We start from the raw sequence: 144,179 nt of genomic DNA on the forward strand, positions 1-144,179 counted from the left end.
CACAAACAAAACAAGAAGGGTATCCCCCTAAACAGCCACTCAATGTTTTTTAAGTGCCTCCAACCACAACCTCCACCCTCACTTTCTATTCCCACACAGTAGCCAAAGAAGCAGAAGCTCAGCGACTGGCTGCTTCAGATACCCTGAGCCGGGTGTCTATTTTTAACCGCACGCTTGTGTATTGGGCAGAGTCAGCTTCGTGTGTTTCTTAGCGCTGAGCTCTGGCTTTTGAAACACAAATGCTGTAAACCCATGTTTCCTATCCAGGCGCGGAGATAAGAGGGATTCTGTTATTCAGGGAGACAGGCAGCCTCTGCACAACAACAATGAGGCCCGCTGAAGACACACACAGCTCAGACACATGCAAAACAAACACGCGCATTCTCACACACATTCTTTCTCTCTCTATGTAAACATGAATAAGTGCATGTGGGGCATCTTTTTCACTCCCACACACGCACAAAAACATATACAAATGAGCACTGAGCCTGAACCTGCTGGTATCAATTTTGAAATCTAACTGGCCTTCATTGATTTTTAATAATTATTGGCCTTGTTCAACAACACAAGTAAGCAGTTAAGGAATACATTATATGAGTCTTTCAAGCTTAAATGATAAATGTGCACAGGAAAACACACAGAAAGATACACACACTAATGCACTCCATCTCTTTGACACCCCATCCGCCACACCCACGGGTTATTAAAGGTGTGATAAGTGACACCAAACGAAACAAACGCCTCGCTCTTAGGGGAGGATGTCCTTGTAGCAGAGCTGCGTCTCATCCCACCTGCTTGTTGTTGTTGTTATTGTTGTTTGTGGTTGTGTGCTGCTACAGCGGTTTTTAATTCTGCTAATGCATATTCAACACTTAGGCTTCCCTGACCTACTTTCACCTTCTGTATTTCATTCATCTCCGACTCTCATTCATCTGCCTCTCTCTCTCCCTCTTTTAGGTTAGCTGGAGGGAGAAGGTGGAGACAGGAGAATGTGAGGAATTTGGCAAGCGACTAAAACTGAATCATGATGAAGGACATTCCCCGAAAACGTAATAAAAGACATGCCGTGTCTGTTTTAAGGGTTGTGTTTCAGCAAGTTGAATCTCAAGGGTGTTATGCTGATAGCTTGTGATTCCAATTTGCCAAACAGCTACAGATGTTCTCATGTTTAAAAAATGATAACAGCATACCACCATTGTGATTGTGAGTTTGCATGGGTAATATCTGAAGTACAATCTGTTCCCTATGTTCTATGCACCATGGACCTTTTCAGATAAATGTCATTGTTGCTGATGTATTTTTGTTTTTTTATTTATTTATGAATTACTGAAAAGTCGGATATGACTCAAAGACGCTTGAACTCGGAGGTAAATACCTTATCAAATCAAGCTTCTCCCCTCTCAGAAACCCAACAGAATGTGTTATCTACTGGTTCTTTTGTAAAATTAGAAAAAAAAAATGTTTTGGTCTTTGCCTTTATACGATAGGACAGCAGAAAAGAGACTGGAAACACGGGGAAGAGAGGGTTGGGGATGATATGCACCAAAGAGCAGAGCGATGGGAGTTAAACCTCAAGCAGATGCATGGAGGGTTTTGTCTTTGTTCATGGGAACGCCTGCGCTACCGACTGAGCTAAACTGACGGCCTACACACCATTATTTGGGAGACATTTTTAGCAAGCCAGTCATGAACATGAGTCATATTATAATTACAGGCACTTTTTCCTTTTACACCTGTAAAGATAATGACATCATCTGCATTAATTTGAATATGTAGCTTTTCACATGCATTAGAAATGTCTTTTCTATATCTATCTATGTCTGTTATATATTGTGAATAAAAGTGGTCCAAAAATAGAGCCTTGTGGGACTCCTACAGGATAGTCAAGGTAGGGAGATGTGACACTGTAACACAAACACATTTCCTTCTACTGGATAGATAAGATTTTATCCATAAGAGTGGTCCAATTAGCTTTTGACTTTTTGTTAAAAGACACAGTCAGTTTGCTGATTCTGTGAATGGTGGGTACAGAACCCAACCTGCATGGGGTGCAGATGGGTACAGCTCTTATTTAGGATGTTCAAGCCTCTTTTCAGCAACCAAAGCTATAACAAGGAGGACGCTGGCTGGCTGATAGTTAGCCATGTCTGTTTTTATCCCAGATTTGACGATTGGTGTTACCGTGGCTACCCTGCCAAATGATAAAACAACTGTTTGCCTCAGTGAGAGATTTTGCGCATCTGGGTATATCAAAGAGTCAAAAAATGTGTGTCAAGCCCATATGCATTCTTACCTTTGTGCACAAATAATAATAGTAGCTTATGGTTCTGTTATGTCCTCATTTTTGATGGTATGTAGGACTATAGATATACTATGGATGTAGTGAAAGCTGGTTAAGACAGAGTTTGAGAAAAACAATATTGAAATTGGTTTTATCATTGGTTTTGAGCGCCCATTCTTTAATGCCCTGTTTGTTTTGTCAATACCAACCAGTTTTTAACTTTTTTGTTCCTTCAATAGTGTCAAGTTCTTATTGTATAGACTGTGTTTCTCGTTGAGGCAAATTATCTGTAGACTGGCCAGACTTCAAAGATTTTTAAACAGTTGTTTTTTGTCTTTCATCAGTTCCCAACATTCATCATTCAGACAGGAAGGATTGTTTTTCCTTTCTTTTCTTTGACTCATGCTTCCAATGAAAAAAGACATGCCTTCAATTATGCTTATTTGTCCCACACAATGTCTGTTTTTGTCCTCAAATGTCACATTTATGATCACATGCAATTGCATTTTCCAATTTGCTTGTTAATTATAATTATCAGCCACACCACTGGAAATTGCTTCAGACGAAGTGAAAATAACGATTTCCCATGGAATCCTCTTAGCTCTGCCACGTACAGATTATATAGGCGGAGGATTAATCAAGTCCATTCCATTTATTGATTTGATTTAAAGCCTCTTGTCCACAATCTATCCGGTGCGTCTGTAACAAAGACAATGACTGTCTAACCACAGCACGTTACACAGACTCACGTGGTCCATTCTGTGAGAGAGTCTCACTTTAATAGATGGGACAGTTTTCTCCTGTTCTGCTCCACAGAGAGGTCAGAGGTCGCATCACAGGCACAGAACAGAAGCTTCGGTGCCTGTAGGGATACATCAAACAGGGATTTGTCAGGGAAGGCTGGTTACTGGACGAGATTAGAGATTAGTTCAATCGACCGTTAATCAAATTTTGCTCGTGGACTGATGCAAAATAGTGCAGTGTACTTATGTTAAACTACAACGAGCATAACTTTGTGGAAGTATGCTCAGACTTTATGGATCACAAAACAGGCCACAGATTAAAAACTGCAGGCAATAGTAGCTGTGTGTAATAACTGGGGTGGGAATCACAGGGTAACTCATGATACGATACGATTAGCGATACGTGGCCCACGATAACGACAATATCACAATAAGGCGATTCTGCGATAATTGAGATATTTCAAGACAATCATATAATAATACATCACGATATCTGATTAACTGTCATTACATGTCATGAGCCCCATTAGAGGAGTAATGAAGTAGTGACGCAGTGAGTTTAAATCGCAGGGAAATCTGTTTAGAGCGCCATTTATTTGTAAATTTGAATATTGATATTTAACGCCCGCCAATCGATAATTGTATGGCACGTGGCAGGACGACGATATATTGCCGTATCGATATTTTGTCCCACCCCGAGTAATAACTATGCCACAATATGATATCCAACCTCGTATTGTGTTACCATGCAGATGTCGAACCTTCTGGTGATTAATGGGATCTCAGTGAGGTTTGGGGCGCAGTAGCCCGTGCATCATTTCTGGAAAGATCAGCTGCTGCGGTGAGTCTCAGAGATCATCTTTCAATGTCTGGAGCCAGGGGCAGCTCAGCCAAAGAGGACAGATGGGCTGTTGATGGAGCAACTGTAGCCCGGCCTTGTGCACATTATTTCCAATCAGCTCAGTTAAAACCAAAATGTGTTGGTTCACGTGTTTAAATAAAGCAGTAGGCCCACAAGCAACACGCTTTGCAAGCTGCTGCAAAATATATATAAAGACTTCTACACAACCTTCTACAACAACTCGGTAACCTTTTCTGTTGAACGCACACTGTTGCAGATGGTGACAACATGCAGCTAAAGAGTGGACTGTCAGTGCTTCAAAAATATATTGCACTTTTTTGGTCTTAATATGTGTAAGTTCCAACAAAATCTATGGCTTTATTTAATGTCATTTATAGAAAATATAACGTAATGGAGGCACACAGGAGAAGAGATTGCTTTAACTCATATTTCTCTCTCTCACAGTCTCTTGCTCCTCTGCCGCTCTAGTCTGTATCTCGTTCTCTCTCCTCCCAATCTTTGAACTTCTTTCTCATTTTTTTCTTCTTTCAACTCTCATTCTCTCAAGCTACTGGAGGAATGCCAAAGCCTTCAGACGGAGAGGCCAGATATGAGCGGCGCTGCATTCCAGTCTGCTCTGTTGGTCGAGGTGGACAGGTTAGAGAGGCAGATGGAGGCACGTGACTCCGCTGGTGACAGATGGGAACAAGACCTCTGCCCCCATAACCTCCAACCCCACACTCGCCTCTTCTCGCTGAGGGATTTCAGTTTCTCATGCTTTCAGTTTCTTATGCCGGCCTTTGCAAACCTGGTCAAAGCATAGATGTTTTCATGCCTCAGCATTTTTAGCCTTTTAATCGGCAAGAGCGAGATGACAAGAACGAGGTAAATGAAGGTTGATGGTGACCTTTTTGGCCCTTTAATCATGGTGGTGCTTTTCTTGCGTTTTTGCCAGCAAATCAGTTAAGATTTTGCTGATTGGTGGGAGAAATTTTGTGTGCAAGACCTTCAGTTAGTGTCTCTTTTATTAATGTTTGCTAAATCCAAAGCTTTCCATAACTTTAACCGATTGAGTCGATTTAATATAAACATACAGAATCAAGCTTTCATCTGCCTTTTGCAAATACATGATGCTTGACCCTATTCTTCCTGGCAGGGAATACGTTATCTACACCGCTTATCCTGTTCAGAGTCGCAGGGGGGCTGGAGCCTATCCCAGCTGTCATTGGGCGAGAGGCGGGATACATCCTGGACTGATCGCCAGGCAATCGAAGGGCTGACACATAGAGACAGACAACCTTTTACGCTCACATTCACAGCTGCAGGCAGTCACCAATTTATCTAATAAGCGTGTCTTTGTACTGTGGGAGGAAGCCCGAGTACCCCGAGCGAAACATGCAAACTCCACGCACAGAAAGGCCCCCTATGTCCGCCCACTTTGCACATATGTTCAATACATAGACTGTACAAAAAGATGGACGACATGACAGCTCCCTAAAAGTGAAGCCAAAACATCTCTATCGCCCCCTGCTGACTGGCTGCAGTAGGCTATAGGTTATACAGCCCGCCTCCTCCATGTTAACAGATGGGACATGAGTCAAACTTTAAAATCAAAATACACGCCAAATACATTTTTCTCAAACATGGTTTCTGTCATTATAGCTAGTTCATTCATTTTGATTTATGTCCAATTGTATTTGTTATTAGTAATTTGATGCTGTAAAAACGATGATTGACAGCTCTGTTGACAAATACGCCTCCTGCAGCCAATCAGTTCTGGATTTGCAGAGTAGAGGAAGATTGAGAGGAAACGTAACTAAAACAATCACTACAGTCATTGTGGTTTCCATACCTGTGAACGTTAACCTCAGACCAACACAAAGAAGCTGTTCTGCTGTTAAACATGCCAGTGTGCGGGATCCTTGCTGTTTTTTCTGTAAGTTAAACGTGTTTAGGTTAGCGGAAGGGGCAACAGCCGCTTCACCCGCCAATCTCTACTGCGCAGTCTTTGGCTCCAAATGATGTCACCGTCGCAAGATGGCAGCGCCTATCAACGATTTTGGCATCACTTTCTTACAATGGGACCAGATGGAGACGCATTGTCCATCTTTATATACAGTCATTGGTTCAGTATAATGCTTTTCCTTCTAAATGTAGTTTCTACTTCAGATTCGTTGTATAGGAACATATTTTGTGACCTGCCGAGGGACTGTGGACGAAAAGGAGCTTAGAACTAACTCTACAATGCAGCAAATGGCAACATTTATGATTAAAATTGCACATGGTCCCTTTACAAATAAAATAAATGAATACATATTTTTATGGCACAGGGTTAACATAATTCTGACTGCCTTGTTTCATAGTGATGCTTTGTTTTTTTATAGGGATTTGTTCTTTTGAATTTGTTGGTCAAAGGTAAACAGTGTAGTTCACTTCTATTTTTGGTTTTACACGCTGGTTGTTTGGGTATGTGCTGGATTTTTGTGACAAAGCGCGCTCAAAACAAACACACGCACACAAAGTCCCTGAAAGCTATGTCCCTTTCACCCTTGGTTGTAAAGTACTCACCCACACACACACACACACACACACACACACACATACACACTCAAAGTACAATCCCATTTAATCACAAGAATCCTGACCGGGAGCATTCCTGTCGCACAGAGTTAGTACGATTTGCTTATTAGAGCAAACAATGGTATCTGTCAATTTCATTTTCATAAGCTTAAAGATTACAGAGCGATGTGCTTATCCTCTGTAGCCAGGCCAGCGCGCTGAAGTTCACCGGCTTTCCCACGTCTGAACTTGTTGTATGTGATTTTAGGGAAGTGATTGTCACATGCAGTAAAATCCTTCTGATGTCTCCCATCGAGCAGAGCTGGACGTGTTTTATTGGCTGCTGTAAAAACTCTTTGCACATGCAGCGGAAGTGGATGTATGCACGTTATAACACAATGAGGTTTGCGTTAAACCACAGAGGTTTGTTTTCCTAAAGCTGATCACATCTCTCTCATGTCACCACGGTGCCATTATTCACCTTATGTAGCACCCTCTCAGCTATTGTATTACAGAGAAGCCTCTGTTCAGACCGCTCGACTCCCATTTTAATAACCCGCTGCACCTGAAAGTCTGCATTGCTTTGCCCTTCAAAGTTATGTGCTGATTCAGTGTTGTGAACCCGATGACTGCGCCTGAGAAGCTATTACTGCTGCATAAAACCTGTAGTGTAAAAATATACATAAGCCGACTGTAAAACTGTTACATATTCAAACATGGTCACGCATAAAGTGCACACAAACTCACCAAATATTTCCGTCGATCTTAACACAAACCCTTAAGGAATAACACAACACCTACACACACACGCACACACCACGTGAATTATTTGCATGTAGAAGCGTAAACATGAATATGAATGATTGTAAGCCACGTCTGTGAGCAGACGTTGGCCGCAGGGCGAGATTACTCCGTCTCTTTGTTTTTATGAAAATCCTGTTGATACACCTGCATTGTGTTCGCTTGCTTTTGTATTGGTTGAAAAGTATGTGCATGTGCATGCAAAGGAATTTTGTCGGCCTGTTTGTGCAGCGTGTCAGCTTCTTTGTGCGTGTGTGTGTGTGTGTGTGTGTGTGTGTGTATCCAGGTGGAGGAAAGAGGGGGCAGTTTGCAGCAGGGGACCAGAGAATGAAGTGAAGGAAACGGGAAGGAAATGACGAAGGCCTGTTTTCTGAAACCGCAAAACTGCCACTCTCCCCCTTTGTTGTCCTGTATGGAAACTTGGACGCACGCACGCTCACACACACACACACACACACACACACACACACACACACACACCCGCACACACACACACACACACACACACAACCTGTTGTTGTTGTGACTGTGATGAAAACTCTGGTACACAGGATCTGAGACACAGGATGGAAAACACTGAACTTGGTGAATAGAGAGAGAAAGAGGACAAAGACAGAGAAGAAAGGTCAGACTGATAGGTGGGCTGTTACTCAGAGAGAAATAAGACAGAAAGAAAAATATTAGCCAAATCAGAAATGACTGGACTGCAGAGAAAAAAGTTTTACATGGCAACACTCAATCTTAGTTTGAACTCACGAGATGGATTCTACGTCCTCAGCAATCATCCTTCATTCAGCAATCGTTCGGTCAAAGCTGCTGTCGGCTCTTTATGAAATAAATCTCTTACCAAGTGACATTTTAAAGTGGGAGGTCGAAATATATCATGCTTAAGAGAAATGATTCTCACACGTTTGTCGGCTGAGCAGCGGCCAAATAAAGCATTTGTGCACACGTCAACTCGAGAGCTTGGCTGTGTAGGAAGCCAGCTCTTCCACACTGATAACCCACGGGTGCAGCAGGGTGCAGCAACGACGCAAACAATTACCGTTGCCGCCACAACACGAGAGTCCTGTATCAAACTAGACCGGAAGATGTTTCCACTTGTTGTCGATGCAGCAGAATAAGACGTCAGATTTGAGCATATTTCTCTTTTGACTGTAACGTTGATGTGCTGCGCTCGGCGGCGGCGGACATGATTCATCTGCAGACACCGACACAAAAACAACAAAAGGCCCGTCGAAGGAAGGTCAAAGGTTGCTGCAGGAATGTCATTGGCATGTTTGTTATCACATATTTTCACTCAAATCCGCATAACCCAGTGTGCGTGTGTGTGAGCGCACACGCACACTTTTGATGTTCTGTGGAACAATCTCATCTTGCAGCTCAACAATGTTGTTTTGATTTAGTTTGTTTCTTGCGTCAAAATGCCTCCAGAATGAGTTTTCTTCAGTCCCGTAACACGGAAAAACACAGTTCCCCCCTTGGGCTTATGGGTATTTTGTAGTTGACAGAGGTGAATTAAACTTGTTTTAGTTGGTATATGTATATAGGCGCGTGTACATGTTTGTGTGTGTGTGTGTATGTTTTGTGCTTCTATGCCTGTACTCTGTGTGAGTGGGACTTACTTATCCAGTTTGCAATTTTCAAAGTGTGTGTGTGTGTGTGCGTGTGTGTGTGTGTGTGTGTGTGTGTGTGTGTGTGTGTGTGTGTGTGTGTGTGTGTGTGTGTGTGTGTGTGTGTGTGTGTGTGTGTGTGTGTGTGTTTGTTTAAGGACATATTTATATTCTTAATTAACTAGGTGTGGTACGAGCAGTACATTTTGTAATATAATTGCAGTGTGTTATGTGACGTGGGTATTTGGCACCAGATGAAAACCCAAGACAGATAAACTCTCTCAATAAAAAATGCTGACTTTGCAAATACAGCAACTTGAATCTATTGCTCAGTGATGTTTTATGCAACAGAATCTCTTATCTGCGACTAGTTTTTATGACAAAAAGTCAACCCATTTCATGAAAACCTAAGCACACAGTGAGACGCAGCTCTTTCACAGGAAAAATCCCCTGGTGAGCAGGAAGTGATGTGTTATGTTCCTGGCAGTGGCAGCAGTGAGATATGGCGAGGAAAAAAGTGACAAGAAATGTGCAGCAAAGAAAAACCACATTCTGTTTGTTAAGTTGATAAACTTACGCACTTAAATACGATCACGCCTTCACGTAACCCAGGTGACAAAGTGATCATAGCAACAGTCAAGGGCACTGTGCGTTTTTCCTAGACGACGTATGTGTGTGTGTGTGTGTGTGTGCCTCCTGAGAGCTGATGACATACTAATTCCATGGAGACAGCGTTGTAGGGGGGGATGAGATTACAGTCTGGCAGTGGACGTCCAGCAAGGTTGCTGTTGTTTCCTGGAGCTCATGGCCTGTGTCTTAAGAGGCTTTAAGAGGCTTGGAGGAGATGAGCTGCCATCTGGCTAAATCCCGAGGAGCCCGGCGCACCGGGTTTGGGAACATGTTGACACCGCTGATGTGACGCAGCACAGGTGCAAGATGTCGATGATGCAAGATGATTTCAAAAATATGACACATCTAAAATATTTTTTGGCCAAACCTTCTTGTACAGCCCACAATGTACCACGTATCTACCTGCGACTTACTGAGAAACTTCCTGCAATGATAGGTGTTATTTTGTCGTATGAATCAAAAGAAATAAAAGACTTAATGTACCCTACTTGTACTTTATTTAATAGGGAGTATCAATTTGGAAATGTAGCCAAAAGTACAAATAAATTATACTGTATTTTTATAAAAGCTACCTATGCAGGTGTATGGATGTAGCTTGCCTCCAGGCCCGCATGTAAAAGTTTGTTTGCCGAGACAAAGAGCAAGTGTACTTGGTACTGCAGGATGTCAATGTTTTCAAACATACAGCTCTGTTTTCCAGCACTGCATACAGCAGGTACCCAGTACTTGTTGGGCGGCTGTGGTGAAGCCTGCAGTGTATGAATGTGTATGAATGCTTAGCTGATTGGTGACATTGCATGGCACTGCATTAGACTAGAAAGGCGCTATACAAGTGCAGTCCATTAACCATTTCCATTTTACTTCCAAAAAAACCTTCTCACAGGGTACTCCATTGTCCCAATTGTTATTCCCTTGTTCCATGTTTTGGTTTTCCGCTACCCCGTAGAACTGCAGGCAGCAACCTTTTAGTATTTCAAATGTACTGAGTTGTGCAACAAAATATCACTACTTTGCAGGCCGTTAGGTCTGTAAGTTGCAAGAATTTACACATGAAATTGGTGGCTGTTTCTACAATATTAGTGAAACATTTTAACAAACAGTACTATATAGTGGTGCAGTGGTTAGCGCTGTCGCCTCACAGCTAGAAGGTTCCTCCTACGAATCCGTGCATTCCCTCGGGGTACTCAGCCTTCCTCCCACATCCAAAGACATGCTCATTGGTGTCTCTGTGAGTGTGAGCGTGAAAGGTTTCCTGTCTCTGTGTATCCCTGTGATTGACTGGCGATCAGTCCAGGGTGTACCCCGCCTCTCGCCCAATGACAGTTGGGATCGCCCCCCCCCCGACCCTCAATGGGATAAGCGGTATAGATAATGGATGGAGGGATAACCAGTATAGTATAAATACAGTCATAAAGTATGCTGACTGAGGAATTATCATCAGACTTTAAGTATCATAGCTGCTGTTTTCTGTTTGGCTTCTTGTCATAACTGAAAATTTAACATTGTGTGAGCAGCAGGAAGAGTTCACTCAGTATTAATTGATTAAAGGTGTTGGGAAGCTGTCACTCTCAACCTTCCATCCTTGAAATGAACATTTAAATAAAACTCATTTTCAGCAGGAAACAGGTTTTGGAAGAAACATAATGCCACGGGGACGTCTCTATCACCCTGAAGAATAAATAAATAAATTAACAGCTCATCTGCCAAAATCTTGGCAGTCAATGCATCACTAAAACATTCTGTAACTTATTGGATTTTTCCCCTTTAAATTCCCTCTTGCTACATACAGTATGTATGAATAAACATGAAACAGGAGCGCACGATTTCAGATGTCACGTTGCATCATCTGTTTTCAGTACCTCAGAAGTGATTTGGTTTTGCAGCCTGCCCGTGGATGTTTATCCCTTCACACACTACATTTGTGTCACGTACAGTTCAAACCTGCAAGGAGGAAACATGCTGGCACACAACCTTTGCCGTACCAGTCTGATCAGGTCTGTCGAGGCCTGCTCGGTTCACAGACACTTAAGTTTTCAGCTATGAAAATGACAGCCCTCCTGTCACTCAAGCAGAATATGAGTCAATAAATCAGATTGCGTTGTAGATAAGTCTGTGAAGCTGACAGTCAGAGACTGCACCACAGTTTGCTGAGATCTATGAACCTGCAGCATGTTTTTACACTTCGGTGGTTTGGTTTCAGTGACATTCTAAAGAAAGGTTCTTGGACAATGAAACAGCTGATAAACATTGCTGGGATTTCTGAGAACAAAAGACCTTGTTTTGTTTACTTTCCCCGTGCGGGGAGACACATGGTTTAAGATGCCTGAAGTGGAGACAAACAGTCCTGAATGCTGCTGTGCTCATTCTGTGGTTTCTTCTGATCTTCCCCTCTGACTCTGACAAGAAACTTTCAGGGAGAAGGCAGCTATTTGTGAAGTGCAAATGAGCAAGGCTTGCCGCCCCGAGTGCAAATGCTCTACAGTTGACAATAGAGGATTGTGGATAAGCGGCTAATATGACTGGAGAGCGTGCTGCTAAGAGCAGAGCAAAGTCTGAAGGTTTTCAGAATAAAAGTATGCAACAAATGAATGCTGCCTGTATTCATTACCTTACTGTATTTTATCTGCTTCTCTGGAAAACCTCCACCAGACTACGTAGAACGCCTCATCTGGTGGAGGCCAGGGAGCTTGCTAAACTACACTTCCTCTAGGTTGCCCGCCCTTTTTTGATCGCCTTCAGCAATCAATGTCCTTGAATAAACTCCACTTTTTTGATATTCAAAATTACTTGTGTGCTGTATGGAAAATATTTTTGTTCATTAGTTATATTAATACTACCTAACACCAGAGTTTGGAGGGTTACTTTAAAAATATATTCCCATATAGTTACTAATTACCTGCTAAAAAATGTCAGCAGTAATCACAATTTTAACTTTCAGTTACTTTTGAATTACTTCAACACGGTAATTATGCGCATTGAAATGTACTTTATTAAGTGCTACACTACATCACACTCAAACTTCAAGTAAACTGTCATAAACTTATTTCTACTCACTTATCACAGTCTGGGGCTCGTACTTTCACTCGCACCATATTACTTAACGCCATTACTTGTATTCCATTACTCCCCAAGCCTGCCTAAGACAGAGCTTTAAACACAATCCTAAGTAGTCGCCAGCTTCTGTGCATCCTTTAGGAATATACACTCACCAGCCACCTCATTAGGTTCACCTGAAACATCTAATGTAATCCAATAACATCAGCTCAGCCATAAGGTTTGCTTTTATGTTGCCGGTAATGTACAGGCTGTTTTCTAAGCTGAGGTGTTAATTCAATGATATTTCAGCATCAAGGTCATAACTGGTGGTGGGGCTGTACTGAGCTGCATTATATTCTGAGGTGTTCCTAAAACTCTGGCCCCCTCATGTATGTAAACAGGGAGGACAAAAAATTAGAGACACATCTCAATATAATTTGGACATTAACTATGGCCTCAGTAATAAACATAATTACATTTACACGCTTCCGACTCTCAACAAAACAAAAGTCAACAAAAGCTAAACTGCAGAAAAGCAGAATCCACGGCAGTGCTGTTGTATTGAACTGCATTAGAGTGTACAGGTGTACCTAATGATGTGGCCACTGAGTGTATATTATAGCTACTGTGATGAGCTTTCTTTTCGTGTCTTGGTGACCCCTGTGGACAAAGCAGTATGACGTATGTCTTTGCTTATCTTGTCATGGACATGCATAAGCAGTGTGGATGAAAAATGTCATCCTGTTTTCTTTTCACAGTCAGATGTGTCACTCACCTGACGTCTTTTCTCTGATGAGAAGAAATAAAGGCTCTTCGGGTTTGGGAGCGAGACTTGCCCTGTTTCACCCACCCGGTGGAAGCTGCAACAGGCATTAAAAATACCTATGTGAAAATAATTAATCTTCTCGCTAATGGTCTTGATGGCTTTTGTAGCTCATATAGAGGCATCAGCATTGAGTTCATAACCAGTTAAAAAGTCCTCACAGGAGCTTTAAGTTCCCTCATTGTTCTTTATTTAGTGTTTTTTTGCTGTTTTTTTGTTACTTCTGACAAATCTGACAAATTATGAATCCATACAGAGCACTACGGGGTCATCCTCTTCCCATTTCTTTTGTCTATGAAGTTGTAAACTTTATAAATCTCATTTTAATTATTAACTGCTTCTACTCCAGGCGAAACATTACATGATGTGGCACTAATACCAGGAACAAAGACATAGAAGTGTGCTGATAATGAGCAGTCGCAGCAGTAAAAAAGTCTCTTCTGTTATTTTCCAAGTTCCGATGTGACTGCAACCAGACAGTCAGGCAATGTATTGATCACAACTTGAGATGGGTTATCAATAGGACACCTATTCATGGATGTCGACTGACATGCTGGCAAAATGCCTTTGAATTGAATCGAACAGCCGCCCAGCAACAGCACAGACCCTGATCTCTTCTCTTAGCAACAGTGTGTCGATATCAGGCAGCAGCATGCTTGTACACGATGACCTGCGCAGCATTGATCTAAACACACAGGTCAGGACGCATCTATCGGTGACAACTTCTGTCTGTTTCAGGTCAGGCAGCAAATGGAAAATGTAGATTGAATGAGTCTAATTGATGCCTCCGAGCTTTAGGAGGCTCTCAGGAAATGTGTCAGTGTGTTTAATACTAGGAGACTTTCACTGATGCATAATGTAATGACATTAAAAAACTCAACGTCTCAAAAGACACCCTCAGCAAAACGTGCAGCCTTCAGGGCTTTGATAATAATACGTCACATGTTGAGATAAGAGCCATTCATAAAACCACAGCTAGGAGCAGAGCAGATAAAACACGGCTAAGGGATTTTACAGTAGTGTCAACCTTAACATACTTTGGTGTATTTTGCTCGTCAGATCTAGCTCAAGTGCCCTCTTAAGCACACATACACATGCACACACACACATACACACACACACACACACACACACACACACACACACACACACACACAGACATGTGCATCCTCTGGGACAAGCCTAAGACCTGAGGTGTTGGACTGTGCGTCTGTTTCCTGACTGTATTTGAAACAGGAAAATTACACATGTGGATTTCACCAAAGCTTCCTGATATTTGGACAGATTGGAAAAGCAGGCAACAGTATCTTGTGATAAAAGTTGAGTCTCATTTTTCCTGCTGAACAGTAAAAGCAAAGAGCAGCAGCAGAGTTTCCTGGGGGCATGGCTGCATCTCAAGTCTCCCTCTACACAAAACGTGCTGAAGGGTATCTTGTTAAAAAGCCTCTCTAATCCCATTTTGGTGTGTGCATTCTGCTCAGACAGAAAGTCTGTCCGAGGGTCACCCCGTGATTTTCTCTCTCTGCTCTGTTATTATTCCATTTCCTTCCCCGTGAGCGGAAAGACCGAAATAACCCTGCTGAAATCTATGGCTCTCCAGGGGCAAAGCTTTTGTGTCCAAGCAAGTGGAAAACAAGAGCAGCGGTGGCTGAATGGGACACTGCGAGATCTAGAGTTTCTCCGTCTCATGGGGCTCGGTGCACAGACGCAGACACGTCTCATTACATGGGCAGACTGTACGGAGACCAACCGTGGAGTGTCGTGTGAGACACAGCAGGTATTATTCAGCGGGGAAATTGTAGGCTGGACTCCTGACTGAAACTGAATGATGGCTGAGAGCACAGTGATGAAATATCCTGTAAGTACCTGCCCCTGTGTCTGTGGTGAACTGAGGAAGGGGAGGTTATGATCCTGGTTGAGGGAAACTTACAATGACTCCCATAGAAACTTTTTCCCATGCACCTGTTATTATGTTTTTACCTCCTGAGGGATGGCTGTGATGCTCCAGCTCCATTTGGTTAAATTTGCTTATCTATTGCACACATGAGTTAGGCCCAAGTGTTCCAATGGATACATTTAAATAACTCTGCTGACCTCCTGACTTGTCAGACATAATTAGGTCAAAATCTGGACTGATACTCATCAGACTCAGCTGTACTTTGCGGATGTTATCATCCTCACACACCAAACCAAGTTGGTTAACCTGAAACACACATCCTACCCAATGTCAGCATGTTAGCGTCTCTGTTAGCATGTAAGCATGCTCATGCTAGCGCTGTGTCTAAGTCATTGTCTGTATGAATAATGAATGCAGCTACTGATTGTTCTATTCTAATTAAATTGGTTTGTCCACTGACGCTTTGTATTTGTCACTGTCTTGGGGTTTTTTGAGCCAGAATTGACAATATTTGGACAAGAGTGGGGCGCTGTAGAGGAGCAACTAGCTAGCAATCCTCCATATTTTTTAAGCTATGCAGTCTGTGCCTGTGGCTAACTCATTAGCGGACGAATGAGCTAGTTCACCATTGTGTTTCTCATAAAATGGGCTTTTATTTGTGGTGGCAGCTGTCCAGAGTTGATGGGACTAAAGAAGCTAAGAGAGCTTGTGGAACGTAGCAGACTTGCCACTCGCTCGTACACATTTCTGGTGGGAGACCTAGCGTGCGGTTGAGCTATACTTAAAACAACTGGCCTTTCATCACTATGGCCAGTCGTTTTCCACACAGGAAAAAGCCAATGACAGTGCTTCCACAAAAATATCAAAGCATGACAAACGAGCTACTGAGATGGTTAGCGCAGACGCCAAAACCCGCTAATTGTTGTTAGCATATAAGTCATTTACTACATTTTCACCCACTGAACAAGCTTGAGCACAGACTTCTTGGATGGTACGTTTGTACATCTTTGCTATATTATTTTTCCAACTGTATAAAAAACCTTCCAAACACCGCTAAGAGGTTAAGTCCAGTGACAGTTAGCTGAGGTGACACCTAGCAGACAGCTAGCAGCTCTCACTCAAAGCAGCCCAATAGATAAAATAGCCAAAACACTTTGGACATGTTTAACTACTACTACTTCTACTTTAAATGGGGATTTACTTACTTTTGGCATTTCAGGAACTGCAGTTTGGTGTACTTCCTGATTAGCTTTACCATCCCCAGAGGGTGATGCTTGGTGTAAACAGGCCTCATATAGCATGACCTTATTCCCTTGTGGTGTTTTCTCTATGTATTTGTTCATTGAAGTTGTACTAGTTTACATTAACTCAACTTTCAAGCCTCTGGAGTATAAAATCCCCGACATCTGTCTGAATGTTTTACAGACACAGCCACTGCTAATGGATGCTCTTGTTCAATAATTAATTTGAGCATTCCTGTCTTTGCCTGTTAATGTAGCCATCTGTCCTCCACTTTAGCCAGAGCAGCACCTTAGACCCGTAACTACACACATAGTTAACTAACATGCACAGACACACGCACAACCCTACACACATCCTGGAGGACAGCTGTCGGAATCAAACTAATGACAGATGAGTAATGGGTTTTAGTCTGTCTTGCTGTCTCACACTGTCTGTGTGTCTGTCTCACACTCTGTGTGACGCTGTCTGCCTGTGAGGCACAGGGTCAAAACGCATCATCCTCCCAAAGAACACTACCAACAAAGTTCACCACAACTTTGCTGCTCTCTAATGCTATGTTGTGTGTATATGGTCCTCAACAGTTGTGTAGTTGATGTTGTGTAGTTGTTAATTACACACCTTCATGCTTTAAATAACAGTGTCACATACAGCTCCTCCTCACCTGTCCCGTGTCCCAAGCATCTATTTCTGCCCTGAGGGCTTGTCGGGACATGTCGCTCTCTGCTGCCGTTCCTAGAGATTTGTTTTTAATGTTTCCACAGCCAAGAGGTCACCAGCACTCTGTGCTCTGATTCGACCCCTCTGAGTGATTAGTGCCTCAGTGCTGCTGGTGTAATCATATCCAGCAACAGTAACTATAACCACTCTGGTGCTTTTCCCGGCCCCTCTCATGCATTATAGACAAACAGTTTTTTTTAGCATGGCTCAAAATGAAGCGGTGTGTCTGTCTGGTGATGATGAAAGCCCAGGGTCTGTGTCAGTTCTGTGTTAAGTTAGTGATTGTTTGAGTAAGGATAAGTGTATTCAGTGAATTATAGTGGGATTCATTCTGATGAGGAGTTTCTATGTGATTATAGAGCACTAAGTGCCAAGTACCCAGAGAGAACCAGGAAGTGTTCATATGCTAATATAAAGTACTTTATTCAAGAGCTGTATAGTTTTAAGGCAGTTTAAAAAAGTAAAAGATTTTAAGCTTGTTTCTACTCCTCCTGTACGTTTAGGAGAAACATATTGTCTTTTTTGTTTTCTTTTTGTATCATTTTGTTACGGCTGTATGTTTTCCCTGTTCTGCTCTTCCCAGGTGATGACCCCAGTCATGACATGTGAACATCAGACAGGAGGCCACTGGAGTGGGGACTACCGTTATGCCTCTCAGTTCTGCTGTAGTTCTGCCTCTTGTGTTGTGTTTTGTCGATTTTGTTGGTCTTCAGTTAAAGGAGCATTTCGCCCCTGGAAGAAGCCACTGTCAGTCTGAGCTGGTGTTCTCTGTAAGCGATAGAATCAATAATGTTTGAAATTGGTGCCATAGCTGTGGAGAAAGATGTACAAACAGCTCGTGGTTTCACCCATTCTACATTCCTACAACACCCAGCATGCATTGCGCCCCTCCCTCTGAAAGGAATGGCCCAGCGAGAGACGCTGGAGTGAAATACTACCATTTTCAAAGACATTGATCGCTGCAGACGTCTCAGAGCGGTACAGAATCCGAAATACGACTAGAATATACCGGTGGATCGTCTAAAGTCTACATTTCAAACATGACGATTTTGAACAAGACGACATCGGAAGCGGGCTTCCTAGATTGAGGAAGTGTAGTTTAGCAAGCTCCCTGGCCTCCGCCAGATGACGGAGGAGGATTTTCAGGGCCCGTTGGAGAAGCGGATAGCGTCCTCCAAAGGCACAAAGAGCGAAATTGCATTTTTTTCCTACCATAACGACATTAGCTCCACATAATAGCATGATAGGACTGAGGTTGAAAATCAACAAACTGGCCCTTTAATAGTTTGGTTGTTTGAGTGTCCTTTAATAAACCCCATGTATTTGAGTGTTACGGTGTTTCACATAGTTATGTTTGGGTCAGATTGTGGATAGTTGTGAGCCCCAGAGGACCGCCTTAGGGTGGGGCTTAACAATTTGTTTAACAGCTACACTGGTTATTGTTCTAGATTAAGATTTCACATACAAATCAAATGATGATCGATACAAATAGGTTTTTGTTTTTTTTTACAGATCAAACTTCCAAGCAGCTTATAAAATAGTTCAAATTGCCCCCATATGACACATTAGTATTACAGTAATAAACAAGTAGCCTAATATAAGGCAATTAACATCTTTATGTTGGACACTTTGTTAATTTTTGTTTTCTGTCAATAAAAATTTCTGTCATATTTTTTCACAACATCTCCAATAAGTAATTGCTTCTGAGAAAGATTGAATATTTCTACATTTAACTGAGTAACAACTCACAGTACTTCTTCCACCTCCAGTTATAATGTAAATTGTCACGGAATAAACAATACAAAACAATTTCACATGATTAAAATCTTTTTTCATCTTTAAGCTAGTCAAACTTAAACAACATAGACATTATCTTTTTTAGAAATATGTTAAAATTTTTGCAAATTTAATGAGAGTATGCAAGCTGGACAAGTATGACTCATCTTTCTTGTGTTCTGCCTTTTCCCTGTGAGCTGCACATGCCTGACAGTAAGTAAAGCAAACACCTGAGTATTTGTTCAAGGAGAAAGCGAACGTGACATGTGAATAATAAAAAATCTCTTTTATTATTCTCTCCTTTCAGCCAGGAACTCCGCTCTCTCTGCCTTGGCTGCCTAAAACGTGTTCTCCAACCACTTGTCGTCAGCGAACTCTTTAGTGAGAGTGGTCCTGCTGCACATGTGGCTGATATCCACGTCGGACTGAAAGATTGCGAGGCTGTGACGGCTTTCTGCACAGGTGGGGCACAAGAGAGGTTGCGTGAGAATGTAGGTCAGGATGAAACATCCGACTGTTAATGCGTTGAGCAGCAGACCAAGGGCCTGTTGTTATGTCTTTACATGTACGTCGTCGTCCACTAATTACATTAGGCTGGGCACATGCTGATGATGTCAAGCTTTATGAGGGTAACTTCTGTGGGGCTGCAGCTGCTGCAGGAGAAAAGGCGTCACAGCACATGAGGAAGAGAAACTAACCGTGTGGGTTTCTCTGCTCTGTTGCTTTTAACTCATGTGCCCGATATCCACAAATAGAGCAACAGCAGCCTGGATTTAGATCATGTGTCTGTGTGCGAGTGCCTCCTGAAAGCACATCAATACATAATGAGTGGCTGTGAAGCTTTTTATAGGACTCACCAACCCCTGGCTGAACTACATTAACCCTCTGTCTGTGGATCTTGTTCTAAATCCATGGTGGGAGTGTTTTTTGTTTTCAGTGAATGCCTGAGCATGGCAAATGGGATTGTGTCAGCTGGTGAAGCACAGTCTGCACAGATAACAATCCCCATATCCACCTCCTCTGCGCAGCAGAAAGCCTGTTTTTCTCCCTCCTCATGTCATATTCAGGCCTGTTAGTGTGTGCAGCAACAGACCGGGGTGTTTGTGAGAGTATGTCTATGCGCTGTAGAAATACACGTAGCTTTAATAGATTACATGCATCAATACATCATATCTGTGTGTGGCCAGTTGATACGTATCTGTGTTTTAACCCATCTGGCTGGCAAAGTGGTGTGTTTTGAGGCCTCTGGCTGTGTTTGAAAAGGAAGTCAGAGTGTGTCGCTTTCACATTTAGAGCAGCGACATCACTTTGCTGACCACATCACATGTGCTGTCATGAGAGGTGATTCTGTTTTTTGCCACTCTAGATGTCAGATATTTAGTTGTTTCATAGAGGAAGTAATTTAGTCGTTTATCAGTCGCTTCTGTTTAAAATACTAACTACTAATTGTTCCAATTATAGTATGTAAGGTTCTTTACATGCAACACACCCAACATTATAAAAAGATGTACTGTATGTTTTTCCCAGAAGTGTCTCACCCAAGACACTCTGACGTTATATCAAATAAAAGGCAGCCAGTAAAGTGTCAGAAGGCCTCTGGTGCTTCTCCTCTCCTGCCCTGTCATTAAAGGACCCATGTGATGTTCTAACTGCTTGTGCGTGTGGTGACGTCCCCCTGTGTGGCCTGGCTTCCCTGAGGCCAGTCACAATGAAAGGGCCTTCAGAACTGTAATGCAATAACCTTCGCAGCATGTTCCCTGAAAGTAATTTAGGTGAAAAGGATAAGAATCTAGCCAAAATGGAGCACAGATTGAACAACGCTGATACTCTGATGATAACGCTGATAATACCTGTCGCATCTCCAGCTGAGAGAATAGTTTCTATTTACATTTCAGTCTAGATGTGACCTTTTTTTAGCACTGCAAGTCTGACCTCCTTTTAAGACTCTCAAGGTAATTCCCTCCCATTTTTAAGAGCACCGAAGGAAAACAAAGCCTACGTGTCTTTAAATCTACACATTCACTTCAACAACTTTATATAGTTTATGTTTTTTATTGATAATTCTATGAGGTTCACAGAACAAACCACATTTTTCATTCTTTAAAAAATAACATATTTATACTTAAAACATCTGACTTTACATTTTAATACATAAAGGTTGTTTCCTTTTGCACAGCAAAGATATGACATTTATGTTTCAGACAACATAACAACAAACATTATGTACACAAAGTCAACATAATACTTGAAAGACCTACAACAGTGCAAAATAAAAGTAGATGAACAGGCTGTAACACCCTGACAGGAAAATTAAGGATGCATGTTTAGACCCACTGAACCACTCAGGGAGGAAAACGTGCTTTAAAAAACCGGAATGTTTTTTGGATCGTTAGGAGCACTTTTCAAAAGGAAAATGCAATGTCCGAGAGAGAGAAGAAAACATTAGGTAAACAAGCTCGAGGCTACAACAAATCCTCTTAAGTAAAAGATGGAATTAGTGCCGTGCGTCCTAGGGCGCACTGGGATTTTGTCGGTCCAACCTCTCATCCACATACATTTGATTTTCCTTTTTTTTCCTCCTCCGTTTACACCTTCAAATATCATTCAGTAGCCTTATTGTGTCTATGGTTTCTGGATCCTATAAAATTGGTCGTGGAGGCACAGATTAGGGTTCACTCTCTCCAAAATAAAGTTGACACAGGAAATGTTTCTTTTGGAGACATCTTTACCCAACATAACAATGCGCCAGAGGCGCACAAAAATGTCATAAACAATCAGGCAACTTCCTGCACCTTTATCTCCTGTAGCCCGTTAGTGAGCGGAGGGGGCTCCTGGTTGCTCTCTATGGAGGATTCGCTCCCCGTGCTCTCTCCAGAAAGAAGTCTGGTGACTCTGAGATCAGCTTTCAGTGTCTGCACGTCGTTTCCTATACACATTTCTCCCAAGTCATTAATAATCTGACACAACTCCTGTTTACCGTTTGTAACACAATCATCGACAGTGTCCAGAATGTCCTCACACTCAAAGTGCATCGCTTTCTCCTCCTCCTCCTCCCCGACCAAGTCCTCAGTGATGGAGCCGAGCTTGGGCGCGCTCCGGCTGCGCTCCACCGGGGGTTTGTAGTAACACTGTCCGTTCAGGAGCTTCCTGATGGGGACCAACGGGATGGTCTGTTCTCCTATGAGCTGCTGTTGCTGGTGCCGAGCATCGTCCCTCCGTTTTAGTCTTTTGAACTCAGCCAGGGCTGTAGCTGAGGTCTGGTACAGCAGCAGCGCCATGGCCTTTGCCTTCTCCGGCTTGGACACCAGCACTGCGTGGCAGCGCAGCATCACAGCCTTGTGCTTCATCTCGTGCCTGTAAATCCAGGCGAAAATCTTCGGTAGTCTCGGGTCCGCGACGCAATAAGTTATCCGGTGCAGCAAGTACAAGTGTCCCGGCCTCCTGGCCTTGTCGTCCACATGCACCATCCTGATGCCCTGCGAGCTGATGGTCAGCCTCATCTTGGTGCCGTTCTTGCCCATTTCGCTTTTGCCCCAGATCTTGCTCACCGCTACGTCCGTGCAGCCGTCCCCTTTGGACTGGATGGTGGTGGCATTCCCCAGGTAGAGCACAGTGTATGTGGGGTCCTCGCTGGTGATCTTCACCTTTTTCCTCTTTGACTTAAACATGCTGCCCACCCTGTTGAGTGCGCTCTCAGGGCAGGACTTGGCGAAGGAGGTGAGCGCGGAGTAGTTGAGACTCACCGCATAGCCCTTCTGCTTGGACTGCTTGTCTTCCTCAATCAGGTCGAACTTATTCTTCTTCCAAGGCAGCATTTTATTTCCAGTCAACAGCAACAAAGTCTACTGAGAGAGAAAGAAAATAAAACCTTATATTAGGCTACTACTAATCCTAGAAGTGTCTAGTCCTGTCAGGTCATTTATGAGCTACTCTATGAGAACTGAACGCAAAGACACCGTACTTCATCTGTTCATCCTTTAAAGTGCTCTGGTCCATTGTGATGTTCCCCGTCCTGTTTCCATTTAGGACAGCGTACAATCTACTGTAGAGGCACGAGCTTCCCGATTTATACAGAGGGAGAAACCATTTGAGTGTGGCTGTAGGGGGGGCTGAACCAAATAAGAGTTTTGCTGTAGGAGCATATCTCTGTCTCTGACTGTCTAGTCATACATGACGCTCATGTTTCCTGTTATTTTCAAATGCACAATAATTTCATACACAGTTCTTAAGAATGATATGAAAACAAACAAACAAAAGAAAAAAACAACAACAGACTACTTGGTTGAATGCATTAAGATATTGATAGCTACATAACCATTCCTTGTTACAAGAGGTAAAAGGGAAAAGATATAAACCTAAGATAAATGTGTTTTTTATAAAGAAAAAAATAATAATCGCTGAGAGCAAATTAAAAAGTACCTATATATTTTATTATAATTGCTGCAAATTGAATGTCTTAAGCATAATGAGTGTACCTTTTTCTCACTCCACCAAAACAAATTTGTTTTTCCATGTCTTGACATTGCATCTCACATTTATAAGTGAGCTTTAACAAAGTTTATGTTCCCTATTTACATATCACTAAAATATCTTGAACTAGAAATGTATTATCTCCTTCTTAAGTTAAACCAATTCTATCACCACCAAAATATTTTGTTACACAAACAAAAACCGGTCATAAAATTAATCTCACTTGAAATTTAGATGTAATGTATAATTAAAAAATTGGTATAAAAGTAGCCATTTATTTCCAAAGACTTCATCATGTTGGTCTTTGTGGGAAGGTAGATGAGCCATCCTTATTGGTTGTTATATGCTGCCCTCTTATGGATCACATCAGAAGGCAGTTTGTTGTGTTTGTACGATAAAGGGAGATAATTCATTATTACTAGGCGAATTATTAGATTTTTACTTGTGAATATATATATATCAATATATTTTAAAAGTATTTATATTTAGAATGTTAGCCTATAGATATTCATTTGATCGTAAAATGGACTGAAATGTGGAACTACTTGATATGGTTATATTTTCTTCAGGGCTCTTTTGAAAGCTGGACACAAAAGTGGACTGTACCAAAGTAACGTAACTATAGATATTCATAACAATGAAGCTTAAGCCTCAAAACTCTTAACAGTGAATTATACGGATAACTTATGTTAATTATTAACTACTTGGAAAAACTATAATAATCAAAATTTCCAAGTAGTTGTAGCAGGGTTACTTATCCGTCTATGAGACTTGATTGGTTTGTCCCACTTCCGGTACTTACGACAACAACGTATTGCCCAGGCGTAATGCACATGGGGCACAGTAGCTAATTGCTTATACATGTTTTGAAGCCTTCAGATAGATAATAACAACAGTGTTTCTTTTGTGAGGTGACAACGTTAGAAGCCAGTATGGGGAAAAAGAAGGCAGGCGGGGGAGTCGGACTGGGCAGAGCTCTGATAAAGGAGAGACTTCAGGCAGGCCGAGGAAACAAGAGAGGCGACTCATGGGTATGACATGGCAACAGCAACTATCTTATATTAAACACGTTTAAATAAATCATGGAAGATAGTTGTCTCGCTGTTCTTAATAGACAATCAAGTCGGCAAATCATTGTCGGCGCTTTTTTAACTGCCGTTCAACTTTTTCACTAAACGGTAGAGCTGTCAATGAAGCTGAAAAGTATGGTGTGTTGCTTGCGCCAAACTTCTTTAAGAAACTGTGAATTTATCGTAAACCTGGAATAACTAAATTGTTGAAAAGTTGTGATAAATACGTTTTTGTGGTAAATTCGGCATCAAGATAAATTACACTTAAACATAAGGTTTATATTACATTCTGCAATCACCCATAGTTTGTTTTCAGAATAAATTAATTGGAAGTCCACCATGAGAGGCTCCCGCCACCGGGCATGTTTAATTAATTATTCACTGGTAAATATATCTGACCATTTTCAGCATTTTAACGCAATTCTTATTTGATCCCAGATCCACACCAGTGAGCTGAATGATGGCTATGACTGGGGCCGACTGAACCTGCAGTCAGTGACAGAACAGAGTTCCATGGATGACTTTCTGGCCACTGCTGAATTGGCAGGAACAGAATTTGTTGCTGGTAAAAAAAAAACCAAGACCTTACCTAACTCATGTGCAGTTCTTGCATTGTATGTGTATACCATTCTGTCACAGTTGTCATGTGTAAACTGTACCTCAAACAGAATTCAAGGTTGGGTTGTTACTGGTACTTTATACTGACATATGAAATTTACTAATTGCTCGCACGATCACAGTTTGCTTTACCTTCACTGCTTACAGAATTATAAATACATTTTTCCTGTGTTCTAAAGAAGTTAAAACATGGGCAGCACCTTTGAGGGCACTTGAAAATATTCTGAATATATCACTCATTATACACGTCACCTTTGTCCGATGATTCCACTACTGTCTCTGACTGCACTTTGCTTTGTTTTCTTAGAGAAACTCAACATCAAGTTTGTGCCAGCTGAAGCTAGAGCTGGCTTACTAACAGCTGAGGAGAGAACAAGGCTGAAAAAGCTGCATGAAGAAAACAGGCATTTCCTCAGAATCCCCCGACGGTAAGTACAATAGATTTAGTTAATTTTATGAAACTGCTGTTCAGAATAATTTATTCTTGTGACATATCTCTCCAAATTTTAGCCCCCACTGGGATGAAAGCACCAGTCCAGATGATCTTCAGCAAGCCGAGAAGGATAGCTTCTTGGAGTGGAGACGAGAGCTTGCACAGTATGTAAAACTCTATAAAGTCAATCACATCTGCTCTTACAAAGATTGTCGTTAGCAGTAACGTTATTGTTGCATGTTAATTGTTCAAAATCATGAATGTCAGCAGTCTAACTTTATGTGTTCCCTCTAAAGGCTGGAAGAGGAACAGAAGTTAATTCTCACCCCATTTGAGAGGAACCTGGAGTTCTGGAGACAACTGTGGAGAGTGATCGAGAGGAGGTAGAAACTAAAGCTGAATACAGCTCATAACAAGGAATGTGTTCTATTTATCTGATACTTAAGGCAAAACTATTTCTGTGTTTCCTTGCAGTGATGTCGTTGTTCAAATTGTTGATGCCAGAAATCCTTTGTTGTTCAGATGTCCTGACCTGGTAAGTAAATTAAGCAGAGTTGCTTTATTATGAAAGGAAAGATGTGTGCGTGTGTTTTCTTTCATCTTGAGATTTTTTCTAACATTTGTACTGCAGTACAGTAGTTCATATTTATTGTGTAACAATTCAAGGAATTATAACCAGAAGAACATTCAGTTCAGTTTCATTCTGTGTGACTTATTGGTGTGTTTCCAGGAGTTGTACGTAAAGGAAGTGTCGGAGCATAAAGTGAACATGCTGTTGGTGAACAAGGCAGACCTGCTGACCAGGGAACAGAGGAGAGTCTGGGCCAGACACTTCCAGAAAGAAGGGCTGAGGGCTGTTTTCTGGTCTGCTCTGGCTGAGGGCGACAGACTGGATGCAGAGGAGAAGGTGAGAATGATCGAGGAGCAGCACCTGTTAATACATGTATTTCTTGGAAGTAAAGAACTGTGAAGATCAACATTCTCTCACCCAGGAAAGGTGGATAGTGTAGGCTTGCTTTTTCAGAGTTTAAACTGAGTATCACAGTACAAAGCATCTCTCCTCACAGGGCATGGAAGTGGAGGATGCAGAGTGTGAAGAGAGCGAACCAGAAGAGGAGGGACAGCCTGACAATGAAGACATGACTCAAAAAGGGGCAGATGGAGAGGTTAAGGCGAAGACACCAGAGGAGGAGGAGGAGGAGGAGGAGCAGCAGGACAGGATAACTGTAGACGAGGAGGAATGGCACTCCTGCTCTGAAGATGAGGGAGAAGAAGAGGAAGGGGCTGCCGGTTCCTCAAGGAAATCCTCCTTCCACAACTCCAGCCGTTTGCTGCAGAAGGACGAGCTGCTGGACATGTTTAAGGCTGTTCACACCGGGCCCGGGTGTAAAGAAGGACAACTGACAGTGGGACTGGTGGGTAAAAAGTTGACACTAAACATCACACTATAGAGTCAATTTTTTTGTGTGTTTATTAGGTACCATTTTTATCGTGTATGAATTCTACAGGTTGGGTATCCCAACGTGGGAAAGAGTTCCAGTATCAACACTATTCTACGGAACAAGAAGGTGTCTGTTTCAGCCACTCCTGGACACACTAAGCACTTTCAGGTACAGTAATCCTCCTTAAAGATCTCAGTATGAATATAAGTCATTCTTTCTAATCAACAAAAAAGCTTAAGTTCTGATTGTTTTCAATGTTCTTTCTTGGTATACATCACAGACTCTATACGTGGATCAAGGCCTGTGCCTGTGTGACTGCCCTGGTCTGGTCATGCCCTCCTTTGTTTCAACCAAAGCTGAGATGATCTGCTCTGGGATCCTGCCCATTGACCAGATGAGAGATCACGTGCCTGCAGTCTCCCTTATATCCTTTGAACACTTTTTGGCACAGCAACTGCAGAATCTAGCAACAGCTCTTTCAGGAAGACAAAAATATATTTACACTGACATGTTGATCTTTGAAATGTCACAGCTAGACTCTTCCATTTGTACACCTTGAAGCTCTGTAAGGATTTCTTGGATGCAGTTTTTAGGTAGGACCTTAACAGATTTGTCACATATGTCAGGTAATCCCTCGGCATGTCCTAGAAGGCACCTACGGCATCAACATCATCCGACCACGAGAAGACGAGGACCCTGACAGACACCCCACGTATGAGGAGCTGCTGATGGCTTATGGATGTAAGACCATCACACATTTCCATAGAGGATACATGAATGATGCTCGTCGGCTTGAACCCTGCATTGTTTGACTTGAATGGGTTATTTTTCTGCATTCATTTGGCTATTCTTGTGTTTTTAAAGCCCTGTGTCTAATATCTGTATAAAGTTTATTATTATGTTTCCTTTCATTCCAGACATGAGAGGCTTTATGACGTCGCACGGCCAGCCTGATCAGTCCAGATCAGCCCGGTACATCCTGAAGGATTATGTCTGCGTAAGTGCCAGACCCGAGTCTGAAATGAACAATCACAGGTTGAATGGGACATAAGGAACCATCTCCTGAGTACCAACATATTAAAGTAGATTTAGTCTTGTTGTGAATATGTAACACCTGCATTACAAGCCTTACGTTTAAGAAGACAGTGGGGACCTTTGACTGATAGTGTATCTTCATATTTTAGTAGCTGTCGGATTAGTTTTGTGTTGTTTATCGTTGTTGTTGATACGCCATTCATAAATTGCAAGTTATAACGTGCAGCCAGAGTAGCTAATCCTCTTCCTAACAATGTTGACTCCTCACAGGGCAAGCTTCTGTACTGCCATCCTCCTCCACATATCAATGTTGAGGACTTCCAGCCGCAGCACAACAACTTCCTGAACAGAGACTTGGACTGTGACCTCTCCTTAATACCAAACAAACGGAAGATCAAGAGGATTGAAAATGTGGTTGACAAGAACTTCTTCCATCAGGTACAATTGCTTTTTCCTTCATAGTAAGAAAAATGACTTAAGTTAAATGCTTGAATATTGATGAGATCTTCTGTCTTCAGGAGAATGTGCGTGCGCTCTCCAAGGGCGTCCAGTCCGTCATGGGCTACAAACCAGGCAGTGGACCTGTCGGCCTGGGAAAAGCTGGAGCGGAGACGGTGGTGGGAAAACCCTGGAAAAAACACGGCAACCAGAACAAGAAGGAGAAAGTGCGACGTCTCAACAAGCATTTAGACGCCTGACGACGACGTGCATCAAAGGACTTTAAATTACAGATGATTTCTGCAGGAAGGAGAAACCATAAAATACAGTTCATGTGTGATTCCAAAGGAATTAATGCTGTAGGTAGATTCAGGCTCTGTACTGCCATGTGTATGAAAAGGTCAGGCTGTTTTATGATCAACAAATGAGGTTCATAATCATTTACTGCTCTGGTTAAAAGATCATATTAGTGCAGTGCATTCCATCAACTGGATCAGCAGTTGTCCACATGATCTCACCACCTTGTTCAGAAATGCACACAACATCCGGAGGGTGGATTTGAGGTGATTCATTGAAAAGAACATTTTCAATTTGTATTTTGAAGCTTTTTCAAATGACTAATTACATCATGCTACATTAACCAGATACATTTCTGTATGTTGATTGTTGAAGAATCAATATGTGTGATGTTGTGATTAATGTAAAAATCTATTATGAAATAAATTGGACGTTTTTATGTTAGTGTGTCACTTTTTTCTCTCTAATTCAGTGATGTTATTATTGGTGATTGCTACACAGTGGTGGAAAGAAAATTAGTGTTTTTATAAATGATTGGGAAATTCAGATCACGACTTATTAATGTACAAGGAAGTGTGGAAACATACAGTAGAGGCTCGTTTCTTTAAAGGTTTCATTTCCCTTAATCTAGGGGAATAAAAACATACATTATATATTAAAAAACTCAAGCAGTTATGACGTACAGAGGAGATGCCCAGATTAGATAGTGGACGGCCATTATGCTATCTAGATTTAACATATATTGTCCAGTATACCGAAAGAGGGAGACAACGTCTGGTGTATCTAAAGACAGTTACAACCTTTATGTACAAAGGAAGTTTTCAAAGGGAAGAGGTATACAGAGCCAACTCCAAAGACTGACCAGAGGGGCGTCGCCTCACTCACATACAGTAAGTAATCCATAACTGCAGGCTGTCAACTCTGTGGGCCTCATTCAGGGGAAGATTCAGTACCAACGCAAATGTCACAGCTCGACCTTAAAGTTAATCTCTAATGATAGAGCAGAACCTCTGTTCAAACGATGGAGTAGATGTTTTAGTTTTAGACTTACAGATCTTGTTTACCACAACACACAGTTTAGGAAGGTGTATCACAGGTCAGCTCCTGCTTACATCATCACGCCCCTTCCTGCCTGCTTTGGAGCGTTTGTTTGAGTTTGCTCGCTGGTCGCATGGCTGCATAGGTGCTGCGTGGATTGAATTTCTCAAGTAACACGACATGTAAACACATTAGCAGTTAATATGAGGGGACTCGCAGCGGCAACAGTAAATCCCAACACTTTTCTCTCCGGTCTCATTGACTTTTGCGTGGATTCAGTCTCCACCTGCTTCTCCCGTGACGCAGACAAAGTTTGCGTCCCCGTCGGCCTCAGTGGTCTGTCTGCGCTGCTTTTACTAGTGTCATGCTTTCTGTGAGTAATATTGGTTACAGCATTTGTTCCCGTAATTAATTGAAAAGGCTAGAGTGGCATTACACCTGTCTTCACTGTTTCAGGCTTGTGTATCAGAGGTGCACATGGCGGAGAGAAAATCCGGGAGAAACGTCAACATCCTTCTACAGCTTCCTCGGTAACGTGTGCAGCACCTTTGGAGCCATCCTGTCCAGACAACTGCATATCCAGGTAACACAGTTTTTATTTATGACATTTGTCATGTTTTGCACACAGCAGGTTATTATTTCTGCTCCCTTCTGTAGATCTTAATGGGTGCTTTTGCTGCTGCTGTGGATGCTGTCCATGTTATTTCTTGCTGCCTGTCTGTGCTCCTCTACTGGAACTCAAAGGCCGGTAAGTTTAGAGAAATGCCATAATCAGTGATACAAACCTTATAATTCTAAGACAATCTTACTGATGTACACCCTTCAACCATTACAACAGCATCTCCTCTTGTTTGTGTGTGTTTGTGTGTGTGTGTGTGTGTGTGTGTGTGTGTGTGTGTGTGTTTTCCCTCAGAAAGGAGACATAGGATGATGAGGAGCAGGAGGAGGCAGCACCTCCTTGGAGTGTGCGTACTAATGGTGGTTGCAGGAGGTTTTCTGAAGCCCGCGGTCACCCACCGCCGAGCAGACACGCCACTCAGCGGGAGGAAACTGCTGCAAGTCACCCTCCAGGTGAGCACACACCTCCACTGGGACTTTTTGTAGTTTTTTAATGACTTCTTGTAGTTCCACAGACAAATATTTGTTTTATGTTCTTCAATCTGGTCTATAAAGAGGTAACATCCTTATGTTGATATGTTGATTATGTTTTTATAGGACAACACTGAAATCCTGGGTTACCTACTTGGCTTGCTGTCCTTTGTCATCGCCTGTACCTCCAGGTTCCCTGCAGTCTGCAGAGCAGTAAGTGACAACATCATTAATTACCAGTATTAAATTGCTTTTTTGGGAATTACATCTATTTTTTCTCCTTTAGTACAGAGGACAGATGTTTACCTGGGCCTACGTGTTCTCTGCACTGCTGTGCTCCCTGGCTGGCGCCCTCTATGCTGCTGCCATTCTCCTCTACGACACGCGGCCAGCGTTTGTTTTAAGAGTGATGCCGTGGCTGCTGTCAGCAATGTGCTGGTTCATCCTGGACCTTCTTGTATCCTCATTTTTTACAGTGACCACAACTTGACTCTCTCAGACCAGAATAACACCCCTGCCAAACACAAAGCCCTTCATCTGGGAATTTGGATCCAGGAATAGAGGTTTCAGGTAGCATTTCCAACACAGTATTGATACAGCCAGAGTTTCTAAACTCTTATTTTACTGGGAAAAAAACTGCATACCGCATAGATTGAAAGAACATCTTACACGGGCTCAACACTGTTATTGATATAAAACAGAAGAGATCATCACAGTACTCCTCACGATGTTTGATCTACGGGAATCTACATGCAGCAGAATCCGATTTAATCGATGTACCAGTATTACATTTCTTGGATCGGAATTTAACTGATTTTCAAACAGGTATGAACTGTGGACCTTTAATCCAACATTGTCAGATTTTAGTCGCCTGTTGCTGCAAGAGAAGAACCAGACGGCAGCAGACCAGCTTTTCTCCAGATACAGAGAGCCTTTTGGGTTGTTCTGGCCTCAACCCTGAAGATAACGTTGTCATGAAGAGACAAAGAAAACAAGAAGTTACTTCATCAGCACAAACAAAAGTAAGTATTCATAGGCCCAATCCCAATCTCCACATTCACAGACTCACAGACTTTGAGGTGCGTTCCCAGTGAGTGTGTGAGTGCTTAGTGCTGTCCCACTGTCAGATCACAGAGTGCGTGAGGACTCTGATGCAGACTTTTCAATGCCAAATTACGGACTTTCCGTGAGTCTGCATATCTTCAGACTTTCCTGTGGGACTTACCCAGAGTTCATAGCGAACTTGGTGATGTATAAAAATACTGATAGTGTGTCCCATTCCTCATTTTTATGCAGTTCTCAAACCCTCACACTGCATGCCTGACGCCATTTAAGTCCGCGTGTGTTCAGTGCTTGGGCTTTAGGGTGGAGATTGGGATTGGGCCATACTTGTTGATGTTCTTCCTGTTTTCCTAAACTCTGGGAATCACACAGGAATATATATATATATATATATATATATATGTATATATAATACATCTACAGCGTACACAAATTACAGCATGTTTTTCTGTATGGACAAACTGAGTAAGATGTTTTGTTACCCTGAGACTTCATTATGAGGGAGCAATTATTTATTTACAAGATTGGAAAGATGAGAAATGTGCAAAGTCTGGCGATCAGACCCCATCGTGTTGTCTTCATGTACTCGAAGGGGTAATGAGGCCGAGAGCGGAATAGGATATCCTTCAATGGAGTCTAGACACTAGTGGTGGTGGTGAAGAAAGGATGCAGGGTGAGCTGAGGAGCTGGACTTGGACACCGATAAGATGGATTGGAGGTGACGGGGATGAAGGAGGGTCGCAATGATCGAGCTGAAACTGACAGCGGAGAGAGGAGAACAGCTTTAAAATCTGACAGCAGCCGGATGATTGGTCAACAGAAGTCGAGGCTAAATCTGGTTGTTTTAGTAGTTTAAATAGTAGACGCCCATAATCAGCTGATCACCAGACAGAAAGGACAGAGAGGGGGAAAGAGAGAGAGCGAGAGAGAGAGAACGTGACATGAATGAATGAGTCTGAAACAGTCTTCCTGCTTGACCTTATGCTGAGCTACATTAATTGAGCTGAATGTGTCAGCGAAAATGTGCACAAAAATAAAATGTTGACACATTTTGTGAGGAACATCTGCAATTAATTTTCATTTAATCAATGATAATGATTTTTCTCTTCAAAGACAAAAAAAGTCCAGAAGATGACTGAGATGGGCCGTTACATGGATGTCAGTGTTCAACCTGCAAGAAAAGTAAGTCAGCAATGTACTAACATGAAGTCTTCATTTAATGTATTCTTACGCTCAGACACTGACCATTCTTGCAATTAAATGTGTATTGTATTTGTTGCAGACATGCCTTAAAGAGGTGATGTCGTCTAAGGAGGAGATGGAGGACCGTCCTTTTACAGTGCGAGTGATCCGAGTCAACAGTCTCTGCTCCTCAGACACATCGTACGACTCTTCGCTAGAAAGTTCAGATCTAGAGGTGGGTTGGAGAAGAAGTGTGTGACATTTTATGACCTAATTAACTTGCATAATCTTATCAATCAAGCAGAGATCCAAAAGAAATGTCATTTTAATGCATTTCAATGAAAAACACTTCCTCATACTATAGTCAGTCCATGCACACGATAGGGGATGGTTTATTTTTTTGAAGAAGAAAAGGGACAATGTCCGTTAATCAACATTGAAACATTGTGCACATCTCTTCTCTTTCCTGTTTGCTGCAGTGTAACACTGAACATTTCCCTATTGTGGAATCAAAGGTTTATCTAATCTCATCTAAAATGTAAATGCCCCCGATTCATTGGTAGTCTCCTTTGGCGGATGTTGTTGGCACCCTAAGAGATTAAGCAATACAAGATTATTGCTATTAATTTATTTACAACAATTTTGTCCACCCGTCCAATTTCATGTTTAGCTGGTAATAACCAGGACAAATTTTTTGTTCAATTTCAAACAGCACTTTGGCAACATCAACTCATCTGAAGGTCTATTTAGTATTTTTATTTCAATATAACTTAAAATGTACAAAAAAAAAGATTAAACTTTCCACTGTTGCATAAATATTAAATCTTCAGTCATTATCTAATTTTCTCAGATAGCTTTGCAGCATGTTACTGCTGATACTGGAATGGTTCTGATGTCGAATGCATCTATGAAGTGCACTACTAACAATCTGCCACTAGGTGGAGACAGCATGTCGACATATTGGTGGTTGGAGCTGTGAAAGTGTGAGTGAACATTGTAACAGGGTGTTTGACTCCTGTTTAACTGTCTTTTGTCACCTTGTGTGAACTTCTGTGTTTGTTCAGTTTGTCAGTGTTTTATTACAGCGGCTTATTTAATGAGTTATCCACCGCACAACAAATCACTGAAGTCCATAAAGAGGTGACAGTTTAGGCTGGTGCTGTTTGATGAATGTTTGACTTGATGCTGCTATATGTATATAACTGTGTGTCATAAATGTCAGAACAGTTAGATTCTGTCTCGTAGAGTTAGATGTGATTCTGTGCGTTAATTATTAATTAACACACATCTGGAGAGTGTTGAGTCTGATTTGCTGTTGTGGTTACGCCCAAAGAGTTTCAGTGTGATTTCTTAAAATGAATCACCAACCCTACTTCATGGGGAAACAGCTTCTTTTCTTCAGTCGGCTTTGAGCCTATCAGCATCCCTAGATCTAATCAATGCATGTACTTTTGTCTGTAAGGCTGTACTTGTAAGATTAGATAATGTGACATAAGTCACATATCATTGTTAGTGTGAGCAAATAAGAAATCCAGCATTCAGAGGAACTCATAAGAAGAAGTAGCAGCCAGAACAGGATTTCGGACTGCTAACGTAGCCGTGTGCTTGGTACACGTGACTCTGAGGGAAGTAAGTCAAGACAGCCGTCAGAGGTTTTTGTGAAGAGACGACGCTCAGCATATTCTTGTAGGATTGATGAGTCAAACTCTTCAGAGACGTGTGTGTGTGTGTGCGTGTGTGTGCTTAAGGTTTGTGGGTAAAAGTGTAAGGAGAAAATATCTGAGGGAAGTAGGTTTTTATTTTTAGCTCTAACTCATGAGGAACGTGGCTTCATTCTTCAAATGTGCTTAGAGTTTGCAGCAAAAACGAGGCTTGTTTTAGAGGACAGCTCACGTTTATGTAATTTCTCTTCTTTGAAAAGGGCAGGGTTTAAGTTTCAGGGAGATTTAAATTACAAGCCTGGTCCTTTTCAGGCCCTGAGGCTCCGAAGCCACAAGAGCTACTCCCTCACTGTGCTGCTGTAAGCCAAGCCATGCACGGAGGATGTCATTTAATGTGAACAAAGGCAAATGGTGTGCGCACAAACAATTGCAGCTCGATACTGTGCACCAAACAGGAAAAAGCAAATGGTGTGAATGCCCTGAGCACAGAATTAAGGGCTTCAAACACTAAAGAGGCTCCAAATATTCTTTAATAATCTTCCTATCTCTTATCTGTAGTCACTTCTAATCAAAGACAACATCAGGTAAATTCCTACATTAGGCCTCTGCTCCGGCACGTTTCCCACGTGTCAGTTAGAATTAACAGAAGCGCTTCACTTAGTAAATCAATAAAAAAGATGGTTTCCATAAAGACGGCGCTGTGTCTAATTTTTAAGCCCCGATGCACAGAATCCGAGATGGTTGTAAAACATTTCCATTCATAAAGATTACCCAACTGTAAAAGTGTTTGAAGGGCCTGCTGAGGACAGAAAGGACACTGTACTGCTAGTGAACAATTATACATGAATTAAAATTTTGCATGCTCCACATGACACGACCATAATCGCACATCATGATAAAACCACACAACATTTTAGAGTGTGCTTCCTGCGTCGATGGAGCTGCCCAGCAGCTTGAATCGTCTATTGTGCTGTGTGTGTTTCTTGCACATTTCTGCTGAGTGCCAGCTCTTTGTCGGGGTGAGACAGAGGTGGAGGTGAGGGAGGGTGGGGAGGGGATGCTGAGGGGTACATTGAGGGGTGGAATTGTTTGAGATTTGCCTTGTGGCCCAATTGTTCTGCTGTAACGGGTCTTTGATTAAAGACCAGCACAGGGCTGGGCCTGTCTGCTTAGGAAGTAGTGCAAAATGTTTGCCTTGTCTATAGGGGGCCCGTGTTACCCTCTGCTATTTTTGGAGATGTTTATAGTCTCTTGTGTGATGCCTGCTGGCAAGGACTTAAGTCTGTGTGCAAACAAAGCTAAATCGTTTGCATTCTTGACATTTAGCTGAACAGAACATAAGTCACAAAAGGTAGAATGAACTTTGATGTCTCGAACGTTATAAATAACCAGCATCAAATGGAACAAGGATAAAGTTGAGGAAGAACAACTCAAAAAACTCCAACTATTATTAGGCCCTTAGTCATTTAGGCAACCAAAAACAATCAAAATAATTTGAAAAATTACAATAAATTGGCTGACTTTACGACGGCTCCTATAAAAGCATCATGGACTCCTTTAGCAGCAATTCTCCATCATAATATCTTCACCTGTCTGTACTTTCCAGTGGGATTTTGAAGAAGCAAATGCCCAGTGGAATAAACCAACAGCCCAACAACAGAAGGGTGGTGAGTTTCCACTGCAAGGGTGGCCAACACACCCCAAACCATGTAAACCCTGCACCTGTGCCATGGCTGGACCCCCACAGAAAACACTGTCCAGTACAGATGACAACAAGTGATGTAAGACACATCTGATGCATTTATTTGAGGGGTAATAAAAGGTGTAAGCACTGACTTGTTATCTGTACTGTGTTTCAAAGTAAAGATAATGTAAAAACTGTGAAGACTTGCCAGTGTGGGTAAACTGATGCTGAAATCGCAGGTCTATGTTGGAGGTTGCATTCGAGCTGCTCTGTGCAGGTTTGTCAGCGCACAAAGTAAATTACAGCCGCTGTCAAAAGTCTGCCCTGACTGCATTCATCAAACCCCGATGAAGCCAATCTGCAAAGGAAAGTTTACATAAAAGACCTCCCCTCATAAAACAATATTGGTCCCCTGCTGCCTCGCAAGGTTATTGGGTCACATCCTGTATTTTGCTAGTCGACCCGGGTTATCAGGGCTGGACTGGGAAAAGGCCCAGTGGAGCAGATAAGCTCCAGACTAGACGGCCAGGGCTCCTCCGTCCTCTCAATCATCCCTCTGACCTCTGTCCATCTGCCTGCTCGGTTGCTTCAGGCAACAGTGATGGTGCAACAGAGCAGGGTATTTTTTTACTGAAGGGACTTCCTAAAACTGATAACGGAACAATACACAGATTGAAGCAAAGCTATGAAGCACAATTTACTCCTCCCTGTTACATTTCCTCAAGTGTTGTTTTTCAGACAAGTGACTTGGAAACAATTTATGAATTGAACAAAGTAACTGCTGAAATCAGCAGGAGAAATAAATGTAACCTTACACCTTGTTTGGCCTGTAGACTGACAGGGAGATAATTCAACCATTGAATACCACAAAATACTGAGATTATATGTTCTCCAAACTTCTGTTAAAGTAAAACATCTCTAATATTTTAAACCACATTGTCCAGCCCTAGTGTAAAGAAAACCCATATGCAACCACTGTTATGGTAGCGTTGTGGAAAATATAGGATGTTGTGTTTATGAAGCTAAACAATGATTGAAATTACGCTACATTTTAGGGTCCTCTCCCTCTATAAGATAGGGCATACGCAGCTAATAATGGACCACCCCAAACCACTGTTGTGCAGTGTTTATGTGCTCTTGATTGACACTGAATCATGTAAGGAATCGTAAAAATAAGACATTGCTTTGAATAAACCATTTTTAGTCCGACATAATGTTGATGAGCTGGCACTTTGAATGGATCACCACTTTATTAATGCGTTGACATACAGTGTCATCACACATGAGATTAAACGAGCCTTTTATAGCTGTGCAAATATTTACCTTTTTATAAACCTTTATTCAGCATTCATGAATGGATGATTCAGAGACATGACGGATGAACTACAATAAGATACAACATATAACAACAAGAAAGGGGTGTAAATGGGCGTAAATTACAAGAGAGGTTTTGTTCTGATAACGTTGCTATTTGTCCTTTTAGTGTTTAAAAATAAAGTTTCATTTCATTCTTGCAGTGTTGAATATTGGGTTTCTTTCAGACCATTTGCATATATGGATATAAAATGTCCCATGTAGAAGGAGGAGGTTTTAAAAGACAGGTAGCATTTCTGTCCAGATCATTTTTCCCATTTAAAAAAGAATAACATCTCTTTTCTGTATATACTTACTGGTCCCACATAGCATATCAAATACAGGTGCAGGTTAAAATGAACTTTAGAGACTTTGTAACAAATATTTACTTAACAACAGTGTGTCTAGGCCAACGCAAATATTGGCTACTACTTTTTGGTGATGGTCGCGCTGTTCACCCCGCGGGGTCCGTCCATGATGTCACGACACGTCACTTCCTGCCGTCAGACAGCCAGTTCAGGCCAGTTCACTACTGCTGTAGTACTCAGTCTGTCCCACTGAGCTGTCAACCCAGCAGCCCTAGTGTAAAGACTTTTTACATCTTTAATTCAGCCACTTCTTCATTAATTTTACTCATGTAACTGTTGTGTTTTAAATACACTTGGTGTGTGACTTAATTGTCCACAATTAAAAGCCATAAAGTGCTTCCTAATGCGTCGGCTGATCTCATGCTGATGGATGGGAATGTTTCCCATGTGTGTGGTTTGATAAAGAGGCCTGAAATCTGAGATGCTGAACAAGATCATTGATAAGACTCATAATAGCCATTACACACAATACAATATTGCAAAACGTGTCTCTTTATCTTCACTGAGTGCTTTATTTTTGTAACGCATTCATCAGTAGGGTGTTGTTCAGAGAACTTTAATGGTAAGCCATATTGGAAAGTTGCCTTTTTTTCATCTGTATTACCTAACAGATCCAATAAACTAAAGATAAAAGTGATGCGTTTGTATTTCATTAACGCCGTCTGATGTCATGATAAATGCTGACCGAGCACTAGTCCATCTCTGGGCCTCCTCTTTGTCCCTCCTGAGACTGGGCCAAAGAAAAACAAACCGTGTGTCCCCATAAAAAGGTGGAATTCTGTTTGCAGAAGTGATGAAGAGCATGGATTAGCACATCTGAAGCAGCAGTGGGGGAACGGGCCTTTCTGTTTTTCTTGGCCTGTGCGTCAGTGATCGCTCCACTGCAGAGGACGTGGAAGATGCTGGATGATTTGAGCCTGCAGGACATGCTATAGTTGGCTAGAATGGGAGGGGAGGGGGGGTGAGGGGAAATAGTTTGGGAGCAACACAAAATCCTGAATGGTTGCAGTGAATGAATTATCAGAAAGTCAACACTGCTTAAGGATTACCTTATTGTTACTCAATAACACTGGAAAAAAAGGATTATATAACAGTAGGCTGTGTGCAAACTTTGTGAAACGAGGACTCCACTGATTTGACACGAGTTTCTTGCGACAGGTAGTAACAGTCTGGAAAAAACAACAGTACAATGTCTTCTCTGACTTAAAAATAACTTAGTTTAAGTATAAACAATGATGTCTTTACATTGAGCATTTGAGTCTGCATTACAAACGGGATATACATTTCAAAACGCATATGCAACCACTGTTTTGGTGGCGCAAAATATAGGATGTTGTGTTTATGAAGCTAAACAATGTTAAAAAGATTAAAATTACGCTACATTTTAGGGTCCTCTCCCTCTATAAGATAGGGCATAAGCAGCTAATAATGGACCACCCCAAACCACTGTTGTGCAGTGTTTATGTGCTTTTGATTGACGCTGAATCATATAAGGAATCGTAAAAATAAGACATTGCTTTGAATAAACCATTTTTAGTCCGACATAATGTTGATGAGCTGGCACTCTGAATGGATCACCACTTTATTACTGCGTTGACATACAGTGTCATTTTTTGTTCATTCAATCCTATGACACATGAGATTAAACGAGCCTTTTATAGCTGTGCAAATATAAGCATATAAGCATTCATGAATGGATGATTCAGAGACATGACGGATGAACTACAATAAGATACAACATATAACAACAAGAAAGGGGTGTAAATAGGCGTAAATTACAAGAGAGGTTTTAAACGTTTTGTTCTGATAACGTTGCTATTTGTCCTTTTAGTGTTTAAAAATAAAGTTTCATTTCATTCTTGCAGTGTTGAATATTGGGTTTCTTTAAGACTATTTGCATATATTGAGATAAAATTTCCCATGTAGAAGGAGGAGGTTTTAAAAGACAGGTAGCATTTCTGTCCAGATCATTTTTCCCATTTAAAAAAGAATAACATCTCTTTTCTGTAAATACTTACTGGTCCCACATAGCATATCAAATACAGGTGCAGTTTAAAATAAACTTTAGAGACTTTGTTGTTAACTAAATATTTGTTAGTGTGTCCAGCCCAACTCCCGCAAATATTGACTACCACTTTTTGGTGATGGTCGAGCTGTTCACCCCGCGGGGTCCGTCCATGATGTCACGACACGTCACTTCCTGCCGTCAGACAGCCAGTTCAGGCCAGTTCACTATTGCTGTAGTACTCAGTCTGTCCCACTGAGCTGTCAACCCAGCAGCCCTCCTCTCAGCCTCAACATTTTTCTATCAAACTTAGTCCTTCTTTCTCTTCAACGACGTTTTCCTTCAGATAACAGCAGCTCTCGTCTCACCATGACTCGAAGGTGATCTTCAGAGTGTCCAGGTGGTTCTGGGTGAGTGTGTGATTCTGAAATATGTTTGCGGTTTTGCCTTCATCGCTGTCATCATCACCCATGTGTCAGTCGCTAACGTTACCTAGCGGGGCTAAGCTAGCGTTAGCCAGAGAGCTGAGACGTTTGTGGAGGATTGGTTGTGGTTGCCATTGAAACGCCGTTATGCTCCAACCATTTCTGAAACCGAAAGCAGGGTTGCCAGTGGAAGACACATGGACGTTGGTATTAAGCTAGTCACTAAATAGCTTTCTTACAATAACGTTTTGCTAACATTAGCCAGCTAGCCGACATCCAGCGATGTCTTCTTACCTGTCTGCCTGGAGCTTGTAGCCATGATTCGTGCACAGCAATTGTAAATGAAGCAAACATCATTAGATATGGCTTTAACATTACCCTGTGGAAGATAGTCTTAACCAATGTAAACATGTACCATGTAAAAATGTTGACTTGAGACACGCAGCACAGATCTGATGGTATTATTGTTTCAGTGGTTCATAATTGGCTTAAGACTCAGTTTTCTTCGTTGGGCAGGTGGCTACGAAAAATTGGGCTTACTTTTCATTCAGCGTCTGCAGTAATTTAATTACAGTAAATAATTATATGAATGAAACTCGTACAACGTTTTGCCAACACACCTCCTCTCTGCTGGCTTGGTTGGCCTCGTTCCTCTCAAACACCTGTCACTCTGGTCGGGTCTCTCATAACAGGCAAGGATATAATGTACACAGTCCAGTCTGAGTTCCTCTGAAGTTCATCACACACCCTCCAAGAGAAATACCTTAAAGCTCCTTATTCCCTTGTTTGACTTGTTTCCTTGAAATCACAGTAATTTTTTAGCTGTTTTGACAGTTTATTTAAAGCTACTGTGAGAACTTTCGGTTTGTGTTGTTTTTTGACACCGCCTGTGGACAAAGCCATGCCTCTTATCTCTTTGCTGATTTTGTCCTGTACATGCTTAAGTGGGGTTTTTTGACAAAAAATCTCATCCTGCTTTCTTTAACAGTCATGTGCGTCACTCACTTAAAACTTTTGCCATGCAAAATGTAAACAAAGGCAGTGTGCAGTTTATCGCTTCGTCTGATCCCTACCTCCCGCCAGCGGTTTCAGACATTAAAAATAACTTTATAGACATAATCAATCTTGTCGCTGATGGTCTGGTTTGCTTTTGTAGGTCATATAGAGTCATCAGAATTAATTTCAGTCTGTTTCATAACCAGCAAAAAAACACTCGCAGGAGCTTTAACTCATGATTAAGACAAAAATAATACATGTACATTAAATACAAAAAACAGTTATCCCAGGACATCCTTGTAAGGGGTGTTACAGAGAAACCAAGCCCAGTGAAGCAAAACAGTTAGTGATTGAAATGTTCCTGTTGGAAATATTCTGATACATCAGAAATAAATGCCTCCGGGCTTATCACCCCTTTGATCAATCCTGTGTTGTGTTGTAAAACAATGAAGTCAGACTCGTTCATCTACATCAGATCAAGTTGTGATGTCTTTATCATCAATTTCAATCAATTTATTAATTTGAAGTATGGGCGAAAAAAACTATGCTGAAATATCTTTCTATGCGTAAAGTACTTAAATTCCAAAAGTTTCGTGTTTGACAAACTTCACTCCAGCGCCTCTGCTTCCCGACTAAGCAGCAAGTCTGTTACAGAGGTTAAATATCCCATACTTTAGAAGCACTAGTGCCACGCAGAGTGCGATGCAAGCTTTTTCAGACACTGTGTTCACACTCTAAGATGATAAACAGTTTTGTTGACACTGAAAATCCTGTGTAGTGCCACTTTTTTCCTCAGAATATTGATCACGAATCGATAAAGAATTGGACTGTTAAAAATGATTGTATTAATTTGCATGTATTTTATGAGAGGAAATTAACCATTACAAATTATCAAAATATAGTAAACATTTATAACTGATCGATTGCATGTCTCTCTATTCAGTAAAGCTACCTTTATGCATGTCTTGTTTTGCACATCTGGATCGTAATACTTTGAATGTTGAATTACATTGGGAGTATGAGTGAATAGTTATCCTGCCAGAAGTCCTCAAACTAATTACCAGTTTTAATTGGGTCTAGACGATGAGTTTCCCCACAACGCTGTATTTAAGAAATTTCCCACAAGCCTTCTTGCAAACAGTAGAGGAGATGTCATGTGAGCTATATTCAACTGTGGCTTCTCTTTGACAATCTACCCTGAAGCTGTGGCTGGTGAGGCACCAGGGCAACAGCTGTTGTATGCACACTGTCTCTGATCTGATCCCTCACAGTGGCTCCTTCCTGTCGCTCCCTCAGAGGTGCTTTAGGTCGTATACTAGTGACCCTCTTACACCCACATTGAATTTTTGGGGGTCTTATAGCTGTGCTGTTTTCCGTTTTGTCATCATTTACCTCAATGTACATTCACACACGTTCATGGCCTTTTTTATTCGTCTGTTTTGGGGCTTTGTTTGGTTTGATTTATTTGAAAGGTGCTTTGTCTTCATGATGTAGGATTTGCATTACAGAATGTAGTCCCTCCAGACTCAGGTGCCTTTTCACACCTGCACCTGATAGACAGATGATTCAACTTTATGCAACTTCAAAATAAAAATTGTTTGATAGCAAAGTGAATTACTGCTAATGTTACATCAGTGCTTATATTTACAGTTTTATTTAAATAGGATATATCTGTAGAGGTTTGTTTTCACTGAGATGGTTAACAGGCGTTGAGTGGCTTTGCTCACATTGCTTGTGGATGGACACTGTCAGACTGGATATCATTAATTAAGACTGCTGGCTGCTATTCATTCATTTTTTGTGGCATGCTCGGCATAGCTAACCATAGACTGTTTTTGTAAACAAAAGTTCAGAAAAGGGATTTTGGCTTTTTATAGCAAACCAGATCAATTTCAAAATGTCCTGATTGATTTTCATGTTTATTTGTTTAGCACAAATACAAATCATTCTGTGCAACTCAGGACACACACATATCCATTGTTCTGTTTATATATTAACAAGACTGTTGACTGGCTGGCACACGTGTCGTCTACCAGAGTGGCTTAGGAGATAATTAGTTTGTGTGGCTTTAATGAGAATGTGACCTTTAGTTGAGAGGTATGATATTTACAGACACAGTGTTTTTCTGTTGTTGCTGCAGTTCATAATGTAAGTTTTAGTCGCACAAGAAACCTGTGCAGTCTTTGACTGGCAGACTTTTCTGTATTCATTTAACCCTTCTTGTACAAAACATTGGGATAAGCTAGAAGCTAAGCCTGAGTAACATCCCTTTTTGATACATTCAACCTCTCTCTCATGAATTCTTGCTTATGTCATCACTTATAGCAGAAAATAGTCATGTTTTACATGATTTAGCAAGATTCATAATAAACTCACTCCGTGTTTGCCCAGCAGTCAGAGAGATTTAAAACTGATGCATCAACAATCAAGTCCCAACATGCCCCATCGTTGCACAATTTCTGTACACAAAATCCATCCATGTATTTCACTGAGAAGAAGCTTTAAAGTAGTAGTAGTAATAACAATTTCTGTAATTTTCCAGTTAAAACTGTGACAGAAACAACCTGTCCACCTAAGTGTATAACTCATATTGAAAGCTGAGAGCTGGGGCCTGACAGATTTGGCATTGATTGCCAAATGTTATCTGGCCTGATTTTGTCGACTAATCATTGTAGCTCTACTACTTAGTGTGAGTGGCTCCTTCTTGGGTTGGATTTAAGCCTACTAATAAGAGATTAGCAACTCCTTAAAGATACAGTAGGTCTGCATGTGCTTTCCACATTACCTCACTGAGTAAGGTCTTTCCCTGGATCGGTTAACACAGACATGCTGTTTGTGTTTAGTAAGGCTGAACGATATATCGTTTAACCATCACTGTTGCGATGTGGGCATGTGCGATAGTCACATCGCAGGACGTGCAATATCAATCGAATGACCTGAAGCACGTCATGCTGCTACTTTTTTTGGTGCAAAACTCATTGGTTCGCCTCTTTCATGACTAATCTGTGCTGCGGAGTGTTTCGTTTTAGCGGCTACACCTGCAGTGCTGTGCGGCAAGGTTGTGTGAGTCACAGGTTGTGGGAGACGGTGACCTCTTAGATGATTATTATTTAGGGGGATGTTTTTAGTCCAAAGAAATTGAACTTGCCCTTTTGCTCTTTGACCTTTGTTCCCCTCTGTGAGAGAGCTCAAGTTCAAACTCAAGATTTGGAACAGTTTAGTTTCAGTTTAAGAAGTCAGGTGCCAATTTTCCACGGGCCTTTGAGCCAAGGCCTCAAAACCTTTCACAGGTGAGCTTAAAGACAACAGCCTGTGATGGAAGACCTGCCAGTGTTGATTCAGAGTGGAGGTGAGAAATATCCTGACATGGAAAAAGTCCTCTCAGCAGCCCAGCACTGTTTGCCGTTGGGGGCTCAAAGCAAGTGCGATAGGGAAACAAATCTTTCAAGTGCCGTTCTAGCGGTTTGCCTCCAACAAGACCAGGACAAACCTGCGGCCCACATCAGAGGAAGTGAGATTAAACATAGAATAAACTGTGAAATTTTACACCGTTATGCAAACCTGAGAATAGAGTTGTGCAATAACAAATAGATGAATGAACCACAAAATGCGGATGGAATGAGTCCGTTGCTAATCTCAGCTTGCTTGTTGATTTAAATCATTGTTTCAGCCAGTGTTGTGCAAGCCCGACAGGCTGACGGGCCTTGTTTGAACCCTCCCAGCCCTTAGCATAACAGATTTAAAATGTATTTTTAAGATCCTAGTGTGTTGCTAGCAGTGTAATGCAGTCCAAGAGTGTAATGTGAGCTAGCAAAATGTCAGCAATCAGTGTTTTTTCAATGTGAGTGCCAATACTCGTGTCTAGGTTTCTGAATCCGTCTCAGGAAGGAAATAATTGTTGGAACACATCTACACAGCAGCCAAAAACGACTTTCCTTGGTAAAAGATTAGATTACCAAAGATGCTGTTTTTGTGTCCCTTTCACACATCTGAGTAAACTGATACAAGTAAATAATCCATCTGGGATTACAGCAGTGACGTAGCCTCACGTGTTGCACAGTCCCACAGTGATTTGTTACCGCTTGCAAAACTATGACGTGAAAAAACAAATGCTGAACTTGTGATAAAACCCCTCAAAAACATGCTTTGAAAGTATCCCACCATTTGCTGGGAACTACCAGCCCAAAGATACTCCCCGTCTTGCTGCACCTTCAGACTGTGTCAGGGTGTTTTGAATTAACATTGGCTGTCGTGGAAGTGTTTAAATAATATTTATTTCCCTTACCTAATTCTTAAATGTAAGATTGTAATACATTCCAGTTTATTTCTATATTTAATTTTAGTTTGCTGGACCGACATTGCACTTTGACAATAACAACCTTCCTTCGCTCATGAACTAACTTCTACTAACTAACAATCTGCCACATCCGGGGTCATAATGTACCAATAATTCATGGAAGCAAAACCTGTTTTGATTTCTCGCACAGTGGCTGTCAAGCATTGCCACCGTTAATCCAGGAGCATGTGTTCTGACTTAAAACTCAGCAACACCTTTGATCTGTAGGATTATTGTTCTTTTCCTTCTCACAGGTTTTTACACACTGACTCAGTCCCTGTAGATCTCTCTCTGTCCTCCCCCCTCCCTTATCTCATCCATGTTGACACCCCTCCCTCTGAGATGTTCATAGTAGCCTGTAATGCTTAAGGTCTTCTCATTCGGTTTTGATCCAAAGTGTGTGTGAGTCAACGACCCTTCTCTATGGTTTATTTTGAGGCTGATGCTCTGGATTAAAGGTGTGGATGTTTGCTGCATGGAAAGGTGAGTTTAACAAGCTGATTTGTATTTTAATAGGCTTAAACTAAGTTTGAGTTGGAGGCATTTTCACAGTTAATAGCGTTAAAGCCCTGTTAGATATTTCACAGATTGTCTTGCTACATTGGCTCCACGTTTTTTTTTAGATGTTATTTATATTTTTGCGCTATAAAAACTAAATGCAGAGGAGTATTTAGCGGTCCAGACAGCTGAGGAAGGGCAGGTGGTCAAACATTTTACTAAGGCCAATGGTCACAATGATAAACAGACTGATTGGCCCATGATGGGGAACAAAGCTTGGCCATAATGCCCCCTGAGTAGGAGGGGAAGTGATAAAGAAAGCACATTGAGTGCAGAGCATGATGGCAACAAAACACTTTTTCCTCGGAATGCTTCCATGAATTATAGACCTCTGTCATTAGGTCATGGCTCATTGTTCACTTTTTCCTCTTTGTCTTTGTCTTTAAGAACAAGACTGAAAGGGAAAGGAGAATATGTCTAGTCTTAACAATCCCGCAGTTATTTATTTGTATACTTTTGTTTGGCTTGGGTTCAAGTTGTTGTTAAAAATATATGTTAAGTGTCTGAGCGGCTGCGAAAGTCGCAGCCTGACTCAGATGGGATCTTAACTTTGTACAGATAATATTTATATATTGGGACACTTCGTTCATCCTCATACCATGCATGCGCAGGACTTAAAGCGTGACCGCAACTAATGCTGCTGTTGCGTGACAATGACCTCGCTAAACTTGTCAATAAAATGTCACACATCAAGTGACATTCTATAATAAAGTCATAGAGCTGAAGCAAAGTTGATTACTTGCTTTGGCACCTTGTTTTCAAAGCTCAGCTCCAACCGTCAGAAATCTGGGAGTGGTATTCGACAGAAACCTTAAACCGACAATGTTGTCAGGGCTAGTTTTTTTTCCAGCTACGACTCCTAGCCAACGTTAAAATGTTTTTAAGCCGTCACGACCTTGAGAAAGCCATCCATGCTCTAATCAGTTCAAGACTACTGCAATGCACTTTATGTTGGCATCTCCCAGTCTTCTCTTAGTCGCCTTCAACTTGTGCAAAACGCTGCTGCTCGTCTCTTAACCAACACTAACAGACGAGAGCACGTCACTCCTGTTCTTAACTCCCTTCATTGGCTTTCTGTCCATTATAGAATTGATTTTAAACTTTTAATGTTTGTCTTTAATCTTATTTATCTGAGCTTTTATCCGTTCGTGAGCCTGGTAGAGCTTTGAGGTCGTCTAACTAACTTCTGTTGGAAGTGCCCAGGTCAAAATACAAACAATGGGGTGACCAAGCCTTTTCTGTTGCTGCTCCCAGGCTCTGGAATAAGATCCCCGCCGAAATGCGTCAATTGCAGAGTCAGTGAGCTAGAAGTCGGTTATGGGTATTTAAGTACTTTTCCATACTCATGTAATAACATGGACAGTGTTAAATAATAACTGAGCTCTCCCTGAAAAATTCTTTTTGTTAAGTTTGGTGAATTTAAAAAAAAATCATTATTATTTTTTGACTGAAAACATGATGTTATTAGCGGATTGTTCTGTCTATCATTATGTGGGTGTGTTATTATATTCACAGAGAGAAGTTGTATTGCCGCATCCCATCCAAAAAATTGAACTGTTTAATATAGAGAGGTCAATATAAATGCATTAAAATTGGATGAATTTTGTAAAGAAAATGTGTCATTGGGCTGATCATAGATCTAGATCTGTGTATGGACTCGAATATCTAACCACGTTTCTACTTCTATTGTCGTCTGATTGTTGGCTGTATACTCGGTTTGTTTCTGAAATCTTTTTTTTTTCCTGGAAACACTGATACTTGTCATGTTTAATCTTGTAGTCTAGGAAAAAAACTGCTCCCTTTTTTGTTTGGTTTTTTTTCCAAGCCAGCTTTGATTATTAATACAATAGCAGACTAATCAAATGACAGACAACAATGTGGCTTTAGGCTGTGCTGGAGGATTCTATTAATATCAATGATGTCATGCAGACTCCTGGAGGCCCCACACGGGGTCTTCTGTTCTCCTGTAAAACTCTGATTTCTCCTGTCATCGTGATGTTCACGACACGAGGCACGACTCTGTTGTTGTTGTTTTTGTTGCTTGTGTTTCTGGTGGGTAAGAGAGTGGGAGATTTGTCATCTTATGTCACAGGCTTTTAGTTTGCACAGGAACACCAGGCCTCATGACTGAATGAGTCAGGAGGAGTCACCTGACAGCTCTCTTCATTTCAGCACTAGGTCATGATGAATTGCTCAAAGCATTGCTTATCATGTCGACCCCTACAGTACCCAGGTTTTTGAGTCTGTGGGAAATAATGACTGGAAACGAAGCGTAAAATGAACAGGGTTTGCGCACAGGACAGGATTAGCACCGACAGAAGACCACAGGACCTGGTGGGAACACATAGATCTGAACTTCAACGTATGGGAAAACATTTCACTCACCCTCTCCAGTGTGGTCTAGTCCATGGTAATATCTCCCAAAAACAGGTTTAGTGTGTCTCATGATGCTGAAAGTTTGTTTGGCTTGTTTACTTAAAACTGAACAGACAGTTCGTCCATTTCCATACATTTTCAACTTTTAAAAATATGCATAAGGTTGTCAGTGATATAAGTTAGTGCTGCTCCGTAAAAGTTGATGATTTCAATCATTAATTGAAAAGAAAAGAGTTGACTCACACATGTATTTATGTTTCTTAAAGTGGTGATTTCAAAGATTTCAATTTCATTGTCTTTGGCGGCACCTGTGGCAATAAACGGTAATTGCGGGCGCACACTTGTGTATGTGTGACGTCCACGTTGGCTCTGGTTGTAACTCTTGATTTTCCCCGCAGACGGTCGCTTTCCTTTTTAGACTGTTTGCCTTCATCTGAGCGTCGAATTTGTTTCTTTTTCTTTGGATTTTCACTTATTTTTGAAGTTGTATCTGTAGTCATCGATCTTTTCTTTGTTTGTTCAGCCATAGTAGATTACTGTTTACTCGCAACACTTGAGACAGGAAAAGCAGCCGCTTAGCTCCTCCTAACCTCTCTGGTAGACCAACCACTGCTGGCTGATAGAAAACACGCCACTAACTGGGCGCCACTTGTGATTTTTTCCATTCCAGTCCATAGTACTGCAAATGCAGAGGCTTTCATCAGTGGGCCATAGACTCAATCACCATTGTGTTACCTCATTCGGCGATAGATAGTGATTTAACAGACATTTATTTTAATAAGAAACAAGATTATTACTTTAAACTATGTCAGTGTACACAGAGCAGTACAAGAACATCATGGCAGGAGGTAAACTTCACAAACCCTGTCACAAAACAAAATGAACATGATGTGTTTACCATTCACAAAGTTTTTACTGAGCCAAATTATCCACAGAGGTCTCGTCCAATCCAAAACATACTGTTATCAAATATATGAAACACTGATTGTTTCAAGTTAAAGTCAGTGAACACCTTGCTCTTTGCTTTATATTCCTGATAAGTTTAACAAATTCCTCTGCTTCGACAGAGTACACATTAACCATCTTTTTTTCTCTTCAGATGATAAGTTACTCTTTGGTGAAAGGTTCCTGTTAGGTAACTTCAGGTTTCTCACGATTTCCCCCTCCAGGGTTCCAGGTTGGTGTGGTGAGAGAGCAAGCTAATTGCGGGGAGGAGGACCGCCTGGGGCATCTTGTCCCTGGCTCGCAAGGTAGGAGCACACCAACCAATCAACCAACCAGGAACTTTTTTGTGATTAAATCTGCTGTATTGCTTATGAGATACAGCCATCATCCTGTATACGAATATGGGACAGTTCACATTCCTTGCTCTTACATAAGTTTATCTAAATAAATTATAACTAAACTTGTCTCCAGTTGGAGTTAACATGTTACATATTGAAGGGCTTCTATGCCATAAAGTTTTAACTTTGTGGCCTGTAATTATGGCTCCATGTAAATGATTTGAGGCTACTTCAAGAGCTACCCCAAAAAAGTTTTTATTGGTCAGTTATACACTGGGGGAAAAAAATCTAACTTAATTTTGGTAGCTGCATCTTGTCTGTTCTCTGAGGGTCTGTTAGACCTATCTCTAGCATTATGTGCTGAGGCTTCCCCTTCCCCTGGTCTTGTGCGTCCATGAATATGTAAGTTAGTTTTGCACTGATGTTTACGTTACTCTCTGTTAGCGTTGGCTTTAGCCGCGAGTGTATTTTCGGCATGTTGTTATACAGTATGCCTCAGTATAACTCTCGTGTGGCTTTGTTCTTCGTGCTATGAGATCTCGTGGCCAAATCTCGCGCAAGTTGAACCCAGTTCGTTTAATCAAAACCTTGAGCCAGATGTACAGACTAAAAATCTGAACTGGAAATAAAGTTCACAAGCTGTCTAACTCATAAAATTGTTCATATTGTGTTGACTGCTTAACATTAAACATTTTGATAATGCACCAGGTTAGAGGTGCGCTGATATTGTAACTGAATACCCCTATCAAATATCGATATTGAATCAAATCGGGTCGGAAACCGAATCCAATCAGGACCCTGTGAATCGGAATCGAATTGAGAAATCCATATCGATACCCAGCCCTTTTGTTTTGTGATGTGAGTCTCTTTCTATGAGTGAGTTAGGAAAAGGACAAGGATGTATGGCCAACACAGTCAAGCTCATGCTCTCCATCGGTTGTTGAGTTACAGTAGTGAGCAGAAAGTGTCCAGGAAAGCGGTTGTGAAAAAAAGCCCTGTATTGTTTCCGCTGCGCCAAATGAATAGCACCTGTTCATGCAATGTTACCTATATGTATCAAAACCATTCTTCTCTAGTTAGTTGGTAAATTGGCTTGTAGCTCCTAACTAGCCAGAGGTCTCTCTTTAGCTGCTTTCCCACACACCTGGCTTTTTTGCTTAGTGGGAAAGGCTACAATCGGCATTCAGACCCGGGTCAAATGACTCTGCAGTAGACCGGGGTGATTATCGCCTCAGCTCCGATCGGCAACGATGGGAACACAAAACCTGTGTCGACACGCTGATGTTCTACCCCTCTCCGGCGCTATACTACTCTCAGTCTGTAACTTCTGCAACTCCTTGTCATCTCAGCTACAAGTTTCAAAGTTTCTCAGCTTCGAGTTTGATAAACATACTGAATGAGTAATAGATACAAAAAAGACCTAACCAATGTAAGATCTGTTTACTAACCCTGTTTCCCTGTCAGACAGTGACGCAGCAGAAAAGAGACCGAAAGGAGTATACTCCTGCAGCTATAAAAGGGTCTTCCTGGGTCTGAAAAACCTGCGTCAACGCGCTAATTTCAGTGGAAAAGGGGTATTTAAAAGGGCGTCCAAACCATGGTTCATGGGCAGAAGCTGGGGAAGGACACTCTGTGTAGAAATAAATTAACATAATGTTCCCCTTGCTGGTTGTTCCAACACATTCAAAGTCATTAGCGCTTATAGCATTTTCATTGATAGGCGGCTCGCTTTGTGAGTAAGCTTGTAAGATGTCGTATATTAATATTTCATAGGCTTATCATTAGGTCTTTTTATTACTCTGCTATGTACTGTGTTTAGTTATGTAACAGTGCAGTGTTTACAATGTATAAAATTTATAAAACTATTATTAAATTAATTATATTTAATGGATTTCAAACCAAAAACTCCATATTTAGATAAAGAAATTATTATTAAAAACAGATGAGAACTAGTTGACTTGGCTTAAACTAATGACAGCTATTCAAATAGAAATATCTTAGTTGGAGGCAGCCCTAGTTACAGCCACATTGAAGAGATGATTTCAAAATAAGAGAATGTGATTCATTTGTTATAATAATAGAAATCCAGTGAAAGAGCTTAGCCATGATGTACTTGTGTCGGCATTTCCAGTCATATCAGAGAGTTGGGAGGAATGTTCTTGTGCACTGCACCCAGCGCCTGCCTAGCGCCGGCCAGGGGGCTGCTATTGTAAAATACTAGGAAGGGCTTGGTCCTAAGCAAAATATCCCGCTGTATGCCAGAGAAAAAATCCAGCCGGGTGCAGCTGGCAGATAAAATCTGGAGTGTGGGGGGCAGTGATACAGGATCAGGGGCAGTGGAGGCAGTAGCCCCCTATGGGCATCATGCCTTGACAGATCATGCCAGTGGTCCTCAGAGACAGCTGGGTGTCCTAACTCTCCCTGTGTTTGTGTTACTTCATGTGTTTTTTGTAATGTATGAAAGGCATGTGTGAATCACCATCTGACTGTTTGGCATTTCACACCAAGGATACAGTCACGAGACTGCACAGTGGAAGGCCATTGTTGTATAGAATTATACAGTGGCTTAAGGGAAACTGGCGCCCACTGGCCTGTTTGTTTGCCCAGGTTTGTGCCAAACGTTTCAGTACTTTGACCCCGGAATATGCTGACCTGTAAAAGTCATGGCATTCTAGCAACAAAGACGGTAAAATTTAATCAGTTGGAAGTTTGAATATATTTAGCAAAAACAGGGCGAGCAGGTCAGAGAATGTTTTTTGTTAACACATCACATGTTTTGATTCAGATTAATCTTAGCTGCAGAAAGTAATATATACATGACCATGCCATTAAATGATTGTATGATCTTTAAAGTAATAATTTCGACAGCATTCAGTTAACTAATTATTGGCTCTATTTCTATCAGCAAAATGAGTAACACACTGTTGTTTGACCCACCGATGAATTCCCTTGCAGTTGCTGTTATACTGAAGAACTAACACTGGGAGTCCCGTTGACTTTCCTGTTCTAAATCCAAGCATTGCACAGTTAGTGACCGATCAGTGGTTGGTCTGACACAGAGGGCAAGCAGAGCTAACGTAGCTCATTTGAGTATGACACCTCTTCCTAACATACAGCAAAGAAATGAACTACAGCAGATGGAGTGCATATACTGGGATATAAGAATAAGAAGTAAGATGAGAGTGCGAAACTTAGCAGAAATAGAATCATGCGTAGTGGGGTTTTGTTTTTACACAAGGGACCTGCTGCATGGCCTGTTGGCTTTTTCAAAGGCGAGTTAGGACATCCTCATGGAGAAAAAGCGATCTGATGTTCGAGCACTTGCTCGTTTGCATCGCCTGATGTAAGAAATCAGTGAGGCTGCGTATTGCTTTCCTTCTCTTCTCTGCTTGGGCTGCAAGTCCTCTGATACATCCATGGAGTAAACAGGGTTACTGCACCCAAACAAACATGGTGAGCTGAGGTCCAAAAACACATCTGCGATTGCTGCTCATTGCTATCAGGTTGTAAGGAGGTTTCACAGTACATATTTTGACTATTAAAATACAGATTTCCTGGTGCATTTTTCAATCTAAACTGCACTTTATTAGTCTGTCACTTCTTTACCTCCAACAGTGTTCTTTAACATTTCATTACATTTGCATCCGCACTATAGAATCCTGGATACGATGCCCTACTCCCTCGAAGCCACAGTAAAAGCGTGCAACTGATTTATAAATACCGAATCCACACACATTCGCCCTGTTTCTCTGTGTAACCCAATCCAGTGCATGAGCACCAAAATGGCAAAGTTGCCTGCTGGAGCTCGGTTGTTCTTTTAGCCACAGAGACAGACTGTCTGCAGCCTAACTGGTGTTTTAAAGTGCCTGTTCATCTTCTGACCTACATGCCCCTCTCTGCCAATGTCAGTGCAGAAGTCCCACACACACTCACACAAGAGACAGCATGCCTTCCTTGGCAGCTGGCTGGTCCTTGGGGACAACTGAGAGGAGGAGATGCGGACGAGCTCGATATAGGGTAACACACACATCTGATGACTCAGTTGGTTGTGTGTGCGTGTGTGTGTGTGTGTTGACACTCTTAAGAGATAATCTCAGGTGTTCCGAGGTCGAGCAGCTGTCTGGGAAGAGCTGGGCATTCTTGAAGTTTGAACAGTCACATGTGCTCCAGTGAACTATTAACCCCTGTGAGCTCTGCTGCACTTTGATGGTAAAACTGTGTCTTATCTCATTATAGCTGTACAGAGAGTTGGAGCATTTACATCGGGTTAAATATATATTAACAGAGTTGAGTAAAACAGTTCAATCCCTGCTGCTGACCCTGTTGCTCATTTAAGAACTATTGTGCTGTTGAACATTTCCTCGGTGCATGTGCTTGCCGTAAATGTCCTTGAGCATTTACTGGTTGAAATCCTCAGCTTGATATTCAATAAATAAATGACAAACTGGAAAAGTTTGGTATCTTTTGCTTTAGGCCTTGAGAGGGATTGTCATGCTTTTTCAGCCACTGATGTAAGGTAACTGTACTGACATTAAAGCAAACCTCTTGTCAAGATCCCAGACAGACAGAGGGCTTATGTCAGGACATTAGACCAGGACTGTTGTCTGTTGAGGTGTTATACACTGTTAGAAAAGCCACTGTATATGGGTAAGACAAAACTGAAGAAACATATTTTTAAATGAGATCATAAAGATGTCAAATTCTTTGATTCTGGAATTGCAAGGCACCTGGTCCTTCAGAAGGGCAGGAGAGAGAATGGCGCGCAAACGTTGTAAAAAGGTTCAATTAACCAAAAGAACAAACCACGCCACACAACAGAGGGCCTGCAGGTAGAGAGAAGGAAATTATGAGAGTTGTATTGGCTAAACAGCTGGGCCCAGGTGTTACCAGACGGCACTGATGACCCCCGCTGTCAACCAACCACTGAGGTTAATTAAAGGAACACTGCTGAACAGACAGCATGGGTCCTCTCAGCTGCACTGTTTCATTTCAGACTAGTCTGTGAAGATTAGGAATCATTAGGACGATACACATGCTTTCAATCCAGCCAATGTATGCTATCCGTTTTTAAAGTATCAAGTGTTTCAGAGGTCTTTCTATAAATATGGTGATTACATAGAAAAAGGAAAGATCATTTCAGTGTGTTACCCTGATTTGAATAGCTGCTCATCTGTATGGGATGGGAGCAAGGGTTTCTAATCCAATTACAAGGATTACAAGTGCCATCCTGGTTGTCCTCTTGGCTCCGCACTGCCACTGTAACACTTGATTTTGATACAGGATTAAATTGTGATTGGCTGCACATTAGTGGTTCCCGATCCTTGAGTTTATTAAGTTGCTGCATTAAATAAAAACAATAAAAGAAAGTCTGTGTTTTGAAAGCGTCTTGGAGCCCCATCTTGGGTGTCTAACCCTTTTGCTGCTGTTTTTCTGTTGTGGATATGAGATGTTTTTCCACACTGGTCACCCTGACATTTTGTCATGTTTGCAGTGACTAAGGCAGGGGCTCGGCAAACTGTTCTGCAGCATGGAGAAGGAAGACCTGAAGGTCCTCAACAAAGGGGAAGAAGAGGAGATGGTATGCTTCCGCCTCATTTTACATCAGCCCAGATGTCTGAATGTATCCATCTTTTCAGAGTGCACTGACTTTCTTTTTTCTTCCACCTTTAGGAGCTGCAGGGCTACCGTCTGTGTCGTTGGCGGCTGGCTCTAGTGGGCCTCGGCGTGCTGTGTACAGGGGGCTTCCTCCTCCTGCTGCTCTACTGGATGCCAGAGTGGTGCGTCAAATCCACCTGCACCCGCACCACAGCCCGTGATGCCACAGTGGTACTGCTGCGCTCCACGGTAGGTCGCAAGTAGAACTCAAAGATGAATTGAGTTATCAGGAAAACGTATGTGCAGCTTCTGTCAGTCAAAATGTTAAATATTCTCTGGTTTTTGCTGAAATGTGAGGATTTGCTTCTTTTAAGAAAGAGTGACTTGATTTTTATTTATTTACAGTATTATTTGTTTTGTGAAATTAGTTTTGGGAATTATACACTTAAATTCATATAATTCAATGATACGGTTTCTATTTGAAACAAAAGCTCCCAGTGTTTGTTTTTTTCAGTCCACTTAACCACAGGAAATCAAGTTCAAATGCTGTAAGGCACAGTCAGCTGAGTATATGATATATAAAAAAGAGCCTCAAGCTCATGTGCTTTTAGAGCTGTGAATGTATATAGCTGATGTTTTCTAGGAAAGTGTTTCTAAAGGGAAATAAGCTCTCAACATGTTTATCTATATGTCAACAGAATTGTTAAGAAGTAAATGCTGATGTTCATATCAGACATTTACTGTCAAATCTGGAATATAAGATGCAGTCTGTTTTTGAGTTATTTCAATACTATTTCAATTTACGCATTCATAATCGACACAAATTATAACCTACCATCTGTTTTCACCATGTCGAGTTTGGAATCCTGCTAGCAGCCAGTGCTGTTGTTGAGTTCAGCCTGCGGTAACGTTGATTGTTGTGAGGATGGCGGCTGCACTGGCGATCATGATGCCGCATGTCCGTGACGAAAGTTCAGCTAGAATATAGCGCCACTGTCTGGGTAAAATACCGTAACACTATAAAATACCACTCTGCATTTTATACTGGTATATTTGTCGCACCGCTATATAAAAAAAGTATTAAAAGGGCGTCTTACACACCGAATTTCATGGTACTTCGAATATGAACGAACGATTACACCCTAAGCTCTACTGCTTAATGAGCATGTCCAAATGAACTATTTATAATCGATAAACTATTTTAATCAATGAAACATTTAAGGCAGCTCACTGATGTCACTGTACTGCCGCATTATGAAAGGACAACGCATGCCTCAATTAAAAAAAATATTGAGTAATGCCTATGTAATGGAAAATCCTGTTCTAGCACAGTAAAAACATTGCAACTTAATGATTTCCTACAGACAGTCTTGCCAGCAGGAAAGCACAGATAATTTGCTATGTGTCCATAACGTGCGTGTGCGTGCATTCCTTCCTCTCTGTGTTGGTCTCATGCTTCTGTGCATGTGTTTGCATTCATCCGTGACCATCTGTGTCTGAATCGATATGTCTCATTGCGGCTGGGTTAAAAGCTTTATAAATAACAGCCTACAAGTGTAAATATTTTGCAACTGCTCACTTCTTGAAGATGCTTGTTCAGAAATAGGATTTTGATTTACGGTTACGAGTTAGGATAAGTTGGGGTAAAGTAGAGTCTGGAAATAACACATGCCAAGCACTAAATGCAGCTCAGTATTTTAAGGTGGCTGCAAGTGCGGTACGCTGTATAGTCCCAGCTACTTAATGTTTTTTAGACAGCCTGTCATGACAGAAATGAATAAGTGTTGAGGTTAGACTGTAATGATGAGATGGTTAATATATAAATATCCTCCTTAACCATTCAGTACTAACCTTGTGTGTTATTCCCTAAACAGGATGAGTTCCGGCGCTGGTTCCTGGCCAGGGTGCGAGTGATGCTGGCCCCGGGGAGCAACCCCTTCCACAGCCTGGACACCCAGACCACCTCCCCCTCCTCCCCTTCCTCTCCCTCCTGTCCCTTTTCCTCCCCTACCTCCCACCCTCTGGCCAACGGACATACCCCCCACCCCTCCGATGGCAGCCCCGCTCAGGAGCTCATCAGTAGATTTGCCGACTACCAGCCCATACAGGTAGGTAGTCATCTCCCATACACCATATTCATGGTGTGATAGTAATATATCGTAAACTGTTAAATAATGTTACAACAGCAATACAGTTAGGTTGACGTGTTTAATACAAGCTAAAGCAACTTCTTCCCTCTGCCTCTCCTCTTTTCTGTTTCCCTCAGATTCGCTATTTTACCTTCCATAGCACAAAGTATTATTGGAACGACGAGGTGCAGAACTTTGAAGTTTTAAAGTAAGCTTTTTTTATTATCCAGACATTTTATTGGCTGCTTTTAAACCAGTTTGCACTTTTCCTCACAGTAAGCCAAATTGACTAAATGTATCCGGCTTTAAGTGTACAGTAATACGCATTACATAGATATGGTTTACAGTATTATAGGTAAGTATATAGAATTAAGAGCATATAACATTGCTATTAAAATGTGGGAATAGTGAATTTCCCCCAATGGTGATCAATAAAGTTTATCATATTAAGTGCATCATGCACCAGTGGTTCTCAACTGGTCTCATCTCAGGACCCCCCACCACCTACTTAAAAGGCCAGTTCGCCGATTTTCAACCTCAGTCCTATCATGCTATTATGTAGAGCTAATGCCATTATGGTAGGAATGAAACATCACAGTATGTCAGCTTCACAAAAGACAGCAGTATATTAGTCAACCAAAATGGTGGCAGTGCATAAGGGGAAAATATTCCCTTTACTTGTATGCTAAAAACTGCAACATAAATGCAACCACTGTAGGGCTCATCAAGTTTCAAGAATGTAACTGTAGCTGGGATTACCCAATCAGTGTGTGCATGGAGTGTGAATAAACTACACTGCTACTGCACACACGTCAAAGGAAACCATTTTCCTTCAAAATAAAAGCACAGCATCAACTTTTTGCCACAACGTTTTTTTTTTTTTTGGCCAAGCACTCATCCACGACCCCCTGAAAACAGCTCAGCAACCCACTTTTGGGCCCCAACCACAGTCATAGACGATACCTAAATCTGTTCTGTCCTGTGTGTTAACTAATAAAAAGCAATAAAGGGAAACGACCTAAACAAACCTTTGCATTTTCAGCTCTACTAAACCCTTTCACGTATGAATATGTGTAATTGAAAGTGTCAGTTTTGTCCCCCGCTTTGACCTACATGTATTTCCTCTACAGCGGCCTGGAGGATCTGCAGGTCAACTGCTCCACCCTCCACTCGGAGCACAGTGCAGGCCTGAGCAGGAACCAGCAGGAGTACAGGTAACAGCTTACCTGTCTAAAGGTTGGTTGCACAACTTTATGTAGCCTGATAGGAGAGATACCTCAGGTGTAACGGACAGATTATTCTGTTGTGTAAGTTACAGCAGCTGCAGTTTGTAAGCCTGTAGCCCTGACACAATATTTCCATTGTTTTTATTCTGTAAAACCAGATGATAGCCAGGGATTCCTCAGAGGTGGAAGTCAATTTGGACATTTTATATAGACTCTTTCCATTGTTCAGATCCCAGATGATTTCAATAATTATAAGGCCTCAAGGAGCTAATTAGTCAACTCATCTGATTTTGTTGTTTATTGTTTATTTATTGTGTATTTCTGCATCATACTGTGTGTATGTGTGGTTCACACTCGGCTCATGACTGTTTCTCTTTCGCCTCTTATCAGGAGACTGTTCTTCGGAGTGAATGAAATTGCAGTGAAAGTGCCTTCTGTTTTCAAGCTGCTTATCAAAGAGGTAGGGCCCAGTGTGCTTTAACAGAGGCAGCGTTTTCTTTAACTCTTGAGTTTTCCTTGAATGAAAGACACCTTGTCAACTTGTGTGCTCCAGCAACTGTTATGCAATCAGGAGCTATTGATAATTTGTACTCTAATTGATACGATACAACTGTGCTCTTCTTCTAGAGTCATGGAAACTCTGACTTTGGTTGACACTAAAATGATATTTTAATTCTTTAAATAGTTGATCAAAGAACATAACTTGGCAACAACTTTGACATTCAAATAACTTGGAGTTATTTTTATTAACAAAGCCAAAAAAATGATCACAGTTTACAAAAAAGGAAATGATTTTTGCTTGTTTTCTTTGTCCTCGTTGATAAACTGAAGAGCTTTTGGTTTGAAATTATGAGGGGAATTATTCAAAAAGTGTGTGATATTATTTTCAGCAAACAATTAACTGATAAAAGAATACAATCTTTAGATTAATGTGTAACCAGAAAAGATAATTGTTGGCCTACTTCCAAGAAGCAGGGTGTTTGGGGTGCCTAGAGGCAGTAACATACTTGCAAAGTTGTTTCAGTCTAATATCTGCCAAAGCAAATGTCCTGTAGAGATGCCCCAAGAAAGAACCATACCGAATTTCTGCCAGGCATTAGTCACTTGAACTTGCAACATGATCTAATCTAGCAATGCAAACACCAACTTGTGCACTGACGCATACTTACTTAAGAGCACATCTGTTTCTTTGTTGTGAGACTACTTAATCCATTTTATTACTTATTTTATCAGGTTGTCTGTTTGATCTGACTTCAACTCTTTCTCTGCTAGTAAATACTTTTTCAGTTATGTGCATTATTATTATAAGAAACTATTTTTGTAATCTACTAAGTATATTTCCACAAGACAAGTGCTGCACAATAAATCCTCCCGTACAGACCAGTAATCTCTTTCTCTCTCTGTCTCCTCCTGTAGGTCCTCAACCCTTTCTACATCTTCCAGCTCTTCAGTGTGATCCTGTGGAGTGCCGATGAGTATTACTACTATGCTGTGGCCATTGTTTTCATGTCGGTCATATCCATAGCTACCTCTCTGTACACCATCAAAAAGGTGAGCTCCACCAAATGTTAAGACATCTTTTTGTTTTTACAAGTGATGCACGATATATGATATTTTGCCGATATCTGATATGCCGATATTTTCCAACCCTTTTTGCCGTTTTAGATACCGATATATTAGGCACGTTTTTTTCCACCAAATTGCAGAGAACATCAAGTCTCCCCTGTAGTGGAACTGATATCATGCCTACTCTTATTGTAGTAGCCCACTGGCAGATTCTTGAGGTGGGCGATTAAATTTGTAGTGTTGAATGAATGAGATTTGGCCTCTCCGCGCATGACCGATGCTGAGCAACCATTGCAAATAGCAACCTCGCTGTCAGTTTGGGAAACTTTGAAAAACTACCATACCGCAGACATCTTGCACCCTTCTTCACGCTTGACTGAAGAGGCATGGTGCACACTGTGCACGCACACACTTGTGTGGACTTAATGTCGTAGCATTACGTCAAGCTTTTCGAGGGAATCATCAAGCATTTAGGCTGAATTAAAACATTTTATCGGCGGAAAATATCTGCCGATGCCGATATGTACTGTTCAAGCCATAATCTGCAGATACCAATAACGTGCCCATAATATTGTACATCCCTTCTTTTTACAGCATTTTACAGACCATGTTTTTTATGGCAATGAAACTTGAAAGAAAATTGAAATAAGTACATGAGCTGTTCCACCTGTTGTCATGTGAATTTGCGATTGGGCAGCCATGCAGGAAATCAGATGATGAAACAAGATGACAGGACTGATTATTTCTTTGTAGATAGTTTCAATGCCTGTAACTGCTGCTGCTGGGTAGGTGTCAGATGAGGATATTCACAGCATGTGGGCGAAACAGCCCTTGTTTACATTTTCACAGCAAAGATTCTTGATTAGTGATATGTTTAAATTATAAAAGAAAGCAGGAGAAGTTTAGTTGTTTTTTTTTTTTTACCAGAAAACAGAACTTGCACATGTACAGGACAAGAGCAGCAAAGCAAAGAGATGATAGGTACTTGTCCATGATATGTCCACAGGGGGCGCCAAAATCAACACAAACTGAACGTTTCTTAGAGGAGCTTTTACAGTGGCACCTGTCCAGATTGTGTGGTACTATCTCACCAGATCATCTGCTTCTTATGTGTCACGTGGCTTATATCACATAGATATGATATCAGTGTGTGTCATTTCTTTGATTTATCTCAGATTAGCTTTCTATAAAATAGGGTTCTGCTTAAAGAAACAGTGCAGCACCTGATTAACAGTACAATACATAAACATAAAATAGTGTAACTTTATACTATACCTAACATAACTTATTCAGCCTTGTGCTTAGCCAGTTCTGAGCAGAATCAGACACTCTCACTGCCCAACCCATCTCTAATCCAGGGTTTTCAGTATAGCCTAAAGGCTCCTCTGCGCACGGTCTGCTGCTCCTGGCTTTGAAGTTCACAAACGTAGACCTCCAGCATTTAAACAGGTGGTTTTGTGAATTAAGAAGCTGCCTAAAGTTTTTCATCTGTTTTCTGTTTGTTTTCCAGCAATACGTCATGCTTCACGACATGGTGGCAACTCACAGTATCGTCCGTGTGTCTGTATGCCGAGCCAACAAAGGTTTGTCCTTTTTCTTTTGTGTTTTTTGTGTCTTTTCTTTACCTCTGCTGAGTCATTTTAACTGCAATACACAGCAAGAGGTATTATTTTCAGTTTCCTGCTTCCATACAAAACCTGACAGTAGACGTTTTTCTGCTCCTGCGCTCGGCCAGACTCAATTATACGGTCACCCTGCTTTGGCTGTCCTCCAGATGGCTGCTGGAGTGGGACAATGCAGACTTTGAGAGATTGTTTAGACATTGGCTGTAGCCTATTTATACATTGAAAAACACTCTTTAATGTTATGCACATTCTTTTTGTATGTCTGCATGTCTTAAGAAAACGGTTATTGTGTCTGGAGAGATGAAGCATGGACCATCTCATTAGGTGTCTTGAGTTGTAGCCAATAAAAATTAATTGAATAAAATGGCCAAAGGAAAAATGTAAACACTGTGGAGGTTTGGAAACCCCTCATATTTTTGTTTGTGCACTCACCTACTGCACTGGCCCTCTGCTTGTGATGCCTCAGCCCTTTTCCCAGCTGCCCAGAGAGCCGTGAGTAATGAGAGATGTGCTGAACAAGACTCTGGGGCTCTGACACACAAAATATCTCCTTCCTCACCACCCCACCATCTGCTACATCTTGGCTCATTTTCCCACTCTTCACCTTTCTCCACACTCCTAATGTTTCTATTTTCTTACACACATGTCTCTCACACTGCCTGTATTTAACGCATACGTTTACCTTCTCCATCCCTCTGTTTCATCCCCCCCTTCTGGCAGATATCGAAGAGGTCATGTCAACTGATCTGGTGCCTGGCGATGTGATGATCATCCCCAGCAATGGGACTATCATGCCGTGTGACGCCGTGCTGGTCAGCGGCACCTGCATCGTCAATGAAAGCATGCTCACAGGTTAGCTAATGTATGAGAAATTACACCTCAGGAGAGACACTGTTGGGAAATTTGATGAATCTGTAGATCAATTTATTGAAACAACTTCGGAGAGTCGAAAAGCTAAAATACTCTTTCATAGGTGAAAGCGTTCCTGTGACGAAGACCAACCTCCCTAACCCAACACCAGGAGAGAGGGGCGAGGAGGCGGACATTGCGTACAACACAGAGGAGCATAAGAGACACACCCTCTTCTGTGGCACCAACGTCATCCAGACCCGTTTCTACACAGGCGAGCTGGTCAAGGCTGTCGTGGTCCGCACAGGTAAGTGTGTGGAGTAAAGAGGGGATTGCTAAAGTAAGTCTAAGATTAAATATTCAAAACTTCTCATAACAACTTTATACCTTAGGTTTCAGCACAGCCAAAGGCCAGCTGGTGCGCTCCATCCTTTACCCAAAACCCACCGACTTCAAGCTGTACCGTGATGCCTACCTCTTCTTGTTGTGTCTGGTGGCTGTGGCTGGAATTGGCTTTGTCTACTCCATCGTCCTCAGCATCATGAACAAGGTAATCTAGGAGGCCACCAGCAGATCAAACAGATGAAATGACCCCGAATTTCCCCCCCCTGGGGATCAATAAAGGATTATCTTATGTGACTTGCATGGGTTCAGAGTTTCACATAAACAAACAGGACAAACAGGACCAACAACTATTATCTCCCTTGGTGCAACATTGTCTAAAAGCTTTTCAGCCAACATGGAGCGTGGTGTTACATATCTGAATGACTGTGTGCTGCAGAACATGAACTGCCCAAGGGGTGGGTTTTACCTCAATAAATCTTGTTGCGTGATTATAGGCTTGCAGTAGGATTAAAATCAGATCAGCCATTTTTGGTCCCTGGATTTGTTGTCAACAAAAAACAATCAGTGCATAAAACATAGACTGTGGCTTAAACATGCCCCAGAGACACTTTGCGGTACCACTCTGTTCTGTCTCTGTTAAAAGAGGCTATTAACTCTATTTATGCTCTAAAATTTGGATTTTAATAGCCCCTTCACTAAATGAGTGTTGGTGTACTGTTAATCAATTTCAATTAATAAATCCATTTTTGAAATGCTGTTTTTTTTGTAGCTCAAAAGCTCTTAATCAAAGACAAGATATTCTCAAACGTGCAAATGTTTCCTGATATTTTTCCTCTCTGCCTCAGGTGCCAGCTAAGATCATCATCATCGAGTCCCTGGACATCATCACCATCACTGTGCCACCCGCGCTGCCTGCCGCAATGACAGCCGGCATCGTGTACGCCCAGCGACGCCTCAAAGACATTGGCATTTTCTGCATCAGCCCACAGAGGATCAATATCTGTGGACAAATCAATCTGGTCTGCTTTGACAAGGTGAGGACCAGCTGCCATTTTTGCACCGACCCTTGATGTGTCAGTTAAAGCTTCCACTCTCTATTGTCCATTAGGATTGAACATGCCTGAAAAAAGAAATAGTATTCAACATAGTGACAAACAGCACTTCTCTATCTCTAGTTGTTGGGCATTAAATTATTCAGTATGTATTCTACTTCCTGTCTACCTACAGACTGGAACTCTTACAGAAGATGGATTGGATCTGTGGGGAGTACAGAGGGTTGAGAATGGCAGGTAAGTCTGTACTCGTTTTTTAGCCACTGCTGAGCTGCTATTTTCTGAAGGTCTTTTAAATTCCTGTAGAGAAAAGCCTAAAGAGGATTTTATTTCAATATGACGAAATTCTTAGCCAACAAGTCTCCACTTATGAAATGTGTTTTTCTGTTTGGCTGCACAGTAATTCTTACAAGTGTTAATCAGATGTCGTAATATGCAAAACAAGACAAATTTAGTAAAATGTGTGGTAACAATAGTGAAATTATCCCTATATATCTGCAGCTAGAGTCATTGGTATACATGTAGCCACAATCATGTTCTGTTATATTACATTGTTTTATACATATCATGGAAATCCACAGCTACTGGAAGCAATTTCATTCTCATCAGGAAATATATTAAAAAGAAAGTAATCCATTTTTCTTCCTTGCACCTGTACTCAGTTTATATGACAAAGTAAATCTCGTCTTTCCTCTCCCACCTCCTGTTTCTGCTGCCCCCTCAGATTCCACCTGTCAGAGGAAAATGCCTACAAGGAAAATCTTGTCAAGTCCCAGTTTGTGGCCTGTATGGCCACCTGCCACTCTCTTACCAAAATAGAGGGCCAGCTGTCCGGAGACCCACTGGACCTCAAAATGTTCGAGGCCACAGGCTGGGTGAGTTCTTCTGTATCTATTAAAAAGCATTATGTTGGCCAGGACAGCACAGTGAGGATGTGATTAGTCAGACAACCCTACAATATGTGGATCCATTCAAGAGAAAGTGGAAATCTAAAGTGTATTATCTGAAATATGTTGTTAATATCTTTCTTTATATTTTCTGTTTATGATTTAGACATTTTTTCTGAACCTTATTTTATTTAAACCTCTGTCTGAACAGATCCTGGAGGAGGCCACAGAGGAGGAAACATCTCTCCACAACCGTATCATGCCCACTGTGGTTCGACCCCCAAAACAGCTGTTGCCCCCAGAGCCCCCTACATCACCAGAGCAGGACATGGTAAGGACAACAGCCCAGTTGTTCTCATGTACTCATCCAAAATGATATAAATTACCCTTATCATTAAAACCACTACATTTAAATCTAATCTATATTCTTTATAGTCAGCTTTATACAAGTAATCCAGAGATTGCCTCACTCCACAGTATATTCAGTATTACCTGTAATAACAACTAGCATGTTCTTTTGTCTCGGTGTAACACAAATTGACAGTACCATCATACTATAACAGCAACATTATTATAGCTCTGAATGACCTGGTGAATTTGTTTCTCACTGACTCATCCCTCATTGCATCTTCTTATTCTAGGAGCTGTTTGAGATCTCGGTAAGTAGCATGTTTCCTTTATGAAACTATACACAAATATGTATTTTAACCTTCAAATGAGCAGTATACTTGACTGTAAATGGTGGCCTTCTATTTTAAGACTGTTTGAAACAAACTTTACAGCGTTTCACAATGTAAATTGAAATGTATAAAGTTGTAAACCAGTTTGTTTATTGGTTATTATCAAATAAATTGAGGGTCTAATGTGTGTACTGTGGGTGTCATGACTTTGTTAATTAAAGTTAAACAATATGCTTTTGCTAGAAGTAATTTTGTAATTATCATCAATATGGTTTCTAGTTTCCGTCTTCTCTTTGACACGAATAATGACGACTAATATCTTTTTTTGTGTGTCTTGTGTTTGTATGTGCAGTCAGTGTATGAGATAGGTATTGTGCGCCAGTTTCCCTTTTCCTCAGCGCTCCAGAGGATGAGTGTGGTGGCTCGTCTGCTCGGGGAGAAACGCATGGACGCGTATGTGAAGGGGGCGCCAGAGGTGGTGGCTAGTCTCTGCAGGAAAGAGACAGGTGAGGTTTTTATTTACTGTTGTTGCTACCTTGGTGAACAGCACCTGAAATACTATTAGAAATATATTTGTGTCTGATAGTTTAGAAAGTTTTCTTTTTCACTTTATTATGGTAATTACGCTGAATAAAGCAGAACATGGCCTGCTTTTCTGATAAGCTGTAAAAGCACCAAAATCTATTAGGACTATGACGCTTACCTGACCTAGAAACTTGCAGAAGATACTGTTGTTTACTTGCCATCTGTCTCTATCTAACTGATTCATTTATTATATTTGCAGTGCCAGAAAACTTTGCAGAGGTTTTGGAGGGCTACACCAAGCAGGGTTACAGGGTCATAGCTCTGGCTCATCGTCGACTTGAATCCAAACTCACCTGGCACAAAGTCCAGAACGTCAACAGGTAGCCAACTTTTTATTGTTGGTGTTGAACGTCATTGTAAATACATCTTAGAGAACTTAAGCTGAGGACGGCTGCTGCTTTTTTACATGCTGCTTTCTTTAGTCTATAAGAAATATAAAAGGAATACGAAAAGGGGCTTTTTTGTTAACCAATGAACCAGTATGTGTTTAAAATGTTAGAGATAAAGGTTTAGTTGGGGCCCTCTTGTATTTTATGTACCTTGGTCTCAGCATGTAGGTCCTAATGTTAAAGTAATTTCAGGGATCACATCGAGTCCAACATGGAGTTCCTGGGTCTGATCATCATGCAGAACAAGCTTAAGGCTGAAACCCCGGGGGTGCTGCAAGACCTCCGCCGAGCGCACATTCGCACTGTCATGGTTACAGGTAAGGCCGTGCACATACTGCATAAACAAATACTCACTCAAACACAGCCTAGACACACACACAGATCTTAGCGAATAATGGTATCAATAGAGTGCTCACAAACACACTGAGTACATACATAGTAAGTTTGGTAATCAACGTGTATCGGCACTCAAAGACTTAATCCTGCTGTATCTGTAATCTGAAGTAATACCTTTTTCTAGGTTGCTCAGTGTAACTGGCACAAACTAATTCCAGCATATACAAGAGGATTGGAATTACCTCCTTGCTTGGCTTTCACCTTGAATCTGTTTTTGCAGGCTGCTATACAAGTCTTAAAAGGAAAGACTTCTCACATTAAACCTGAAAATGTATTTCGTAACTCATGAGTAATCCGTGATCTACACATACTCCAAATGTGTCCTGACACATGTTGCTGTCTCAACATTCCAGGTGACAACATGCTGACAGCCATCTCTGTGGCCCGGGACTGCGGGATGATCCCTCCCCAAGACACGGTGATCATTGCCGACGCCCTCCCTCCCCATAACGGACAAGCCGCCAAGATCACCTGGAGATACGCCGACAAGCCGAGCAAGACAACTCGCCTGGAGGTGAGGCCATGCTGCTAATGCTAACGACAGCACATGTATAGGGAAAGAGCAGCCAGTGAAAAGGGTTGCACAAGCACAGTCAAAGGTGCATTAAGGCTTATGCATTATACAGTAAGGGAGGGACGATAAAGTGAAGCTCATGTCTGGAACAAAATGGTATTCCTGATGAAGCAGCCAAACGCAACAACTAACTCTGAAACTTAAAAATACATTCAAATACAGTTATTACATTTGGCATACCGATACAAAAGCTGTATACAAAAAAAATCTTCTGCTCTAATTCTTACTTTCATTGCTTAAACAGGAAGTGAGCATCAGTCTGGTGGACGAGTACCACGTAGATGAGCACAAAACACAAGAACTGTACCACTTTGCAATGAACGGAAAATCCTTTGCTGTCATCGAGGAGCATTTCCCTGACATGCTTCAAAAGGTAAACGCTCTCTCTAATTAGAGTCGACATCGCTCCAACACACAGCGGCTGCTACGACATGTACAACAACCGTCGTGATAGTATATGCGTCTGTTGTAATGATGGTGCGTTCTGCTTTGTAGCTGGTGCTGCATGGGACAGTGTTTGCCAGAATGGCCCCAGACCAGAAAACCCAGCTCATTGAGGCTCTGCAGGGCGTAGAGTGAGTCATTTTGTCAAACGCATCCTTGTAACAAATTGTCCAAAGTTTCTTAAAGGATTGTATACACATTAAATGTATCTGCACTGAAGGGTTCAGTTAAAAAGCATCAGCATCAACAAAATCAGTCTGTGACAAGGCTCTTAATTATTTGCCAACAGCTACTTTGTTGGGATGTGCGGAGATGGAGCAAACGACTGTGGGGTATGTACAGCCACTTGGAAAAAAATTATATAATTAATAATTTTTTAAAAACATACTTTATTAATATCGGAGATTAATATAAGAGTATATAAATTGATTGCAGTCTGGATATACCTTTTGATTCTCACTTCCCTCACTCAGGCTCTGAAGAGGGCTCATGGCGGCATCTCTCTGTCGGAGCTCGAGGCCTCTGTAGCTTCTCCCTTCACCTCCAGGACCCCCAACATCTCCTGTGTCCCCAGCCTTATCAGGTCAGCCTTGTTTTATATGTGGGCCAAATCAAATAGAAATAAAAAAAGTTATCATTACATGCTATTTGATATAGAATTAGTGTTCTCCATCAAAAACCTCTTTTTTAGACAAGCTTCTAGCACTGAAACGGCTTTTATATGTAGTCGTGTTTTTATCACTATATGAAGTCCTGTTACTGGTGGGGTTATATATTGAATAGCAATGACACTCTGTTTGCTTGCCTCAACAGGGAGGGGCGTGCTGCTCTCATCACCTCCTTCTGTGTGTTCAAGTTCATGGCCCTCTACAGCATCATCCAGTACATCAGTGTCACTCTCCTCTACTCTGTACGATATGCTGCTTTTACTCTCAATGATATTACACTCTGTTGGAAAGACAAAGTTTCTGAGCTCATTCATCTGTTGTTTTTGTTTATTAGATCCTCAGTAACCTCGGAGACTTCCAGTTCCTCTTTATCGATATCGCCATCATCCTCCTTATTGTCTTTACCAGTAAGTTTAAGAAATCAACAAACATAAGGTGATGTTTTTTACAATGGTTATGTATCCCAGATTCTGTTTTCCCTAACTTATATCTTTATTTCCTGCCTCTTCCCCTCATCCTCAATGTCTCCTCCATCTTCATCACGCCCCCCCTGCCTCTGCTCCTCTCCAGTGAGTTTGAACCCTGCGTGGAAAGAATTGGTGTCACGACGTCCCCCATCAGGTCTGATCTCAGGGCCTCTGCTGTTCTCCGTGCTGACCCAGATCCTCATCTGCTTGAGCTTCCAGACCATCACATTCCTCTGGGTCCGACACCAGCCCTGGTACACAGTCTGGACACCGCTAACAGAGTGAGTACCAGCTGTTGAACCACAGCCAAACAAAAAGACATCACGACGATATTTGTTACCTACCATGTTCCCTCAAATACAACTGGTAGTCAGATAACAGCAGCACCACAAATGTTGGTTGGAGGCATTGGTGACACAAAAAAACTGTGACACTCCTGGTGCCGGTCACACTATGTACATGCCAACTTGGCACACTGTACTTTTACTCTAACCTAATAAAATCAATGTTTAAGTCAAGCTATTTCTAACCTGTTTTCCCTCAGATAGCTCAGATAAGTGTTATTTAAGCTATGTATCACACTCGAGGTCGTGATATTGCCGCAGGCCGAGTGCCACAGGTAATCACAACTGTTATACAAGCGGCAAATAGTCGTAAAAAGCAACAATCATCAACAGATTCTTTTTTGTTCCACCAACTCAACTACTTCCACAGCTTAACTGAAACTGAACTTTTGTTGCCAGGCAACCCAAACATTCTCCTGCACTCTGTGTCTACAGGTTACCACAGATCAGCTGTTTTTAATCATGGACATTTACCTGTGTGTTTTAATTTATCGTCAACCAGTGAAATAAGAGTCTGCTGTGTGATTCAGAGGTACCAGCTTGATCAATGTAGACATACACAGTCGGCTGTAGTGTTAATTAACAGTATTCAGCTGGCTGAGGCGGAGTGATAAACTCAGTGAAAAGTTCCAGTGATGTTGTACTCTATATCGCCACTCATGGAATGCCTCTTGTCTAATCAAATTACTTGGTCGGAATTAACTGTTGTATAATGTACAATGCCAGTCACTGTAGGGGGATAACTGCACGTCTCAGCCAACATGTATTCTGCAGTAGCGTACAAGTTCCACAAGAGGGCAGTGGGTACACTTAGAGTGACTTACAGGGACCGTGAAAGTCACTGAATTGTCCATAACATGTTCCTGCAAATGTTTTACAAGATGTGCGAAGGAATGAAGGGATTCTGTCCACTGAAACATTAGAGGGCTTTTAATTTGAAATATACAGGTAGTGATGAGTTTGGTATAACAGGATTTTACAGTAACTTAAACAGGTAACTGGTAAAGGATCAGTACACAGGTGATAGGATCAGAAATGATACATGCTTTGTACTAAAGATGACTCACTATACTTATCAAACTGCCCACATTAGACGTATGACTTTAAAACAAGGTTGCTTTAAATAGCATGTTACCTTCTGCAGTTTAAGTAAATGAAGGCCCCAGCAACTATTTTAGAAATTTCAGTATATATATTTTAAGAAAAAAATCACCATGTCTTTAGTAACTTTTCCCATGTTCAGATTTCAGTCTTGACCACAGACTGAAAGTTTTACATGATTGTTTTTAAATCTCTTCTCACTTAGTGTCTGCAACCACTCGTCGCACATGAATGTGTCTGACCTCAACGACACAGAACTGGACGACCACAACATCCAAAACTTTGAGAACACCAGCCTCTTCTACGTCTCCTGCTTCCAGTATCTCATCGTTGCCATCGTTTTCTCAAAGGGGAAACCTTTCAGGCAGCCGAGCTACAAGAACCGTAAGAATCTTGTTTCTCTACATTGATGTATCTGTCCTAACATAGTCACAAAGTTACTTTTTTATGTTATGAAATTGTTGTTGTTTGTATTAATGCTTGCTTATCCTCTCCCTCAGGGCCTTTTGTGCTGTCTGCCTTCGGTTTGTATGTTTTCCTGCTGTTCATCATGTTCTACCCCATCAGAAGCATCGACGAGTTTCTCGAGGTAAGAAGATGTCAAATACAGGAAACACACACCCGCACTCAGCTTTGCTCATGATTTGCCTGACTGAAGTGTTGCTGACACGTGAAGCCTGTCATGTTGATAGTCACTGATGATCAGGTTGATCTCTCCCTTTTTACAGATTGTTTGTGTCCCGTTTGAATGGAGGATAAAACTCTTCCTCATCATCATAGTCAACGCCGCTGCGTCTGTTTTGATGGAGGTAAGACACACACTTACACACATGGTGGTAGTAGATGTTTTTTCTCATGTCAAGTTTTTGTTTTTTTCATGCGCGTGAAAAAAACGTGTGTGCTCATCTTTGTGTCATTTAGCTCAACAGCAGGATCAATATTGTGTCGTGAGAAGAAATTATGTTTACCGTGAAATGTCCTTGTCTTAAAAGTAACAAGTTTCAGTAATATTAGTCCACAGTAAAAGTGCTCGACTACTTGAAACCATTTTTTTTCTGATCTACGCTTTTGTTGGGCTTTTGATTTTCCATAAAGCAGTATATGTTTGTCTTGTTTAATTTTTGGATAGACAAACGCTCTTTAATAAAATAGTTGATGCTGGCCTGCCATACTTAGTAGAGCAGGGTAACTTTGCCTCTTTCTTCCTTGTAGAAGGCCATCCTTCCATACATGCACTGCTTTGCAGACATCATAGACAATGCTATGTCCTCAACTACCAGTGCATATTCCTTTACCTTCTTCAATTTATTGTTCAGATTAACCAAATTATTTTGCACGTAATCCACAGTTTCAGTATTTTTAGATGATAGAATTGTGCACTCTTATCTTATGTTTCTTTGTATTTTAACCTCACATGTAATGACTAACACACAGCTCATTGAAATAATGAGTCTCCTCACATGATTACTCAATCTTGCAACAACAACTGAAGACCTCTATGCAAACACAATAGCAGACACTATGTGAAATCAAATCAGCCTCTCTGTAATTCTTTCCCCTGCCCACTGCGCTATTCCATAGACCTTCGTCCTTGACATCGTCTTATGGAAGCTTGTGTTCAGCCGAGACAAACAGGGCAGCTTTGTCGACACCCCTGCCGCCCCGCCACCACAGGTTGGGAAAACATGACGCCTTCTTCTTTAGCCCTTTCATTTTCCTCCTTCCCCTTGGTGTGGTGTTCCCTTTCTCTGTCCCTACTACTCCCTCTATTGCCACAGAGCGCACCTTTCTATTGTAACCTGTAACCAAGACATGCATGTGCGAGACGTCAGTCTCCTTCTAATCTTCCCTCTCCTCCTCCTCCTGTCCCCCCTGATGGGCCTTCTGTTCAGGGCTTGATAACAGTTGCAGTTTTACTCTAAATATTTCTGTTCAACAGCTCCGTTATGAAATAAGCTCAATGAAAATTAACTTTCTTGCTGAAGCTGGAAGCTATTTTAAAATTTAGAGCTGATGGTTAACTTACATTAGCACTGAGGTAAGTGACTGGAATGTTTAATGATCAATCAAGTGAGAAATGCTCTCACAGCCTTTAGAAACCACAATAAAACCACAATATAACCAGCTGCTGTTCAACATGATAGTATTAAGAGCAACTTCAACTTTCTATGAACTAAGTCCTTATGGTAATAACAATGCAGCATTATGACTAAATCTGCCAGGCTGTCAGCAACCACAAACGGTACATCTACAATATAGAAACTAAATGTGTACCTTTTTAACTGAGAACTTGTTTGACGTTTGCTAGTTTTATACACATATTGCTAAACAAATGAGCATATTTTTGTGTTAATTGCGTGAACCGTTCCCAAGCCTTGGATATCTCCCATGTCTTTCTTTTAGAAGTATGATTGCTTGCAACTTCCTCTCCCTCCCCTTACTGCACCCCCCGTTTCAGCCTAAAGACCATACTAAGCTCTACCTGCTGCGCATATCTCTTAGTTTCTCTCGTAGGTGCTATAGACAACTGTATCAGTCAACACTGCCATTGGTTTCTATGAAGTACCATATACTTAAGATCAAGCAGACTTTTGCGATGTAAGGTGAATGACAAAATTGGACTTGTTTTTACTGAAGATCTGCTGTGGAATCCTTTGTTTCTTTACATCTTTGACTCCATGAGCTTGTTTTTAAGGAGTGTGCTCACTCTTTAAGCTGTCAACAGACAACTCCTTCAAATTTTTATCATGCTGAATTTTCTTTTTAAAGAGGGGATATTATGCTGTTTCACATTTTAAGTCATACATATAATGTTACAATGTTGGATGTCCAGACTAAACATTCGTCAAGTTTCAAATCTGTAGGTAAAAGTATGTTGGAGTAATCCCCAGGCTTCTCAGCTCAGTCTGCAGGCTGCTGTGAACGCCAGGTTTCACGCAGTTTTTTCTACACACCCTCAGCGGGCTTCAGGGAGCTGGCCAATCAGAAGAAAGTGGGCGTGGTTTCTTAAAGGGACAGAGCTGACTGAGTCGTTTCAGGCAGAGGCTGTATGAGGGCCTGCACAGAGAGAAAAAAATGAGTTAACTGTAAATGATGCTAAGCTACTCCATAGGTATCACAGAGTGAAATGCTTGAAATTAGCATAATACCCCCCCTTTAATGACTTGCTTGCATGCACCAGTTTTTTTTAGCATGCTGATGTCTGATTTGCACGTGAGTTAAAGTGTTTTAGAAAACCTGAACAAAAAAACGACAGGTTTGTGGAACCTTCCATCTCTCCCTTTTATGTTCTCTGGTAATTTCATTGTATTTATTTGTTTATTTCTTTGGGCTGTGGTGTTTTCAGAGGGCCATTAACCTGGGGGCGTACAAGTGTTTCTCCTGGATGTGCTGCCCGCGCAAGATGACACCCAAGGCCCGCTACATGCATCTGGCCCAGGAGCTCAGTGTGGACCCCGACTGGCCTCCGAAGCCAACCACCACCACTGAAGCCAAGCCCCGCCCAGAAAACGGCTCCACCTATCACATCATGATAGACTCCTAGCACCCCCCACGGTCCATCACATGTATTTAATTTACCCCTGAACACGCGTTCAGTAAACACATTCACGCCCTTCAAATCAAATTGTCACAAGAGAATTGGTTGAGACTTGAATCTTATACTGTAGATCCAGAGACGTTACTGAAAACCCTGATACATAATTACCAAATAAAGCTGGGTATCAGTCTTGTCAGTACTCTGGCTCACCCACTCGTACTCTCAGGTCTCTCTAGTTTCTGTAAATGTTATGTAAATGTATCTTCCATCCTTCCTGTCTGTTTAATGAAGCTGAGCAGCATTGAACGCAGGCTTGGAGGGAGGTTGATGAGCCAGTCCCAATTTGTCGTCAGATCGATTTAACATTCGCTCCTTTTGTCTGTGAAAGGGGGACAAAAGAGAGACCCCATCCCACTCCACTTCAGAGCCAGCTTCTGACTCTGTGTTGGCACAAATGTCTTGGAGGCGGTGGGATTCAAAATGTTGCTTTTATGGCATTGTACTACCCGAGCAACCATAGCACTAGATGTCAATTTTAAGAGACGTTATATAGAAGTTACATACAACGACAGGTTGTTACTTCGATCCCTTTTTAAAACGTTCGCCCCACTCTGACTGAAAAACGGTATAGAGAGTGTGTGGAAGAGTTATTGAAAGTGGACGACTGATGGGGTTAAAGGTAGGTGGATTGATTGATAGAAACTGGCAGGTAGCTTTGATTGCTACTGTGTAGTGGTCTTATGTACATATGTAGAGAGTCATTTAAATGAGCTAGCATTACCACCTGCAAACACTCATTATAAGGCATAGAATCATAACCAAAAAAATAACTTCAATGCACCCAATGGATAAATGAATCCCTCTTTTGAGATCAGTATTTAATAGGGATGCACGATATCATCGGCACATTATCGGCATCAGCAGATATGTAACTTTTCTGCCGATATTTTCCGACGATAAAACGTTTTAATTATGCCTAAATGCTCAATGAGTCCCTAAAAAAGCTTGACGTAATACCACGACATTAACTCGAAGCTTATCAGTTATCAACAATATACAAATAAAGACAAAAAAGTGAGAGAAACTCGAGCCAATGAATAGAACTTTCACAACTCTTAACGAGCTAACAGTTAGCTCACATTCTCTTCATTTTACCGGACTTAACATCAAACACGCCGAAAATACACTCGCGGCCAAAGCAGACGCTAACGGAGCGTAACATGAACATCAGTGTAAAACTTACGTATTCATGGACGCACACACGATAAAAAGAGTCCGTCGGCGATCACTGATGTCTCCGTAGTAGATGCAGTAAACAAGTCTGGGCATGTCTCCCTCACTGTGTCTCTGCTGAGTCGTGCTGCATTCAGGAGCGCTCAGAAACGTTGGTGATCAGACATGTGACCTTTTGTACAACGCCTCTAACGTCAAGCTTAAAGAAGGGTGCAAGATGTCTGCACTACAATAAGAGTAGTAATGTAATGCCTAATGTATCGGTATGGAAATTGTCAAAAAGGGTTGGAAATTATCGGATATCGTGCATCCCTTGTATTTAAATATTGTGTCAAACGCGCTGTTGATTTTAGAAAATTGGATATTGGAATATCAGCTGTCAACCTGTTTATTTATTTACGCTACTTACATCACAGATTGATGAATTAGACTTCATGATGAACCTTTGAAACTATTGTGTGCTTATATATGACTCCTAATCTGGCCAAAACATCATACACATTCAAAACGTCATGTATTGTCAAAGACATACTGGGAGGGAGACGTGTTGATCTTTCTCAAACACAGGCTGGGACCTGTGGAAGGATCTCCACCGCTTGTCTGTTTGTCAGAGGTTACCTTTTAGAGTTTTAACAAAGAGATTGCTGTGTAGTAAAATTCAAAATTTCACCTCAGCTTTTTAAAACACATCAACTTAGCAGATCCATTTTTGGTCCGAACTGAAATACTTCAACTACTTTTTAATGAACTGCTGTGAAATAGAGCACAGACATTCAAGGTCCCACTTTTTCATGTCCTGCAACCAACTGGTCAACAACTCTTCAGTTCTTAACAAAATACCTCCTAAACTACGACTGAATCAACCGGAGCTGTACTTTCATATTAATGCTAAGATTGCATGCTAAAATGCTAAATATTAGCTCTTAACACTAGTATGACCTTTAATATGGCACTCCCTTCAGGCCAAACTTTTATTTCCACTATTGGTGAGAATCTAACATCAGCAAACTTGTTTTCTGGCATGTAATGAGCTTTACACCCTCATGAGCCGACAGCGTGGCTATGAACCTTGAATCTTACGTTTTTTGCATCTATGAGCCACTTCCTGTCGGCGTTATACCATCAGACGGGACACCGAAAGCTATACTATGACTTGCATGAAGCCAGCCCCCTAACATCACGTTCTAAAGACTTGATGATTGCAATCCTGGAAGTATCACTACAGATAGAGAAAAGCCACATTTACATCAGCATCTCTGTATTTAAAAGAGATCTGCACAAGAAACAGCATGAATACGGCTGGTTACTGTGACGTCACATGCATGCGACCATATAAATCAAAGCATCCTACATCGACTAAGTCATGTCAGATTTGCTTCAGAAAGCCAGCACAACTACTACTATGTCCTTTTTTTAGAAAGAATTCTTCCCATGGAAGACTGATTAAAAGTGTCATTCTAAGTTAAAGCAAAGCATTTATGAATCTATTCAGCTCTCTGCTCTTAACATATTTAAATCGTCCATGTGACAACACAAGCTGCGTAAGATGGATGGACCATATACACTTGTATTCATGTATAACACATGGGCTACCTGCATAGAGAGTTAAGGGCTATATTTTATGTTCACTGCTCCTTCAACATTTTTAATGTTGCTCCCCAGAAGCTGTTTGTTAAGTATCAGACACTCTCTAAATTAAGCTTTGGAGGTGGCTTAAAAAGTTTGTAACCTCTTCCTCAATAAATACTGGACTGTAAACCGTCTGTTCAGTTGAAGGAACAATTAACACCACTGAAGTGGATTGAGGTATTTTTATTTGCATTTTGCTACTTTTTCAGCCATGAAAAGTCAAGGTGGAGAAATACTGCGCACATCTGTTTCATAGGACAGGTGCGAAGGAGAGGATAAAATTCATTTGAAATCATAATAAATGATTGAATCAGAGCTGAACTCAGCTGCTGGGAGGAGAAAAGAACAAACTTTTTAAAGCCACTATGTCAGCTAGTGTTGGATACTCAAACAGGTAGATTTGGGGTGTATTATAACTTAAACATCTCCAACACACAATGCCAGTATAACTATACTCATCATAGCAGCCTGCCTCTCATGAATTGTATGGATAAATGTTAATGGTTTCATGATTATGGGACACCAATTCAAAGGAATGTCAACCTACATGTAATGTTACTCTCCCTCCTCAACAAAAATAAGCAAATTATCAGTCATATCTGGTCAAAACACTCTATTACATGACAGTTGTATGACACATGACATTGCATTTAGATTGTCCATTATCAATGATTTCATTCATATAGAAATAAAATCACAACAAATTTCCTTCTGTGTCAGTAATGACGAGACTCTGAAGTTTTCCTAAAAGCCATTGTCTGTTCAGATACTGTAATAATTTTTCAAATGCATATGAAACTTGGGATCCATATGTGACCACAGTTTTAATAGAAACATTGTTTATTTAAGAAGCAAAAGTCATAGTATTTAGATGGATAATTGTGAAGGAGATGTAGTTGATGAAACTGGTGAGAAATGCAGAACACGGCTCAAATTGACTTTCTTGTGCCAATTTGCAGAAAGAACCTAAAACATTGTCAAAAAAATGTCCAAATTATTTTTTCAGTTTAATTTCAACAAAGATGCAGATGTGACCAAACATGGGTTACATGGCTTTCTATGCCTCTGAATGTTCAGTGGTAATTTTGTAATATTATAATTTGCGTTCATGTTTTTAGTTACCTACTGAGGCTTAAATTGAATGTTGTGTAAAGAACAAAAATGATTGCAAGGCAATACTACGGTTATTGATTCTATTTCCAAAGACTTTTAAATACATATGTATTTGAAAAACAAAAAGGAAAAAAAAGAAGATTTAATTTTAGCCTGTGTTCAATTCTGTCGAATATGATTTGATCCAGTAGAAACTGACTTTTAAAGGTATCAATTATAGTAGAGGTTGGTTATTATCTGTATATATGAGATGTACATTTCTAGTGTGTGCATAAAAGTGAAAAGATTTAGTTATAAAAATGTAAGGTTTTTGGATTTTCAAAGGGCTGGTGTGTGTTTTTCTACTATTTTGGTACTGTGTTACAATCAGTTGTATGTCTCCTTATGTTTTGTAATGTCTGTTGGGTTTATTTGTACTTTCACTTTTTGTTATAAACTTGCATTAACTTGGATTTTCCTTATTTAGGCATCCTGGGCATTTATTTCACACTTTAAATCAGTTCTGTTGTGAAGTATGATCGGTGCGCTCAGATCAATGTTTGTTCTGTCTCGGGGAAACATAATGCAGAGGTTAATCGTAAACCATCCTGAGTGGGGGGGGTTTGTCTCTGCAGGTTATTGAAGCAGATCTACTCATCTGCTTCACTGTCTCAATACTTAAACATAAGAAGGGAATTTAGACTTTTTGGAGCCTCATCTTTGCAAATTCAGAATTTGAGCGACATCTCACAATCGTGTTACTTTTCTGTCTGATCACTAAATGTACTTATTTCACTGTTAAAAATCTTTTCTATCCATGTAAAATGTAATTGGCAAAAAGAATGTGCATTGCTGCTTGATATCAGCGGTCCATTGTACAAGTGATTACATTGCTGCTAGCGGCAAAATGATTCAGTCTCAGCTGTGTCATAATTGTGCACCTTGATACGGAAAAGTCATCAATTTAATGACGTGCAAAGTGTAAATACTGCTGTCGCTTTTCTTCTACGCTACAGTTTTGCCTTTTAATCTGACACAGCTATGTCAAAGCAAAGGCAATTTTCTGCTGAAACCTCTGCTCTTATACAGGTACAACATATACCGACTGTTGACAGTAAGCATTGGCCTCATACTCACATCATATATTTTTAACAAACCAACGAAAGGCATTTAGATCGAGTCGGCCACTGAGTGTGTGGAGCCTCACGTGGATGTTGTTTCCTCAGGGAAATGTGTCTATTTGTAATGAATAGAGAAAATAAAAGTTGATACCCAAACCGAATGAAAATGTACTGTTGGTAAAACTTCCATCTGTGTGTCAGCTCTTTCTGTAGAGTTTACTCGGTGTGCTTTTTATTTGCTGCTCCCACAGCTCAGCAACAGGCCCACCTGGGTTCTGTGTATTGTTTTTATTGGCCGAAATGTACATTCTTTGAAAATTTTTGTACTTTATAATTTATTTTCTATTTATTTTTATTTGTTTTTCCCTGAGGATTGTATTTCAGATTTATCTTGATTTCTTTCTTTTCAATAAATGTTCTTAAAACATCTGCTACTTGTGTATGCATACTTTGTTTCCATTGGGCATGAATGGGATATCATAAATCTGCAGAAGATAAAAAAAAGTATTTTATTTACATGTAGAGAATGGGAAGCAGGCCAAGTTTGCGGTATGTTGCAGAACTACCAGAAAGGTATTTAGAGTTTACCTGTGTAGTTTAGGTGCAGTAGACTGACTTTACAGGTTGATGTGGATCACCTAAATGTTAACAATTGATCAGCATGTTGTGGATTGTGGGAGAATGAGAGCTGATAAGGTGTATCCTCCAAATTCAGGTGTAAGATATCACATTTAACACAGCTTTTGAAATAAGGGCCTTGTGGGCCCATTTAAAAGCATTCACCAACAACTTTCTTCTTCTATAGTTCCATTGCTCATTGGTGTTGGAACCCGCCCTAAAGTACACCTTAGATAAGATCCTTTGAAAAGGAAAAAGGTGAACATATCAGACAGAAAACCTTCAATGCAAAATATTGCCATAACAACAAATAATTGAATTCTCATGGACAGCCTTCAAGGTGACACAACAAAATGCAAAGATATCTTTACACATTTTATCAAGTAGCTTTACAGCTGTCAGACTGCAATTAATTTTGATCTAAATTGCACTTTGTCCTCAACTAGTCTAAGCGGCACCTGTTTATTCAAATTTCACCTTTATCAGTCATACTATCAGTATTGCCCATTTAAATGTCCTGGCTGATAGGTAGCCCTCAGTATAGTGTCTAACTTTGACCCCACATATGCGCCTTCAATAAGCCTGCAACGTTGCAGGCTTTGCTTGAGAGGATATTCACTGCCATAATATTTTAATAATACATGGTCCTTGGGCAAGCACTTTGTGTATCTCTCATCCCTTAAATTCATAAAAATGTATATTTTCACTGCATGACAATAAAAAAATATTTACATGCTCTTGTCAGTCAAGTGCTGTGGCATAAACACGTAAGTAATGAGCCCTTTATCCTCCTACAGATTAATGATGTAGGCTACATACAAAAATAGTACAAGACTGATGATTCAATTAGAGGAAACCTTTGAGGTCCAGTTTTTAAAAAGTACAGTCATGCGGTGTAGTGCAACGTAGGAAGAAATTTACTTGCGTGCGTTTTCTGTCAGTGCTGATTTGAAGGTAGCACCGTCAACAGGAAGTGGACTGTCATTCTGGCTGTGTCCTTGTTAGCTAACGAGCCAGTTAGCTGCCAGAACAGGCAGACAAATGTGTATCATTTGGAAAGATGAATTGAACCGTGCCTAAAGAGTGAAATTGAAAAACATTTGCGTCTACCCGCTGTTGATAACAGCATCATGTTGCGTGTCGGAAGTAAAACTGCCTGGTAAGTTGTCATTTAGTAAAGGAAACGGCAACAGAAGCGAGGATAGCACAGCTAGCCCGGTCATTTTGACAGCTGAGGACAGCGAGGCTAGCTACCTGCTTCATGTATAGTATTCCCATATATTTAAAAAATAGAGTTACTGCCTGGATTCATAGCCTCTCCAAACATTGAATTGCCATTTATTAGTAGATGCGAAGGTGTTTATGCAGCAGTTGTGGATTTAGACGTTACTTTAGCCGGTTAGCTTATCTAGCTAACTTGGAGAATGTGGTCTATCCTATTGAGTCTGCCTCTCAGGTGTAATTTAAAACAAATTGGCTTACAGGCTATTGTGATTTGAGTGACCTTTTAATCTGTATCTACGGATAGTTTTGTAACATTAAATGGTAGTAAATGTAAGGTTTTATTTAAAGTGTATTTGAATATTGCTGATGGGTAGCGTGTGTATGTAAACATAAATGTTATTGGGAATATGTAACCAAACCACATCTTAGTTTTCTTGGGATATTGCCGTTTTTTGTGGTTTAAACTCTTAATTAAATCATAGATAATCAACAACTTTCCATAATATGAAGCATTTTTACACTAGCTACAGTAACTCTGAGTCGCATAAGCTGGTTCAGTTCAATATTCTAAGGCCTTCAACTAATGAAGTGACACATTTTTATGTGGTAAATATAGACAGATAGATATTTTGTGACAAACATTTTACTCTTTCACAGTACCTGCATCATCAGGGATAGAATCTGGAGGTTGACCAGAAGGTTCCCCTGAGACTATATATATTCAGGGTTTATGGTTTATATAGGCACATGAATGGAGTGAGCTTGTGTGTTTTAATGTCTTAATTTCTCTGTCCTCTCAGCATGGCCTGCAGGAACCTGGTCTCCACCAACATGGGTGTCAGATTTCGGGTACCCCTGCAAAAGCTGCACCCTCTGTCCCGTGCCATCCACCATCGCTACTCCAGCAACACCAACCCTCAAAGACCCCCTCATCGCACTGCAGCCCGTTATTTCACTTCCATGTCAAGGTTGCCCATGCGACCTCCCAAGCCTCCCCCAGGGTCGGGCGGCCGTGGCCATCAGCAGCAACGCAACTTCTGGGTGGCGCGTCTCGCTGCCCGGCTGCTGAAGCTGCGATACATTTTGCTGGGCTCGGCAGTGGGAGGAGGCTACACGGCTAAGAAGGCCAGTATTAAGTGTCTCCTGCTTCTCAACTATTCTTTAGCACATGAAGTAGTTTCAAGATTTCAGTTATTGCATCACACAGAGTTCAAACATTGCAAACCTGTTGTATTAGGTGTATGATAAACAAAAAACTTACAGTGCTAGTGGTGAAAAAACCTTCCCTTAGTGCTTTAAAAGGTATCTGTGTTTGCACAATGATGCTTATTGAAAAGGGTAGAATAACTCTCATTCATGTGAAGTTAACATAAGCCATCATTTTATCTGCAGACCTATGAAGAGTGGAAGGACATGCTGCCTGATTTTAGTGAATATAACTGGGTCATTCCAGATTTTGTCTGGGAACTGAGTGAACAAATTGATTTTGGTAAGTGTTGCATTTCTAACTTGAAGCATGGCTGCACTTTAATGCATTATGAGATAAGACTTCTGACCTGTCTGTCTCCTTTACATGACATTTTAATTGTCTAATTGTTTAATTGTATCCTCAGATAAACTGGCCAAAGCTCTACCAGAGATGGAGGAAATAGCCAAACTTCTACCTGACCTAGACAAGATAGGAGAGAACTTCACTTTCCTCAAAAGCCTCCTTTCTTCTGGTAAGTGACCAAAGCCTCAACTATGCCTTACAGGTACTGTATCACAAGACATTTAAATTAGTTATTTGCAGCTATCAGAGTGTCTAGTTTTGCATCTGGGTAAAGAAAGAAGAACTGTAATTGTGGTTGTAATAATATCCATGTAAGCCTGTCTTCTACATCTGCATTGGTTTCTGTTTTTTCTTATGTATCTAATCCATACAGCATTCTTTAAGTATAGTACTTTGTGATTTTTCTCACCTCAAAGTGACCCTAGCAGAGAGAGATAACATAGACTCAGAGTTACGAAAAGAGAATAGACGAGAAAACGGCTTGCTTCATGCTCCAATGGTTTGCTTTTTCTGCAACAGCCCTTCTGTATATGGTCACGGTTTAAGTTATTCTACAAAGAGCCCATCTTTCTCAAGCTCAAAGATTGTCTAGATGTTTTTCAGCAGATCTGCAGTTGGTTTCTGTTGCTGACCAATCTGCTGTTTTAGTGTTAAAGCGTTAAAATTCTGAGTTTTCATTAGGCATCATAAACAAAGATAAACAAAGAAATTATTATACCTTAATGACAATGAATTGAGGCCTAGTTTGAGGTGTGCTTATCCCTTTTTAACAGCTTCCAATTAAATGGCTGCTTCACTGAAGCTCTGGCACAGCAACGGCTTCGTTGTAATACACATCACTGAGCTGTGTCCCTGCTTTGACCACCATCCCTCAGCTTCTGTCTTATGATTTTTATCTTGTGTTGTTCTTCCTTTCTCCTCCTCCCCTACCCTCCTGTCCCCCTCAACATTCTTCACAGGTGTGAGTTTGGGTAGTGAAGTCAAAGGAGCTTCTGGTCTGCATCTGTTGTTAGGTGTGTAAACCTGCACTCTGTAGCGCTGCCTCCTCCCTTCTTTTCTTTCTGCCGCTGTTTAACCCCTCCTCTTGCCACTGTATTGGTATTGATGTGGGTTCCTGCTCGCCGTGGTCGGCTCTAAAGGCGGCAGCAGAGCATCTTCCCAGGACGTTTGCTTCCAGGTTGCAGACCAGTGTTGCTGTCTACCTCTGCAGCATTTATAGTTAACACAGGTTGTGTATTCAGTGAAAGGTATGACCTGTCACTGGGGTTACGAAAACATCTTATGTCTCGTCCAGGCTTTTCAGAAGAGTATGCTGTATGTATTTATTTTATGCCGAAATTTCACCCAGTGGCTGAAACTGAAAACTGAAACCAAAAAGTCACAAGAAATCAAAAGCAGTGTAAAACAGGGCAATAAGCGCCATGGTAATTTATTTTCTTCCCTGGTCTGAAAAGCTCTGAAATGCAGAATCCAGTACGTCCCCCTCCTCCCTCCTGTCTTTCTTTAACCTGACTGTCCTGAACTGTTTCCTACCTGTGTGGCTTTTGCCTCCTTTGACTTCCACCCTCTCTCTCCCCTGGCCTGTTTTGGCTGCTTTCTTTAACTACATTAACATTCACTAATCTTTGGGGTGATTTCCGTGCTTTCTATTCCCTTTAAAATGTTTGGAAAATGCGCACTGCTCGATATACATTTTACACGGAACATTCTTTATAGTTTTAATATGTCAAATGAGGAGAATAATAATGATTATGATAATAATAATACAGTAGGTTTATTATAACTCTATAAATGCGTTCAGTTCATGTACAGTGTGATATGGTGAGACCTTATCTTCCAAAGTGATATATATAGACACTTGGCAGGCCAGACAGGACCACGCCTCTGCTGTGACTCATAAAAACAGCTAAGGCGTGTTTCTGGACCTTTGTTTTTCAATTTCACGCCCTTCTCTGACTTAAGGAAAATTCAGTGATAGTTTTCATTTGAAGTCATTGTCAAGTAATTGGCCCCATGAAAGTCCAGCAATCAAAGTCTCAGGAAACGTCGTCATATCGTGTTCCTAGAACAATCTATAAGCAGCTTTCAAAATCTTTATGGTCTCAAGGAACCTAAGGTGCTTTAAATACTTCTTACTCAAACTGGAACTAAATAAGTTACAACTATCAATGTATATGTCTTCTATGTGCAAGATTTTCCAAACATTTGAAATTCAACCACTTTCTCAAGTCTTTATTTATCCTTTAATAGACATGCTTCAAATTGCTATCTGGCATTTCGTCGTTGTGGACGTTATTGTCTCCTGAAGCTTGTTTATGTCACTCACTAGGCCGAGATGCATTTTCACAAGTAACCTCATTCTGTGTTGTTGTGTCTCCTCTGGTAGAAACCTCAGGCGATCCTCCTCTTAAAGCCGCTGATTCTTCTGCTGCAGCGACGCAAGACAGCAGCGACAAGCAGTACAAAAAGGCAAGTTTACAAGACGTGCTGACACTTCTCAGTGTGGTTCGCTTTACGTTAGCTTCCCGCAGCTTCTATCTGCAGCTTGGCTACCTTTCACTTCAGTGGAACAAACCTGCGGTCGATTTAATTAGAATCAACGCAAAGAAAAATATTTTAGTTTGTTGTTCAAAACCTTATAATCATTATACCTGACTACCCTGAGGCAAAAAGGGCGACTATTGATGTGCCAACCTTACACAAGTTGTTGAGAGCTGCGCTTAAACAGGATTCTAATTATGCAAACATATGCACTCACAAAGCTCTTTGAATTAAAGTGGCTTTTACAGCATATCTTTTGTTGAAGGAAGAAATCATATTTTCTTTAAATAAACCAGAAAATATAAGTTCCACTGATTGTGAAGTATGAGTCTCACACTGGCTGCCAACCTACAGTATAGATAAGATACGCTTTTTAGCTCCATGTCGCAATGATATGGTATACGCATGGCTCTTTTGTGTCATACAGTAGCAAAATGAGTAAATACGTTGATAGTTTTCAAGCTTAATTTTAAGTTTCACTACTGCACAGCTTTTTCTTAAGCATGCTATTGAGTAAAAAATATAAAATGTTATTATCATGTACTTACTGTATGACACTCGCCTGTATAGCCTGAGAGTTTATGCGCTCTGATATTTGCTTCAATGCTTCAAATGTGCCTTTACAACTTGCCAAGCTCATCTAAAGTTTTTTTTTTTCCCCAGAAAGCATATTCATAAAGACCAGTCCTGTTCATAGCTCTTTGTTATACAGCAACAATCTTTGCTTCATTGCCATTGTCCTTTCTGTTTCATTTTGGTTTTGTTCTCTTCCACAAAGTGTCCTGTTCCAGTGTCCTTCTTATTTTTATGTTTTTGTGTTTTAACGTTCTACAGAGTTGTAGTTGAAAAAATCTCAAAGTTTGACAAATAATATTAAGAAGAGTGTTAAAAAAATAGATGTGGCTTTCCTCTCCTTTGCCCTGCTTTTAGACTGCAATCATGGTCTCCAACATGGGCACAACACAACTGTTACAAGTCGATGTGTCTCTTCAAATCACATTTCACAGATGAGTGTGCATTCACACAAGTAAAATACAGCACGATGATGAAATGATGATGACATGTTGGGGACCCCTGAGCTACAGCAAATTTCACCTGCTTAAAAGACGCTTTGTGCTTCCTCCTGATAGAGAAATATCTCCATGCTTGCTTTGCTTATATAATCATCATCCTCAGCTTCATCATACTGATAATACTCCGGATCAGACACCATCATTGTACATTAAAACATTGTTGACCTTATTTTACCTTTACAGTACAATTTCCACTCTTTCAGTGTATTTTATACTGTTAAGTGTTAGTATGAAAATGAGTTGTAGTATGGTCTGATTCATAGTCACAGTACAGTTGTATATCCACAGTGACGCCTGACGGTGAGGAAAAGAGATAGTGTTGTTGCCACTTGCTGAGAGGTGCTGGTTGTGGTATTAGTCACCTCCTCTGCCTTCAGTCTGGCAAAGTTTGGCATCTCCCCTCTGTGTTTGCGAGAGACTGACTTTGTTGGGTCCTACTGATGTTCGTGGCAAGATTACCAAAGCTAAACCTTAGTTCTGTTTAACTTGAGCTTTTCCTGTATCATGACTCTGAGACGCTTCTGAGATTCATGACACTGAGACACAGGCCAGGTTTCCTCTGTTGTCGTCCTGTGTTTGGATGCAGCATTTGCGTGTATGACTGACCAGCCCAATGGCTGGTTGTTGTCTTTTTGCTGCTCCTACCTGTCTCTCATTATGACGTACCCCAGCAGGGTCTGCTCGGCGAGCTCATTCTTATTCAACAGCAGATCCAGCAGCACGAGGAGGAGGTCCGGCGGGCCGCGGCAGCCAATAATGCGCGTCCCCCACCGCCAGAGCCTGCTCCCAGTCCGCCTCCGAACCCCAGCCCCCTTCAACAGAAACGCAAGGTGAAGGTCCCAACCCACTTAGATCCGCCCTCTCCCACCAACGCCTCCAGAGAAGAAATAGAAGTTATATGTACAAGACCATTTTATTTAGCTGCTTTGACAAAATAAAAGATTAATTTAACACCAGGCTGAAAAACTGAGTTTTAACGTCCTCTCCTGTAATAGTCTCTTGCAATACTGACCACAGTGATGTTGGACGTCTTTAGAAGTGCTCTGTTGCACCTTTAAGCACACCCAACACTTCTGTTGCAGTGTATTGAAATACTTTGGCTTACACTTCAACATCTCTGCAGAATGTGTAGAAGTCAGCGGTCACCACAAACCAAATTTTCAGCTGATGTTAAGTTTCTCTTAAACTTAATTTGTGAGAGCAGAGCTGGCAGAGAAACTATTTTAGAAAAGAACTGAAGATCCAAATTTGAGCTGCAGTGCGTTTTGTTACTCTCTGATGCATAGCGGGTGGAGAACACTATAAAACATTCCAGGGCTGTGGCCATACAATTAATGTAATATGTGTTTTTTGTATTGTAATTTAAATAGCAACATCCTAATCCAACTTGAATTAAATAACTTGTGCCTGAAGTATTAATTGCACTGTTATGGCCCTGGATTGCATTATATGTTACAGGTGTTTTTGTCCAGCCCTCTACTTACTGGTGTTTTTAAATACACCTTTTAAACCTTTAAAGCTAATTAATAGTGTTTCTAGTGCAGACAAATTGGCTTGTTAATACTGTCCCCTTACATATCCACCAGTAGCCTCCATATATCACCCCATAGTCTGTCAGGCTGTGCTCAGATTTGCTTTGCCAGTCGGTTGTGGAGAAGGCATGCATGCACCTTCATAGGAGTTCGAGAAGCACAGGGACGTAGCTCTCTCTTAATAATGGATGGATAATCATCATCATCAGCAGCTGTCCATTCATGCACGGATGCACTGCATGGAGTGGAGTGGCAGCCCGCTGCATGGTGTGAGCTACACTTCTTGAAACTAACTTGAATGAAGGTAGAAGCCTTTAGCGTATGAGCAGTTCTGTAATGCCTAAGTAGATCTCCCTATTAAGGACATTTTAAGACACTGTTGGTGACTTACAGCACACTCCTGGGCCTTTTTGTGTGTGTAGAAATAGTTTTTAATAGCATAGTTTGGTGTGTTTCTCAAATTCCCTTTCTTTTGCTGCCAATCCCATTTGTTCACTGTGTCTCCTGCTCTCTGTCCTGTCTCTCACCCTGATAAACATGATGCAAGTGTACATGAGAATCATGAAGAATCAAGCTGTAATGACTGCATAACTTTGTGATTTAATTCAGCTGTGTTTTTCAGGGCTCGCTCTGTGATTTGTGCCTGTTGGTGAATCGATAGCCTGTTGATCAAAGCTGAATAATACCAGAATGACAAGTGTCTGCCTGACATCTGATTTTTGTTCCTCTCTCTCTGCATTAACTCTCAACACCGGTTCTCTCTGTAATACAGTGTGCACGTAATCAACCTTCGTGGTGCTGGTGGGAGTTCATGCTTGTGAAGTTGCACAGCTGAAGCCGTTTTCATATCAGAAAGGAAGCATTAACTCATCTTCTTGCTGTTCTTTTTTAACCTTCAGTCATCTGACAAAGAAAAGATTGACCAGCTTCAAGAAGATCTGCTCCGTACGCAGGTACAGTCGATCATGTTTTACTTTACATTACATATAAACTGAAGTGGTCTGAACAGAGGAATGTTGTAAGATCTTTATACCACGTTAGTGTAATTTCAAAGTGAATGAAACTGCTTAAAGATATTCACAATTGCCTGAAAGTCAAATACAATCTTGTCTCTGTTAAACCTCTATGGATTAGTAGTTATATAATAGTCTTCAGACAGCTTAGAAAAGGTTGAGAATCTTACAGTTGCACCACTAGATATAACCCCGACCAGTCACTAGATGTCAGATGTGATGCTACTTGTTGATTGGGTTCTACTATTTCTACTGCAGCTAAAATATCAGCGCATGCTGGAGAGGCTGGAAAAAGAGAACAAAGAGTTAAGGAAAGTGGTGCTGCAAAAAGATGATAAGGGGATTCACCAAAGGAAAGTGAAGGTGGGTTGCATCTACATGTTGCACGCTAACACAAAAAGTTTCCCCTTAGCTCAATAAAACATGATCATTCTGTTATTGAGGAATATTTTGTAGTCATGATGCTACAACAGTTAAAATTGTCGTCTCTGCCTTTGGTTTATTCCTTTCTGGCAACACTACTCTAATAACACTAATTGTAAAGATGCACATAATTAATATGCATTACTGTTGTGCCCTCTCCTGTAGAAATCCCTTATTGACTTGTATTCTGAAGTCCTCGACATCTTGTCTGACTACGATTCCAACTACAACACCCAGGACCACCTCCCCAGGGTAAGAAGCAGTCTGCTCTCAATAAGAAGTGTTTTCTCTCAAACATGGGCTTATCTGTCTGCTGTCTTTATGTTCACATGTTAGAAGTGTGGTTTTTTTAAAGGGTGTTTTGGGGCTCAAAATAACATGCTAATTGTTTTGATATATGTCTTTTGGGGTCAGTTGGTATCTTAATGTGGATAAGTACTCTCAACACCAAAATCTATAAATGTGTGCCTTTTATATTTCTTGATTCTCATTCTCAATTACCTTTCTGCTTCAGGTGGTTGTTGTTGGGGATCAGAGCGCTGGGAAGACCAGTGTGCTGGAGATGATAGCCCAGGCCAGGATCTTCCCCAGGGGCTCAGGAGAGATGATGACACGCTCTCCTGTTAAGGTATGTGGGCATTTGGGGCAGATTGGCTGATGTTTGCATGATTATTTCTATAAATAAGAAGGTATGCACAATTATGAATGTGTTGTCATGAAATGGGCATGAAATTTGAACGTTTAGTTCCATTTCCATCAGAATATGAAATTAGGAAGTTATGGTATTATGAAAGTTTAAAATGTGTAGGAAAATAGATTCCTGAAAATTATTTGGGACTTTGACACGACTCATCTTCTTTCTGCAGGTAACACTTAGCGAAGGCCCCCACCACGTGGCCATGTTTAAGGACAGTGGCCGAGAGTTTGACCTTACCAAGGAGGAAGATGTAAGTCGCAAAGTCATATTCTCCATTCATCTTGCAGGAATTTTTGCCCGAACATTTTTCCCTGTTTACACCCTAATATCTGACCCCTATTCCTGCAGCTGGCTGCTCTGAGGCACGAGATTGAGCTGAGGATGAGGAAGAGTGTGAAGGAGGGTCAGACAGTCAGCTCTGAGGTTGGACATTGCTAAAGAAGCAGCTATTTGCTGATTATCTTCTATCTTGTTTCCCTGTATAATCGTCTTTATTTTCTTCATGTCAGACAATATCCTTGAGTGTTAAAGGCCCCGGCATCCAGCGGATGGTGCTTGTTGACTTACCAGGTGTCATCAGTGTGAGTACATTCTTAAACTCATAAGTGTGGGAATGTGATGCTTTACGTTTTCATGATATTATTATATTATAGCTGTATCTGTTTCATATAATTATTTTTTATTATACTGTTTAAAATAATGACTCTGTATGAATATTATCCTGATTTATTGGAGGATTTTGTCTCATATAAAACAAAGCCAATTGACCGAATTTGACTTGATAAATACAGAACACCACCACAATCTCTTTAAATGTTTTTTCAATCTGTGTCTGTTTTAGACGGTGACTGCAGGCATGGCGTCAGATACTAAGGAAACCATCTTCAGCATCAGCAAAGCTTACATGCAGAACCCCAATGCTATCATCCTCTGCATCCAGGGTTAGCCATGAGTATTTATTTCCAGTTGCAACAGTCAAAAAGGCAGCAATTGTCCCTTCAACCTATCTCCCATTGTTGTGTTCTTAAGAAGAGCTCTAGATCCAGGCGTTACCATTTTTGTGTACACTATAATCATATCTTCTGTGACCTTCCTTGTCGTCCTGCAGATGGCAGTGTGGACGCAGAGAGAAGCATTGTAACAGACTTGGTTAGCCAGATGGACCCTCAGGGGAAGAGAACCATCTTTGTCCTGACCAAAGTGGACCTGGCGGAGAAGAACCTGGCTAGCCCAAGCAGAGTAAGACAGCTTAACCTTATCAAGAAGCCAACACAGACAATGCATCGCTTTTCTTAAAATGAGCGCCTTTGCACTTGTTCACTTATTTATTAACAACTATTGTGATGGAAGCGTAGATCTGTCTGCAGGCTCTTTGATCACAGCCATGCAACAAGTTATTAGTCAACATATATCTGCATTTACAGATTTCTTGCAATCACTGGAGAAAGTGTCTCTCCCTGTGAGTGAAGCTATACGCATCTGCTCCACAAGAGGGAGCTGAACACTTAGTTTTCGCCTGATGTTCCTTTTACGAGACATTGTTGGAAGAACCGTTGACTATAAAGTAAAGTCTTGTTAGAGTCTAAGTCCCATGTTTTACATTTTCTCTTTTAGATCCAGCAAATAGTGGAAGGCAAGCTGTTTCCCATGAAGGCCCTGGGCTACTTTGCTGTAGTTACAGGAAGAGGTAACATTTATAACTAATGAGTTTTCCATCGTGTTGCATTTGATTTCACATTATTTGAGGAGGTCATGAACACGTCCTTTTCAACTGACTTGATGTTTATGACATTTCTTCTGCTAACCTTCAGCTATTCCGACTATTCCGACCACATTATCTTGTTTGCATACACTTCTCTGTTGAAAAGCTTTTGTATGAAATCCATTACTAACTGAATCGTCATTTCCTCACACCTTCCTCTGCTGTCCACTTGTGCAGGAAGCAGTAGTGAAAGCATAGACTCCATTAAAGACTACGAGGAAGACTTCTTTCAGAACTCCAGATTACTAAGGCAAGTTACACCTGATTCCCCAAACCTTCATACCTTTCAAATAGATTCCTTTAAAGTTGACATTACATGTATCTGTTCACAACAAGGGACGGCATGCTGAAGGCTCACCAGGTGACCACCAAGAACTTGAGTCTGGCCGTCTCTGACTGCTTCTGGAAGATGGTCAGGGAGTCTGTTGAGCAGCAGGCAGACGTCTTCAAAGGTATGAATACATTTGAGGACGAAACATTATCCCATAGACAGTTGACTGATTTACAGTCTCAGGCATGTTTTAATAGTGTGAATGGACATGGTAGGAATATATCCATTAGCTGTACAGTGAGCAGATGCTAATCCTCTTCTTCTTCTGATTCCCCCTCCTCCCTTTATTGGCTTAACTCAGCCCACCCTGCCACACTTTTCCACAGTCCTGCCTTCCAACTGCAATTAGTCTAGACAATCACAAACCCGCTGCTAACAGTACAGGAGATTTATAGCTTTGAAACTGCAGTTCCCACAGGCCTATTGTGTGTTGTATCGATCCATATCCCTTCAAATCACACACAGCCGGCCTCCGTCCATGCTTGGCGCCACTGTGGCCCCACAAACCAGCAATTAGCCTAATCTCCACTGTGGATAGGGAGCTGGGGAAAGGGGCTGCAGGCTTGATGTGTGTGTGTGTGCGTCTCTCACTCTTCCACCTTGTCTGTCTCTGTGTGCATATAAGAGAACTATAACTGTGGCTTTTGATAAAGAGTGTGAAATTGGCCCCATTCCTTCTCCTCCTCAGGGACCAGTTAAGACAGTGAGTGTGTCCTCACCCGTTTTTATTAAAGGATAGGCTCCATTAGCAGTCTGAAAGCTGCTTTTATATCATACCAAGTTAAAACACAGGAGGCCCTGTATCTGCACGGTCATTGCCTGTTGATAATAGAGAATTACTGTTTGATGGAGCGTAACATCAAAGGTGAAAACAAAACATGCAGGATATGAAGTTCATCCGTGCATGTGAATGAGCACCTGCCACACGGTGGATATCAAGGCAGAATTATTAAGAAATTTTATGTGAAAGGTAAATTTTCTAATAAGGCTTTGTTATAAAGCCATTAATGTTCAATTGTAAAATGTAACATGAAAGGTTGTGCTTTTTGGTTTTCTCGAAGTGGTAATCTCGAAGATCTCAGTTTTTGGCGGCACCTGTGGCGATAAACGGTAATTGCGGGAGCAGACTTCCCAGAAATCCAGACAGTGTTGCATGTGTGACGTCCACGGTTGGCTCCGGCTGTAACTCTTGATTTTCCTCGCTGACGGTCGCTTTCCTTTTTAGACTGTTTGCCTTCATCTGAGCGTCGAATTTGTTTATTTTTGGATTTTTTGGATTTTCACTTATTTTTGAAGTTGTATCTGTAGTCATCGATCTTTTCTTTGTTTGTTCAGCCATAGTAGATTACTGTTTACTCGCAACACTTGCAGAGACCGGAAAAGCAGCCACTTAGCTCCGCCTACCCTCTCTGGCAGACCAACCACTGCTGGGTGATGGAAAACGCGTCACTAACTGGACGCCGCTTGTGATTTTATTTTTCCGCAAATGTCGCCACAGACACCCAGTCAGTAATACTGCAAATGCAAAGGCTTTCATCAGTGGGCCATAGACTCAATCACCATTGTGACCTAATCTGGCGATAGATAGTGACTTAACAGACATTTATTTAAATAATTTCTTTAAGTTCTGTTGAAATTAAATATATCTTGTCTCTGTCCCTCCAGCATCTCGCTTCAATCTGGAGACAGAATGGAAGAACAACTATCCTCGTCTGAGAGAGCTGGACAGGGTGAGAGATTTAAATGCACTGTTAGGAAAAGTAGTAGCTCATGGTGACCCTGATTTCACAAATGTTGTTTATGAAGAAACAAAGGATTTGTGTCATATAAAAGCTGCTCATTATGACAAACAACAAATTGTAACAATTTTGTCTTTTTGCAGAACGAACTCTATGAAAAGGCCAAAAATGAAATACTGGATGAAGTCATTAGTTTGAGTCAGGTGACCCCCCAACTCTGGTGAGTTTATGTGAACGTGAGGCTCATTATTTTTGAATAGGATTGTACAGTATTCAAGCTTTGCTTATTGTATAATCTATTTAAGGTGTACAAAATATGGCTTACAATTTAAAAAAAAGTTAATTGATGACATGCATGATTTCTTTTATTTTTACATAGAATAATTATCTTCATTTAAAAACCATTAGCAGCACAAAAATACTAAATATTATAAAAGTGTGAAGCTATTCTTAGAGTAAACAGCTGGTCACTCTCAGTGCGCATCAATCTGTCCATAAATAAATAGTTACGGCTCAGGAAAACCTTGCTAAATGAGATGTATGCATCGTGTTGTCCCAAGTGTGCGTGCTGTCAGTTCTCCCTGATCAATACTCTGATGAATGGCCCATGGAAGGGAACAGGGGTGGCCCTGTTAGCCAGCCAGCAGCCAGCCAACACTATTGGAGATAGCACTTATTGACAGTGAGGAGTTCTAGCCTGAACAAAAGGGGAGCCTAATGAAATATGAGTGTGTGTTTATGATAAATGAGAGAAGCTCAACACTGGCCTCGTCTAACGAGGACTTGGGGAGGGTTTTGTTTCATCGGCGTACTGCTGTGGAGGGATCAGGTGGAGGCTGGTAGGAGCACACAGGGTTGGACTGGAGCTGTATTGGAATCTACAGACCAGGTGTATTAGCAGGAGCACTGATCACACAAGTGCAACGAAAGATACCTTCTCTCTCTTCACCCTATAATTTTCAGTCGGGAATCAATTAAGTACTTCTGATTCTGATCTGATTCATTGCTTTCTAAGTCCACTGGGTCACTTCACTAAACTGAGCTGCACTCTAAAAGGAAACGTTGTCTAAACCCTCCTGCTTGTTCGATCCATCGTGTATGAAATTAAATAAAGAGAATCTTTAATTTACTTGACGACTAAACACAGAGAACCAAAATCACAAAAGCTAGATAAAGATAAATATTAACTTCCTTCTTCCAGCTACTTGAGTTGAACTGACTTTTCTTGTTCCCTCCCAGGGAGTCCATTTTGCAGAAGAAGCTGTGGGAACGTGTTTCCACTCATGTGATTGAGAACATCTACCTGCCTGCTGCTCAAACAATGGACTCGGGTACCTTTAACACCACCGTGGACATCAAGCTCAAGCAGTGGACGGACAAGCAGCTTCCACACAAAGCACTGGAGGTTGGTGTAGACTGTCCGTCTGTATGCAACTGATGCTTATTCAATCTGCTTCTTTATTTGGAGCTGTTGAAAATTACAAATAGATTATTCCTGATGTTGCATTTCATTCATAAATGTTGACAAGAAACAGTTTTCATTGTAAAGCTCTCTCTGTTCTTCACTACTTATGTTCTGTTCACTTCTAAGCCACAGACTGCAGTAATGAAAAGACCGATCTGGCAATGACTTTATGGTAATATGAGCCTTTCCTTCCCCTGCTATACTTCGCCTGCCATTAGGTTGCCTGGGAGACACTGCAGGAAGAGTTTGCCCGCTTCATGGCTGAATACAAAGGCAAAGACCAGGACGACATTTTTGACAAGCTGAAGGAGGCTGTGAAGGACGAGAGCATCAAGAGGCACAAGTGGAATGAGAGGGCCATGGACAGCCTGGTAAACACACAGTAAATCTTAAATCCACACACCCTGGGTGTGAAGAAGCAGAGGGCACACACTGTTTGATATGGCAACTCCTGACAAAGTGACCCTTTTATGATTCTGTGCAACGAATGCAAAGAATTGCTCTTGCTAACATTGATGCAAATACATGTGTTGTGATTATAGTGCAAACCAACTAATAATCTGACCTTCTTCTTGCCCTATGAATGCGTTTTGTGTCACAGAGGGTGATCCAGCACAACGCTCTCGAAGACCGATCCATCACAGACAAGCCTCAGTGGGATGCGGCCATCCAGTTCATGGAGGAAACCCTGCAGTCACGCCTCAAAGACAGTATGTTTGCCTCTTACAGTGTCTCTAACTTGTCAAAATGTTGCAAAGCCCTTTGTAGATGAGTCAATCAGTTGCTTAAGCATAGCACCAACACAGGAGTGTCATGTTTTGCAAACACAAATGTTACTAAATAAGATTGCGCATCAAAAGGAGAATTTTCGGCAGCCATTTTTGCTACTTTCACAATATGGCTCGCTGTTTCATTTACTGTATTTATGACCCATAAGGATAGATGGTTAGCTCCTAAACATAGTCAGGTCCATTGAATATAAATCCCAGGTCTAATGCATGTTTTGTTACTTTGGGGTAAATCGTTAAATCAAATCACAGACGCACACATTAGGAAGAGGAAAGCTGGTGAAAAGTGGTCACAATGTACTTATCGCTCTCTTATTCTGTTTCGTTTTTCTTTGTCTTCCTCCTCTTCTTGTAGCTGAGTCGGTAATCAGGGATATGGTGGGTCCAGACTGGAAGCAGAGGTGGTTTCACTGGCTGAATCGCACACCAGACCAGGTCAGAGTTTAAAGGGTCTCCCAAAAAGCCGTGCCTTTTTTTGAGGCACCGCAGAAACTTTTAAAAGTTGCGAGGTTTCAAGGCACTTTTATTACCATTTGACTTGAAAATTGCTTTAAGTAAAAGAAACATTGAAAAATCATTTACTTCTGAACACCTATTTGCCACCATGAGGACAGCACTCACTTCCTTTTTTTTTAATACCTTTCAGCACATTCGTAATGAAACAAAAAACGAGCTGGAGCGCTTGCTGAAGCTACACGATGATCACACTGCCTACTTGGCCAATGACGAGGTCACAACAGTCCGGAAGAATCTGGAGGGACGAGGGGTTGAAGTCGACCCTGTGCTGGTGAGATGAAAACACTTTTGTCTCACAGGACAAATATGTGAAAATACTGACGGTAGTGAGAATTCAATGCTCATTATTTCTGTTTTTTGGGATCAAAAAATGCACAAGCTATTATAACAGCTGTATTATGCATAAGATGTATGGCCCTTTTTATTATGTTAAACGGTAAATGGACTGTACTTACATAGCGCTTTTCTAGTCTTTGCGACCACTCAAAGCTGCTTTCACACTACAGATCACATTCACCTCTTCACACACACATTCATACACTGATGGCAGAGGCTGCTACCTATGTATTATGTAAACTTTCCATTAACTGCTGAATAACATACTCCCTTACCTTTTCAGATTAAGGACACGTGGCATCAGCTGTATCGCAGACACTTCCTGCAGAACGCGCTATCCCACTGTAACCTCTGCAAGAGAGGTTTCTATTACTACCAGAGACACTTTGTTGACTCTGAGGTAATTAAGAAGATGTTGTTGTTTTCTATTTCCGCCTTATTTTCTGCTGATTTTTTTTTTTTAAGGCCAGTACATGAAAAGCTAAGTTCTGTGCTTGCATGTTTTTTCCAGCTGGAGTGCAATGATGTGGTACTGTTCTGGAGGATCCAGAGGATGCTGGTCATCACAGCCAACACTCTCCGACAGCAGCTCACCAACACTGAGGGTAAGGTCATTATTTTATGATTCATCTATAAAGCTGACAGGTTATCACTGGATTTATAATGCCATTATTGTAATACCTTTGCTTTTTCTAAGAAGTTTCTAATAAGTATAATCATAGGCAACCAGACAAAACAATATAGTTCAAAGTACTCCAAAAATGATTGACTGGCACAGCTGACTAACTGTGACTGCTGGCCTGAGCTGTATAATATAATTTGCCCTAAATCTATAAACAGTTATCTAGGATACAGAAAACCATTCAATAAAGAAATTGGTCTTATTACCAGTACGCTCAAAAACGCCCATTGTGACAAAAGACAATTCCTCTCTCCACCATGTTAATGATGGGAAAATATGTTGATCACACCATTCAATGGGAACAATGAGAGGAAAAACCTGATGCATTGTTGTCGGATTGAATATTGATTGTTTTGCTTTGCGTGTGTGTGTTTGTTCCCCCGTTTGTCTTCTCAGTGCGTCGGTTGGAGAAAAATGTGAAGGAGGTGCTGGATGATTTTGGGGAGGACATGGAGAAGAAGAGCCACCTCATCACTGGTCGCCGGGTCCAGCTGGCCGAGGATCTCAGTAAGACACACAGATTTACCAAGTTATTAAGTCACTTGGTTCTAATTTATAGGCAATCTTAAAGTTGTCAGTAGGTGGCAGTAGTGCTTAAGGAAATGGTATTGACTAGTTGGCTATTGCAGTAGTCAGACAGTGAAGCATCAAATTGATTAGATCACTTCGGTGTCAACTTCCTGTTTGCTTTTAAAGCTTCCTTTTAAGGCAGCTTTGCTGTTGCTCTTATGTGGTAATGCTTCCACATTGCAAACAGGGATGTGCTGCTATATCCTCACAAGGTGTTGGATTGTTGAACATTTTCTAAACTAAGTTTATCGTTTATGGTCCCCACCTGCAAGTTTAAACCCACCATGCTCGACCCCATGTATGTACACAGTGCAAGTTTGATTGGCCCAGCACTACATGTTTACCTGAAATAATCTAGCTTGTGATGACAACCATCTTCCAACCAAATATGTGACTTTATTACACGTTTGGGGCTAAAGTTGCTTTTTGTAAATGTTGCTGTGTTCAATCAGCAGGGTTTCCAGACATACAAACACACATACTCACAGAGTGCCCACATGCCTAAAAAACAAGCTCAGACTTGCACACTCTCTCTATTCCTGTCCATCAGATACACACACATTCATCAGTCAGACCATGGTAACTGTTTCTTATTTACTATACTGTATAATACTTTGATTTTACCAAATAGCCTCTCTCTGAATTTCACTCAAACTTAAAAACAAAACGTCCAAACTAATAAAGGCTCTAGAAGCATTGAGTAATGGAACTAAGCAAATGTCATCCCAAACTCTGATATCTACCATTTAAATCAATATAATTTTTTTATCGGTCGCATATACAGTTATGATAAATGTACATTAGTGATTTTTTTTCTTTCTGGAATAAATATTGTAGCGTAATTGTTTGAAGAAAATGTGCCTGGCTTGCTTTTGCGTGTGTATCGGTGCAAAGACTCTTCTATGAGTCAGACCGTACTAGTAAGGCTCTGGTCTTAGCTTGAGTCTGGCGTTCATGGTAACAAGTGATGAAGCAGATGTCTTGGTGTTTGGAACAAAGGCACCTCACCAGCTTCCTTTCTACTTGTTGAATATTATCACGCCTTGGACTGTGCCACGAGTCTGATCTTAGGGGGGATGAAGGCGCCCGAAGCCGCCTGTGACTGCAAAGCGACCCTCAGACAGGCACAGTCAGCTGGTGTTTGCATGAGCATCTAAATCTTAGCGTATCTTCAGGGAGGCAGGGATAGTGCTAATTAGCATCCCCTGACAGCAATTGTTGTGAGTTTAATACATCAGAATTATAAACTCCTGTGTCCAATATCTGCACTGTTAGTAAGTTTTTAGAATGTTTTTTGTGGGGTGGACTCCAGACATGGGCTAATTTTTACCTGTCTGCTTCTTGAAGGCTTCTTTTTAAAAGCTTGAACAATGAGGGTGGAGCCGGCTCCAGCTTTTGGTCTTACTCAGCAAAACACGAGTATTCACACAGCAGCAAACATTTCAGAACTCTATGTATGACACAAACAGTATCAAAGATCCCGTTAACACAAAGACACACACACACACAGATTAGCATCATTTACACACACCTAGCTCAAAGTAGAAGATTCAGACAAACAACTCCTGACAGTGTTATTTTCTTAAAAAATCCTTTTGCTACAGTCTCATCCTGCTGTCTGCCTCCTGCCATCCAGTTATTCTGGGTTTTTATATACAGAATCTAATGGCTGGGCGTTGCAGGGCTTCAAACATTAAACCTGGAATAGTCATTGAATTTTTTAGTGCACTCAATCGCCGTTGCTTCCTGTCTTCATTTGTGCCTCCCGGCTACTGATAAGGGTTTCACGTTGCAACGGCCCTCAGATGAATGATGCATGACTGAGTGGTGAGTCTATCTGCGTTCGTGTTTGGTTTGGTTGACCAAGACTCATTCTTATCACCTTGAAAAAACACGCTTACACACACGCCTTGAATGACCTTCTCTCTCTGCTTCTACCAATGCAAACACAGATATGTACCCAGATCATGTATGAACAGGATACAAACTGTATTGTGGACATAAGTAGACAAATATTCATGGTAGCTAACATTCACGGTTACAGAAAATTTCATCAAGCATACTAATATGTACAGGAACAGTCACCTCAGATGGACACGGAGACAAAACATACAACACACACACACTATTATTCTGCAGGGAACTTTTTTTCACTTCCCTTCCAGTGGAGTCTATTTTTTCTGTGACACCAGCCTAGGGGAGAGGGGAGAACACACACACACACACACACACTCATACACAGTTACAGGAATGCCCAGACTTGCCTGGCCTTGCAAAAATCTATAAGGAAAGTCGATCCCAAACTTTCCCAAACAGGCATGACATTCCCACATCCAACCATCGCACACTCCACTCTTTGATAAATGTGGGAACGAGGGTTGAATCTGTCTGGGGGATCTACGGGGTAGAAAAACACCTGTGCATGCACAACCATACCCTCTCACAGACTCATGGGGTCCCACATGGGAACATTTCTCTCCAGTAAATCTCAGTTTTCCAGTCATTTATTATGACAACTGAAATTTGCTTTTTCAGTGCCAGAATTGCGCACATGTGATGTATTAGTTTGTTTTACCAATTCCCTCATTTGTGCACCAGAGAAAGCTTAAGATTCTGCATCTACAGACAAGAGTTAAAGGGTACAAGTGTCAGAAACACATTGCTTAGTTTTTTTCAGTCAAAAAAACCTTCCTGTTATAGTACAATGGTTGTCTTGTTAAAGTCGCAGGAAATGAGACAAGGGGAGTGTGAGCATAGCTACAGTCATTCATATCTTTCTTTAGCCTGTGTGTCTTGACTGTCAAATCTCCAGCAGTTGCATGAAAATACTACAAAAGCTCTAAAACTGCTCATTTTGTTGTAACTCACAATATTGTAATATGCTGCAAATATGCCTCTCAGCATGCCTATACATCACTTTGAGCTAATTTTATGTCAAAGTCAGACTTCTCTTTTCCTCCTACCCAGAAAATGTATGTTTGAAAGTTTCAGCTTTGTCAGTCTGTCAGGTTGAGTTGGTGGGTGAGTGGAGGATCTGGGTCATTAGTTTTCTGACACTTTGCACAGGTCTTTCAGGGTAATGTAGACTTAGACCCGTGTGTGTGTGGGCGTGGGGTATGTGGGTCCATCGGTCTAGACTGCACTGCTGATGGCTGTCTGATGGGCAGACTCGGTGACACGCCTCAGAGCACAAAATGAGTGAACTTCTGAAGGTTCAAAAGTCTTTGGAACCAAAAAGTTGTGTCTGTAGAAACGTTTCACTGCATCTAGTCTTGTTGCAAGTTTAAGCAACAAGAAATCGTCATGTATGCATAGGCATGTCCAGTTACTGCATTTGCAATCTCGGATCCCATCACCTATAGCCTGATACAGCTTCTGGGGATAACGGTGAACATGTCAGGTGTGTAGCCAGCGATTAGCGATAAACGACTTCCTTTTCTGCGTATCGCATTGTTTACAGAAAAAGTTATTTATTAATTTACTTTAATTAACAGGTCTTGAGTTTGCCGAAATTTCGACATCATGAAGCAGATTTGTACAAAAGTAAAGATTAAGCTTTGTCAGGTCTGTCCTCAAGAGGAGAATTAAACTACTTTTAAAAGCTCGTTTGTTGAACGGAGGTCGGATCGATCATTTCTGATGCATTCGGGGAAGTCGGGAAATCTGAACACTGAACGGCTTTCGTGACACAGGGTCAAGGGAATTTGTCTCAAGTTGAATTTTAGATCTAGAACAGTTTGTTAGCTGTTAGCTAAATCATTGTCAGATGACGCTGATGGGAGCCGGGATGTCATTATTGAGGATTACATTCCGCCTGCTTTTGCTCTCAACATACGCATACGCTGCAGCCATGCTGATACGTGATTGGTCAATATTACTCGGACTACAAGCGTAGTACAAATGGAAACCAGAACGTTTGCCGTCCAGAAGATCCACGTCCAAGCCTACAGATTCTACATTTCTATGTAGAGATTACTGCATCTGTAATATGCGGTTTCCTGCAGCATCATATAGCAGGCTTGCTTTAAGGCCCCTGATTAATGGTAATGTCTATGTGCATTCTATGTTATCAGTTATCAGGAGTTTGGATCAGTCAAAACACACCCAATTTATAGGACACATAGAACTGAACAGAATGTATTTAAACTGCCAGACAAACCTGTAGCTTCTCAGTCAATGGATTTTCTCTGCAACTCTTCACATTTATTCTTTTAATCTTAGATGAAATCACGAGTGAAAGGCACTTGATTGAAGCAGTGAACACCTCTTTTCGGCCATGTGGGGTTATATATTCTAAAAGTCTGTCTATGAGGCAACCTTGTATGCATTTTGAAATCTTCATTCCTCCGAACCGTTGTTCCCCCTCATTCTTCAGCCCTTAAAAACACAGTGACTCACATCGCCTCAGGCCTAAACTGTGGCCTGACCCCACAGGTCAGCCAGCTAATACCACAGGCTACTCGATCTCACTGGTTTTCTCTTCCACCTCTCCGTCTCTTTGGATTTCTCCAACACTAGTCTGTCAAATTCAAATGCTGTCCAGCTGACCCTGCTCCTCGCTCTCTTGACAGATGGGCGGAGAGAAAGAGTGAGAAACAGTGTGTGAGTATAGACCCCACCTTCACCTGACAACCTCCACTCAAGGAAAGAGAGGGAAGAGAGGAGGGAAAAGAGGGGCAGATAGGAGGTGGGAGAAAGGATAAACACGCTTAACAAAAGGCAGAAATATGCTCCCAGGGGCAGTTTGTTGTAACGCTGTGTTTGCCCCTACCCGCAGGCTGGCTCAGCCCTGCTCAGGTTACACATACAGGTCAGGTGTGTGCGTCAGTGAGTGAGAGCGTGACCCATAATGAGCGGTACAATGTACATTGCAAAGAGGTGTGTGTGCTTGTCAGCGTGTGCCAGACCAGCTGTATGGCACAGTGCCGTCTCTGGAGCAAAGCCCAGTCCTAATGTTCAATCACAGGCTTCCTAGGAGAGCCCTGGGATGACGCTTGGCTGCTTCACTGCCCCTCATAGAAACGGTGTTTTGTGTTTATGTGTGCTCTAAAGTAAAAAGTACGATGGTGTTTAATTTGAAAAGGAGCCCTACACCAGAGTGTACCAGAGTTATTGCTGTATTATGAAGTGTTGGATGTCATATTTAATATTGTGAGCTTTCAGACACTTCACACTCGTGAACGTAAATCATGATGACACCATTTTACTAAAAGGTTTGTGTCAGCAAATTATGACATACAGGACGGAGGTCATGTATAACATGTAGACCTGTTTTTAAAGGAGCTGATGGTTGGATTTAATGGTTATGCTACATTTTCAGGCTCCTTTTGCATTACCACAGTGATAGTTCTGAGTTTACGCTTCATTACATTACATTACATACATTTTTTGGTCTGACAGTGACCCATGGGTTTTGACTTTGCTTACAGCATTGGTAAATTGACGGGAAAATTCCAGTAAATAGTTATTTTCTTTGCCGCTGGTCCACCTCTTCTTGAATTGGTCCGCCTGTCACTTCATTCTTTTCTTATGGGCTTTTTACACTGCCAGTTCAAGGCGGGATTATTACGCCTCTGTTACCTTCCGTCTTCTATGTAGAACACACGGAGGCGGAATGGTGGGGCGAAGTCGTTACGCCTCTGGGCATCGGAGGTTGTAACAGAGGCGAAACGGCGTCTGTGTAAACCGCAGAGCCGGCAGGGCGGAACAGCGCAGTGTGTGTTTATGTGAAGCACGCGCTGTTTGTTTACCTCTTCGCGCACACAACGGCGTTGCGAATCCCACAAGCTCGAACGAATTCCATATCACGTTGAACCCCCCCTAGCTGAGACGAGCTAAGTGAGTAAGACTGGGGTGGTAGAGAGAGTGAGGGAGAACGGAAGTGTGTGCGCGCGAGTTACGTGAAGTGTCGGGGACCGGAGCAGCGGAAGAGTAGAGAAAAGCGTGATTGGTAGCTGTTTAAACAACAGAGCTACAGTTGTACAAGTTAGGTATGCTGCTGGTGTATTAAAGTGACAGGAGTTAGCCTAGAAGCTAGCGACAGCTTCGACCCTGGAGCAGAACAATATGAAGTCTCCCCTGTGCTGTCTGACTACGGTCGGGACGCTGAAGCACGAAAGGTTATCAACGGCTTGGCTCGTTAGTTTACTCTATTGGTTTGCAGCAGCAGCACGCAGGGTATTATCGCCATCTGTTGGAATACAAGGCGCACTCCTTTAAACGTGATAGCATTCTGGGACTCTAGACAGTAGATTACTAATTTGTTCGTGGGCAAGTGTTTTCTGCTGTGCTTCAATTTTGAATTCGATCACATCATTACATATTGTGATTAATATTTCGATTAAAAGTGACAGCCGTAGTGTACAGTTGAGGTCCGCTGCCATAGTCATAGTCTCACATAACCTGTGATAGTATGTAACATGAATGTGTGTGTCCAGGATTGATCTGAATCAGCTTTATTGGCAGGTATGTACACATACAAGGAATTTGACTGGTTTAACTTTGCTCTCTTTGTACACTTAAACATTAAATATTGAACTAATATGTACAAGCCTACATTCAACAATAAATAAGAGTAAGTGTTGAGTTAATTTCCCGTTTCCTGACATTTATTTTGTTAGAATGGAAACATTCTGGACAGTACATTAGCTCCATGAAATAAAGAACGCTTTAGTGTTTGCATTTTTAGACACCCACTCATTTCTGTGTTCTGGCACATTTTTTGGAAGGGCTGATTTAAATAAACAATTTGCCACCACAAAACCTTTGACAATAACTTCACCAACACCAGCTTGATCTGTTGCCACCAATGAATGCATTAAAATGATGGATTTTAGCTTGTGTGTTGAGGCTGTTTGAGAGTTAAGGCATTAAAGGTGTCAACAGAAGGTGCTCTCAAGAACAGCGACGTGTGAAGTGTTTGCCTGTTTGCACACGCTGTTACTTTCTCCTTCTCCTTTCTCCCGTGTGGAAGCAGAAAACAACAAAGCTCTGGTTGTCTGGGCTTGCTCACCGGAATGCCCTCTCAGGCTCACGCTCACTTCGTTTCCTTTCATCTCCTCCTCCTCCTTTGAGCAGCTTCCTCCAGAGTGATTAGTGAGGAGGAGTGCTCCACTGTAGGGGATGACGTATCGTCTTAAGGTGTTGTGCGCACATGTGGCTGCTTTCAGAGGGGGAGAGAGCCGTTCATCAGGATGCTGCTGTGGCTCAGGCGCAAACCTTACAGCTGGTTCATGTTTTCTGTGTGGCATTATGAGGACAAGTAGGAAGTGAGCCTGAACATCTCTTGGTCTTTGACACACATCACTATGTATGAAAAGTGAGGTTTTCCCTCGTTGATATGACAGCCCTGTGTCTACATAATCACAGATCACTGTAGACAGCCTCTTTAAAAAGTCTTCTTCAGGGGTCGGAAATGTCACCTTATATTGAAAGAAAACCAAAACAGAGACACAAATATGCAGTTTAAAATGCATCCGCATCATTGTAGACGTGGCCTGAGTGTGAACTTTGGGAACGTGGGGGTGGTTTTGTGCAGTGAGATAGTGGGCAGACTGTCTGCTCTTTGGCACGTTGGGGTCTGCTGCTCATACTTGCCCTCTTAGTTCAATATGAATTTCAATGACTTCTTCTGTTTTGTTTCTCCATTGACACTTTTCCGTCTGTTGTCTCCCTCTGAAACACTCTCATCCCTCCCTTTGGCTTTCTTTTTTTGCTCCCTCTTTTTTTTCTAACTTTCCTCGCTGTCATTCGTTTGTCTCCCCGAATTAAACAAACACTTGGTAATTAGCAATGTCTCTCTCTAAACGTCTAGTGATGAAGCTTAGGTTTGTTGTTCCCACAGATGTGGAAACCTCAGGCTGCAGTTGCCAGATCATCCGTTTTCTAGCGGGGAGCAACAAGTACGCTAACAGTAGATCCACAGTTGTCATAACACTGGCACAGTGAAGCCGTGTCCTTTTAATGTGTGAACATGATTTCAGACTAGGGATGCATGATATTGGATTTTATGCTGATATTTTCCAACCATTTTTGCCGATTTCGACACCGATATATTAGGCACATGTTTTTTTCCACCTAAAACCAGAGAACATCAAGTCTCCCCTGTAGTGTAATTGATATCATGCCTACTCTTATTGTAGTGGCCCACTGGCAGATGCAGAAATAACATAATACAGTGCTTTTTAAAATGTACACATTCACTGGGCAATATAAGAAAACTACTGAAACTTTGGTTATGTACAAAATGCCATATTTATTTGTATGTAACATTTTCTTTTTTCTTTTTTTTTAGGGAATCTTTAAGCATTTAGGCAAAATTAAAGCGTTGTTTTATCGGTGGAAAATATCAGCAGAAAAATGACATATCTGCCGATGCCGATGTGTCATTTTCAAGCCATTATCTGCAGATACCAATAACGTGCCCATAATACCGTGCATCCCCACTTCAGACAGTTGTATTGTTTGTCAGTTTTCACCTCTGAAGGCTTTCTTTGTTCTGTGTCTGTTGGTAGAGATAAAGGTTAGTACAGATGGACACACGTATATTTCTGCTGCCTTTATTTTGTCCATAATTTTAGAAAAGGTCAGGTCATTTTTTCTTTAATATTGTTTTTCAACGTGTAAATCTTTACATTTCGATCAACAATTTAGCTTCAAAGTCTAATGTGTGGGGGCGCTGGTTTAGCTCGGTTGGTAGAGCAGGCAGCCCGTGTATAGAGGCTACGGTACTCGAAGCACTGATTGCAGGTTCCTCCTGTTCTGACGATCAGTTGGTGCGTGTCATTCCCCGCTCTCTACTCCCCACATTTCCTGTCTCTCCTCAGCTGTCCTATCTAATGAAGGCAAAAAAATAATAAGTCTAATTTTTTATCCCTGTTGCCTGTTTCTCTTTCACACAGTCACACTTTCTTTCTCCACTCTTACATTGTGCTTTAATATTTCCGAACATCTCTCTTAACTTAACCTTCTCTCCTCACAAGACGGATCATAAGAAGCATGACCGATCCAAAGCATGTGGCATCTCTTTCCGTTGTTAACTCCTCTGCATTTACTTCCTCTCCCCGAATATAATAGCTCCCCTGTTTCCGACTTCTCTCTGGTTTATTCTGCTTCACATTATTTTGGTTTTTTTAAACTGCTGTAAAACACATACGTCTCGCTTTCTCCTCTGTTACTCATCCTCTTCCTCCTTTACTTCACTCCATCAAGGCCTCAACCAGCCATCTGCTGCTGTTTACCAAAGTCATGGGCTGCTTCTTTCCACTTTCCCATCATGCATCTCTTACCCCTTTTTGCCCTCATAGCCTTTTTATTTCTTGCTTCCTCCCCGTCCATCTTTTCTCTCATACCCATCAATCCAGCATCTGATTGACAGCTGTTTATCAAAGCAGTCACACACTCTCAGTTGGTTCTCAGGGTCCCTGCTTTTAAACGCCCACCAAATAGCTTTAAAGTTTATAACATTTGCACTGCTCATCACCAGTTGTTAGCAATGTTGCTTTATAATAGCATTTGTAGTCTGATTTAATTGGCTGATAAAGCATCTGCAGGTGACGTGGCTGCTTCGAAATATCCTTCTTAGACACCGACTCAGGACGCACATCCAGCAGACTGAGGAAATGAGGAAATGAGGAAAAGAGCTGTGTGGTTTAGATGACAACCAATCTAGAGGCAATAATAGAAGTGGTGATAAAGAAGTATAACTATGATGGAGAACGTGAAGCCATCTTTCATTCTCCTCGGGGAGCGAGAGAGAGTGTGGGAAAATAGGAACGAGAAGGAGGTGTGTGATGGGAGGGGGGAACTCCATCGAGGCTTCTGTTCACATGTTTCCAGCACAGTGCGGCCACCCGGGACCCATTCCCACTGATCCTCCTGTCACTCACACACACAAAGATGTGACATCAGATGCTGGGATGAGGTAATCGGAAAACCATATGATCCCTCTCCGTTGTAAAAATGCAAACTTAAGGTTGGAATTTTCTCATGTCACGAGCATCCAGCCCGAGGAGGGTACGCTAACCCTTTTCTTGATTTATTGTCGTCGTTGTAAGAGAGAGAATCTTGTTTATGAAAAGGCGGAAAGGCTATAAAGTGGGTTTCCTGTAGGCTATTGTGAAGTTAATGCAGAAGATCACTCTGGATTGGTCGCTGCGATCATAGCAAACAAGAAAATATCCACTCATCAGATGCCCAAAGTCTCTAAGAACACCTGCTGTCCAGTGACTCCTGTCTATAGGCCTTTGCTAGAGGCTCAAAGGAATTCCAGGTGCGCTTGCTGTCTCTTCAGTGTTATATGGATGTGACGGTGTGTGGGGTCCAGAGCAGCTGCAAACATGTATTTACCTGAGGGCAGCAGGGGGGAAGAGGTGACCTGGCCTGTCTTATCCTTCTCCATCAGCCTGTTTGATCGGCTGGTTTGGGGTCGACTCCGTGTCAAGAAGGGGCTGAGAGAAGGTGATTAAAATAACATATTTAGTCCAAGGTATCCTCAGGGCTGCATGCATGCATGCATTTTCAGACTTGTTTGTTTCGAGTGCTCACTTCGGAGCTTAGCATGAGTAAACTCGGTCCACACACCTGTGGCTGAGTCAGCAGAGGGGAGGTTGTCTCTCGGGGATTATGACAGGATCTCAGTGTAAACCAGACTTCTCAGGCTCACAGTCCCCGCCCCACGTGGCCACTGAAGATTGATTGCCACTTAGCCTCAGCACAGGGCTCCGTTTGAGTGCAAAAGGTGAGTCTAGGAAAACTTAAAACTTCTGACTTACTGTGATTTACACCATGAGTCAAAACTGTCCCAGAGCAGGAAGTGACAGCAACTGTTTTCTGCTACATTTGAAGGATATGTTCCAGTTAGTTTGAGTTCTCTGCTGATGAATCAATATAATTTATAAATACTTATATAGTTGAACCCCTCAAGCCTATCTTGGAAAATTCCCAGTATCCTCGTCTTAACAGCCCCCTGCACTGAGATCTTCAGAAATGTCTGGCACTTCAAAAGCCCAAGCAATGCTTGTCAATAAAACCTGCAGCACAGCCAAACAACGCTCATCACCTGGCTCTTTCAAAGCCAGCGTTTTGCTGTTTTTGTTTAGTCTGACCCCCGGCCGACCCCAGGCTTTGACCCTGCTCGGATCTACGCATGTCTCTCCCCAGGTTGGGCAGCTCTCTCCCAGGGCATCTGTTTTCTAGATAAGAGCGGTGAGCGCGGGGCGTGATTCACTGCTCTGTCACTGACATGGCGTTCGCGCCGTCGACATCCCCGCTCTCCCTGTGTCCACGTCTCCCATGGCGCAGTTTTTATAGCGTGACAATGCAGATTTAGTGACAAATCAAGCAGCACGCTGAGGAAACTGCTTTTCTGTTTGTTACATTAGGAGATCGGCTTTCAAAGGCGGAAACGGCAGAGACGGTCATGAGATATAAAAAGTTTCCTCCTGATGATGACAGGTCGGGACAGGAACCAGGCCCTCCGCCACACTCTCTCTAGTGACCATGCTGTGAACTGCTGCTCGGTTTTCAGTACCTTCCTGAAGCACCCCCAACCTTCGCATTAAAGTTCATCCGCTGGAATCTTTCAGTTGCCACTTTTCATAACAACCACTTTCCCATAGTAGGAGGATTACTTTTTTCCATCTCGCAGTTTTAGGCCTCTCTGTCCTCTGTTCTTCCTCTCCTGCGTTAGCTGCTCATCCAGCAAGGCCATGCAGTTTCACAGTCTAATTACAGGTCAATTAAAGGCTTTCAGGCTCAGCCCTCCTTCTGCCAGCGCTCCGGCCGGAGCAGGCTTAGGGGACACTACAGAGTGAGAGTGAATGAGATATAATTTCATGTGGAGATCGGCCGAGAGAAGGCCTTGAAAGAGGGGATTGGGGGGGGGGTACAGGCTCCCCCCTCTCTCCCTCTCTCTCTCTTTCTCCCTCCACCCTCGCCAACCAACACAACACCCAGCATCTTAAAGAAGGGGCCTCTGGGATAGAGGCCAGGGGATTATGGGAATATTCATGACCAGATAAAGGGGTGAGCGGTTGAATGACTGTGTTTTGGGGCTCATCTCTTAGGTAAACAGTGGCCTAAATGGAGTTTTAGATCACTACTCCCACTGCTGCTCAGCGAGGAACAGGCAATGGTGACTCTGTCCACTGTTTTTTGTTGCATTTTCAACAGGACGGAGAAAGGAGAGCCTTGTTGTGGCCTTTTCTTTCTCGTGCCGCTGTCTTTTGGTGGCAAACAGATGGTGCCGGGGGAAATAAATATCTGTTTCTCACAGTTTTAACCACAGAATATTGGCTTTCCTGAAAGACGCCATTCACAGTCACCGGCGGCCTCCGGGGGCCTCTGAAAGCCGCTTGGGGCTCATTTTAAAGTCATTAAAGGTTCCCGCTGTCAGGGATGCCGTCGTCGCTCCAAAATGTCTCAGTGGAATTTCTCAGACACAGGTTAAACCCAAATTAAAGTGTATATCAGGATAGATGTCTAGATGATGAAAGATGATGCAGGGGGGGCTGGTTGGGCTCAGTGGGTAGCCCCATGTACAGAGGTAAAGTCCCGAGTTTGGTTCCGACCCTCGGCCCTTTGGTGCACGTCATTCACCCACTCTCTCTTTCCATATTTCCTGTCTCACTTCAGCTGTCCGATCAATAAAGGCAAAGGCCATCAAAGAAAGGGAAATATGGTGCAGGAAGCCCAGGAAGGCTTATCGGACACCAAAGCATTGTCAGCAGTTTATATTATTTTTAAAGAGACTGTTCACCTCTTGAAATTTATCAAGGCAGCATTTACTTTATCTTTAATTCTGAAAGTTACAACATAAACTGGGAAAATACATCTTTAATGCACACTTGTTCGTGTTAGCGTGGCTGTGCTGCTCATCCAAATGAACGATAAGGTTCCTGAATGCAACCTGAGGATAAAGGGTTTATGTAGAACAGCCTGTGAAGCCTGAAAAATGTTTTTCTCCCATATAAAAACTTGACTTGATAAGCGCTGCGCAGCGCTCTGGATCATGGGTTTCAGTATCTGTAGCGACAGGTGTTGAAGGAGAGGAAACTGATTTTCAGCCTCTCCCCATTAGCTTCCTCAGCCAATCAGAACCCGTGTCTTCTCTCACCACAAGCCCTGTAATCTAACTGCTGGGTGGCTGCTGCCCTCAGCAGAGCTTGTTGTCTCTGCCCGACAGTTGGCAGGATCTTTAATGTTTGACCCGTGTGAAGCGCTCTGCCTCTGAAACACGGAGGCTCCATAAAGAAACTTATCATCAGCCACATCTAAACCCAGTTAGCAGCTTTGAAGCTTGAGCCAGGGGATTTCCAATGTTTTGATGATCTGACAGTCAGTACCCTCCTTTCTTCACACCAACCCAAAACTCCACCCCTTCGTCTCTTTCCCTTCAGGTCGGGCAGATGTCGGTAATCCTTCTCTGATTGGCTTGGATTGAGTTATGTTGTCCTGTGGTCAGGGCGCTCAGCCCACGCGGCTGAACTCTGTCAGTTGCCTTTGAGCCGTGCCCCGCGGTGGGCCGCGAGTTGGAATGGCGTACCGCAGGGTTATGTTTCATTCAACCCCACACCTGCTGCAGCGACTTGTCAGCATGGCCCTCGACAGGCCCCCTTAATACCTCCATTAGGTGTTGTAATCTCCACCTAACGCCCCGCCATTCTGCCTGAGTGTGTTAACAGAGTATCAAAGGCCGGGGATTTTTTTTTTCTTTTTTTGCCACCTGCCAGCGGTGAGTGTGTAGGAAGGTGAAAAGAGGTGGAGGTGGCATGACTGTACAGCTCTTGCTGGTTTTTCATACAGTGAGGGGGGTTGGGTCTGTGTGTCTTTCAGGGCAGAGCTTTTCTGGCTGTCAGTTAATTTTTCAGCCTACCTGTCCGTCTGTGTGCATATGAGTGTGTATGCGTAGTCTAGCACACTTCTCAGCTCTGCTAGTGTGTCAGGACGTGTGTGGGGGTGTGCCTGCATTTCGCACGACGGTGTGCTTTTCATCCATCAGGAAAAGGATACCTCAGCAGCCGTGCTCCCATCAAAAGGGGGTCTGCACACTCAAGCCCCTGAGTAGCATATTCAGTTTCACTCCAAAGCACGCACACAGTTATCACCTTTGTGCCGACCTGAAATGGACACTTAGGACTCTGTTGCTCCGAGGTCCAAACCACAATGATTTATCCCCCTGAAAACGGACGAGTCTTTCTCAAACTGTTTTCCTCTCAGGAAAACAATCGACAATAGGTCGCCTATGGATCTCGTGCGGCTGATTGATCAAGATAGCGCGGGGCTAGTTTGTTCTTCAGAGCCGGTGTTTGAGTTTGTGCTTGGGGGAGATCCAGACAGATTAGCGAGGGTGACAGGGAAGCCGGAGAAGCAGCCAGGCCTGGAGGTGCAGCTGGCACTGCGAGCCACAGCTTCCTTTTCTCTGTGTTGGCCCGCAGACTTCCTTCAGCCACTGTTTAATCAGCGATTAAGACTGCATTAGATGGCTCGCTCGTCTCGTGTGACAGTACATGTTGGCTGGAAGGATTGCTCGTCTTATGCAGTGTCCGCACAATGGGAGTGTAATCATGAAAAGAAGTGACTGAGTGTGTTTCCAGTAGATTCGCCCCTTTCATGTGAAATGTTGTTGTTATGGTATCTCCTCCTGTCCATTAGCAACGTGCCCGTGAGCTACATGCCATGAAAAGGTGGGGGTGAGAGCTTTGATGTGGTCAAAGCTAACTGGGGAAGGGTGCACGAGCCTTCCACATCAGATGTGTGAAGGAGGGCTGCCTTGAGGTTTGGCTGTCGCTGTCGAAGGGGACCATCTGGTGTTTGGGTGAGAAATGTGAGGGAATTTCCACCTGCAGAAACGTACAGTACGGACGGGGATATTGTTCAATTGTTTTCTGTTTTAAAGAACAGATTTATAACCTGCTACACTTTTTTTTTATTTAGTGCGTATTATGTTTTAGTGACTTGCTTAAGCAGAAAAACAACACACTCTCTCCAAGCTGGACTTCCAGTTTCACAGTTTGAAGGAAACCAGTTTAAAAATGTTGAGGTCTGCAACCAACAGTACATCCATCATCAATGAACCTGCCACTGACTTTCCTGAAGATTGATTATTTAATGTACACAATGTTAGACAAACAATTTTACTTGGAGTTGGGTTAATAATTTTTATTCCATCACATATCTAAAAAAAATTCTGCACTGCTGTTTTCTACCTTTGAAGATATGAAGCGAATCTTATTTGTAAAGCTGTAAATCTGAAGAAGTTTCTATGACAACGATAACTTTAACTCACTACATAGCTAACAACAAGCTTACAACGCGTAGGGCGATAAAAGCACAACATTCAGTGTCCGGCCGATCTGCTCCCACAAATGGGCTTTTCGGTCTCTATTGTGATATTGTCATATGTACGCCTCCGAGTAGACAGAATCGGCCAAAACAAGTTGCTCCTCCATGTTTGGTGGTAACCAGGGTGACGAGTGGCGCCCCATCTGATGGGTTGCCTGATTTTCTGAGAAGTTCAGAGATTTTCAACTCGAAGCAGCCGCACAAAAAAGAAAAAAGGCACTGGGTGCAGCACTTTTTCTCTCGGCGGCCGCATGCTGCCGCATACGCTCTGTCCTCATTGGGAACAATTGAAAAAAGACGCTGGCCTAACATTAAAGTAATTATCCAAATTGTTTTTCAAGTTTCTGTTGGTCGACTTAGCACTTAATTTACACTGTTTTAAGTCTTATTTGTTGTCAATGTGAATTCCACTAACCGACTTCCTGTATCTGCCTCTCTGCAGAGAAAGTTCGGGAGATCCAGGAGAAACTTGAAGCCTTCATAGAAGCTCTTCACAAGGAGAAATAGGAGAAGCAGGTATTTGTCTCTGAACGTTACCTGTATCAAACTGATCATAGTATTGCAGCAAAATCAAGCCCCACATTAGAATCATAACGGGCTTATGATCTATGAGTGACGTAAGATTCTTCATCAGAGCGGCAGTATGACAATCTGTACTGTGTGTATCTGACCTGTCGTTTCTTCTCCCAATTTCTTTACAGTACTGTTCAAAGTAAATCTATGGATCACAACAGAGACATGCACTGAACAAAGACAACTAAATCTGTAAATGACCTTCATCACCCCCGAGACCCTGCTCCTCCATCACCCACCCACGTAATTTTAAAAGCAGCCGCTTGGCTTCCTGTCCCGCCTCGCTGATGATGAAAAGATGGACCTTTTAAAAGAAGGATAACACAGAAAAACAGATTTCAAGCTTTTCTCTTTGACTTTCCTGTCCTCGGGTTAGCAGGAGGACTTCTGCACAGGAGCCCGAACACCGTCAGACCAGGAGGGAAATGAGACGCTCGCAGAGTATTGTCGGACGCCTGGCTGCTCATTTTCAATAAATGGAGAGGTGTACATTTTTTTCAGCTGATTGTTTCTGTGTTTATGTGATTAGAAGTGGCTAATCTGCCTCCATTTACCATTCACCTGTTCTGTTTTAGTTGCACAAGATCCAAAGCACTTACCTCCAAGCTGCAGCTACACTCTTCTTTTACTCCACATTTACCACCTTAAATCTACACGGACAGAAACCCGGTTCAAAATTCAGCTCCCTCCCCTCCCCCCGCACTTCCTGTTGTAACACCACAGCAGCGGCTCGTTAACGTGACGTGATCAGCTGTGAAGGTGTTGGCAACAATATTATGTATAGATTTCTTTCTTATATTTTGATCTAATGGGGTTTATTTTGTTTATACGTCCTCCAAATGCGCATTATTTACCTTTTGTTTCCGTCTCTATCTGTTTGTGAGACTTTTGCACTTCCATCTGTCTCTAAATTAACATTTCATCTGTTCTCTCTCCCCACTGATAGATAATAATCCTACTTCAGAAGAAGCAATAGGGTCCCGTTTAGGAGATTGTAATTTAGGATTTGTTTTTTAACTGAGTATGTGATCAAGTTTTCGACCTTCAAAAGAGATACTACATCCTCAGTTAAAAAAGTTCGTAAAAGTTTGCAGACATTTGATTTTATTTTGAAAGTCTTTCAGTCTTTACACGTCTCGTCTCTACTCTCCTGCTCTTGTATCCAGTCCATCTTGACCTCTCAGTCAGATTACACAGGGGTAGGTGGGTTGTCTTCATGTGTTTCAATTTGCACCAGGTCTGATGTCCGGTGTTTATTTGGCAGGGCAGTTATCTCTTCATCAACACAGGTACTGGTATATTTCCACCTTTCCTCTTCCAGCTCTCGCTGCTTCAGGGCTTAGATCACACACACGAACACCCAGGTTAACAGTTCTCTGCCGTTTGTGAATGAACAGGAATTGTCCTCAAATTTAAGAAGAAAAATATCTAACATGCTGGTGGGTTTTTAAATGTGTATGCTTGTGTCGGCTCACTGATTCTTCCAGAAGTCACTGTTCCCACACGGCTCCCAATCTTCATTCTCCTCTTCTGTGCATCTCCATCATTCAGACTTTTTCATCACCCCCATAGACACCCTCTCTCTTCCTATCCTGCAAAACAGTCCAGTGTTTGACTGGAGGAGTGGAGGGCTCTGTGCTACCCCTGTCCACTCATTCATTCATGTGTATATGGGTATAAATATATATAAGAAGCCGTGCATTCGGTACAGGCAGAGTTAGTGGGAAGTCTCGGAGCTACTATATCATGTACAGCACGTGTAAACAGAGTGAGCCACTTGTGTAACAGGACATTGGTGAGTTGGTTCAAAAAAAGTGTTTTATGTTGTAGAAAGTAATGCTTGCATGGTGTACCCCATCAGATGTGCTTTATTTATTAAATTTGTGTTTAAAAGAAAAAAAGTGAATAAAATTGACAAATAAAAACAGCCTTTTTCATGACGTGTCAGCTTCTCCCGTCAGTGTCCAACCTGTTTGAACCTTTGGAGTCACATGCTGGTGAGTCTCATCCAGATTAATCCGAGTAGTTTCTGCCTCTTTCAGTGTTGCCTCAAACAATGCCCCTTTAGCTGGACTTAAACCTTTTAGCCAAACACAAATACAAGGAAGAAAGTTGACAAAAAATCTAATCTCATGATGTATTCATTAGATATTGTGAAGCTTCTAATTGTTAAACTTTAGTTATATAGCAAAAGTCGAACAAAAAATGTAACTCAAGGGCTGGACATACAGTACAACAAGGTAAAAGCACACCAGATTTAAAATTAAACATTAAGTGTATACAGTGTTTACAATCTTCATTAGACTTGAGCTTGCTCAATTGGAAATCTTCAGATTTTCATCCTTTATGTGGGCTGCACGGTGGTGCAGTGGTTAGCGCTGTCACCTCACAGCTGTGGAGTTTGCATGTTCTCCCCATGCATGCGCGGGTTCCCTCCCACAGTCCAAAGACATGCTCGTTCATCGGTGACTAAATCACCCGGAGGTGTGAATGTAACGTGAAAGGTTGTCTGTATGTGTCAGCCCCGTGATTGACTTGCGATCAGTCCACGGTGTATCCCACCTCTCGTCCAATGACAGCAGAAGTCAAAAGTCACAGCTTGCCGATTTTTCTATTAGTATTGAACCAACACGGAAACTTGGTTCTTAAAGAGTCTCAGAAAATTGGAAATTGTAACATCTACATTTCTATGACGAATAGGCGGACATAGATAATGATGTTGCGTCATAAGTTTGGAGTTACCTAAACAACTGCTTCAAGATTTTATCAGACAAAAAATTGACAGTCATATAGTGTATGTCTATAGCCATAGTGTGCAGCTGTGGCTCAGTAGTAGAGTCGGTCGTCTCTCAATCAGGAAGGTTGGGGGTTTGATCCGTGACTGCTACAGTCACATGTCGGAGTGTCCTTGGGCAAGACACTGAACCTCACATTGCTCCTGGTGACATAGCCGTCGGGTATGAATGGGCATAGATCTGATTGGAGATTGGCACTTAGGCCTTTGCCATCAGTGTGTGAATCAGTGTGTGAATGTGATGTGTAGTGTATAAGCAGCTTTGAGTGGTCGCAAGACTAGAAAAGTACATTCAATTTACCATTTACCATGCTAACAACTCTGTGAGGCTTAATGCTAATGGCACCACGCTAACATACTCACAATGACAATATTATTACATTTAAAAATCCAATGTTAAGCAACCCTGTTCATCATTTTATGCAAGCATGCTAACATTTGCTAATTGGCACTAAACAGAAAGTGTGGTTGAGTCTGATGATCACAGGAAGGGTTAAGAGATCACTACAGCTCTCACATATCAGCCTCTCAGTTTGATGTATGTCTAAAAAAAATAAGAATTCCTCTCATAGAGGATGAGATATATCAGTGAAATAAAAAGTTGGCAAGTTAAACACAATCAGCTTTGATGTTTCACTCTCATCCTCAGAGAGTTGTGCTGAAGGTGCGCGTGTTTCCATTACACACTCTGCTGTTCTCCTTCGGCTGGTTGCTGCTTGATGACCTGTGTGCTTAAGTGATGAGGCCTCTCTGCCCCGGGTCTGAGCAAACCCTCCGAGTATTTAACTCTGCAGGCTGTTATCTCAACCCAGAGCAGGCTGAAGACACGCTGCAGCCCGAGGCAGCAGCCAGAGAGAGGCAGGCGGGCAGCTGAGGGCCTGCCTGATTAATAAGTCAGAGTCCAGAGGTCCTCCACTCCTGGGCATCCTCTCTTCTTTCACAAGAGGCTGCTTGTTACTTCATCTCCACATTGCTCAAAGGGCAGCACAGTTGGGAGGGTTGGATGAAGGGGGGGGCAGGCCTCATCCTCACTAGCATCACCTGAGGCTTTACACATGGAGATAACTGCCTCATGTCAACTTTCTGTTTTCTGTGCGGCTATTATATTCCCCTGTTTTCTTCAAAACAAGGGAAAAGCAGTGAAAAAAGCCTAATGACTTTGTAGCAGGCGTGAAAAGAAAGGGGGAAAAGTCAACCTCCAGCTGAAGGCCTTTGTGCTATCAGATAGCCACGTTCTGGGAGGAGGGAGGCCGGCCGGGACACACTATACACCATTAGCATCTGCAAAGGCCGTCACGTTGACTAATAGCCAGAGCCACAACGGCACAGTGGTTCAGTTTGTGTTTTCCCTCAATCCCCTTTATGTTGGTGACACAAAAGCAGCCGGGCCAGACCTTTCAAATATGCCACAGCAGCGGACGTGCACAAAGCTTCATTTCTAGTCTTTCTTAGGAAAAAGAAAGGGCCGATCTTGTTGCTTCGTTTTTTTTTAATCCCCCACCTCATCACAGAGACACATTCTGGGTGTTTTGGCAGGGGGGTGTGGCAGGTCGGTGTATGATGGAAACGTTGAATAAGTCTAAGAAAAGGGCAATAAATTGTGGGGATGGGTGTTTTTTGGCACTCGCGGCAGTGTTAGCATTTGTTTGCCTTCTTGTTGGCGATGCTGGCTTTGTTCTCGCCTTTCTGTCCGCTCTGTTATCGAGCTGTCAGCTGAGGTTTGTGGGAGAGGCAGAGATTCTGGCAACCAGATAAACGTGCCCGACATCTGATGGGATCCTGGCTGAACTGGGCTGTTTGTCACACAAACGTCCCTCAGGTGGACATTTACAAAAACTAGAGTGGTTTAACAAGTCCAGTTTCAAGATACAATACAAAGCATGCATACAAATCACTGATTAAAGACCATTATAACACTTCCTCTCTGTTAGCTTCTTACTCTGTGCAATGGTCTCAAAGTTTGAACTGTTTTGGTTGCTTCATAAGGGAGATTTTCTGTATTTAGAGCAGAGATTACCATTTATTTAAAGTGACAGACATTGTTTCAGCAAATGTACACACCAATTTTAGTTACTTCCGATGACTCATTAACGAGTCATTAATGGCAACATGAATTATTATCTCAGCATTTAATTCATCTTTTGCCAGAGGTTTTAAATTGGACTCGATGTCGCCAGCTCTGGCCCCAGGAATATACTTCACTATGGTTACTAGCATTGCTAACACGTTCACGTTTCTGACTATGGAGCTGCCAATAACCAGAGTTGGTTCTTTAGCGGGTGTGTCGCTGAGCTAGGAAAATTTCTTAGAAACGCGAAGTGGTTGGTGATGAACCGTGGACTTCTTCTGCTTTCGGCTGTTCTTCCCTCGGACAGTAACCCAGCCACTGGATAAGCAACGCTAACCCATACCGGCTACTTGGAGCTAGCTAACTACTGGAGCTAGCGATGTTTTGGTTTCCATGGTGCGGAGCCACGTCTCAAATTCAGCGAGCCTCGCTTAAATACTACATTTAATGCAAATACCCTACTTAAAGGAGGCCGAGGTTAAACTAAACATCTGACACACCGAACAAGAGAGAGAACAACATTTCCATAGATTAAGCTAACTGCTACGAGTACGTTTAAATGTACAGCGGCTAAATAACTGCAGTAATGACAATTAAAGGAAGTTAATCGATATAGCTCGAGCTCTGTCGACAGGACGGATGTTACTTTTCTGAAAGAAATGTCCTTACTTTAATTTTGATCGTTGCATAATTAGTAAAGAGCATTTCATGCTAATAACAACCCCACAATCCATGTTTCGGAGCTTAAAAGTATAACAAAAACGTATATTTAAACTATATTTTGATAATGTGAAATTTAGTTTTTACCACTTGCTTTTGCTGAAGGAATTTACCAGATTTAAACAATGCTTTTCTTTCTAATTTTACTCATGCATGCACAGTAAGCCTGCTACTTTTGCTGTTTAAGTCATAATTTCGGTGGGTAACAATCACTGAAGCATCAGGCTGCTTTTTTGAAATTTTGACAACAAAGCAGGAACACTTGTTCCCTGGATGACCCTGCTGTTGTACACTGACCATAACAAACATGGACATTACATCTCTTTGTGACCCTCAGTACACAAGAGAGCCTGTAGAATATGTGAGGAGACACTATAACGCATGAAAGACACTGATTTGGCCTACAAGAGTCACTTATCAGCCCTTCAGTCAACAAGTGCAGATAAGTACAGTGGATGTAAATCTAACACTCTGACGCCCCCGGAGACAAACTGCCGCTGTTGAGTCACCGCTGATGAATCTTATCAGAGGCTTGTTGAAGCAACAGGCTTCCTTCTCCGTTTCAGCCAACAAAACCTGGTACTGTCCCCGGGGCCCGCTGCTTTCTGCCCTGCAGAGAATAGCGTCACAATTGGCCTTTGTGTTCATTATGTTGGAGGCATCTTCCCATTGCGCTGTGGGGTCCATTCCAATGCTGAATTAGGCCCGTGGGGATTTTAGCCAAGTCACAAAGGTCGGTGACCCTTCTTGTCACACCCCCAACACACACATACAGAGAGCCCTGTTCTTATTCTGTGCGAGCTATAAATTATGGCAGCACTCTGTGCTTCAATTTTAGGAATGGAAGGAGGCTTGAGCGTGTGAATCCTGTGGTGGTCCTGTATCCGTATGTGAGTGAGTGTGTGTGTGTGGCCAGGCACAGGACCACTGCATGTTCTCACCATTCAAGTCTGACGTCCAGCCTGAAAGAATCCATAAAATGACCTCATCTTCTCAAGGCCACGTCATCAATGAATCAGCTCATTGTGGAGGGAAACAGCGTCCATTAATAAATCCCTGATGGTGTTTCTATATTTTCCCACTAATCCGGCAAGATGTAGGGTGTCCGCTCACACGCGGGGTCGGCCGTCACACAGCAGAAGAAAAACAAACACAAGAGCTGGACTGTTATCACAGCACAGACAGAGTGCCAAATCCTTATCAGTGTCTTGTTTGTGCCACAAGATGTCCTTTAAGACAAACCCAGGCTTCAAAACTGTCATATCAAAAAACGAGGACATTCAAATTTATCAGATTTGTGTCATCAGCAACTAAATTTCTAGTTGCATTGCCCTGCATTACCTGCCACTAACACTTGCAGCTAATCCAATGAAACAAAAAACTGATTTGAATACCATAGTGGTCGACAGGGGCAAATATTCTGCAACGCCCCAGACAATGTCAAGAAACGGGCTGCAAATTCAAAAACACATACAATAATCTCAAACTAATTCAGCAAAGGAAATGTACTGTATAAGCAGATATACATGAGCAGCAAACACGCTGCAAATACATAAACAATGAAAAGTCCAAAACACAAAAACCAGAAAACAAATGCAACAGAAAAACACCTCCATTCATCAGAACAGAAGTACTCCGGGCCTGTAGGGGGCGCCATTTGGAACTGGATATTAGTCACTAGTAGTTTATGAGGAAAATAATGTATAAATGAGATTCTGTCCACCAGGAGAACAAGGGCTGTGTTTGAAATGCCGTACTACATACTACATACTGCATACTATATACTATATACTACATACTGCATACTATATACTACATATTACATACTATATACTACATACTGCATACTACATACTGCATACTATATACTACATACTACATATTACATACTGCATACTATATACTACATACTGCATACTACATACTGCATACTATATACTACATATTACATACTGCATACTATATACTACATATTACATACTATATACTACATACTACATACTACATACTGCATACTATATACTACATATTACATACTATATACTACATACTGCATACTACATACTGCATACTATATACTACATACTACATATTACATACTGCATACTATATACTACATACTGCATACTATATACTACATACTACATACTACATACTGCATACTATATACTACATACTACATATTACATACTGCATACTATATACTACATATTACATACTATATACTACATACTACATACTACATACTGCATACTATATACTACATATTACATACTATATACTACATACTGCATACTACATACTACATACTGCATACTACATACTGCATACTATATACTGCATACTGCATACTACATACTGCATACTATATACTGCATACTGCATACTACATACTATATACTACATACAAGAGAAATGCAGGAATGAAAACATGCTTAAAGTCACTATCAGTTTATATATATATCATATTGAGTTGATCAACATCTTAAGAATCCAGCCTGTAGTGTGTAAGCTATCATAAACACTGTTACACTTTACCAACCTCTCTCCGAAAGGCGGGTAAAGTGTGACTGAGTGATTAAATGCAGAAACAGTGGGTGAAGAAATGTGTGTTCGTGTGTGTGTGTGTGTGTGTGTGTAAAGAGAGGGGTGGGAACTTCTCCCCTGCAGAACGGAGCCATGCAAAGTTGCCATGGAAAAAGTGATCGTCGCACAAACTGTTTCTTAATCGAGTGGAGGTCTTAGAGCGAGGGAGGGACTCTGAGCTTTTAGCACAAGAAGCAGCTCTGGGTTTGCATGGACTTAGAGGGATTATGGGAGCATTCATGGCAGCCAGGGAGGCCAGCAGGTGAGATCTGGGCTCAGCTGCCTTAGCCTTTAGGTAAACACAGAGCAGGGTTGCCAGATCCTGGCTGTGTTGCCAGGCTGAAATTGTATCTGTCCACACTACTTACGTCAGTCAGGCTGATCTGCTTCCTCCTGCAGGCTGGCGCTGACAGGGGGCCGCACTTGTTGCTGGATGGGGGACGCTGAGGACCCGCTTTCATCGCCTAAGTGCCACAGTGAGGCCGGACCAAAAACGGTCTGGTGACATTACTTGACTGGCCATCAATAGTATCTTAGCAGGCGCTAAAACCAAAAGCAAACACACAGTGAGGCTGAGCGTGAATGTTTGAGACAGGCTCTGTAGCAATACTATTATCATGTTCATGAAATGACAACAGGTCTGGTAAAGTGATCAAGTTTGTGAGCTGGAAATCCTGATCTCATTTTCACTTTTAATTAGATCTGCATTTTCTAACGGGGCTGTTTTACATGTGTTTTGGCAGATAAACAGTGAAACAGGCTTATCGAAATGAATAGTTCAGTGTCTTCTCTATTTCAACCCGCCTGACATCACGTCAGATTAAGACAAGGGGATTGCTGTGTTACTTATTCAGTGTTGTCAGGAATCTTTGCTCATTTGCTTCACACACAATAAACGCTTTTTTTTCACATGACCTTCACACAAATGATCAGAATCAGAAATGCTTAATTAATCCCCGGGGGAAATTTGGGAGAGTTACGCAGAGCTTTTAACTGGATGAAGAGCAGCTCTGGGTGAAAAATAAGGGAATCTATCTTGTCCTTAATAAATGTACCAGTATGTAATATAACACACATGAGGGAATGAGATGAATATTAGAATTAATATTGAATCTAAAATCCATAAGTCAGTATGCAGCTCTCCGGGGATAAAAATGTAAGCTTTTATCAGAATTAATGATCATTCGCACAAACTGAATAACAAAATTAAAGCGTTAAAGTGAAATCCATCTCTGGTGTATACCATCGTGTCCCGTCGTGCTCCTCCTCCTCTGCAGCCTCTCTGTTTGCTCACCTGCTGGTCAGTCGTGTCGGGCCTGAAAGCCGACCGCTTCGCCCCGCTGACCTCCTGACCTCCTGCAGCCTCCACACGCCTCCTCTCTGGACCAGCAAATATTGAACCAGTCAGTCAGGGTGTCTCTGTGCTGCCCGCCGACTGTTTGACTGTTGCCAGAGAACAGCTTCACCACCGCTGGACAACGGCAACAGCAGGCCAGGGCATGCCCCTGTGTGTGTTTGTGCGTGTGTGTGCGTGTGTGTGTGTGTAGGAGTTAAAGCTTGGGTTGGACCAACTTAAATTACCATAAACCGGATTAAATTGCAGTTCATTATATAAAAACTCGATCTTAGTATTGATATAATGAAACATAAGTCTCAGTTTAGCCCTTACGATGGACACTAGCACTTTTGGTTCAAACTTTCATGTTACCATTTAGAACAACTTGAAGTTTTAAATTGAGTTCATATTTAACGGTATAATAAGTTGGATTTTCCTAGAAAAATGAAATATAGACTTTTACAAATATAATATAAATCCTCACTTATGGGCCTCTATACATGTGTGTTGGTGAGTGTGTGTGCAGACCCTTGTGAGACCCTTCCCTCTGCATCTATTCTCTTGTTTTGCTTTGCATGGGACGTTTTCAGGAGGGGCGCTGTTGTGCTTCCCTGAGCCAATCACAGCATATAGAGTGTGGGAGTGGTTCAAATTAGCAACTGGGCCCCGTTCAGACCAGCGAACATGGCGAAAGAGCGATGCAGAGCTGGCCTTCTTTCTGTTGGACAGGTAGGGGCCTTAAACCGGGTAGGACAAGCTAACCGGCAGTTAGCATGCTCGCACAAAGGTAACCATGATGCAGTCGGTGTTAACTCGGCGGGGTGGGCGTGTTCTCCCAGGAGAGAGTGAGAGTGAGCTTCTGGTGACGGAGAGCCCAGGAGGAGGGGCCCAGTTTGAATGTGTTGTTGACAAAATGCAAGGAAAAATCCTACTTATTATATCTTTAAATTAGTTTTTATTATTTAAGATGAGTTCAGTTAAACTATGTTAAACGCTTATTTTTAAATCTTTCCCTTTTAATGAGAGTATTAGCTGTGTTCTAAAGTCATACTACTTCCTCATCAGGTTTTCAGTACTTTAGCTCAGTTGGTGGCCGCATGCGACCCATGTACAGAGGCCGCAGTCGTCACCACACTGATCACAGGTTTGACTCCTGATCTGCCAATTGTTTGGTGCAAGCCATCCCCCACTCTCTACTCCCCACATTTCCTGACTCTCTTCAAGGTTTCCTATCAAATAAAGGCAAAAGCTAAAAAAAAATAACCTTTTAAAAAAAAGAGTCAAAATAAAGTACAGTTTAAAAAGTCTGCATCCAGACTAAATCCACTTGATTTGCTGTTGGTGTGGGTTTTAATTGTCAACAATGCAAAGCAAGAGGAGAAGAGCTACTCAAAAAGCTTCAACATGTAAAACTAAACTGTGACTTGTAGTGAGACAGAAAACAAAATTACATCTTTGGAAAAATATTTTGGTCTGTTTTTGTTAAGTTGTGTCATTCTACAATTGCAGTTACCATCAGTGCACTTGGGACATCATCTCCTGTCAGTACAAAACAATAAAATACTTGAATTTACTGTTTAAAAGCCAATCTTGGGCAATAACTCCATAGCACATACTCTTTTCTATTACCATGTAGTTGAGCTAAGACACAGTTATTGCTGCATTAACAGGTTGTATCTTCACTTTCAATCATGTGCATCATGAGATTGTTTCCCTTTAGATTCAGAGGCCGTTTCTTAAAGCTATTGTCCATTTGTATGTGTGTGTCCTTCCTCTGCATTGTGTGTGTGTTTGTATGTGTGTTAAATTGTGTTAGTGTGTGTGTGTGTGTGATCCAGGGCACTCAGGAATGTTTGCTCTGCCAACACTCAGCGACTGTAGTCGAGGTCGTCTCCACAGCCTCGAGTGAAACAGACACTCTGCAGCCTTTTATCAGCCGGACACGGCCCGTCCCTTTAAGAGGAGGAAGGTAAATAACGGCTGGACTTTAATAGGTGGATAATGTTGTCGCAGGGCACAAGACTGACTGTCCCTGAGCAAACACACACACAGGCCGGTAGCTCCCCTAAACAGAGGATATAAAGAACGTCAAGAAGAAATGTATACATTTAGTCTTTTGTCTCACACACACAAACAGTCCTGCAGCTTCCAGGATTTAAGGAGCTCAACATTTGTTCACTCTTAAAAGAAACACACACAAACACGCAGGAAAATTTTTAAATGTGTCACCTTTTACTGTACTTTAATGATCTATCCATCCAAAAAAGGACTTTTGAATTTCCCAGACAAATATTGAAAACAGTTCAAACTTATTTCTTTTTGAAGTGAAAAGAAAATTTTAAATTTAAAGTGTTCCATTTGTTTAATTCTTTGTCATTATTCAGTTTTTTGTATCTATTTACTCTACATTTTTAGTTCCAGCTTGTTCGCCTGTTTCACCTTTAGTAAATCAGTTTAAATGACTTTATCAAACCCGAGAATGTGCACGCTTTCCATCGAAAGGTTCAAAGCAGACAATAAATAAAAGACACAACAGTAGCCGCACAAACGCAAAAACTATTATTGAAGAGGACATATGTGTTAAGATGAGCAGCCTGCTTAGCTGCTCAATTAAAAAACTATTGAAGCAATACAAGTGATCAATAAAAAAAGGCAGTGATGCATCTGAAAACTAGTAAACCTTAAAAATCCCTTTTAGTACAATGTCAAATCCTCTCATATCACATTCATACAGTTACAGTAAGTCTGTCGCTACATCAAGTCATAAAACATCTTCGTAAAGTTAGTAAAATTCCACCAGAGGGGTTTTGACATGATGAGAGGATGACTTAAAGCATGACTATCAGCAGACCTCAAGAATGTCCCCTGTTGGCTCGATCGTCCCCTGTTAGTGAATGTGTAACGACGGAGAAGTCCACAATTAGATAGGTAAGCAAGTACATTTAAACACTCGCAGCACACACGCGCTCCCCAGAGTCTCCAGAGGCCAATTAAGATAGTCTACTTACCTTTGGGGCATGTGCACCACCTCACCCTCCTCCTTCTCCACCAGTCACCACCACTACCACCCCCCAAAAGACCCTTTGACCCCTGACACACGACCTCTGTGCTGAATGAGTACACACAGGGGCGTCAGAGCGAGACCCCCGGCCATTCCTGCCCCACCAGGACACACACACAAACACATTTATATGAACATTAGCACGCACAGACCCTCTGGCTGCGCACACTGAACAGTAAAAGATGTATGGACCACTGGTCATGCACAAGGCGTCCTGCTACACACACACAGCTGGGAGGCGAGGGGTTAGCAGTGGGTCGCAGGTTAATGCAGTGCAGCAGGATGTAGGGGGCGCTGTTCAGATGAGGAGCAGCTCAGTGGGTTTGGTTTCTTAAAGGTTCATTTAGAAAGAAAAGTATTATTGTTTTATAGTAAGCCACAGAGAGATGTTACATCTGTTTTGGATCTTTAAACGCAATGGTGGTTAATTAAGGAAAAGAAGTTTGAAAAAACGGTGAGATTAGGAGAATAATTGACCAATAAAGGGTAAAAAAAAAGATGGAAGAAAGAACTCAAGTTTGAAAGGATGGATGGAGTTAAACCTCATAACAAAATTACTAAATGCATCATACAAATATACTTACAATTTATCATTTATTATCAAAGAAATATTTATTATTTAAAATGGAAACTTCTTTAATTGCTCCAGAACAGATCACAGATCTCTAGGGCACAAATTGTTCTTATGGTTCTCTGGAAAATGTAAGACCCTCCTCGTCTTTATGGGTCACAGTCATCACAAAATAACATCTGTACAGATATTTTTCAAATGTACCTTTAATTTTTAGATATCAGTTTGTAATTTTGCCTACACCTATAATGTGGACTCGATTGTGTTTGCTGCATGCACATATTTTAAAAAAGGCATAGGCTATGTAATTTCTGCCGCAATTGGTCCCTCAATCAAAACAATTACAGAAGATGTAGTTTCATCAGATCTTAGCATGGGATCATGGGAGATCAGAATCAGTTTAATTGGCCAGGTATGTATTTGTGCAGAAACAAGTCATTTGACTAATAACTCTAAAAGTAAAGACACACAAACAGACATGTGCATTAAACAAGGACAACTAGTTGGTGGGATAAATATGATGATGTATCACGTTGCGGTACACGGTTGGCAGTATTTATTCAGTGTACCTTTAGTCCCATTTTTTCACATTACATTACATTCTCTGACATATCACCTGGTGTTTACCATGTTTCCCCAGGAGACAATAAAATGCACCATTACCTTGAATAAAATTATGGATTTCCATTGGCTAGAATATTCTCTGAAACTTTTAGGAGTATGTAGGTAAGTACCAACTCAACAAAATAAATAGGTATAATATAATTTAATGTAATAATGTTGTTTTCAGACAGTTTTATCTGGTAATGTCAATCTCACCCATCCCGTCAACAGTTTTTATTATTTTTAAGAGTCCCAGTTGAAAAGTAGTTCCAACCCAAACTCTTCACAGTGTATTCTTAAAATCATTGTTATATACTGTACATGAACAGCCTCCTGACACTTTGAAGAAGATTCAACTTTATTTGTTTTGACGTGTTGTTCTGTACGTTTAATGTGAAGACCTTCCCCATCCTAAATTCGTCTTGCCAGTGGGTTTCACCTCATTTTGAAAACAAATTCGTCATCTTTCATCCTCTGTGTTACCTTCGCACCAAACCCAACACAATGCCTCTAACTTTTCCAAGGGGACAAAATGTAAATTGTTGCGATGTGGTGGTCAGTGTATGAGGACATCAAAGGGATCAGCTCAGTGGTGGCAACACTGGGAGGAGGATAAGAACAGACCCAGCCAACAAAAGTAAGCCCAACCTGAAAGGCAGGCAGGCCCAGTAATACGGGATCATCCCTGGTGTAATTCCTCCCTCCTGTCCCCCAACAAAGAGACCTGGGACAAGAGCTGGACATGTGGGGGATCGGAGGGAGGTTCAAGGAAGGTCCGGTGGTCCGACAGTCACTGACCAGGTCGCCATGCCAACAACACACACAATTTTAGACACATACACACACAAACAACTGCCTGCAACAGTCCGGAGCCCTCTTGCCCTTTCATCCCCTCCATATTCTAATCATCTGCCTCGGGCCTCGCTTTGTGTGCGGACGTGTCCAAACATGGCGGGAGATCAGAGGTCAGCATGGCCGCTGACCTTGGCCCCTAGCGGCCCCTTCGGAGGCCCTTGTAAAAGGGTGGGGGGAGTTGTTGGCTGTGTGTGGTGTCAGGCCATGGCTCCGTCCCTCTGTGGCAGGTCCGGTTCCTAATCGGCTCAGAGGCCAGTCGGAGGCCAGGGAGCAGTCGGTATTGTCCATGTGTGTCTGAAAGGGCCTGGCGCTGAAAGGCCGGGGCAGGACGGGGTCAGACTGGCCGCAGCGCTCCGATGCCTTTCAAATGCCATCGATACCCTCCTTCACCCTGGCCAGCTCTGCATGGAGGGCACCCAGCCATGGACAACGTCTGCTGTGATAGTCGGGAAAAGATGACCCAGCTCTGGATAAGAACATCAGCTGACAATTAAGAAAAGTCCAATCTCAAAATATATGAGAATGATTTGATTTTAATCAGTCTTTCAAAGTTAAAAGACCTAAAACCCCCTTAAAATGAGATCAATTGGAGGCATAATATCCTCTGAGAAACAAGGTAATTTCTCTATTCAACATGTACAGAGAATCTATAGGTTGAGCTCAAAAGGACTTCAGGTGTATTGCAGGAGTCCACCACACAAACACGGACACACGCACACACACGCCACACAACCTCCACTTGTTGACTCAGGACTCAATTAGCGGCTGATAAAAAGACACTCACCGGGCTCCTGACTCACTCCAACATTAACAGCTGCTGATGTCCCCAGGCTGCCCTCAGAGACTGACCCGCACACGGTAATTCTATTACGAACGTCCGCCAGACTAATTTCATCAAGCATCCCTCACGAACTTACACGCACTAATCACATTTGGTACTGATCAATGAAGTGGGCAGGGAGATGAAGTGGCGTGCAGGGGCCGCTGATTTAAGACGAGCCTCACGCCTCACATTCCCAGGGACCAGAGACGGAGGGCTGTCATTATTATTGACTTACTGAGGAGTGCTAAATTGTCTTGCAGTATTCAAACTTGTGGGAAATGTTGTGGGTTCAAAAGACAGAAATGTATTATAGGCCATTAGTGAGAAACATTTTCTCAAAGGAAAATTTAAACAACTTTGTCTTGAAACTGAAGGTTCATTCTTGACCTGAAAATAACCTTAAGTCAAGACACCCGCAAACCTTCCTCTTAAAGCCTTGAATCCACCAAAATACGGACGGCCCTGTTATCATGTACTTAAAGTAACATATGTAGATATGTCCAGGTAACAAGCCAAATATAGCCAGTAAATCTAAGTAGCTGTATGTCTGTAAATGGGGATGGAGATGGAAATTGGGACTGTACAACTGTGTCCCAATTCAGGGGCTGCATCCTTCGAAGGCCGTATTTGAAGGCCAAATTGTGTCGCAGCGGCACATCAAAGACTGTCCCATTTCGAAGGCTTCTTCAGATGCAGCCAACAAATGCGTCCGCCTTTTCCTGGGCCGAGATTGATTGCGCGCCAATTCAAACAAGATGGCAGACTCTTAAACGACCGAGGAATAAACTTTTATATGGAAAAGTTTTTGGTTTCAACTCAATCGAATAGCTAGCGATACAAATGTAATAAATATCAAAAGGGTCCTTGAAACAAAGTTTATATGATGCTAGTTATGATTGCTGGTTATCCCACTAGCTACCTGTTGCTAATTGACAGGAGCGACGTTTAGTGACACAAGGTTCAGGGCGGGAACAGCTGGTGACGCAAACAGAAAATCCTCCTTAGACCAGAACGTCTCATTTCAGTTTGGCCTTAGCGCTCTACACAAGCTACGAATGACTCATCCTCCATAGACTGCATCCTTTCGAAATATACAGCCCCCGAACAGAAACACAGCTTACATGTTTCCTTACTGTTCGTCTTGTTTTCTCTTCCCAGTAAGTTTTGCTAAGGGGGTTTAAAACTTGTTTTATCATCTGACTGCATGACCCTTGCAACTTCTTTTTAATAGTGTTGAATCATCCCAATTGATTTGCCGGCAAAAACTGAGACCAAAGTTATATGAAACTGGAATTCCCCTTATGAGTTGCTTTCTTGTCACCCTCTGCCTCTACTCCTGACAAGCCTTTGAATCATGATGGCCGACACTGCAGACGGTCTAAGGAAAGTCCAACTTCACCTAAGTGGGTATGTTTTAATGAAGTGGACCATGAGTCCTCTTCAAACCAGCACTCACTGGACGTGCGACATCCCAGACTCCTCAGCTCTCGCCGCCGCACAGGCTAATGGGACCTGCCAGTGGAGTCATCTCTTTTTCCTCTCACAACCAACAGAAAGCCGAGCAATTAAATCCAATTGGAGCCCACGGCGAAGCAGGGACCTGGGCCCCAGGAGGCTGCAGCGACCGGGCGTTTAGTCATCGTGTGACCTAGTTGCTGGTTCTGATAAATGGGCCTGGGGAGGGAAAGCGTTGGCCGGTCATTAATCTACACTCGGATGAGGACAAGCACACACGATTGCCGCCAAGTTAATTGGCCACTTATTTTAGCACGAGCGGGAGGCTAAGGTGAGATGGAGATGGATGTTCCTCTGTTGATCCATAATTCGGTCCTCTGGGGTACTAATACAAGCAAAACAAACAGAATAGGAGGAGGATGAGAAGAGGATGAGAGGAGGGGAGTGAGGTAGAAGAGGGGGCTGGGATGTCTCTGAGGAGATGTGAGGCCTTTCCACACTTCCACAGGTCATAAAAACACAATCCAGAGCGGCTTGGGAAGAGACCAGTTTTACTTGAACTCCAGAGTAGAATTAGCTTTCTGGTTACATTAGACAGTTTTGACTCCTCTCTTCATTTATAAAAAACTTCTTATGTAAGTTGAAGAAAGCATGTGAGACTTCTCTAGAAAAATGCTGAACTACAAGAATGTGCTCAGGCTTGTTATCTCTCTTATCTCCTCCACTCCTGTGTGTCCTCTCTGGCTGCCTGTCCAATCAGCCTGTAGCGAGGGTCAGCAGTCGTCCAGGTGGCTGCCCGCCTGATGGATGATGGGAACAGGAGGGGCTGACCTGGTCGTGATAAGGACCCTATCTTGACAGGGGCTTCCTCTCCAAAACCTGAGCTCGGTCACACGGTGTCGACAGAGAGAGATGGATGTGCGGTTAGGTGGATGGATGGATGGATGGATGGATGTATGAGGGGGGAGACAGACATTTGGGAGTCTTATGGAACAAGGCACAACCTGTCCTTGTGTGTTATCAGTTCACCTCCCAACCTTTTTTGGTCTTTTATGTCAATTCAGCCTGAAAACCAGAGGAGCATGAGGGGGCCATGGCTGGTGGCGGCATGTTGTCTGGTTGTAGCCTTGAGAGATGGTAATCTGGGTCTTACAGTAGCTAGGTGTACAATCTTGTTACAGACATTCATTGTTCTCAGAGGATTCATCCTATAAACTTTGTGGATTTTGATGACTTATCTTGACATATATTGGATGAATTGACACTGTCACCCTCAGGACCAAAAACCTTTGTTTGTTCCCTTTATTTCAGTTAGCCCCCTCATCAGGACAAAAATGTAAATGTTTGATTATTTGTTTTTACCTGCAAACTATTGACACCTCAACTGTACTTGTTTAGTGCTAATTAGCAAATGTTAGCATGCTAACACACTAAACTAAGATGTTGAAAATGGTAAACATAACCTTATCAATCTTAATCAGCATGTTAGCATTGTCAGCATGTTAGCATGCAGATGTTAGCATTTAGCACTAAGCCTAATTACAGCCTTCCAGAGTTGCTAGCATGGCTGTAAGCGCTTGGTCATGTTAGCTTGTTACTCAAGAGGTGAAGTGACATCACACTTTCATACTTCCATCTCTGTTACATCGAAGACTGAGTGCAGAAAACTTTGAATTTATCAAAAACAGTAGGAAACATAACCGTCTCAGACTTAAAGTTTAGCATGCTAACAAACTAACTAACTAAGATGATGAAAATAGGAAACATTACCCCAACAACCTAAATCATCATGTTAGCATCGCCGGCATGTTAGCACACAGATATTAGCAGTTAGCACAAAGCACTACGCCTAATTACAGCCTTCCACAGTTGCTAGCATGGCTGTAGACTCTTAGTCATGTTTATTTGTTACTGAAGTTGTTGAAGGGACATCACACTTTCATACTTCCATCTCTGTTACATCAAAGAATGAGTGCAGAAAACTCTGAATTTATCAAAAGCAGTAAACATAACCCTCTCAGACTTAAAGTTTAGCATGCTAACACACTAACTAACTAAGATGTTGAAAATAGGAAACATTACCTCATCAACCTCAACCAGCAAGTTAGCATTGTTGGCATTTTAGCACACAGATGTTAAATCGTTTTAAAGCCGTCAATTTCAACCAGTATTTTACCTCATACAGGCAGACTAAATCATATTGGAGGCATGGACATCAATTTCTCCACTGAGAGAAGTCTTATCAACGTGTAAAGATATGAAATTGAAGTTATGTCACGATTTACGTAAGACTCACTACATACAGGTAGAGGGTCCATCCGTCTGATTAGAGGCTTGACTGCTGTCTTGCTGGAAGTCTTTAGAGGATCTGGGTTAGTGAGTGAATGTGGATCTGTTTTGTTCTACATGTGAATGTTTGCACTACCCAGTTGCTGTCATGGTGTGTTTGTGTGTGATATTGTTGCATGCGTATTAACAGGGGAATCACCATCTGGATTTTCTTAGCGTTACTTCTGCATGGACTGTGCAGCTCCTCACCATCACGCCTTTGTGAATATGAGGAATTGGACTGAACACCAGGAGTCTGATCAATATGATAAATTGGGGCGTCACTGCAGCGTGCAACCTAATTCCAGCTAATTGGGACTTTTCACACATATCTCCAGAGCAGAATGCCTTCCCTAATGAGCGCGGCTGCTTTCACTCTGTGATCTGAGACCAGCAGCAGGAGCCTGGCCCGGCTGACCTGCTCGGTCCCCGGTGGTCAGCGCTGAGCCGGACACAGCTCCTGGTTCAGCTCTAGTGAATAGCCGCTCATCCCCTGTTCTCCACAGGAGACCTCGCTCTCCTGACTCAGGGCCTGACCCAACGGGAGGGGAGCGGGCCAGGGTCAGATCCCAGAGTCAAGAACCCCGGACAGGCCTGACCCTGCTCAGGCCTGGCCGGCCCCCCTGTGGTGAGTCAGGGGTCAGTCTCCTGGAGGGACATTGTAGCGGCGGCTGACCGATGACAAAAAGGGCTTGTGGTCCAGCCACGGGGCTATAGGAGCGGTGAAAGCGAGGGGATATCAGCACCCCTGCCGCTGCAGTCTAATTTGGTACGATGCTGGAGCGTCAGTGACAGACGCCGGGCCAACAATGGCTCTGCACTGGTAAACAATAATGTTTGTGCAAGGTCTCTTTCTTGGGGCCAATCTAGTGCTCACAAAGCCCATCTGGCATCAATAAGATGTCCTGAGACGCTATTCAGCGCATCAGTCTTCATTTTAGCCGACTTTTCAGTAAAGGTCCTCTCTGAATGCTCAATACCCTGTGTATGAAGTGACAGATGCTATAGATCTAAAGTTTTGGAGGCAAATAGAGCGTGTATGAAATCTATCTTTTATCAGATCCAAGATTTCATGCTGTCCTGCAAGGAGATGTGAAAAGGAGATGTTGATGAGACCCTATTAGAAGCCTTTGGAATCCAGCCATTGTTGGCCAGGCGACATTCTGAAATGTGACATTTGAATAAAGGTGGCGTTAATTGGATTCAAGGTACGATAGAGTTTAAAGAGCAAAACATTATGACAACAAATGTGATGTAAATCTTTACTTTCAGAGAGCCTGTCCGACAGTAACTTCATGCAAACATTGCATTGTTTAAAACACTATGAACAACAGCTTTAAAATCATTTTGACAGTACACTGACATGTTATTAGGAGAGCGCCACCTCTTTTATTCCCCACTGTGCATCCACAACCATGTTTTCCACTAATAGAAGAAGAATTAGTGGAAAAATTAAGTAACGCTTTCCATCACCACTTTTGGTTAGACAACAATGAAGGCAAATTTTCCCCTGTCCAAGCTCGGTGTATTCAGAATGAATATCATGTCAGAGGTTAAGAGACAGCTGATATATTCTTCACTCTAACATATCAATGTTGGCCTCAAACACCCAGTATTGGTCAGGCTATAAGAAGCTTACACAACATTTTTCTCTCCTATTTGGCTTTTGTGTTTTCTTTTACAGTCCAGTCAGTTGGTGTTTGTTGTAACCGTTTCTGGCACAAGTTGCTACGTAGGCCGACGATGTAGAGCCGCACAATGACTTTGTTTAAGGCCTCAGTTCACAAACTTCCCACAATATACTGAGAAACCCCACATGTGAAAGCGTCCTCTTTCAAACTTGATTCAGGCCCATATGACTCATGTCTTTATACGGGGGAGTGTGGGAGGAAGTTTGGAACAAGATGACCAGTGAGTATTTTGTTCCCAGTTCTGGGGCTGGGCGGGCTGGGCCGGGGTGAATAGTCAGGAGGCTAATGAATAAGAGCGAGAGACAGAGAGAGAGCGTGAGAGTGCAGGAAGTGAGCACAGCAAGTGGCAGATAGAAGCCAGGACTCTCTCTCTGTCCCTCTCTCTCTTTTTCTCTCTCTCTCTCCCTCTGTGTCTCTAACCCAAACTGGGACAGGAAGTAGGATTGTTTGTGACCAGCACGTGTGATCCACGGCCCAGCATGCTCTGCTCTCCTGAGGGAGGTCAGGCAGGAAGTGGCCAGGCGTGGGCTGTGACCTCTGGGTAATGAACGAGGATCCTCGGGGGGTGGGGGGGGGACTGCTGCCTGCCGCCACGTTCTCTGCACACACACACACACAGACACACACACTCCATGCGCATCATGTGGAGATGGTAAACTCACAGCGGAAACTTGCTCAAAAACTGCAGTATCAGATTCAGTTAGAATCACACATCCCAGTTACACTGCTATGTTATGTTGCACAGGCGAAATGAAAGGTTATTGAGCCCTTACATAGTGCACTGTGGTCTCTACCCACATTGAACGTGTTGCATTTAAGCAATATCACACTCAAGGTTGTAATAGTGTAACTTTCCCTATGAGATACATTCAACCTAATAACTACCCTTCTGATCGTATCCACTTAACATGTCTCCAACCGCTTTGTCCTGCTCTGAAATCCACTCTTTGTTCTTTAGCTGGAGTGCATCTTCATTACAAGTCAAGTCTCCCTCCCCTTTCCTCCGTTCTACATTTAGCTGTTTGGCTAGCAGCTGACTTGACCTCTGGCACTTACAGGTCATCATCAGAAAGCCTAACTAGGACTAAAAACTCATGTGTTCTTGCCACACAGTTGTGCAGCATTAACAAAAGTTTCGTTCTTAACGTTAAAGCTTTTACTTTTTAGCAGTTAGTTTCCCTTACTACAGCTCCCCGCTCTGTCCTGCACACACAGACTCCACAGTGAGCTAACCCTGGAGCTCAGAGCACACAACCACTGAGCCTAATACTGAGTTCCTTTAATCACCAGTCTTGTGTGGTTTAATTATATCAGCATAAATCATTCATTATATTTAATTTAAGTGGATTGAGGTACTGCCAACTACCTGCGTGTTCCACTACAACACTGGGGTTTATCTCAGTCCTGGAGAAAACATAGCACAGCACTGCGCTCCGTGTGTGTGTGTGTGTGTGTGTTCCTTTATATTTGTGCAGTTGAAAATTGGCAAATTGCTCTCTTCTCATGCCTTTTGCCCTCTCTCTGGCACACTGCTTGTTAAGCTCTGCCTTTGTCTCCACTGTGTGTTGCTCTGTGTGTCTTCATTTCAACATATATTTGCATGTCAGGCTGCAGGTCAGTAATTGTGTTTTCTTCATAAGCAATTGTTTATATGTAAAATGGTGCGTGTCATTGTGAGACAGTGTGCTGAAGGGATGGGGTAGGTGTATGGCGTTGGTGTTGGTGGTGGTGGTGGAGGGGGTGGCGAGTTGTCAGCGGGGCAGCCAGCCAGGTTCCCAGGACAGCAGACCACTTGAGAAAGAGTAGAGAGAGGGAGCGAGGGAGGGAGGGAAGGAGGAGAGAGGGAAGCAGGGGAGAGACGTTCCCAAAACAAAAACACAAAAACCTGAGGCCACAAGTCAGTGAGGGAGGCATTCAGATACCACGCAGGTAGCAGCGCCAGAAAGAAGCCAAATTGTCCTTTGTGACACAAGAGCCATTGAGCAGGAACAGGATGCTGTCTGCGGGATGTCCCAGACCCCTCGGCGCTGCATTGTCGTGTGTGTGTGTGTGTGTGTGTTTCTGTGCATGTCTGGCCCACTGTTGACTTTCGGGAAAGATTGACGAGGGACTTGGCTCTCAAACATTTGACAGTGAAAGAGCGCTTCATGGACAAACTCAATTAGCAGCATGGAGATTTGAAGGAGGTGTCTCGTGCGACAATGGGAGGCCTATTTTGACATATGGCCGTGGTGGATGTATGGCAAACATATCTCTTTGTTGTGTTTGAGGCCGTGGCAGACAGGTTAGAGGCAGTCTGAGACTGAGAGACACGCAGAGTGATGGAGAGAGAGGCAGGAGGAGGCAGAGGGGGAAAGGGAGTGATGATAACAGTAACAGACGATGTTACAGAATAGTTACAACTTAGAGTCATGACCTCAGGTTTGGGTCTGTATTTGATGACTTTTATTTTGAAAGAAGTTATGAAATAGTATGTAATGATGTTGGGATATTAAAAGATATCTCATTAATCACAGTACCACTTTAAGTCCTTGTGAGTATTTCTGTTACTTTAAACACGGTTGCATGACTCTGGTCCGTCTACTATACTACCAAAGCTTCAGCTGATCCAGAGTGCTACCACCAGGGTTTCAACAAGGACCAAGAAAGTATATGTTCTCAATGACACTTAGCCACCAGTTTCTCATGGAATTAACTTTAAAACATTTCTGCTTGTCTACAAATCACTTCCTTGATACTTCTCAGATCTCCCAACCCGGTATGAACCCTGCGGACGTCTTAGGTCATCTGGTTTTGATGACTGCTGTCATCAAAACGTGACGACGGTTGTTCCCAAAGTCAAAATTTAACATTATTAAAGCTCCTGTGAGGAACTTTCTGTTTGTGTTGATTTTGGCGCCCCCTGTGGACAAAGCCGTACGTCTTGTCTCTTTGCTGATTTTGTCCTGTTCATGCTTAAGTGGTGGTTTTTATCTATAAATCTCATCCTGCTTTCTTTAACAGTCATATGCATCACCCACTCTAAATTTTTGCCCTGGAAAATGTAAACAAAGGCAGCGTGCAGTCAGTCACTTCCTGTGACACCTACCCCCCGCCACTGGTTTCAGGCATTAAAAATAACTATATAGAAATAATTAATCTTGTCGCTGATGGTCTGGTTTGCTTTTATAGCTTATATAGAGTCATCAGAATTCATTTCAGTCTGTTTCATAACCAGCAAAAAACTCCTCACTGCAGCTTTAAGCTTTCTTTAACATCTATGTTGTTTGAATGGTAGTTCAGAATAGCTCCATCTCAACCTACATTAAATTTTGCTCACACGTGAATGCATCAGTACTTAGATGTTATGTAACAGTTGGAAATGGACTAATCAGCAAAATGAGTGCTTTTATTTCTGATTTGTACATTTTGTTAATTTTACTTTTGTGCTTATACACAATAAAAGTGTTAAAATGTAGGATGTTAATTTTAAAATTTGAGCACCGACAAATGAAAATTCACTTTCAGTCAAAAGTTTATTGTGCTTTTTCCCCTCCATATGACACTAAAACTACCAGTGAAAGACATTTAAAGTTCATTTCAGGTTTCTCAGACTGAAAGCACAAGCGCTTAAGAAAATATAACCTCATGTTATGTGCTGCAGTGGTGTGCAGTTTGTGCTGTGTGTCTCTCTGGGTGTAGCTCTTCTACTCGCTGCAGCAGCTCATTAAGCTCACCTGTGTTACCTTAAGCAATCAAGGCAGGAGTATAAAGAGCAGAGCGGAGAGGAGGCAGCCAGTTGCCAGAGGGCCATTCGGCTGCGTGTGTGTCTGAAGTGGGATCTCCACTCGTGCTTACTCCTTCAGTGGACGGAGGGCGTTTCCTTTGAGGCCTTAGTGTTCTCGCTCTGTTTACTTATTAGTGTTTTGCACAGATCGGCTTCTCTTTTAGTGTTTTATGAAAGAAGCTAGTTTTGTGTTGTAAGTTTGCCTTAGTTTGCTAATAAATTCATGACTTCTGCTTATAGCTGGGTTCACTGAATGCTTGAACATGTTGCACCATGAACCAATGTTCCCATGTACTCGTCATAGATAGTAGACAAGTGTGTGTTTGTGCAGTTCTAGCCGGTGATTTCCCGAGGTCATGTTTAACCCTTTTAACGCCGCAGTCCGCTCTGTTTCTCATCTCCTCTCTTTGACTCCCCTGAAAGCCCTGATGAATAGCGCTGGTAGTTTGTGGTGGCACAGCCTGAGTTACACACAAGACCTTCCTCTCATCCCTCCCGGCCATACCTTCATAAAACATGCTTCACCGTGCATCGCCCCCTGTATGACAGAAACACAGTTTCCTGCTTCATATTTCAGAGTTCAGGTGCTGAAGGCTGCGACATGGTGGGAGACGAATCAGCACGTCCCGCACAAAAGAATGAATTTATGTCAGCTAAAATCGGAACAAGGGGAGGCTGATGAAGGGGGAGGCGGTTATGTGCTCGTAAGTGTGTGTGTGTTCATCCCCATGACAACAAGGATGAAAACACGCACTTCCTTGCACAGTGAGCCCATATAAGGGGGCCGCTGGGCCGAGGCCTGCCCAACAATACCTTTAATGTCATAGCTCAGTGACTGCTCTTTGTGAGCGGGGCGGCGCGCTGCGAGCCACACAAAAACTCAAAGGCAAAATGGATTAGAATATGAGAGAAAAGATGACTGAATCAAACCCAGTGGATTGGAGGAGATTAGCTGAGGGGATTATGGGAGAAATGACACACTAATTACTTTCTGGTGGGGAAGGGGATGAGTTTGGGCTTTTTACTGGAGGGAAATGTGCACGCGGTGGACACTCTGTCTATAACTTCTCATACAGTTCTTCCCTTTAGTTGAATTACAATGTGTTGGAGTAGAGACTGTACAGAAATGCTTTTGAAGTTCATCATAGAAGTTAAAATCGGAAACCTGCCTAACAAACAGAAAGAGGAAGATATTGATACGAAATCAGATGAAATTGTAGAGATTAAGGCTTGTTTAGTTTTCTATAATTGTATAACTTTTTTGTGTGCGCTTGATTGTTGTTTGGTGAAACATTTCCAAGAAGGGGAATTGTACAATACTAGTTTAATAGTTTATTTGACAGGGGCCGTGCACAACACAACACACAACTGCAGCATGAAGATCTAAAAAACACACATTACAATACAAACAATTAAAAACAATACAGATGAACACAGTTCACAAACAGTGTATGACATAAAAGTCAACATACATTGTAACGCCTCTCTCCATGTTGGAGGACGGTTCCATACTAAGGTTAAAATCAGTGATCACATGACTGAAGCATGTTTGAAGTTTAGTACTTTCTGACTCTTGCAGACAAAATGATTAAATGTTTCATCAAGAAAATAAACAGAATTTTAATGGATAATAAGAATATTCTCTCGTATTAGTCCAAGAAAATATTAGTTTTCATACTGTATATTTTTAACATATCATGACTTAAAGCTCCTGTGAGGAACTTTAGTTTGTGTTGATTTTGGCGCCCCCTGTGGACAAAGACGTACCTCTTATCTCTTTGCTGATTTTGTCCTGTTCATGCTCAAGTGGTGGTTTTTAACTAAATACCTCATCCTGCTTTCTTTAACATATGTATCACTCACTTTAAATGTTTGACCTGGAAAATGTAAACAAGGCAGTGTGCAATTAATCGCTTCGTCTAACACCTAACCCCCACCAGCAGTTTCAGGCATTAAAAATAACTATATAGAAATAATCAGCGTTGTCGCTGATGGTCTGGTTTGGTTTTGCAGCTCATATAGAGTAATCAGAATTAATTTCAGTCTGTTTCATCACCAGTGAAAAACTCCTCACTGCAGCTTTAAGTTATTTTTTAAGAATGATGCCAAACAGCACCTGGATCCAACTTGTGATTAATGAATGAAATTATACAGATTAAGGCTTTTTGTTTCTATAACAGTAAAATGTTTTTTTTTTATGGCCTATTGTAGTTGAGATAATAAAAATATACTTTAGTATTAGTCCTTGGCCTTGAAAATGTTAGTTTTCATATATATTTTACATGTTTAAAAGAACATTTTAGTATTGGGCTGTAGTCAAGACACAGTATAAAGTGCGTTTTAGATAATTAAACAACAACTTACACAAAATGATTCTGACTTACAGAAAATCAAAACTCAGATAATCAATAAACATATAAAGTTTGTTGTTCATTTGACACTCGCTCACAATAAGTATCTTCACAAATGAACTCCTTTTGAAGGCAGTGATCCTTTTACAAGATGTTTTGAAATGAAAACTCTTCTTCTGCATCTTCGTTGAACTCTTAAAACCAAGTCAAACATCGCAAAGCTTTGAATGTGCAGCAGATACTAGCTCCTGAGCACTCCAGCACTTTCTGTCGTATCCGTGAGGAATTCAAACTTAAGTCAAACCCTTTAAGCGAAAACAACAGAGCGGCACTCTGACTTTGTGACTGCCACTCGTGTTGACCGAATACTTCTCTCTCACTGTTAATTATTTGACCAAACGGGAGTCGAGGAGCTTAGAGGACGTCTTGTCTGCAGTTTGCTCTGCTCTCCAGGTCTCCAATTAGCCTAAAAGGACCCCAGGAAGGACAGCAGAGACAAAGGAGGAGAAAAGGGAGCGGGAGGCCAAAAGAAAAACAAAACACAACAATCAACAAGACCTCCTGGCGTCCTTGTTGGGGGAGGACACACACACACACTGACATGGACTCACACACACAGAGAGGCTGTGGTGTTTTCAGAGCTCAGGCGGTCACTGTGGAAACCTGGAGCTTCTTTCGTTCATTTCATTCGTTCACTTCCCTTCCTCCCTCCTTTCGTTTTTCTCTCACTGCACACACACACACACTGACACCCCCTCTCGCCCCCCAGTCCCTGCCTCCTCCCGCCCCTCCATTCACGCCCTCCCTTCTTCCTGGGCTAAAACAAAGCAGCGGGCTGAAAGGGCTCTGAGGTAGGTAAATGTATTCAGTGACACCGGCCGGATGATTCCCTTCTGCGCCAGCGCTGTAACATTTGTTTCAGGCCTTGTCTGAGGGCAGGGACAGCGTGTTGGGCCCTTTGTCCCGCGTGCCCTCTGCACAACCCTGCAGTTAATGGAGGCCTTGTCCCGGCCTGCTGGACCAGAAACCTGCTGCCCCACGGGACGGGCAGACATGGGGACACGGGAAGTGGGAGAAACACGGAAAGCTGAGCAGGGCGAGGATGAGTCCACCTCGGGAGTTTCCATGAGTTCAGCTCTGGTCTCCTCAAAAAAGGAGACAGGAGGGCTTTGCTGGAGCTGTTAAAGGATGCACGCACACACACGTCAATGTTCTCTCCTCTCCTCTCCTCTCCTCTCCTACTTTCTTTTCCTTTCCTCTCCATTCCTCTCTTCTTCTTTCCTCCTTTCCTTTCCTTTCCTTTCCTTTCCTCTCCATTCCTCTCTTCTTCTTTCCTCCTTCATTTTCCTTTCCTTTCCTCTCCATTCCTCTCTTCTTCTTTCCTCCTTTCATCTGCGCCCCACTTCCCTGTCCTCCATGTCCTTTATTCTTCACTTTTGATTTCCTCCTCTGTTTTTGCCCTTGCTTTTCTCCTCTCTTCATCCCTCTCCTCCTTTCTTCACTCATCTATGTGTTGACCATCCTCCTCTCCTTTCCTTTCACTCCTTTCCTCCATGTGTCTTGTCTTCTTCCCTTTCCTTTAGTTTCTTTGTGTGCGTGTGCTTTTTCTTTTCCTTTTCACATCACTCTTCTTCTTTCCTTCACATGTTTCCTACCCTCCTATTCTTTCCTATTCTTTCCTTTTTTCCTTCTTCTTTCCTGTCCTCTTCTCTCATCTCTTTGCGGACACAATACCTCCCAGCCTCCTCTCTTCTTTCTCCCGCTGTGAGTGACAAGCCATCGAGGGGCCAGGTGCTGGTGGAGAGGTTGAACTTGATCACTAGGGGGTCCGAGGCAGACGTCCTGCTGCTATCAGTCTGAAGAGGCCCCCGGCGTTTTGTGAGGGTCCCCACTCTTTCACTACGGGCTGCTTGAGAGAGCATCTTCACTCCTGTTTTCTGCGTGTCTCTCGCTGGGAGAGGAGTGGGCTTTGGGCTGAGAACTAAACCACACTTGACTTCAGTAATCTGCTGAACAGCCAAAGAGCCGCAGACTCTGCTGATCTAAAGGAGAGCGTTGCTGTTGTGCTTTTAATCACCGTGCTGTTTCTCTTGCAGCATCACTTTTCTTAAAACATTGCATTCATGTCATTGGAGAAGTTAAATAATATTAATAATGACAATAATAATAATTGAGATGTTTTACTTAATGACTGAGCTGCACAAAGTATAAAGACACTCCAACACAGTTATAAGTCCTGTATTTAAAATGGTGCTTAGTGTTGACACCAAAATGTGCTCAAAGTATCCAAGTAAATTGTATAATAATAATTATATAAAATGACTTTTTTTGAATGAATTTTTTTATATATATGGTTGTATTAATATCACTGGACATGTAAAGTACATTCGCATTAGAGATAACTTAGAGATTATAGGATGATCAAAGGTTTAACCTGTACAGCCCTAATCAACAAAGAAACTTTATAGCTCCCAGATTAATGCAGTAAAAAGTAAAAGTAGTATATGAAAATATTGATCAATCAATCAATTTTGATGTATATTTTTTGACTAATAAACTCGAGCAGAACCAGACTCATGGTGGACATGAGGCATCTGCCTCGCCTGGAAGGGCTGAGAGGGCGGGACAGAAAGAGAGGGATGGATAGAGACAGACACACAGCCATGAAACAACAACAAATA

General features: G+C 42.0%; 5 protein-coding genes across 8 annotated transcripts; 4 read left to right on the forward strand and 1 right to left on the reverse strand.

Moving 5' to 3' along the window:
• Positions 1-21,050: 21,050 nt before the first annotated feature.
• fam43a (family with sequence similarity 43 member A) lies at positions 21,051-22,990 on the reverse strand. 2 transcript variants are annotated; one of them, XM_069679988.1, is made up of 2 exons: positions 22,921-22,990; positions 21,051-22,804 (listed from the first exon to the last, which is right to left on the reverse strand). In XM_069679988.1, exon 2 carries the CDS (start codon positions 22,772-22,774, stop codon positions 21,734-21,736), a length of 1,041 nt encoding a protein of 346 aa, XP_069536089.1. In that variant the 5' UTR covers positions 22,775-22,804; positions 22,921-22,990; the 3' UTR covers positions 21,051-21,733. The 2 variants fall into 2 exon arrangements, with proteins under 2 accessions (XP_069536089.1, XP_069536090.1); XM_069679989.1 differs by having other exon boundaries at positions 21,051-22,801; positions 22,921-22,984.
• Positions 22,991-24,248: 1,258 nt separating this feature from the next.
• Positions 24,249-29,188, forward strand: lsg1 (large 60S subunit nuclear export GTPase 1). The gene is made up of 14 exons (XM_069680043.1): positions 24,249-24,460; positions 24,938-25,064; positions 25,425-25,545; positions 25,628-25,714; positions 25,847-25,933; positions 26,025-26,085; positions 26,281-26,457; positions 26,618-26,965; positions 27,059-27,160; positions 27,273-27,416; positions 27,610-27,733; positions 27,910-27,989; positions 28,298-28,465; positions 28,546-29,188. The coding sequence occupies exons 1-14, from the start codon at positions 24,362-24,364 to the stop codon at positions 28,723-28,725; spliced, it is 1,905 nt and encodes a 634-aa protein (XP_069536144.1). The 5' UTR covers positions 24,249-24,361; the 3' UTR covers positions 28,726-29,188.
• On the forward strand, positions 28,852-36,574 carry tmem44 (transmembrane protein 44). Its single transcript, XM_069680650.1, has 11 exons — positions 28,852-28,855; positions 29,999-30,173; positions 30,257-30,383; positions 30,458-30,548; positions 30,714-30,871; positions 31,016-31,102; positions 31,176-31,346; positions 31,750-31,911; positions 33,065-33,133; positions 33,234-33,368; positions 36,401-36,574. The coding sequence occupies exons 1-11, from the start codon at positions 28,852-28,854 to the stop codon at positions 36,572-36,574; spliced, it is 1,353 nt and encodes a 450-aa protein (XP_069536751.1).
• Positions 36,575-50,068: 13,494 nt separating this feature from the next.
• atp13a3 (ATPase 13A3) lies at positions 50,069-80,142 on the forward strand. Its single transcript, XM_069679726.1, has 33 exons — positions 50,069-50,145; positions 55,670-55,756; positions 55,849-56,022; positions 57,648-57,881; positions 58,040-58,110; positions 59,033-59,116; positions 59,519-59,588; positions 60,545-60,679; positions 62,205-62,277; positions 63,040-63,171; positions 63,293-63,475; positions 63,561-63,718; positions 64,359-64,547; positions 64,741-64,802; positions 65,290-65,440; positions 65,664-65,783; positions 66,094-66,111; positions 66,485-66,638; positions 66,917-67,037; positions 67,299-67,423; positions 67,856-68,016; positions 68,321-68,449; positions 68,572-68,651; positions 68,810-68,852; positions 68,994-69,103; positions 69,334-69,430; positions 69,523-69,595; positions 69,759-69,936; positions 71,306-71,484; positions 71,601-71,689; positions 71,829-71,909; positions 72,682-72,774; positions 74,447-80,142. The coding sequence occupies exons 2-33, from the start codon at positions 55,706-55,708 to the stop codon at positions 74,642-74,644; spliced, it is 3,816 nt and encodes a 1,271-aa protein (XP_069535827.1). The 5' UTR covers positions 50,069-50,145; positions 55,670-55,705; the 3' UTR covers positions 74,645-80,142.
• A 1,174-nt stretch (positions 80,143-81,316) lies between these two features.
• opa1 (OPA1 mitochondrial dynamin like GTPase) lies at positions 81,317-114,990 on the forward strand. Of its 3 annotated transcripts, XM_069680083.1 has the most exons (31): positions 81,317-81,490; positions 82,356-82,680; positions 82,948-83,044; positions 83,169-83,276; positions 84,067-84,120; positions 85,494-85,576; positions 87,393-87,551; positions 89,153-89,206; positions 89,525-89,629; positions 89,855-89,941; positions 90,204-90,317; positions 90,556-90,636; positions 90,735-90,809; positions 90,896-90,967; positions 91,228-91,327; positions 91,495-91,625; positions 92,001-92,073; positions 92,326-92,398; positions 92,485-92,600; positions 94,145-94,209; positions 94,362-94,438; positions 95,458-95,623; positions 95,902-96,054; positions 96,285-96,393; positions 96,827-96,906; positions 97,118-97,258; positions 97,607-97,723; positions 97,835-97,928; positions 98,402-98,512; positions 114,360-114,433; positions 114,619-114,990. In XM_069680083.1, the coding sequence occupies exons 1-30, from the start codon at positions 81,462-81,464 to the stop codon at positions 114,422-114,424; spliced, it is 3,114 nt and encodes a 1,037-aa protein (XP_069536184.1). In that variant the 5' UTR covers positions 81,317-81,461; the 3' UTR covers positions 114,425-114,433; positions 114,619-114,990. The 3 variants fall into 3 exon arrangements, with proteins under 3 accessions (XP_069536184.1, XP_069536182.1, XP_069536183.1); XM_069680081.1 differs by lacking the exon at positions 87,393-87,551; XM_069680082.1 differs by lacking the exons at positions 84,067-84,120; positions 87,393-87,551.
• The last annotated feature ends 29,189 nt before the right edge of the window (positions 114,991-144,179 follow it).

Source organism: Semicossyphus pulcher, unplaced genomic scaffold (assembly GCF_022749685.1).
Source record: "Semicossyphus pulcher isolate SPU_LCO1_2020_fin unplaced genomic scaffold, fSemPul1.0.p SCAF_4, whole genome shotgun sequence".
Classification (NCBI taxonomy): Eukaryota; Metazoa; Chordata; class Actinopteri; order Labriformes; family Labridae; genus Semicossyphus; species Semicossyphus pulcher.

Excerpts from the sequence above, each read along its gene's own strand:
- opa1 (XM_069680083.1), top strand. The coding sequence starts at position 81,462 with ATGTTGCGTGTCGGAAGTAAAACTGCCTG. Across the intron at positions 81,491-82,355 it reads GTCGGAAGTAAAACTGCCTG|CATGGCCTGCAGGAACCTGG; the intron begins GTAAGTTGTCAT and ends CTGTCCTCTCAG. Across the intron at positions 89,630-89,854 it reads TTCACCAAAGGAAAGTGAAG|AAATCCCTTATTGACTTGTA; the intron begins GTGGGTTGCATC and ends CCTCTCCTGTAG.
- fam43a (XM_069679988.1), bottom strand. The coding sequence starts at position 22,774 with ATGCTGCCTTGGAAGAAGAATAAGTTCGACCTGATTGAGGAAGACAAG.
- lsg1 (XM_069680043.1), top strand. The coding sequence starts at position 24,362 with ATGGGGAAAAAGAAGGCAGGCGGGGGAGTCGGACTGGGCAGAGCTCTG. Across the intron at positions 26,458-26,617 it reads GACTGGATGCAGAGGAGAAG|GGCATGGAAGTGGAGGATGC; the intron begins GTGAGAATGATC and ends CTCTCCTCACAG. Across the intron at positions 27,417-27,609 it reads ACGTGCCTGCAGTCTCCCTT|ATATGTCAGGTAATCCCTCG; the intron begins ATATCCTTTGAA and ends CAGATTTGTCAC.
- tmem44 (XM_069680650.1), top strand. Across the intron at positions 31,103-31,175 it reads TCCCTGCAGTCTGCAGAGCA|TACAGAGGACAGATGTTTAC; the intron begins GTAAGTGACAAC and ends TTTCTCCTTTAG. Across the intron at positions 31,347-31,749 it reads GGTTCATCCTGGACCTTCTT|ATTTTAGTCGCCTGTTGCTG; the intron begins GTATCCTCATTT and ends CAACATTGTCAG.
- atp13a3 (XM_069679726.1), top strand. The coding sequence starts at position 55,706 with ATGGAGAAGGAAGACCTGAAGGTCCTCAACAAAGGGGAAGAAGAGGAG. Across the intron at positions 67,038-67,298 it reads AAAGTCCAGAACGTCAACAG|GGATCACATCGAGTCCAACA; the intron begins GTAGCCAACTTT and ends AAGTAATTTCAG. Across the intron at positions 71,485-71,600 it reads GCAGCCGAGCTACAAGAACC|GGCCTTTTGTGCTGTCTGCC; the intron begins GTAAGAATCTTG and ends CCTCTCCCTCAG.